Source organism: Ciconia boyciana, chromosome 8 (genome assembly GCF_034638445.1).
Source record: "Ciconia boyciana chromosome 8, ASM3463844v1, whole genome shotgun sequence".
NCBI lineage: Eukaryota > Metazoa > Chordata > Aves > Ciconiiformes > Ciconiidae > Ciconia > Ciconia boyciana.
The window spans coordinates 13830315-13974493 of NC_132941.1; the positions used below are offsets into that span (position 1 = coordinate 13830315).

Below are 144179 nucleotides of genomic sequence, written 5' to 3' on the forward strand. Positions count from 1 at the left end.
TTTTCACTACAGCTTATGAAAACTTTTGTTTTTTTTACAAGAGATACAAAAAAAACCCAACCCAATCCTCAAAAAATCCCAAGTAGTTTCTGCTTGGCTTTTTAAGTCTTACACAGCAAGGCTTGAAAGTATACCATCAATTGTCATTAGGTAAATATGCCACAGAATACGCCTATTCATGTAACATTTTCATCCTTTATGATATCTGCACTAGTTCAAGCTTCAGCTGCACTAATACTATGTTGCCTTGAAAAATCTGACCATCCTCCTTTCTCCTGATCCTCATGCCATTAATTTCATATACCAGCTGACAACAGGCCCTTCTACAGAGTTGAAGAGCCCCAGATGTCTTGTACCACTTTATAACTTGACTTTCTAATATAAACCACCACCAACAACAAAAAAAATCAATAATCGCAAAGATTAGACATTTTACTTAGTCACACTCACCATGATTTTTAGATTGTCTGCATTTTGTACTCTTTTGATATGCCTGACACTCCAGTTTAACAATTGAAGCATATTACTATTTTATTGCATTACAATTTTCATCATTATGGATTTCATCTGGAATATTTTTTTTCAACCAACTGCCTCCTGGTCAGAATAAAAAATGGGATGGATCATAGTGAGTCACAACAGTGATTTTCTGCACTAGTACAACTGTAATTCTACTTTCAAATATGCTGTTCCACATGCACAGAAATTAACATACCTTCATTCCTGTAGATGTGGATCCTTCAGCACTTAAGTCACTCCTATTTTCTTCCCCACACCACCGTAAGTTACAATTTACCTTCCAAAAGAACTATCAACAAAGTGACAGCATGTGATACGCTAACTAAATCTGAGTTAACGCATGATAACTGTCCAGCCTGTTGCTGCCAAACAAACAACAGATGAGTTTTCCCTGCTTTTCCTTTAGCAGGGTCACCAGTTTGGTTGCTGAGTGAAGGAGGGAGACCCAATTTTCACAGTTTGTAGAAACCGAATCATTTTTGAGGCACGCTTTCCTCTTCTGACTTTTTGAAACTGGCTAGTTGTATTAAAATTTATTCAGGCAAAGACAGAGACAGCCAGCCTGAGCTTGTTTTCTTAATAAAGCTAAAAACAAAGACACATAAATGCAATACTCCTGTTCTACCTTCCAACATTTTTCCTCATAATTCTGAAATCTGTACCTTCAAGGACAGAAGCACATCTGCTCTCTGACTTGCCAGCCACAGCTATATCAGCATACCAGCACTAAGGCATTAAGCACTTTTCACAAAAAGCACTGCACCCAAGTGTTTTTATTCCAAATCACACAATACCAGGTGCGTTAATAAGCATTTTTCCTTCTTGATCCTTTAGTATGCTTTACCTGCTACTTTTTTTTTGCTTTTCAACATTACTCTTCCCCTGTATATGCTGGAAATAGGCAGAATTTACATAAAATGATTGAGCAGACATCATTAGGCAGAGACACATCCCACAGTGCTGACCTCAGCAATGGTAAAGGAAGACAGTCCCAGTGCTATTTATCAAGAGAACAACTGATTTACATCTGTAGCCCAGCTTGAACCACTCTTTCTAGAACTATTCATTTTGAATAACTATATATACATGCAATGAATCAGAACAACTCATAGACACTTCATATGATGCAAGATAGATAGGTTCAAGTCTTCATTTTCAATCAGACAAATGAGGACTGTGAACCTGTGTTTCTCTAGATCCAATAGGAAAGTACTAAAAAGTAGGTTATGACTGCAACTTGCTTGTGTTCTCTTTTTCCCCAGTCCCAAACCTTAAAATTCTTCTCAGACAGATATATCTTCCTCCCCACCCCTGCAGAACATTGAGAATGACTGCACCAATTCTAATGTTCAATGAAATGGTTGTTTATCTACAGTGTTTTTCCCTGAAGAAGGTGGGGGGAAGGAAGATGGAACAAGTAAGATTCTTATCGAAGTTTTTCTGTAAATTCTTCTTTTCAGGAAAAACAGGAGTTGCCAGCTGAACAAAGGATTCTGCTTAAAGACACACAGCCATGAAGATTGCAGGAAGGGCTTTATTTCCAAAAAATCCTGGCTTGAAGGCCACATCTTGTACTGGGATAGGTTTTCCTCAATGGTTGCCAACGGCAAGTAGTCTGTAGAGCTCACTGAAGGAAAGTTATCAGCGTCCTCTACATTTTCTGTTTCCTTCAAAATTCCAGCATTAAATTCCAGTATTAAAAAGAGCCTTTATATATATTCTCTAGCCCTTCCAGCTACCTTAGCTGCAAAGAGGACCCAAGATCTCCAATCCAAAAATTTAGTCCTACAAAAGTAAACCCTCTAGATCTACTTATCTACAGACAAATTCGTGTTCTCCAAGTTGAATTCAAGTCATTCATGTATTGTATTTACGGGTGCTCTGAGTCCCTCAATGTGTGCAAGAGAAATAATTCACCTGAAAGTGGTCTGGACAGCAAGTTTCTAAGTAATTTCATTCTCTTTACTGGGAATGTTGTAGGACTACATGTAATCTAATTGCCTATGTTGCATGTTCCTAAGACTACCCATAAAATGCAATTTTATGTCTGGGTTGATGATATTTAGTTATTTATAGATAGGTGGGTAGCAGAGTGCATTTTGCCATGCTCTTAGAAATGGTCATGAAGCAATGCCCACGCACTGTCAGATGAAGATGATGTTTCCATACTGTTCTAAAAATCACATCAAGCTCTACAGAAACCACAAACAAGTCTATTAACATTCTGCCATTTGAGCGAAGTCTGTGGATGTTAGTGAATTGCTCCACAAAAAAATGTTTTCTGTCTCTATGATTGCCTCTCAGAGATTATGATTCCCTTTAGTCCAAAGGGTGCTACACTTTTTAGCAGAAGCTCTACACCAAGACTGATCTCAGCTGTTGCATCGCTATTTCAGTCACAGGTGCATCACTCCTGGACAGAAATCCACAGCATTGATTCAGCCACCTTTCCAATGTGCAGATACATCATATAGCTGTAAAATGGGAGTCACAGCATGCGGTGTAAAGGAGCAGCCAGATCTAGTCAGCTGCAAAAGACTGTACGTTTTAAGACTTTTCCTGATAATATCCAATTTGACAAATGTTATTAAGTTTCCACGTAAGACGTGGATCTCAGCATTTGTCTTTTGTGGGAAAGCATGATCTACCATATTCTAATAATTTAGGATGTCTAGGCAACACTGTCACATGAATAAATATTAGCCTTCAAAACACAATATAATCTGAAATGTTTGGTGGGTTGTTTTTTGTGTGTTGAAGAATAGAAGAAAGCAATACAGAAATAACCACAGAAAGAATGTATTTTGTAGTATACACAAGTGTGTAACAAACATCGTGACTACAGGAAAAAATGTGGATGCTTGCCTAAAGAACAGGATTAGAAAAGTTAATTGAATAACTGATGCTAACTATAAAACATTCTGGAAAGGCAGTACAGTATAGGTCCTCCATAGTTTCCTAGCAACAAAATTTTCTCTGCTTTCTCAGAGTATCATGAAGTTGTGGAATCCTCCTCCTACACATAACTTGAAATCAGGGATGAAAACAAGAATGACCCATCTTCCAGACTAGAAGCAGAAAACTGTTTCAAAGCTTGCTGAAACACAGCTCAGTAACAAGCAGCATCTGTTGTTGGTTTAACTGTATTTTAACTTGCATCTTAGACATGGTCAAAGGCTTAAATGTAGCCGTCAGATAATCATCCCTCGTAACGAAGAGCATAACTCAACAACACATGGAAAGTAAGGAATGTGACATATTTTAAAATAAATTCTGTGACCACCACAAGAATTAAAAATAATTTCCAAAGACAGTGGCAGACAGGAAAATGGTTTTGACAGGCAGCTGTCCCCTAGCTTTCTCCAGACAGCATCACAATGGGGACAAAACAAAAGACAGTTCCTTGCTTTATCCTGTATTTTACAGTGATTCCCTTGAGAAAAATTCTTTAAAGTTTATTTTCCCAACCCCAGAACAGAGAAAGCAGAAACAAAGTTCATGTTTTGGCTCCTCAGTCTTATCCTTTAATATTATTAGTATCCCACCTGTAATGAAATTTAAAATTGCAAGTAAAATAAGTATCTAATTTATCAGGACTTTAAAAAAATAGTGCCTAACTCCCCGCTTATAAAAACAAGTGAGGGTCATGGCCTAACCAATAAAATTTCCATGCAGAATTTCCTCAAAAGAAATTTTCCACCAACAGAATTAACAGGTGCATTTTCAATTTGGGAAGGTAACTCTCATTTCTTTAATCGCTTAGAATGCAAGGTTATGAATGCAAGAGTTTGCCAATCTACAGCAAATTGCATACATAACTTGCAACACAGCCATCCTTCTAAGCACAGGACAAGTCATCATCCCACAAAAAGAATGGTAAAGTATCTAAAAAAATAAAACCAAATATCACTAAATAGGACAAAACTATTAATGCCCAGGCAATTCAAATTACAGTTTAACGTAGAAAATCAAATTAAAGTTTAATATAGAAAACCTCATTCTATAAGCAAAATCCTACTCTAAGTGAACAGAAAAGTAACATCTTCATGGCCAAAAAAATGAACATGAACATTTATGCTGTTCAGTTCTCATAGGAGTCTTGTTTCTATAAGGCAAGAGGAAACAGGACAAGGTACTGCTTTAGGGAAAAAAACACCAAAAACCTACACACAAAAAGTGGGCACTACTCTGGCTATGCTGCCCTTGTTCAGTGTTGCATCGGCTCAAGGGAAAAGATACTTATTGTTCCTTCTTCCTTTCTTAGTATGAGCAGTCAGAATTTGGATCAGACCAATTACTTACTGTTATTAAACTTCTCCTGTGCTAGTCAACCCACAGTCCCAGCCTATTTAAGCAGGTGAAAATATCAATTTCTGACAAAATTATCCTTTCTGATAGCCTACCAAGAGTAATACAGTTCAGCACGATGTAAGTTGCACAGGAGTACAGTATTTGTCTATTCTACTTCATTTCATTTGGGATTAAAATCTCATAAGAGCCCCTTACAAGGCACTGAGGCAATTGAAGCTAAATTTCAGTCCTAGCTTTAAATCTGATATTCCAAAAGCATCACGGCATAGGTTAGCACCAGTACCAGGCTGCAGTCTCAGTCTGTGACTGCTTCCTCAGCTCTTCTTTAAGAGAATTCAACACCAGACAAAGGCAGAACATAATTCAGCAAGTCTAATGACTAAAAATATGTCCATACTATGGTAGATATTCAGAACTGATGCCCTACTTCTCTTACAGTAACTTAAAAATGGGGGGGGGAAGGGGGGTGCAGAAAATACTGCATTCTTCCATATCTATCCTCCCAGCATAGGATGTACATGCACTGCCTAAATCAGAGATTACAAAAATCTAGATCTTTGAATATCTGCTGGCACATGAGAAGAATTAAAGTAATGCAGACATCTTGTTCATTATTTGAATTCTAAATCAAACATGAAGAGTGTTTGCAGACCACCAGCAGTTGCATTATTGCAACTAAAATCTATTAAAAATGCATGCAAAACGTATATATGTATATGCGTGCTGACTAGCTTCCAGATGTCAGTAAGAACCTAAGTTCCTGGCACGACAAAGTTGCTGACAGAGAATCTAGTGATCCTTGATACTAGTTATTCACGCTTTACCAATAACGGTGCAGATAGTTTTCTTCATGAAATATATACACATACACTGACACCACAAAGACATTGGGGAAAAAAAAATATCTAAAATCTGCTACAGTACATTTCATGAGCATATCAGCCTGTGGGAGATGCTTCTCTCTTTAATACATTCAGTAGCAATGGCGCCTGGATATGAAAGATATAATATCATAGACTGTGAAGCAAAATATTAGGCAACAATATTAGAAATAGTACATTCTAGGGTAGACCTTATATTTAAATAATGTTAAGAAATTATTTGTGAGAAAAAAAAATATAATATTACATTTTTACATTTAGAACCAAAAAAAGATGTAATCCTACCTGTGTGTCTTTACAGTCTAAAGCAGACAAGTCAAACACAAAGATGGTAGTGCAGAGGGGGTTCTGTTAGTTTTAATAATTGAAAGAAAAGAGAGACTGCTTCCTGGGACAGGTTTTAAGGCTCAGATTAAAGGAGGAAGGCTTGAGAAGCAAAGCACAGAGGCAGCTTGCCAATCTTTTATTTAGCAGCCATGGATAGCCAAACAGTTCTGATACAGCTCAAGAGATACAGGTGAAAGTCTGTGCTCTACATTTGACTTCAAATCACAGTTTCTCAGTACCTCATTTCCGTCTCTCTGAAAGAGAGAAATACTATTGTCCTTATTTCACAATAGTCCCGCAAGGATGAATATACTAGACATAGATGCCATGGTAGCTGGGCTACTTAGGTATTTAGAAGACAATAAAATTGTATTTGTGTGAACATGAAGCGTGATTTTCAGATAGAACAGTGAAAAAACATGAATCCTAAAAGCTCTCACAGGCAGATCTCCAGCACTCCGATACAATGAGTAGGCAGAGGAGGATTTTGGATAAGTTCCATATGGAATGAAGATCAAGACCAGATGCAGCTGAAATGCAGCTGAATGGAGGAGCCATACAGCGATGCAGCCGCTACAGAGAGCATCATATAACTGGGAATACATGCAACAACATGGGGCAGTTCCAATCGGCTGTGTTACCAGCTCCCCTGCTAAGCCATATTTGTAGAGATTTGCAGGCAAATGTACTAAATGAGCCTGGAGAAAAGACGTTCCAGTTTCTAAACATCCCAACAATCTTTAGGTCTACCCTAGTAATAAAGGAAACAGTCACAGAGCTACAGTCACAGAGCTTTAGCTTATAAGAATGAATATGTAATTGCACTATTTGAACTCAATGCAAAAAATAAATAAGTCATGAAATGTCAACTTCCTCCACGTGGAGTTTCATTTAACATGCATCTAGCTAGTGCATACAATGCTGTTAATAAACCTTTTGTGCTTTTCTCTGCACCAGTATTATAACAAGTGGAAACTATGAAGTTCAGAGCTCTAAGCATATGGAATTTTCCAGGTCACATGTTAAACCAAGTGCTGGACTCTGCTGGGCAGAAAACATTAAGAAGGAAAAAAAAAAAGAATTCTAACCATATGTTTTGAAATGAAACAATATGCTCATTCTGTTACAGCTGAAAACTTTAATAACTACTTTACAGTTAGCAGCAATAAAGAGGGAAAGTAATCCTGAAACAGCATTTACTGTGGAATAGAAAGTAATTACAGCATAGTAGTAATACAGCATAGTAATGAGAATGCCCAGTGTATCTGTCACAAGTCTGACACAATACAATATTAAATTATAGCATTTCCTTCATAATATTTATTAGTGTGATTATACAAGGATAAAAAAAACTGACAAGAATTAAAATAAGTGGGATTCAGTTTTCATTTTAACTATTCCATGCCAAGACTTTTGCCTTTCAGAGTATCATGAAAAATAATCTGTCCTTTTACCAACTGAACTATGATTAGTGGCAGAGAAGTGTGACTATTCAGAGTTTAACATTTAATTACAATTATAGCATAGAGGTTATGCACTCAGGAGAAAAGCCCACACAGAAAATAGGGTAAGGCCAGTGCCTAGAATACCTTGGAAGCGCATACACAGCTGCATTGTATCAGGTCATTACATGACCCCGAATATACTGTACCAGGCAGCCCCCTTTGCCACTGGGGAAGCAGGAAGAGTTCCACTGTACACATGTCCCTGCAAAGACACACTTTAGGTTTTGTTTACCTAAGTACAGTGATTGTCATTACAAAGTCAGAATTTGTCCAGGTTAGAAATTACCATTCGAGTTCCAAGCAATTAAAGACAGTCCAGAAAATTAATTAATTGCACTCAAATACAAACTTACTCTATTAGACTTAAACTGTTATATTCTTATTGGGGAGGGTTTTTAGGTTGCATTTATGGTGGTAAAAACCAAACAACAACAAAAAAACAGACAGAGAGAGACTAAAGTCTTTCCAGCCCTCAGATTCTGTTTTTGGTGTGGTATCTGGGATTATCTTTCATGACTTGATCTTGGCATTTTTCTGTTGCTACATTGTTCATATCATGCTTGTAGGTTCTCCACGTCATCTGCATTCAGATTTTGCATTGGCTCCTCACAATAGCATCCTAGAATCACTTAAAGGTAGATGTTCTTCCTTATAAGATACTAATTTATAGGGTTATAATCAGCAGTATTTGGAATGCCATTTTAAATTTAATGAAAGCAATTACAAACAAGAGTCAGAACTTGTTTTCATGGAATAAAAACCAGAAGTGTCTTAACACTACAGGCCCAAGGTATGACAGCAACGTGCCAAATTACTTAACAACTAACTTTTCACTCCAGAGGTTGACGACTTTTTTGTCTAAATTCAACATATCAGTGTGTGTATTCCAGGGCCAGAAAGCTTGAGGTCTTCTACCTCTTCAGGCTCAACCTGATTTCAAGGCAGGGGAGCATGCTAGGATTCACCCTAGAGCATAAGGCAAACTCTGGCTTCATTTTTACCAGTGTAGTTCTAGTTCTTACACTCAGCATTGCACAGGATAAGCCATCACTAAAAAGAATTTGACAGGGCCCTTTGAGTTTAGAAAGAACCATTTTTCCTTTTTTTTTTTTTAATTTTTTTTAGATGTCACAGTATACGCTAACAGAGAAAGCCTTCACATTTGTCAAGAGTGTTCGGCATAGTCTGATGACAACGGGTAACTTCATATATGCAGCTTCAAAGCAGTGTCCAGGCATTGCTTTCTCCAGCAATGAGGATCTGCACGGTTTTGGGGGAAGAGAGTTACAGAGTAAAGAAGTAGATATCTGTGGTCTACAGCTGTGGTCTGTGGTCTACAGCATAAACCTCTGGCTGGAGACTGCGGTAATCTGCAGGTAAGTGTTCAAGGCACTGGCTGGCTTTTAGGATGTGACATATCTATGGGTCAGATAGATCTGAGGTCTGTTTTAGGATGACATTTGGTTCCCAGTTAGAAAAGTACTCTTGCTACTACTTTCCTGGGATTTTTGTGCTAGAATTCAAGTGATCTTTGGCCTATAACAGCAAGAAAAAGTAGAAAGGAGTAAAAGCAAAGGGAAAGAAAGATCTACCTAACCTCAGAGCTGAAGAAGTAGCCTCAATCATCTGAATTAAGGAATGGCTCAGGACTGTAATAGCCTGTAGGACACAGGCAAAGCCTGCAGAGTTCAAGCTATAAAGTTTTCAGACTAAGCATTCAAAATAATCTTCTGACACAGCCTTCATTTACGAAATGGTGCACCGTCTCCCTGCGCCTGCAAACAACGTGCAAACAGGCAGCAGCAAAATTCACTCCTCCAATATTCTTCCAGGCACTAATATCCAATGAGAACTGACAATTCCTCGTTGGCCTCCACCGTTCTAACGATTAATCTTGGAGGAAATCTATCATCAAGGGGAGAGCGCTAGTGAAAAGAGACAAGACAACGGCTGAAGGCCAGGGGAGATGCCCACAAGAAGAGAGAAGGAGCAAAAGACCAAGTAAACGGGAGACACAATGGCAGCCAGCGTGAAGGACCGTCATTTCGGTCCTTTTTGTGCGCTTAAGTTCTGCCTCAGGAGCGGCCTCGAGCGCTCCGCGGAGCGGGGGCCGCAGCCGCGGGTCCCGGCCCTCACCCCAGCCAGCGCCGGGCAGCCCCGCGGACCCATGCCTCCGCAGCCGCTTCCCGCCGGAGGCCGCGGCCAGACCGGGGAGACGCAGCCGGCTGCGAGACCAACTTGTGTAACAGGCTCGGGGAAGAAACCGTTCCTCCGCCGCGCCCCCGCTCCCTCCTCCCCTCGCCGGAGCCCGCCCGTCTCCGCTCCCCCTTTGCAGCCAATGGCACTAGGCGAGGTGGCTGCATGTGGTGGCGCGGACCCAGCGCCCGGGCTGGGAGGAGAGGAGGAGGCAGCAGGCTCCTCTGCTCGCCGCTCGCTCCCGTCTCCCGCTCCGCGGCTCCGGGCGCTCCTCCTGCCAGCGGCGGCCAGCCGCACGCTGCCCGCCCCGAGCTGCCCCTCGGCCCCTCTTCCCCCGCCGGTCCCCGCAGCATGGACTCGGACTCCGGGGAGCTCAGCGAAGGCGAGCTGGTCTCACCCGCAGGTAAGGGGGGGCTGCTGCCTGACGGACCGGTGCCGCCTAGCCCCGCGAGCGACTGCGAGAAGGAAGGTGTCTGCCCCTCGCTGCCGCCGAGGCAGCTCCAGGGCCGGGCTGCGAGGCGCGGCGCCGTCCCGCGGCTGGCGAGCGGGTCCCTGCCGCCCCGCGCCAGCCCGGCCAGCTGCGACGCCCGCCGGGCGGGCGGGCGGCCGGGCACCGGCAGAGGCGAGAAGCCTCCCCGTGCCCCTCCGCCCCGCAGGCGGTGCGAGCGGTAGCCGGCTGCTGCGGGGCTGCTCGGGCAGAGGCACTCCGCGGGAGCAGGAGGGGTGCGGCCCGGCCGCGGGCTCCGCTCTGCCCCGGCCGCCGGCTGCCCGGGGTAGGGGAGAGCGCTGCCCTCAAGAGTTGCGTTCAACCATGACGCGACAGCCGGTTAAATTAGCAGCGTTGGCGTGAATCTGATGCATTGTGCTGTATATCCAGAGGCTGCAAAGTTTTTTGGGTTTGGTTAGGGTTATTTTGCTATCGCTCCAGGACCGCAGCAGTTAGCCCATGTGCAGAAGGGGAGACTCCCCTCAGAGGCCGGCATGCGGGGCCCTCGGGCTGCTAGGCTTTTGTTTCCGAGTCCTAACTTGTCACCAAAAAACATAAAAATGCTGCTAGCTGCTGCGGCCCGCATACTTCTTAGATGAGACAGAAGAAAAAAAAAAAAAATCTCTCCTGCCATTTCCAAATCTCCACATTCCTGTGTCCTACACAAAACAAACCATCGCTGATGTGCCGTAATCAAAGGCTGTCCTGCACAAAGAGTAAATGGGGACAATAAACTTGTATGAAATCCTGCATACGTAGAGGTAGGTTTGCTCTACCAGCACAGCATGCATCCCAGTGCCGGTCCGCAGGGAACTGCTACCAGCTCAAGGCCATCACCCTTCCCCATGCCCATCTCTGGGTCTCTAACTCTTCTTCAGTCAGTGGTGGCATTACCACTGCAGCTCTGCCGCTGGCAGGGTCTCACACACGGCTGGCACCTGACAGACGCCGGGCAACCACTGACACTAAGTGTCGAAGGGACCTGTTCGACCTCCAGCTTCCCACAGTGGAAGTCACAGGCACCTTCTCTGAGACCATTTAAATGGCTTCAGACACAAGTAAGTGCAATTGGAATGATGTCTGAAATTGTCCTAGTGACCATAAGAAATCCAAATAGAAAGTTACCATGTTGAGATATTCTTTGAGAAAAAACTTTTCACCCTGGTCTGTCCAGTTTAGACGTGTCTTTTATCCCAGCTGGCACCTCCCCCCACCCCAAAAAGAAAGATTTCAACACCAAACAATATTTTAACTACAACAGGAAAGAAGTGCCAGATATTTTGTGAAATATTTTAACTGTCCTATTAATACAGCAGTGATGAACAAGAGTAGGAAGTCGTAAGATAAGTAGGTGTTACCTTGTCTAGGCTCCCAGAAGAACAGGATTTTCTAGCATAGTCTTAAATCCAATTAAGTTTTAAAAATTAGGGGTATTTACTCTTGATATCTTACTTTGTATTTTCTTCCTTGAGATCTAGAGAATGAAATAAGACTAGCAACAGGTCATAGAGCTCTTTGTATTCATAAAGCTGCATTACGCTGAACTTACTAACAAAGACCACCAACAGCTATACTTTTTCATCCAAATGCTCAAAGCAGCGCATGAAGCGCAAGTTACAAACATTGCATTTATAGACAAGTTAATGTAATATAGCTCCTGCCAACAACTTACTCCTGTTCTGAATAGGATTTTCTTTTAAATAAATTAAAAATAACTATGCTTAGAGATTGCCATAAGTGCTTTTTATGTCATCACTTGCCAGCTGCCAAGAGTTGATGTTCATCAGTCTCTCCTCTTTTCTGTTCCTTCTTTGTACTATCTAAGAGGAGAAAAATCTGGTATTTTGACCATACAGGGCAGATGCCTATGCAGTAGAATAAAATTGGAGTAGAGTGAAAACTTGGTGGTTTTGTCTTAACCACTTGCAATCATTTTTTCTGCACTAAAGAACTACTTGCTGTTTGTATCCCCCACCCTCTTCTGAAAAACACATTTTTGCTAGATTTCATTTGGTCTTTTGTCTGTACTCTGCCATATGTGCAGTGCAGTATCTCTGTATGTGGGTGTTCAGCAGTCACGCTGTCAGTCACTGTTGCAGGCACAGAAGCTGAGGGGTTATAGTGTGGGATTCAGTCACCACCTTGTTCATGGAGGTGCCACACCCCACAGATGCCAGTGACCAGGGGCATTCTGCCTGCAGTTTATAGGGCAAGCGGCGTGCCTCAGAGAAGTGTTTGGGATGAAGTCTTAGTAATGGTTCAATTTTGGCCATTGATTTTAGAGCAGCTAGGATTTTGTACTGAAAGTGACACCAACTTGAACGTTTAGCTTACTCTCTTCATCACCAGTCTTCACACTTCCAAGTTTGTAAAGCAATGACTTCAGCTTACACAGTTAAAACTCCTTGTAGCCAATTGCCCGCTTCTTCAGTTGTCCGATTGTTCAAGCCCAGCTCGATGCAGTTTACTTTATTGCTAGGGTTCCATGATGCTAATGCAATACTGATGTTTAAAAACATATCCTGTTTGAGGGTTTGTACTACTTGTGCAATACTTATTCAGCCTTTTGCTTAGTCCCAGTGGAACAGCACCCCTGCCGTTCCTGGGACTCATACGGGTGTGCACGGGACAGGAGGCTACCTTGTACACCCCCACCACCTGCCACACACGCTTGGCTTCCAAGAGCCAGCTGGAGTCTTACACCGAGATCCGTGCAGCCTCATTTCCTTTAATAGCCCACTTAAAGCTGAGTCTCCAAGGAGGCAGAAGTATTTTTCCTGTATTTATTCTCAACGTGTTGTCATGATAGCATCTTTATATTTCTTTGGTGCAAACAAAAAGCTCCTTATATGCGAGTAGTGCAAGATGTTAGCTGTACTTTAAAATAAACAAACAACAAAAAGCACCACACCTCTGCACACAAAAACATCCAGCTCCGCAGCCTTGGCTTCCACAAGTCTCATCACACTCATCCATTACTGCTTCACACTGGAGTTGTTTATATAGTCAAAAAGTTTTGTTTTTCAAAAAAGTTACTCATGAGACAGACCCCTCTTAAGAGCATTAAACAGGTCTTCACGATTCTGAAAAAATTATATGCTGTAATGCAAAAGAAAAGTTACACACTTACTAGCACTACCCTTGGTGAAATTTCACAAGTTTTACTGTACATGCAACTAGTCACATTTATTTTCTTGTCCTATAGATAAGCTTTTGAGAACTGAACAAGTAATCTTAAAATAGAACATCGTTCTCATTTTTTAATGTCCACCTATTGAGAGGTTGGTTTTTTTAAAAAACTCTTCAGTAGAGCAATGGACTACTTTTTCCCAGCTCTTTCATAGGCAGCCTACCACATGAAAGTATGATGCTCTGTGCCATCTTTCAGAGTAAGATTTCACAAAATCCAGGTCATCACCAACAGCAATGATTTTGCAGTGGATTTGAAGATTCTGCATGTAGCAGAAAGAAGGTGGCAGACCTTCATTTGGTGTGCCTTGTCCTAGGTTCCCTGGCTGAAACAGGCAGGAATTTGGCCATATAGCTTTTTATGTGATATTGATTTAAGCCTTTCTACAAGCTACTAAGTCAGAACATAAATTTTCATGTTTATTTTAATGGAACTATTATGTTACACTATTAACATAGGATAACTACAGGCTAAATTGCCTGTATGGTCTTTGAAACAATACAGATTATTTTTATGAAGTTTAACGTATCCTGGAGAGTAAACTGTTGCTGGTCTCTTCTCTGGCATTCCTCCCACTGAAGTCAAAAGACATTTGGCCTAGGAAAGACAGCAGTTTGCACTCCAAGTAGAACTCTAAACTGGTGACAGGATTTTTTTTTTTTGTTTTTTTTTTTGTTTTTTTTTAAACATTAACACTGTGGAGCCTACAACTTTGTATGATGCCAGGGATAACAAAATGAAGACAACCTTATCACCAGGCTTGCATCCATAAAGGCAGTGGGGGTCTTACTGTTGTCTTCAATAGGGCCAAGATCTTACCCTGCAACTCCTGCCACAAAAATATTAATGCATTTAAAATTATTTGATAAATTATCTGAACTTTACCCTGGACAATAAATATATACTTAGTAGAAACAACAACAGGTTTAAACATTATTTACTGTTGTAAAACAGCTCCAACATGCAAATAATTTTTCTGGAGCTGTAATATTGTTTGATTTGCAATGCTTAGCAAATAATTTTTTCTGCAAATTATTTATCATGCAAAGTGAACTGCCTGTACTTTTGTGATATTAATCTTTTAAGCCTGTTACATATTTTAATCACTGTTTTACAGAGTTAAATGCCATTCAAGAGCTAATATATTCTTGTAAATATAAAATGAATTAGAAAACGTACTGTAAGATATTTAGCACCTAATTATTTGAGGCATCAGTAACATGCTTATGTGATATAAAGTGCAAGTAGGCATTTTATAACTCTTTTTGCAATATGACACTGGTCATTTGAACAATGTTTATCACGACAAGAGGTATACTTTGCCCCAGGGAATACTTCTGTGTTTGAACAAAGAGGGTTTTGATTTAACAAAGCCTTCTTTTGATTCTACATAAAAAGGTCCAAGTCAGATATGCAATAATATTTATTGGACTTCAGACAAGCCAGCAGAAGTGGTAGATAACAGCATGTTGTAAGTATGGAAGGTAGGAAAAAAACCCAAAAAACTATCTTGAGTGGAAGGTGTGGACTCTACTGGATGCTTCTGTAATGAAGTGCTCTCTAGCACCTGTCTAATAAAGGGCTCTCCCTTCCCTTCTGCTGGAAAACAAAGGAAAAACAAAGCTAATTGAAAAAAGATAGCCAGACAACAGACATGACCTAGCATGTCATGGGAACCCATGCTCCAAACTCTCTTACAGGGCTTTTTGGATCACACTGCAAGCTGAGGCAAGCATGTGTCCAAGTTTCTCTGCCAAGACAGAGTGGGCAAGAGACACTTCAGGATGAGCAGGCAGCAGCTGCCTGTAAGAGCAGCAGCTAGGGCAGGCACTTGAGCCAAGAGCCTGGCTGGGTGAATTTTTTTTGGATCTCTCTACAGTTCCCTCCAGGAAACACCTGGGCTGCTGATTTACATACAGAGCCCTCTTTAGCACAGTGACCATCAGATTGGGAGCCTTGTCAACCAGGGAGGGGGCACAAAGAAAGAAAAAAGTAAAAACTTTGAAAGGCAAAAAAATCTAATCATGCTGTGATGCTAGTAAAGACCATAAATAATCCCACTTTTGTCAAGTTGTCTATTCAACTTGGACAAGCAGAATAGACAGTTTAGTTGAACAGGTCAACTTGTTCAGGCTTCTGCTTTTTAAAATCAAGGGAAATACGAACTTCATGAAGCACTGGATTGATGCTCAAGCTCACCTGCTTGTGCAATAGCAACATCTGTGGATGAGACTGCTAAGCAGCAACAGCTGGTAGTGCATGAGGTAACCACCCTTTTCCAGGAGCTTTGATAGTTTCTTCCTACTTTTGAGAGGATGGGGTATGAAAACACATGGCCTCAGAAGGACTTGTCATCATGGGTGAAGCAGAATCTGACTCCCAGGTAGGGACAGCAGGCACATGAAGGATGTTGTGTAAAGTTATCTTCGTGCATAAATATTTGATATTCTTGATCAGAACTACTCACTTTCAGGACAGAGTATGATAGTGCCACCCAGACACACGAATAGCAGGCAGAGGCCAGCCACAACTTTGCCAGGTCAGAGATAGCCTGTTTCTCAGGCAGAGAGGTTGATTTTACACTTATGTGAGTGATGGTTGTTCGGGGCTCTCCATAGTCCCAAATTGAGCTGTTCCCACCTGAAATTATGATGCTGCTAGCAGTCAGTGAACAGAAAGCCTCTGCTTTTTCTAATGTGTGGATATGGACAAGCCTTGGTGCAGGAATTTATGTTGCCAGATGAAGTTCATAGATAGGAACATGAAGCATATCTGCCACACAGCCGTCATCGACCACTCCTGTCTGCCTTGCCAAAGGCCTGGGCTGAGAGCAGGTGCCATTTGATGTGGTATTTTGGCAATAGTGGATGACCTGTACAGGGCAATGAGTGCATCTCCTCAAAAATCTCACACTTCCCATTTGAAGAAATAAATCTTTTATCCTTTCTTCTCATCTACACCAAAGACTAAGAAGTCATGGTAGAAATAGTAGGTCACTTGATTTTGTTGTTAACTGAAGAACAAAGCTATAAACCCCCGATGAAAAGGAAAACAGTAGGCCAGATAGATGAGAGAGAGTTCCAGAAGACCTGGCCTGCCTGAGAAGCCTTTTGTATTTGCATTTTACCCACAGCACCAGCCTTGGGGTGACAGGCCCTCCCAGGTCCCCGGAAAGCAGGAGAACCCTGTAACTTTCTAAGAGCGCTCACTATCTTTTCTAGTAAACTAAGCAGGACCTGGCTGTAGGCCCAAGCAGTGGTACACAATCCTCTAAACTGTTTATCTATTAATATGCTTCTGGCACTGTTTCAGCCCATACCAGATAGCCTCCCACAAAATGTCCTGGCATGAGACAGAGGATAACAGTGGCCAGTATGAATTAAACAACATTTGGAGTGTGGGAAAGAATTCAGCTTGCATCCAGATGGCAGCACGATGCATGTACAACAGGTTCCGTCCCAGTTTATTTACAGACATAGACCCTGTGGTCAGAGCAGGGTGCAGAGATTCTTCACTATTACCCTGACTTCTGGTGCACCGCTCAAAGCTGTCCAGGCTCTTGGACTGCTTGTGGACCTCTCTCAGGGCAGGTGACCTGGGTTTGGAGCCTTGCTCAATTAGAAGTGTGTTATTTGCCATTTGTCTGCAGAAATCTCTCTGCCAGTTAGATTATGGGAGGGCATCTTATAGGCTGACAAGTCTATCTGAAGGAGACCCATAGGAAGCTGAGACTGACTTGTTGCAGTAATTATGACTTTATACCCAAGACTCAAACTTCTTGAGAAGCCAAGCTGAGCTCAGACACTGGCTAGTAGCCAGCAATTTTTCTGCTCTTCAAGGCAGCCATCTTTAATGAAAAAGGCTGAGAAAGAGCAAAAGTCACTTTGCTGTCCTTTCCAGTGGTCAGTAATCCTTCCTTGGTAGAGATTCTGGTTTAGGTCAAGTTTTATCAGTTGGTTCTGTCTAGCCTTCCTACAGAGGAACAGAGTGACCAGTCTCTCTGTACAGATATAGGTTTTGGCTAACATCTGTTGATGTAACAGCAGAAAATACAAGGAAGATTACTTCCATCTATGATATGAAACAAACACTTCACCACAAAGACATTCCCTTTGGTCTTCTTACTGGTGCTAGTTTAATATGAAAGGTAATTTCTGAAACACAAATAGTAAAAATTAGCAGAATACCTCACTATCACCAATGAGCATCTCATTTCTGGCATTAACTTTGTTTATCCAAGCAGCTTGCATTACAGGAAAAGCTAAATTTTCTTTCTCTTTGAAGAAATGTATTAATGCTATTATTGTGTTACTGTTTCCTTTCCAAATAGTTTTCCATTTACTTTTAGAACACCGTTTACATAGTCAAATCACTGACAGATGCAGATCAAACAAATACAAGTTTCTTGGACTCTTCAAAGTGATGTTTTTGAGTTTTGGGGGGCTTTTTTGGGGGGGTGGGGTTTTGTGTCAGGTTTTTTTTTGTTTGTTTGGGGGGGTTTTGTGGGGTTTTTTTTTAGATAACCATCTTTCAGATGATTTTTCCAATAAAACCTCTGTGCCATATAGTGTTATGCCAGGTGAATGTCTGTGGTTTTTGTTTACTTGCATTTAATTTTAACTTTGTGTATTTGTGCATCATTTCCCCTTCACTCCCAGAAGTCAGAGGGAAGTAGGTTAAAAGGTATCAAGAGTGACCTTCATGTTCACTTCAAAGCAAGATATAGTTGGTGCCTCACTATTTTGATACTTGTCACTATTTTGATACATGATTTCATTAATGATCTCCACTGTTCAGATAAATGTATAGTAGTACATGCAAAAATAATCAGTACAGTCATTGTGATGCACAGCTACCAGATTTCTTAGAAAATGATAAAGAATCAGTGAGGAAAAATGTTGACTTGGATTACAGATTTAGGAATGGGATAAAAAGTTCAAGCCTAAGTATATGTAAAGACCACTTCCACAAACTTTGCAGAGTGCCAGTATGCCCTATTCTTACCAACTTGGATTAACTGGTGCCCTTTAAATATACCAGGCTCTATATAACTAAAAGAGGAAGTTTCTGTTCAGTGATTAAACCTCATCTCTATCAGAAACCAGCTTCTATCATATAAACCTCAGCTATGAGGTCTCTCTGGCTTCTCTCTTACCTGTATTTGTTTTTAAGTCTCTTTCCATATCAGTTCTTAAAGGTTGGTATCAGATATCATCCTGCATAAGAAGGAATGCCATAACACTTTATCCTTGGGGCAGATATGGCCGAGATTTCACCCTTGCCTGCACCCCTGCTCCCCTCCCCCCAAAAAAAACCCCACAACACAAAAACAACAACAAAAAACCACAGACCAGTATATTCATCCAAAACACTCACCACTGGCATTTCTCCACAAAGCACTTCCCCTGACAGAAATCGTACAGAATTGATGGAAAGCCAAGAACAAATCATCTTAAGGACAGATGAGTACCAGTGTTCTCTGTAATTCCATGATTTAACTTCAAAATTTGGATTAAATCAGATGCCTGAGGGCTTAGAGCAGTCCCAATACTTAGTTGTTAATCAGCTGGTATCTGTTTATCCTCCAGACCACAATATCTCCTGTAGTTTTGAGGCTGATTTCTGAACTGTGAGCTAGGGTTCTTTTTAACTAGTTGGTATCATTCACTTCCACAAGTTCAAGAGAAAGTTGTGCTGATTTTACTCAGTGCTAGGTGTTTAAAAGCATAGTTATGAAGAGCCAAAAAATAGCCACTTTCAATGTTATGTTGCTACATGCAACAGCTTGTGGTGGTAGAAATGGATGTTTTGACTATGTCAAGAACAGCGAGTAGAACTGCACCCTGGCAGGACGTGCAGAAATGCCTCATGCTTTGAAAAAAAGGCCCAGCAGATGCAGCGCACTGGGGCATACAGAAGGCAAGGAAGGTCCAAAGCCCTCTTGCACCCTCCCTTTGACTGCCACATGCTACCAAAGAGGAATTCCCTTGCAGGAACGCAGATACCAAGATTTTGGCTGTATTCTCCATCTTCTGACCTCTAGAATTTTTTTCAATTCTTTCTCTTTCCACCCATCCTCACATTTTACACTAATAATTTGTTTGTGTTCCTCCTCCAGATACCCACATCTTTTAGCACGTAACTGATCTCATTTCCCCTGTGCCTCAGCCAATGTGCTACTCTTTTGCAAGCCTCAATTCTTTCAGTATTGACCCGATTCTTCTTCCTTAACTCATTTCTTCTCAAATATTCTTGTGTTTATGATTTCTACCACTATGAAAGGGAGTAAGTGCTGTCAGGTTATGCTTCATGAAAGGGGAAACTGATGGGAGTAAGATATTGTCTTGTCTTCGTAATTAGAGGTATTAGAAACAGATTTGCCTTGCCAGAGGAACTAACCTGCTTCCTCTGGCAAACAAACAATACAGATAGTGGGCTTGCAAATAAGATCAGTGTCATCTTGACTAGTAAAGCACGTTGAGAACCAGAAAGTTAATTTGATATTCAAATACTGAAACAGGTAGATAAAATATTTGCCAGAAAGTGAGAACACAAAAAAATACTGTCTCCACAGATAACAAGAGCCTCCCTGTTGTTTCCAGAGTGCATTCCTGAACAAACACCTACTTGGAGAAGCAGTGTGTCCTCACTCCCATAAGATCAAATCATTGGGCTTGAATAGCAGGTCCAGAGGAGAATTGTGGTTCTCTCCAGACACGGCAGCCCCTGACTGTCTCTGATCAAATGAGGTCAGAGGAGGACACTGCTTTCTAGTGACATAGCTTAATTGCAAGGAATAAAGGAAAACAGAGCCTAGCCCTCTTGCAGAGTATTGTGAAGAACCATGGCATGCAGATCTCCCCCACCCACGTTTACCAATATATTTTCTTAAAAATTCCAATAATTTTTAATGAAGAGATACTGTAAGAGGATTCGCAGAGGTTGCCTCTAGAAAGCAAGCAAGCTTTAAACAGCTGCGAGGAGGCAGTGAAGGCAAGAGATGCTTCTAGAAACTAAACTCTTCTACACTTACGACAAGAATGCCTCTTTCAGTGTTGTTCTGCCAATGAGACAAGGATGAGAGCACTGAAATACACCAAGGGAGGCTTTAGGGAAAGGACTTGAAGCAGGGGAATTGCCAAAATGGTGCAGGTTCACCAGAACACTAACACAGAGCCTGCGTCCACCTTTCCACTCCACCACTGACCTGGCTGAGCTGAATCAAACTCAAATCAGAGCCGAGTCTGCCCTTTACAGGGCCAGCAGCCACCCCGACACCTAGGTTTCACCTTCCATTACCAGGGTGGCTAGAAACAGAGTCCCCATTTTCCACCATAGCATCTCTCTGGATTGCTAACCCTAAATGCCAGACCCACCTCATTTGTCCTCAGTCAGCAACATCTTGTGTGCAGTCTGCCAGAACACAAGAGGACACACGGTCCTGCCCAGCAGATAGGGAGACAGACAGGGAGGGCACAGCTCGGCTCTGCTGCAGCCCTTCCCCGTTTGCATGGTGCAGCACAGCAGGAGCGACATGCTCACGTTACGTGATTTTGCAGCCAAGATGTCTGCGCAGCTTTCGAATTCCCAAGAGCTATGTCTACACTTGCCCATCCATGTACAGAAGATAAGTAACAGTTGCTCTTGCGCTGCTTGCAGCTCTGTGTATTTACCTTTTAGAACTTCTCTAGGAAAATATTGCCTTAGCAACAGCTGAGCAGTATTAAGACAGAGACAAGTGATGTGTAGGAAGAGAATTTAGGGTGATGGTGGGGGAACCATTATTCAATGTTTTCCATATTTTCATAGAACAGAATTTAATTTCCTTGAAGTTACTGCAGTCAATGACAAGGAGGTAGAAAGGTGCATGTGAAATACCTCTGGCTGTGCAGTGAAATAAAGTATGACTAGACATACTAAATAACCAATGCAGGCAACCACAGACTGTGAGAGGTTTTTTGATTATATATTTGTTACTGAAACAGCCGTTCTATATTTGTAGATATATTTGTAGAGTTTCTTTTTCCTCATAGCCACATTTGATGGAAATTCAGATAGTATGTGTGCCATTATGTTAAACAACTAATTCTGGAATACTTCATTTCTTTCCTCACTTTTACAGACATTAAAGCAGTAGTTACGCTTCTTAATAGGGATTATAATTTAGGGACAGTTGATGCCTATGCTTAGTCACTTCATCAATGACTAAAATACAAGCTCTGTCTGCTCTACAGATCATATGTTGTTAAAGATATTGAAAACAAATCTTTAAATAAGTACTTAGCTTGCTTTTAAAGCAATGTGGCTTCTTTACCATGATAAAGTGATAAAAATACACATGATGTCATAAAGCCCATAAAACTCGCAGCAATTTTGTTGCTGAAAGTTTTACAACAATCTACTTGAATTCATTTGGTTTGAGACTTGCCTTAGTCTAACATTTTTGGGGGCTGAAAACTTTTTTTTAATACAAACAGCACAACTGAATATAACTAAGCTTTTTTATACATATGTGAAGTGGACAAAAGTAATTTTCCTTAAGTAAGAATATGCTATATATAGAAGAAAAGCTAAATACTTTCAACTCATATGTTTCAGTAAGTTGTTTTGACATCATCCTTAATGCAGCAATACAACAAACAATATAAAAGGAGTTTCCTTCATAAGAATACACAAAACATTAGAAACAGTAAGTAAAAACAACAGTGTTCTGGAGAAGTAGAATGGAAGTCATTATCCTGTTGGTTCACGTTTTTCACTCCAGTAATGATCGTGCCCCGTTATAATGAATGGGAAGTGCACACACATCAGTAGGTAAGACTTTAAAGCTAAGTTTTAAATATTTTAGCAAATGTCAAGACCTGAATAAGTCATAGAAGGTACAGGCTCTGCAACTCTTGAGAGATACAGTGTGGAATAACAGCTCTGGGGAAGAAAAGAATGTTACAGGGCATTTTTGCATTGTCAAAATTGCAGACCATTATTGGGGATAAATCTCTCTCTGCCTCCCTGCAGTTGCCCCTGAGGAGCACCATGGCTGGGAAGCTGCCTCCCTAGGGAGAACTGCACACAATGCTGCTGCTGCCACACTGGAATAAATCTCCACTTTGATCTTTTGCAACTCTTTCTCGGGCCTTGAGGGTAGCACACCTGGATTGTGCCAGGAGTTGGAGTAGTTTCACTTGTTGGGGTTTTTTGCATTTTGTTTTTAGCAGATCCACCAAAAAAAGTTTATATATGCAGACACACATAAAACTGGTATTTAAAGTTACTTCCACTTGGGCTCATATATACACACACACCCCTTTCACGATGATAAGGGGGAAACAGAGGCTAGCTTGCCTAAAACAAACGATTTACAGTGAAATAGCAAATAAAAATTAATCTCAGGACAGTACTACCTGAGCCAGTGAAAGCAGGGTGACCAACTCTGCAATAGCAGTTACCCATGTAGAGCCAGCATCACAGAGGAAATGTTAGATGGCTACAGTTAAAGGGTATAGGGAGGATACTCCTAGGACATGCCCAGATATGTCCAGTTTCAACAGATGGAATGCTGATTTGCGGTTTATGCAATTCATAGCTGTTCTAACAGAGTACACAGGGATAGACACATGCAGAGTAACAGAAAATGGCAGTATTTAAGAAGCTTCATCATGTTTCCACATGCTCATTTGGAAAAAGATGGAAAGAAAATATCTGAGTAAGGTTTTCCAGGTTTTTTTCTTCTCTTTTTAGTTTTTCCATCATTAAAAAAAGTGGCAGGATTCCTTTCTTCATGTAACATCCCAGTAGGTATGCGTACTAGTAATACTGTATTCATATTAAGCCTGGACTTCCATATTAACTGTTTGTCCACCTATTTAATACATTGTAAAAGGTATCTGTCATTTGTATATCTTTGAAAACAAACTGCCACTTTAGATTTCTGTTAAGTAACACCTTCCTGAATTTCAAAGCAAGCAGGATTTGAAATTTAAGGACACTGTAAAAATATCAGTCTAATTTCTTTGTGCAACCTCCCATATGATACCCTTTCAGAATCCGATGGATGAAGTACTGGACTGACAGCAGGGTCTTAATCACAGCCTTAAGCAAGTATTTCAGTTGTGTCTATTTCTCCTCCCACTCCTGGTCTGCTTTGTCTGTTTACCTTTCCTATTTTTAGGTCAGGAGTGTCTTTCATTATGAGTTTGTGCAGTAAGAACCCCAAGATGTTTTATTAAAAGCCAGTAAATAATAATATCAATGCAGTGCATGATCACCATGGATACTTTTATAAGTATGAGAGAAGTTCCATCCCTGAGAAAGAAGCTGCACCTCTGCAGTTAACACATCATCTTAGATATGAAAGATACATATGCATTCAATATGGTCTTTCAAAAGTCTTTCATAAAAGGCTGCAGTTTGAGAACTAATTTATCTTAACCACACAATTTTGTCATATTAAACAGGTGACTGCAAATTTTTTTTTCCAATAAGCAGTGCTACTGCATATAAGACAATAAAGGAATGTTACAAACAGAAGTAGAAAATTCATATTTTTTAGCATTTCAACTAAAGAGAATACACTCATAGTTTTTCCCCATCTTTCCATTTGCTTCCGATTCCAACTGTCTAGCTCTCTGGCAGTGAAAGCACATCTGGAATAAAAATAGAACCCACAATTTGAAACTATCAGGTGTTGCTTTGTTTTGCTTTTTGCTTTAATACCTGAGCCTCTTACTGAAATGAGAAAAGCTCTTCACCCAAAGAGAATTTACCAGAACAAAACAAGTTTGGCAGAATTAACGTGCTCATAACTGTTGGCATATTTTCCAATACAAGTCTTTAAAAATACGGGGTGGGATCAAGCACAAAAAGAGATCCTGATCAAGTGACAGGACACAGGCTTTCTTCCATGACTGTGATACACACACCACGATCTAAGACCACAGTCTCCCCAAGAAACCCACTGTAAGTCAGAGTGAAAAGTATTCCCTACAGCATGTAGAGTCACTCTATTTTCCTCATAACCCAAGTTTCAGTTCTTCTACATAAAACCGTCTGTGTGGACTTTACATATATAACCCACCCACACCATAATCTTCTCAAGAGGTTGCCTGCTGCCAAGCTCACTTGCGTGCAGGCCAAGGAATATGGACATTTTCCGATCCTGTCTGTTAAGACTTTTCTGCAGGAAGCTGGCTTTCTAGGGTGTGAATTTGTGCTTTAAAACCATCTGCCCTCTGTTGCTTCATCTCAGGCAATGTCTTAGTGGAAGGAATAATAAATCCTGTTCTAAGGTGACAAGATCTGGTAACCTGGCACTAAACCTCCAACAATTCTAGAAAGCCAAATGAAACCTGGCCTGAAATATAACAAACTCCAAAATCAGGTCCATCTGAGGCATAGCCTTTCATTAATAGAGCTCTGACAGTAATCTTGCCTGTAAAAACACAGGTTGAAGATTTACTAGTAAACAGCTGTAGCGGATAATGTTATTTTCCTTCTCTCACTTCTCAATATCAGTTTATTTACTCTAGAAATGAAATCACTACAGGACAATGTTTTCACCACACACACATACTGGAAGTTTGCTAAAATTAGTTAATGCATGCAGGGATCGATGTCTGCTGGAGACAGAACAAGAAGCACTCAGCATATTTGCAGCCAGGGAGATTTAGTCTGACATTAGGAAAATCTTTCTAACTGTAAGAGTTGCAAGCGCTGCATTAAGCTACGAAGGGACATTGGTCTTTAGGAACGGATTAGACAATTATCTCTTCTAGCCTGCTAGTCTTACCTCAGGGAAAGGAATGGATTAGATGATTGATAAAAAGTTTGTTCCTTCAACCTCACATTTCTACGATACTGGAACAATACACAGCAATTTGAAGCTTAGTCCAGCAATATAAACAATGATTTTCTACACCAAACCAAACTGTTATCCTGACTTTGCTTTCCATGTGAGCAGACAGAATAACCTTTGCCAAAAACCTGTCCTTAACTCCATCTCATTTTCAACACTGATAGCCTTTTAGATAAAAGCTCCAATCTTTCTGGAGAGTGTCATTACTTCAGTTAATATCTGCGTAGATTGTGCAGGTAGCCCACCAATCCTAATGTTTGCCAAACAACCCTTGCTGGCTGCAACTTTAGAGCTTCTGAGCCTTGTTCATTGATCACTTACCCAATTACCAAGTTGCAGGTGATATAACACAAACATTGATTTCCAAAATGTAAATGCAGACAGCTCAGTTGCAAAGGCTCATGAAGACACAGCTGAAAAAGTTAAAGAAAACCACTTCATTATTCTTATCCCTCCTTCTCTGCAGCAAGCTGAAAAACCATAGATTGTGTTAAACCATGAGATCAGGGTGCACCACTTGTGTGTATCTTGTGCTATCAGATCACATTCACAATCCATTCTCATCCCCCTAGATTCATTTCAGATTAATCCCTCCCAGCACCACCTCAGGTGTTACGGATCCTCAGTTGCTACAGCAGGCACTGCCCTGTAGACTGCGGACGGCCCTCACCTCTCCGGAAGCTAATGTTCTCCAGAAGGCAGCTGCAGCCACCTTCTGTGCCAGCTGGCTTTGAAAGCAGAAAAAAAGCCAGTCTAAGTCATCAGCAAACTATACTTGGAGGTCTGTCAATAGTGTCTTGTATTTACATATCATATAGCCACTAGCCATTATTGACACCTATTGGCAAATTCCCCCCCCCCTTAAATAATACTAAAATATAACTATCTCCTGTAGACAGCTGTAGATGCAACTTGCCTAATACCCACTAGAAGCACTTTGTGGGTGTAAGTTACACCTGGAAAAAAGGAAGATAGATTCTGCTCAAATGAAAATCCACCATCTACTCCCAGCCTACAGACTGATGACGTGTTGTTTTACAGCTTAACAGTGCAGTGAGGCCAGGAGGCAAATTAATACCAAGTGCAGTTGCTGAGGAGCAGATACATTTTCTGGCAAACCTGACAACGTAATTTTAGACATTGAACATCTGGGGGTTTTATTTTAATCTTGTTATAACAAAGCCATATATAGCAGGAAAAAAAAAATTATTACAAAAGTAGAGCTGTTCCTAAAGTGACCCAAGATAGACTAAACAGACCACCTATCTTCAGAATCTGATTTTTAACCAAAAAAAAAAAAGGAATGTTAGAACCTATGAATTATAGTTAGCCTTACTCCTTTCTTCATAATACTATAACTTTCCCCTGGAAATATCTAAGCAGAGTGAAGGAGGGGGAAAAAAAGGGGGAAGAAAAAAAAAAATACTTTTTCACTTACAAGAATGGGTGAAAGAAACAAAGTTTGGTAGGTTTTAGGTTACATCTTAACAGATGGAGTATTCCAGAGTCCTGTTGTGAATTCCAGCCTCATCCTGACCAGTAAGGGAAAGACTTAAGACACTTTAGCCTTCCTCCCACAGACTTTGGTTTCCATGCAAAGTAAGGGAGGTGAGGTGCCTTCCAGGTGGTCACTCAGCTGAACACTGTAAGGACCAGGTCTTGAGTTGCTCTGCTGAATCTATAGCCAGGAACACCAAATCTTTCATTCAGTTTTTATGAATTCAAAACATGGCAAGGCTAAGAAAACAGGCTCTCTTCAGCTCCAGACTACAGAAGGAGAAAGAGATACAGGCTACCTTATGGAGATAGGACTCCAAACCAAGTACGGTCTTGCCTTCCATTTACCTGCAAGCCAGCCTTTAGGAGCGGCAAGTTCGGAACTTGTGAACACAAAGGTTTTCTTAAGTTTTATCCTACGGGGGAGACAAAGGAACAGTCATGTTTTCTCTCAAAGAGTGTGCTACAAAGTCACTCTGGGCTATGCAAGGAAAGCACATCAGAGCAAAATTACTGAAATACAGTGCATGAACAAGACTACTACAGAAAGAAATTGGCATAATGTTCAGCTCTTCTGCTGCCAGGAATAAACTAATCAAGCCTTGATGATATTCATTTGAATATTAAAGGAGTTAAACATTTATCTACCTCATAGATTAAAATAAAATATCTCAACAGAAAGCAGTTAAAATACAGTAAAATGGTATTCCCAGGGACCATTTGAGCTTACACTGCAAGAAAACACTCTGAGAGCACCACTTGAGCACAGAGCATGTACTTGCTTATACTGATTAATCCAACAGTTTCTTTCAGACTACTAAAGAATATCTCTGCTTTAAAAAACAAACAAAAAAACCCCAGAAAACCACACAACCTAAACAAGCAAAAATTCAAACACTGCCAAACTAACCTTAATATTAAAGTCACAGAGTAAACAAGAGTCCTTTAAATACATAATCAGACAGACTGGTGGATGCATTACCACACAGTGCCTTTAGAGGCGGCTCCTTGGTTCACGCAGGACTTTGCAGAATGCCCTGCCAGACACCACTATAAGTTTATGACTAAAGAATTACAGCTTCATATTTTTATATGTTTAGATTGGCTTCTTTCAGAAAAAAAAATCAACAACTTACACAAGCAGTTGGATCCATTCTCAGTTCCATGAGATAATGAAGCAAAACCGTGGTGACCACCGAGAGAAGCCCCGGTTCCACCTGTGCCAGCTGCCAGAGAAACACAGGACCACAAAAACCCTATACACACTCTGTAGCACCATGAAAAAGCTACTGTCTTTTGCAGAGATTTTCCATGCAGGCCCCAGCATACTATTGTAGGCTGCACAGAACGGTCACCAAGTCAGACCAAGGCTCCCTTCCAGCCAAGTACGCAACCTCTCACAGCAACGAATGCCCAGACAAGAAGAACAAAGTACATTATAATATTAGCACAAGAATTTCTCACAGCCTCCAACAAGTAACAGCCCCAAGACCTCCCATGTTAGAAGACATGCCAGTGGTACCAAGGAGCTGCACAACCACCATGCAAGTTGCACATCCTGCATTTCAGCCTCCCACAACTGCCTTCTCCACAATCCCCCACAGCAGATAACACACGCTCCTCCTGCTTCTCTTCCATTTCAAGCACCAGGTGCAGCTGGTCAGTGAAGCCATAGATTTGCTGATGAGGAGCACCTTGTGCTATGGGTGAGACAGCAGCAAGGCACTTTGACCTGGACTCTCTCTTAGGAAGGTCCTGCTGCAGGAAGGCTGGCAGATTACCACATTGCATCCTGGCACCACCGTTCTTCCCTCATTCTGTGCCAGATGCGCTTCCCATGACAGGCTGCAGCACTATCTTACACACTGGAGGTGAAGATATGGGACTTTTACATCCTGGTAGGGGTTGTGACCCTTGGCTTAGCCATGAGACTATCAATACTTACACAGACCTCCACCCCTTCCAGCTGGGGCTTTCCCAGCTCCAGAGGCTGCGAGAATAAGCAGTGTTATCATGCGTATCTCCCGTGACTGCACGTTCTGTGCATCTCAGGTGCATAGACCAAAATCTGACTATGTGGTTCATGTTATTTTGAGCCATTAATTTGTTTTTATCCTCACTTTGGTACTTTGAAGTCCGCTGTGTGGTTTTCCGTTTCAGACATTCCCATGCTCAAAAAGCAAAATATAAATAGGATCACAGAGACCAATCTTCCATCCCTTCCACAGTAAAAATTAAATCTGCAGTATTGACAATGTTATATGCAAGTAGCAATTGCAGAGTAGGACTACATAGCAAGGCATAAAAAGATTCTGCAAGTATTAAAGGAATTTGATTTTTAATTGGACTTTGAGCTGTCAGACTATTTTTTTAATTCTATTAGTATTTTTGAAAATCAGTGACAGCATTGTTTGTCTTGCAGTGTAAAATTGGTTAATATATGAAATAAGTATCTTCAGAGTACAGTAAAGCAATTTAAATGCTCAAAATACTTTATTAGCATTGTGGGGAAAAACATAATTACCAATTTTGCTATTAATAAAATAAATTTTGTTTATAGTTTAACACTGAAGCAAGGCCTAACCTTGCAGTTTTACTTTGGTAAAACTCCCATCAAGTGAGGAGTTAGTGCTAGACATAAGTCATTATGTGGGAAGGAAGCAGGAAAATATTTTTCTAATGAAATTTTACAAGTTTTTTTTTAGTAGCTAGCAGGTGTTATCAGCTCTGTGGAAATTAAATGCTTAAGTGCCATCCTGGACTGTGAAAATCACACTGTTAGAGCCTGCAAAGGACATAGCACTGAAGTAGGCAAATGGAAATTTAAAATTAATTTACTATCCCACTAGCAGGTTAGTCTAGGTGGAAGTTCTCAGTCTAGGTGGAAATGATGTTATTTGGGTCTCTCTTTCACATCCTTCATCATATTTTTCACGGTTGCTAAGAAACAGCAGCATTACAGTAGAGTAATCATTCCTACTCCATTCTAAATTGTAGTTAATTAGCCTATGTCTGAAGTGGGATTCCTAGCGTGAGAAGAAAGAGATAAAGTTGATGTTTAAATGCACAAACCAATACCACTGAAGAACTGAGGATTCATTCTAAATCAAAATGTTCAAATGGCAAAAAGCTTTGGAAAGTTTACATTTCCTGGAATGTTTCATAATACTTGGGTAGACTAAAGGAATCATGATTAGCTGTGTCCCAAAATCTGTCCTTTTCCAGACCTTAATGAAAATTCTCAGCTTGAGTGTGAAATCTGATGGGTACAAAGACAAAGATGATGTGATTGGATAAATTAAAAAAAATTGAATTTGTTCTCTGACATGGATAACATATACAGCAGGAAGAGGTTTACAGCTTAGGAGAAGGTGGGAAGTAAAAGACGCTGCTGGGGTTTTTTTAGAAAATTTAGAAGGTACACTTTTTATATGGAAAAAAAAGAATCAGGTACAACATATTTGAGAATAAAAATATGACACAAATATATCTGATTATCCTTGTCTTCTGCATTTCTTATTTACCTTAATAAGTTTAAACATCATGGTCTTCAACAGAAATAAGTCTCGGCTTTGTCATTTGCCAGGGAATTTTCTAATTAGTGCCTTTGTTGTACATAGCTGTAGTCAAAGGATTTTGTCACTTGATTTCCAAACATGAGTGAAAATTTGGTATTCCATTATAAAAGAACAATGAACAAGTGCCTGCTCTTTGAAGCTCAGGACAGATCTGTCATTATCTTTCTAGCAAATTTGTGGTAGCAGTAATACTACTTTTTAACTAAGTCAAGTAAGGGAATTTTAAATACTTCAGAAACTGATTGCTGTGGAAGCCTTTTTTTTTTTTTTTCTCTGTACAATTTTATATGGAGAGGATTTTCGTAACTTCTGCTTGGAGAGGAAAAGAAAAAGTTGTTTCACTGTCTTTTCCTTTTTCTTTTCCAAATAGGGATGTTAGAGAAAGACCTTTCTAAGACAAATGCAATGGACTTCTCAGTTCTTGCTGAGCAGAGACTCTCATCTAGGTGCTAAGTGTTAACATTAATAACCGGCTAGATCTACACTCTCTTAGAAGCCTTCATTTTAGTGGTTATTTATAAGAGCCAACATGCTATGCGGTGGTGGTTTATTAAGCAGGATATACTCTGCAACCAAAAACGGAAAGATATGTGTGTTCAGTATGCTTTGAGAGCTTTCAAATTATAAAAATGTAGCAAATATGTTCAAAATCCTTATTTGTTAAATATATGCGTATATTTGTGTGTGTGTGTGTTGCTGTTTCCAGACTGAGATTCAAAAGTTATTCCTCTGATTATTTCTCAAGACTCTGTTTTCCTTCCTCTCCATAATGGTATAAAGATTGATACATCTTGTAAGAAATCAATGATTATTTCATTTTACTACTGATTGGGATGTCAGAGGGCTTTTAAGATGTATTGTAAATAAACAGTTTGACAGAGGCCACATTGGCTGTGACCCAAAAGAGAAGCTATGATAATTTTTGGAGCAGCTAAGTGCTATTTTGGAAGTGAGCTGAACAACTAGCTGTTGTCAAAGGGGCAGAAGAAGGTTAAAGCATACAATCAGCAGGGATGGATGCAGCTCTGACCTAGAGGAGGAAAATACATTGTACATCCACGAGCACATAACAAAATGAATGAATTGAGCGGAACTGGGGGTGAAAGGGGGATAAGACTTTCCCTTCTCCCACTCCTTCTTGTATCCATCCCAGCTCTGACTGAAATTCATATGAGGAAAAAAGATCTCCATAAGATACACTTCAATAAGGACCTAAGGTCCATATACTACTAAGGCCTTATGTTGGCCTTAAGCAACTTGAAGAGTTTTGCAGGGATTCTTTATATGTTTCATTACCCCCAGATAATATAGTATTAAGAAAAATCCTCAATTCTAGCCATAAAAGATTATCCATGGTTGATCGTGGTTGGCAAGAGTTTTACAGAAGCTTGCCGGCTTGTGAGAATGCAGTTTTAAAAAGCACGGTGGACGTTCCACAAAAATCTGTTTAAGGCCATGAGTTTAAAGTACATAAACATGTATTTTAGTGTGCCCTTCCCTTTGAATGTCATAGTGAAAATGTAGTGAGGTGTGGTATAATTCAATGAGATGGTGAGTTGTATTGCTGATTCCCAAATCTCATGTGTCGTTTGATTGTAAGGAACATTACCCAAGGGACTAACAGCCCTACCTGAGCCTAGCACAGTGGCTTTAAATTATCTTTTATGAGGTTAATCTGTGAATACAACTAACCACGAGTTAGAGTAGCTCAACTATAATAATCACAGACTCATCCACTGTCTTGTGAGTGCTCTTTGGCTAGTGCCTCACAGACTACTTCTCTTCTGGCTTGCTCCTAAGGACTTTAAGAGTAAGAAGTGCATTCAACAGGAGTAGCCAGGGTTCTGGCTGCCCATATACAATGTAAAGGAAAAGCAGAGGTATTCTGCACACGATCAGAAACTGTCCTCCCCCTACCCAAGGCACATAATTCACTACCTTAATTCTATCAGTCTTAGCAAGAACTACCACTGTATTGTCTCCCATGCAGAGATGGTTGCAATGTCCTAAAAGCATCAATTCAGATGGTAGTCCTGTGCCCAGAAAACTTGAGGTCCTGAAACCGCCTTTATTGAAAACAGTAGATAGTTCTGTAAGTGCCAACCCCTTAATATATAGTCACATGGAACAGCATGACAGGGTAATTCCAGTCTGTAGGAAGGAAAGCAGTTTGTCTCAAGCTCTGCTCTGCCTGCAAGTCCGAGTACTGTCGAACATTGTTTTAGGGAAGTTCTCCTAAAGGTTGGTGGAGATGCGGATGCGTGACAAATGGATTTGGCTTCATTAATCCTCTGGCTAAAGCTCCTACGTTGCATATGCAGCAATAGCCACTATTACAGCGTATGAATTGTCGTAGCAGAAAGGGAGGAGCTGGCAGGACGTACAGACACCAGGCAAGGACTGCATTCCTGCATTCCCAGTGGCGCGCTCTGGCAGATCTCTGTGCTCCAGTGTTTCAGCTTTCAAAAGGAGCTTTTGGAAAAAGGCTATGGAATAGCCACTCAGTTTCCACTTGACAGAAAGCAGCAGTTCAGACCCACTAACTGTAGATTCTTTTTAGAGAACAACCCTAGAAATGAATCAGTGAAAGGCGTAGCACAAAATAGGCTGCTGTTTCAACTGGCAACTGCAGAATACGCTTGTGTTGGGCTATTTCTGTCTGTCTTGTTCAAGAATGATTTCTATCATTTTGAATAATTTTTCCAAGTAACACAATCTGGTTTCATTTTCTAGCACTGATGGAGGAGAAACCTTTATTTAAATCTTGTAAATGGTCATCAGTAACTAGGTGAACCAGTAACAGAGCTAAATAAATATGCCAGATACCCAAATGAGCTTGCTATCTACCCCAAAGTGCTGGAAAAAATAAATAATTCTGATTAGTTCTTTGAATGGCAAAATTCCAACGCCAGCAATAAAGGCAGGCCCTATGTACTCTGGAGCAGACATACTCCTTTAGCGTAGAACAAAGTGAACTCTGCAGCAACGATGACTATAGCCAGCTATGGGAGGGCTGATCTGCCAAGGAATAAACACTCACCCAATAGTCTACTGCAGTGATTTTTCAATATTTTGTTTCATTTTGCAGATTACTTAACTTTTCTTCAGTTGAGCACGCTTATATAGTAAATTTAAGCTTATAGATAATTGACTGGATTTTCTTAGATGCCTTTTTCACTGTCATCTTGGGAAAAGTTCATGGGCTGCTCCAGTCTGGGTATGTCCACCCAGGTCTTACTGATCTAGGCTGAGTGCTAAACTGTACTACCTAGGAAATAAACCTCTGTGGAGAGTTGGGATTTTTTTTACTCTATAGAGAGCTCTTACAAGTGCTATATAGCACGAGCGGTGGTGCATAACCTCTCTGTAAACATCTGAGTTTCATCCAATACAAGTGGGAAAGGGAATGCTTTATGGTTTAGTGGATTTTCTTGTTTGGCATTTTTGTTTTTAATTAATCTGTCTTTATTCCCCTGCTAATAAATTAGGTCATGGAGTTACATCTATCTCCTTGCATAACTTGAACAGTGTAGGCGCTACCATGGAAGTCAATGTTTTCTGTGCTGCACTGTTTTCTGCAGGTTTTTTAACACAGTCATTATCAAAGAATGAACAATACAAATATAAATGAGCCATCAGAAGTTATAAGCTTTGAAGCTCTGTATAACAACTGGTCCTAAATAAAAGCAAGAACTTAAGCATCACCAGCAGCAGTTATAGGGACAAGAAAGAAACCTTTCATGTAGTGAGTACCTACAGAGAGACTCCTACTGATCCACCACCACATGAAAGGATACCAAAGAGAAGACGTGTGAGACTTCAGCTGTACAAGGTTAATAGATTATCTACTTGAATCATGGAAAAACAGAAGAAAGAACACGGGACACTGAGAAGTTAAAAAAAAAGTCAGCCTGATTTAATTGGAAAGCATCACTCGGCTGGCTTCTTTAGTAATTGTTGGAAGCCATCCCAACTCTTTATATATTTAGAAGTGATATAATTCAACTCATAAATAATTTCTTAATAAGCAACAGTTCTCCCAAAGTATGTGATTTAATCCTGCAGACCATGTGAGAAATAGGGCTGTTCCCTTCGTTCTTCATACATTTAGAACATTTTATGACAACCATAATTTTTCCATTGTATATTTTAGAAGTAGGGTATCCCAATAAATGCATTTGGTATCCTATGAAATAACAAAGGCTTTGGACAGTAGGTAATAACAAATGCTGAAACAATTATTACTGTCAGTCCTATGGTGTCACAGAGATGAAATTACAATGTCATTAGGGAAATCTACATAAGTGTATGCAAGATTAGACCTGATTAAAAGGCAGTCTTTACACTGCTGAAAGATTAGCACAATCTAGTGGTGCTGTGTTGTCATTAGGAATGAAAAATTTCCTGAGAAAATTTTAAAATATATGTGTGTATGTATGTATTTATGCATATATGTACACACAGTTTTTTGGCGGGTTTTTTTGTTTGGTTGGTTTGGTTTTGCTTGTTTTTTTTTTTTCCAAAAGGACACTGACTCTACAAGACCAAGGTCAATATCAGCTCTGTTAGTTTGAAGAGGAGCAGAGAGCTGGATTCCCTATTGCACAACAGGAACAACTCACTTTTTCAGCCAAAATGATGCAGCAAAGCTAATGCAAATGGCAGACACAGGAAGAAAAGGTTGTCTGACAACCTGGGAGATTGACAGGAAATCATATGGAATTTTATAAAAAATACATGCATTTCCAACAATATTTCAACCAGTCAACGTTTTCCATCAAAATAGCTTAATAAGAACATTTCCGGCTTACATTAATGCTAGGGATAGCCCATAATTCATGAATTTCCCTGTTCTCAATTGCATAAGTAGATACAGCCATAATATCTGTCCAGTCTTAAGTCTCTATAGGTCCAGAGTGATTATTGTTCTTCAGTCAGCCTATTAAAAATAAATGTGATGAGGGGAGCGCTCCCTCCCTTGGTATAGAACTGTACCGGTTTATCAGTGCAGGTGGAACTATGCCAGTGTACACCAGAGGATTTAGCTTCTTATTTTAAAGAAGAGCAAATAGTTGCAGAGGCAGGATCTCTACCTTGGGACAGGAAATATAGGAAAGACCACAAATTCTTCTTGATTCAGGGGTTATGTTTTTCTATGACTTCAGTGCAAATTTCAGCAACGCTCTGACTCATCTTTGGGGTATTCTTCAATATGGCTATTAAACATTAGATTGCATGAGCAAGGTTACCTTCGCGCAGGCAAAAATTTAGGACACATTCAGAAAGATAGGAGAGAGGAAGGGGAAAAAAAAAATCAAGATTTTTAAAATTCAATTTCACACTAAGGTCTGTTCATTTTACTCAGAACATACCCTATAAAATGACAAAGCTATTTACATTAATGAGTTTAAGCAGGGCTTGGCTGTGAAATCCCTGGCTGTTAAAGAAGCGTGTTTTGATTAGTTTCAACTTGCTTTGGGTTTAAAAAAAGTAACAAATAGTGCTGAAAATCAGCGAGGTGCCAAGGCTGGCAAGCGGGATTCCCCCGAGCCACCAGCCATTCTAATCAGGGTACCGCTGAAAAGCGCTGTTTTGAGAGCTGTTCTCTGGCAATGGAGAAAGAAACGGCTTTTCATTCATTTTCTTCCCACTTCAGTGGCTTAGTCAGGACTAACCGAGTAGAATAGGCTCATTATTGTACCTGTTCAAAGGATAAGGATTTTATATTTTTATGTGTAGGTGGCTTTGCTGGTGTTACTAACCTCTTACAGTTAGTTAGGACTTCAAAAGCCTTACTTTGCTCCACTTACCACTTAGATCATTCAGTTCATTTCTGTACATCTCAATTAGGGAAAGCAAACCAAACAGCTTTGCTCTCTGGAACTCATTCATTAACAGTGTGCTGCAATGCAATGTTGCAAATTCTGCGAGGAATCAGAGGAAACTTCTTCCACTGAATCATTTAAAGGCTCCATGTAAACATGTCTGTTACCATAATATTTAGCTAAGCTTTTTCCCCTCCCCAAGTAAACATTAAGTCTGAAACATTAAGCCAACAGTGGCCTTCTTAAGTTGCAAGTCCAAAAATACAGCAAAAGGCAGCAATTAGGACTAACTGACACTTTGGGAATTGTTGTAATTACAGAACACTTGTGCTGGAAAATACCACGCTCTATATGGCATGAGAAGGGAAAACGTAGTTGTGAAAGGGAAGCAATGACCCTTCTGAATTCAGTGTTTTACTTCTGTGTTATCCCGAGGGTTGCATCTATGAGTCTATTTCCCATGCTAACATTTCTGTGCGGATTACTTACCAGAGAAACAAATGGCTCCTTTGCTGTGTCAGTGCTCCAGAGGTACAAAAGTGCAGAGAATGCCCCATTTGTTGGATTTTGTGCAGGCGTTGTATCTTATCTGAGGAAGCCAAGAAAGTGGTGCTTAAAGGACATAATCCTGCCCTGCACTTATCTGCTAAACAATTACCCAAAGCAGGCCCTAGCCACATTAATTTTCCTTGGCCCCTAGAGTGACAGCACAACTCATTCCTATGGCAAGAAGAGTCAAAGCCGGAGGGTCATAACTGTAGTCCTGTGTTTAATGAACAGTTTCCACCTCGGCATCATTGCTGCTAGCATACTGAGCAGCACACAGATAAACCTATTCTGAAGCAGGGAGGAGATCAGGGGCGTGTTTATGTGTCTACTGAATGATTGCTATAAAACAAGATATCTGAAAGAACATTATTTTGTAGAAATGAGGGAGGAAGGAAAAGTCCTTTTAGCTTGCACCTTTGCCACTAAAGAAAACAAACCAGGTATGTTTTGCAAAGGGGATGAACAAAACAGGAGATGCTGCTATTAATGCGACACAAACTGTCTATTAAACAACAAAGAGCAAGCTAATGCATTATGTGTTGTTCAGCACGCTCTATCTAATCTTTCCTCACCCAAGTAGAGATGTGTTGTAGATTTTCCAGGTCAAATGACTACCTAGGTATTCCTACAATCAACTGGGAAAATAAATAAAATCAAAATTCACGCCCAGAAGAATACTGAATTTCATAGAAATATACCCTTACCATTTAGACCATACTAAGACATTATCAGAGGTCTAAACTGGTTTTGGCATGGGTTTTTATTTGAAGAGGAAAGTCCATTTTTCTTGTATAACAACGAAAAGGGAAAAGATTACACAAGCAGGACTTGAAGAACAGAGTGTGATTATAGTTGCCTGTATTTAACCAAAACACATTAACTAGCATATGTGATAAGAATGACAGCCAAAAAATAACATAGAACTAAGAGTTCCAGAGATCTTATAAACCATGAGAGCTTGGTAGAATTAGCCTATAGTATTTCAAAACTTTGGGGTTTTTAAATCATCCACTGCACACATTTCTCCATTCCTATCTCTGAAGCTGTTTTTTCATTTACTGCTTTGGTGACCTGTGCCTTTGGTCTCTTTACTTCTGAAGCTAAAGCAAAGATAATGCTATTAAAAGTCACTCCTAAATCTAGCCATGGACACAAGTAATTTATATTCCCATATTCCAGATGAACTGCATAATTATTTTATGAAAACAAAGAAGGAGGAATGAGGCAAGAACAGACACAGTAAGATTTCAGCTTGTTCTCTGCTTGAGAAGTTGTCATAGTGAAAAGTAAACATAACTAAAAGAAGTCAGAAAATAGTCCTTCTCTACATTTACTGATCCAGTCCTCAGTCTGGAGGATGAGAGCCTGAGTGTGACAAAGACATACTTTTTGTATTTGGGACATTAATTCAGGCAGTAGTCACCGTGCGATGCATGGTTATCCTCTGGTAGCTGTGGGAAATTAGAATGGTAACACCAGATATCCTGTACAGAGACAATATAGTCTGAGAAACATGATGCAGGGAATCTCAAAAAATAAGGTTGATTGGAATACATCCCCTTTAAATAGCAAGTTCCCTCTAAAAGAGTTAGGGAAGAGCACCTGCTGGATATTAAATCAGCCTTGATGAGAAACGGTTGGAGACAAACCTGAATACACCATGGAAAGTAGGGAAGTGTCTTTGGAAAAAATAATCTCCTTGTCATCATATACACCATAACTTTACATGTCCAGTTTAGGCCATTATCACTGGTATCAGTAAACACTTTATTTCATGAAACACTGAATATAGCAAAAGAATTCTGATCTATGCAAAAGGAGGTAGAATCGTGTCCTAAATGTCCTTGTTCATATGCAACCTTAGGATCTACAGGTATTTCAGAGGCAGATCCTCATACAACAAATGCTCCTCCACACGGCAGCATTATCTTTACCTTTGTAAAGAAAATAAGAGCAAATATTTTCTTTGAACATTTTGTTTTCTGTAGTGTACCTGAGCAGTTATCTAACTTTATCTTACCACATCATCTTGGCCATTTATTTCAATTTTTGTAAAGTTCTCTTTAAAAAGAAAATAAAGGAGAGAGCTGCTTCCAAATGCATATAGTTTCATTGATTCTTCTACCCATACATAGGTATTGGATAATATTTGCTTTTTAAAAATAAAGATCTTCTATATGTAAATGTAAAATAAGTAAGTAATTAAATGACAGTAGAAATCATCATTACAGGCATATCCAAATTCAGACATTGAGGTGTATGTTTTTTAAATATTGAAATATGCCACATTGCTTTTATGGTGTTGGTCTGGTTTTTATTCTGGAATAAAGCAGATAGCTGTAAAATTGTCAAGCATCTCTAGAATTTTACAGACCATATCCATCACAACGTTAATGAGAGTTGTCAGCTTCCATTTGACCAGTTTACAAAGCAGTATAATTATTACAACTATCTAGATGAAGAAAATCAGTGCTGCCCTGAATAAATTCTTGTGGCATATCATCACATTTATAGACTTGTGTTTATAGCATTTTAATATTCTCAGTTAACCAAAAGTCACTAGATACAAATCTCTCTTCCAGTTACTGTCTTAGGATGTATCATCTTCTATGTGAGTTCCAGGAAGAAAAAGCATCAGCCAACTCTGAGCTTGAACATGGGACCAAAACATAGGCAATGACAGATGACTATTTTTCTTTTTCTTTTAACCCACTGTCTCTATTTGTCAGAAATCTTGCAAGCTGTTACGCACTGCTTGGATTTCTATGCAGTCTCTCACTATATAAAAGACAGGGTTCTGGCATTTGGAGTTGTATTTCTTTGATAAAAGCTTTCCACAAGCGATTTCTGTGCATATTAAAGTCAGATAAGTGTCAACTGATGCAACGTTACGCTAGCACCACTGGGCTGCACTTCATGAGAGTTCACATAGTGGGAAGCCAGTCTGAGAGGCTCACTGGGGTGCCCATTTGCTGTAAGAAAATGCGATTTTATCATGAGCGTATTTTGCCGTGGAGAGACGGTTGTTAAGCATGCTGGAAGGGTAAAGCAGCGTGGAAAGCTTCTACGTGTGTTTTCTCTGTAAGCATGAGAGTATTTAATATTTGAGGAGAGAAGATTGAAAAGCAGCAAGTGGTAAATCATCTTCAGGCTTGAAGAAAGGAGAGTCAGAGAGCTGACTGATGGGGAGATGCTGGTAGCATCACTCCTACAACAAATCCTGAGAGAGGATACAGAACCTGTAACTAGGGAGGGCCCAGTGCTGCCAGAAGCAGAAGAAATGCAGGTGAGGAAGTTCACCCAAAGGCAAAGGCAGGCCTGAATATTTAGCACTATGCCAAGGGGTCCTCAGCAACACCATCAGGCCCAGAGGAAGAGAACAGATTGCTGCAAAAGAAACTATTTGAATAGACCGGGGGGGGGGGGGGGGGTGTGAAAAAAAAAGCATGCCAGCTCTTGAGTTTGGCAGCAAAAATGGCTCCACTAAGGTGAGGTCAGCTGAGTTACATTTCTGCTCAGTTATTTGCCAAGGGAAGCTTCAAATATATTGTAGTGTAGGGCTTAATAGCATAACACTAGCAGCTCAAATTTGCTTTAATTAAAATGAAATAGGAATAAACAAAAAGGGTCCTCTTTCCAGACTTTTCATGTTGAATATGTAATGTGCTATGTCTCTATGGGGAGGACTGCAAACTTTCTCTCTTTTGGCTCAAATCAGCCTGGGAATTTTCATTAAATTAATAATGACTGCTAGTAAAAGTTAAATTATTTATTTTAGGGTACCATTCAACTTGATGAAATTTTTGAATTAATATTTATTTAATGAATATTTATTTTAGGGTACCATTCAACTTGATGATAGAATTTATTTAAATGTTCCTGCTAAGTTTATTCCCTATGAGTAATATAGCAATACCTATATTCAGAGCACAAACACTGGATTATTTTTTTCTAGGCTTTGTGGTGCAAACCCATAGGAAACTCTTGAGATTATTTTGGTATATGAAATAATAGTAATGAATGACAGGTATACAGTCATTCCTTTTTCAGGCTACAGTCTCCATTTAAAAGCATACAAATGTATCATTTGATTGAAGGCTCTCTGTGGCAGTGATTGCTTTCTGCTCATTGTTTATGTAATTAGAACGCATGAGCCTAGTAGTCTTATTTCTCTAGACAAGCATATGATAGGATTATTAGACTCTCCTGCTAAAGGGCATCGGACCAGTTATCACAGTTGGGGTCTAAGTGGTCTGGCCCATCCTTACCTGACAAAGTCCTCTCTGGTGGGTTGCCCATACACAGCAGTACAGACCAGAACCGTTCAAGTCCCTCTTCAAGAAAGGAATTAACGTTTTTCTTCATTGTAGAAAAAGTTGAATTGGGAACATGGGCAGAATCCAGTTTGTTCCTACGGGACTGGTGAGAGCTGAGCATGAAGTAGGTTTTGTCACACTTCTTCAGGCAGAAAGAGTGCTGAACCCAGCAGAGCCTTAGAGCAGGACTGAGAAATGCAAGATTAGGTCTCTAGGAAAGAAGGACTTCCCAAGTCCTAAAAAGCAGTAAGAGGAAACTAAGCAGTATTTCCCCTCAGGTGACTGCTAGACTATCTGAGGAAGCTCCACAGGGTGTTCACTCTTTGGATATCATGTCAAATTCAGGAGAGGTCGGATGGGTCTAAACTCACCTTTGGAAATTTTCTTGATCACCCTTGAGAAGCTGCCTATGCATAAAATGGCTCCTTCAGCATGCCAGTGCCTTGTTTCTTCAGCATGTACCACAGACACTCTAAAAATTCATGCTCGAGATTAAGAAATAGCAAAATTGACCAAATTACCTTCAGAAGTAGCAGTTGTTTTGGTAGAACAAATTTTTGTTCCTAGGTACAGTTTTTATTTTTTAGCAGATCTATGGAATTGTCTATTATTCTATTACCATTAACCAGATATAAAGGCAGCAGTTTGCTGGCATCTGAAACAGCGAGGTGATAACAGCACGTGGGCTGTGCTACATTTCTTTCTCTAAATATCAGGCTGGGCCTGGTTCAGTTCATGTGGAGGCTGTCTCTCTCTAGAGACTGTTGTGGCTGCTGTATTCAGAGGTAACATTCCTGCATTATCCTGGATATTCAGCTGGATGCTTTCAGTACATGTGTAGGTATCAGCACAAATAAACTCAGTACATATGTACTCATAGGTTGCAGAGAATTGAAACCTCACGAGGGATGGCACATTCTGCTTATCTGCGTTTATCATTGAGGCTTGTCATCACAGAGTTTTCTTCAGGTAACATAAAGGCAGTGATTTTTTTCTTTTTCCTCTGTAAATTGAATCCTGACTCCATATAGCTGCAATATCATATAATGAGGATACGTACATACATATGTACTAAAAAAACCACAACACATTGCTGTTACTCACATGCCTCAGAATAATGAAACAGGCCTCTTAAGAACTGTCTTGACCATTTCAGTGCTTTTCCAGCATCTTTTCCATTTCTGCTCTCCTGAAATAAACAGTTGCACTTACAGTGAACTTCTACACCATGGGTGGTTACAGCTACTGCTGTTAAACCGTTATTAGAGGCTCCCTGATGACAGAGAAAGCATCCCTGTTATCAGAATATTCCTCCTGGCATGCTATGTTTTGCAATATGTATACACACAATGAACAAGATAAAAGTACGAAAGCAGATTATCTTCATTAGCATTTATCCTCTACAGAAGCTTTAACTGTAAGATATCATTTATGCTACTCGGGTCAGTTACATCGCTGCGAAAGTATTGACACCATGCTTGGCACTTTAGTTTAAACCCAAAACAATCATTTGTCGTCTAGTTTCTCCTCCCTTTTTTCCGGTATAACCTCAGGATTTTTTCTTTCAATAGTGTAAGACAGCAAGACACTGTACCTTTTGGCAGATAGTATTCATGCAGATCTTGAATCAAGGAGGAACAGAATTGACCTGCAAATCCACCTTACTGAGTTTTGTACCCTTCCACAGGAAATAATCTTTGGCTCTTACTGTAAGGCTCAGCTTATATTTTCATTAGGCTATACTAAGGTTTTCATGGTTTAAAAATTATTCCTTTTTATTAAAGAAAATGCTGGGTAAACAGTGGTCATTCTTTACGACAGGATTACAGAGAACAAGTATGGAGAATACAGCAGGTGGTCTAGTTCATGTGGAATGGATAGATACGTATTACTCTGTGTCTTTTTTTTCACATGGATGGAAGCCATCACATATTCCATTCTTAGTGTTTTGTGCATCTTGATCAGATGCTTGACCTAACACTGCAGATGAGCAACGCAGAGCAGATCACCCAAAGGATATATTAAAGTCCAAATCAGACTTCATCTTAAAGGAAAACAGGGTTATAGATCACATCTGAGGCATGAGGCAACATGTGCTTTCTTGCTACCAATAAATCCCCAATCAGGTGCACAAAAACTTGTAAGAGATGGAGAGCATGATGAATCCCAGCTGCATTGACGAGCATTAATTTTTCCTTTGGTCAGGAGTTTTCCATTTAGAATCTGGGTTGGCCATCTCCCCAGCAGCTAATCCTTCTCTAGAGGCAGGGGGGAAGGAAAAAAAAAAAGAAAAGAGAAGAAAAAAGTCAAGGATTCCACACAGCCTAATATTCTGCAACTGTAAAAATCTTTCTTTTTTTTTTAAATAACCAGGCACACAGTAGAGCATTGTTTAAAATAATAAGTAAATAGAGACTCTTCTAGTTTTGTTACCGTCTTTTGGGAACAACAGTAAACAGGCATAAGCAGGCTCTCTTTTTCTTTTTAAGTATTCATGTCTTTTGCCTTTTCAGTTTCAGCTTTGCTGTTGTTAAGAAATACTTTTCTAGTACTTTCAGACTGAAAAAAAGACACCGATTTCACCCTGGATCAACAGTATTGACGCGTTCAGTTTAGATTTTTCTTGTAAAGGTATGCAGAGCGCCAGTGTTTGTGCGTGGGCAGCTATTTCAGTATAGCACGTGCTTTATCTGTTCTCTGTTGAAGAAGGGAAAACATCCCTAAACTACAAGGAAAAGGAATTTACTCAGTTGCTTGTCAGCCAGGATAAGATGACATTTAAAAAAATTTATTTTTTTTTAAACTTGTAACACCACTGGTTCGTTTATAACTATACCATTGAACTAACTCATTGAAGATGGTTTCTACAATATCAGTTCTGATGGTTATAATCAAACAGCAAACAGGTTTTGTTTCAGCAAGGCCATAGCTGGATTGTCTCTTAGAAGTCTCTAAAGAAATCTTTAAACTTTTAGTGGAGGAAAAGAAAAATTCTTCAAATGAGTTAAAAGAAACCAGAGCAGGCACCATTCAGACACTGATATTATCAGCAGCTCTCGCTCAGAAGGGGAGGATGCCCTCAGGTCTTTTATGGACTTGCACAAGCAACATTCCCATCTGGTTTTGTGTCCCTGTTGTAAAGCCGCAGCACAAAGCATCAGCTATTTAGAGCTGGGCGAAACAAAACTGTCTGCTTCAAATGGCAATGACATTCTCACTGCCATGTTTGTGTGGGCAGAGCCTGGACCTGTATCCTGTAACCTATCATGGTAAGCGAAGTCTAATAGTTTAAAACCTGGGTGAGAAAAGCTGGTACTCTCTCCACCCTGCAGCGGGGCACAGAGCAGAACGCAGCGCGTGGCTGCGTGCCGAGGCGCCGCGCGCTGGGGCAGAAGGGCACCAGGCGAAGAGAGCAAGGGATGCTCTGCAGCCGGGAGGCAGACGGAGGGCCGCTAGTATGGCGAGTGGTGAATTAATTGGGAGTATTTTCTTTACCCCAGGCTTTACAAAAAGGCTTTACAAGTTGCAATAACTCTTCCAGATTTTTTGTAGTCCTTTTTTCCCTCCCGAATATTCTCAGACTAGGAATTAAAATTTTGGACTGCACTTAGTGATACATTAGATGCCTTTACAAATCTAGGCCTTCGCATTCATGTAGGAAATTAAAACTGTTATAAATACACAGACATAGGTAGCACCCACATACCTTGTAAGTAATGATGCTGTGACATACAAAATATTATAACTAGGCATGACTCAAGGTGAGGGTTCAGAAGACTATTTCTGTAGTAACTGACTTACACACCTGCAGAGTCTCTTCTATCAAGAGTTTTGGTCTGGGCTTTTTGTTTGTTTGTGTTTTGTTTTGTTGTTTGGGGGGGTGTTTGGTTGGTTGGTTTGGGGTTTTTTGTTTGTTTGTTTAAGAACATTAATCAGTCACAGGATAAGCCACACTTTAAACTTCCTTACACCCCTATCAAGCCGTCATGTTGCAGCAGGTTTGGCATCCTTTGTTTTCCTTGGTGATAGTCACATCATGGATCTATGGTTCCAGCTGTATTATAGCCATAGCTGTCCCTATTTGTTGGCTGCCAAACAGCAGGTTCAAACGTGTTATAACCTGTAAGCCCTCATCTTCCACAGCCCTGTGGCTAGTAGCTGAATTGTAAGCACTAACCAGCATCTTTGAGGTATTTTTTCTTTTAATTAATTGACTCTCCAAAAGAACATAACAAGCAAAGAATAAAAATGAGACAATGAATAGCCTATGCATAAGGTTAATTGAACTTTCTTTTCTTAGTAGTTTTAAATATGTTGTGATCAGTCTAGAGTATCTGCTCCTGACTTGGGAGAGTTAACTGCTATCAGACTCTTCTTGCCACTGTTGTCCTCTTCATCTTCCCCTCGTTTGACTTTCTTCTCTAGTTTAGACAGAGTTCGGATGCATGGCTGGAGTTAATTGGGAAAATTAACAGCTCCTCTGGTATTGTATTTAGGGACCCACAGTATGTTTTTCCAGATGTACCTGGTCTCTGCCATTGTTTTATTTCCGTCCTATCCGTCACCTTCTTAATTCAAAACCTAGTGGCCAAGCAAGAAAATATCAAGGTAGTAAAACAATAGCACATGATGTTCATTAAAAATATCTCCCTCATTTGCCAGATACGCAGATGCCATTAACTTAAATCAATTCCAAGCTTAAACAGGCTGCCTTTCCCCTCCACCCCCCCTACTTCCCTTGGCCTCTTCTCATTTACACACACACTGTTCAGTTACCCCTACCTGTCTGGCACTTGCACTGTGTCAGTGTCCTCAAAGCATTTCAAGCAAAGAAGGCTAAGTAGTATTGTCAGTGGTTTTTTGTTTTTAAAAAGCAAAACAAAAACACACAACAAGAGTGAATTGCAGTTTTGCTTCCAGTCACTCCCCCTCTGTGGGACAAGGTGGGCTATTTCGGGTGTATCTGAACAGCGTGCTGGAGGATGGTGAAGAGAACCGTACGCTCTGCAGAGATACTGGTGCAGTTCTGCAGGGATGCGGTGCCGGAGCTGCCACCCCCATCCTCTCCCTCTGGATGTGGCAGAGCTCAGCCTAGCGCAGCTGGGGAGCCCACGGGGTCAGCAGCAGCTTGACACCTTCTGCAGTTGCAGCCTATTGTGTGTTTTTTGAAAGTTTATTCACCTTGACCTGGTTTAGCAGAAATACGTTTTCACCTGTTTTTCTTTCAGCCTCAGATTAAGCTACAGAGAAATGCCACCTTGGAGTTTCACAGCATCTTCAGACCAGCTACCCTTGGGGTCCCAATTGCTTGCTTTCTCATGGACTTTTGTACATCCCTAGAGCATAGACGTGGTTATTTTTCATGCCATTCTTAATATATTAGAGTCAAAAATAGAATTACTCTATGTAAAAGGCAAGGACATTATATCTCTGGAGAAAGAGCAGTGTACTGCAACAACAAGCAATTTCAAGGCACAAAAATAAACCCTCAGAATTTTCTTCCTGAGGGGATGAGAAATGGGGGGGGGAGGGAGAAGAAATCAGTGAACCAGTACCCAATAGCCTGTTCCTGAGCTGTACTTTATCTGTTTAAAGCACACATATTGCACGGAGGCCTTGTTTAATATTTAGGGCTGATATTGCCAGGCCTTGCTTTACTAGCAGCATATTATTGTCTTCCTACTGGGAACGATTGGCTCCTGCATGCTAAAGAGACTTCTGTGGGAGGAATAGAAAGCATTCGAGCTACAGAAGCACAGGGAAATCTGCACCTCCTGTTAACCAAGAGCGATGACTGTGGCAAGCCCAGAAGCCCAAGTGCCAAGCCCAGAAAAGCACAGGTACCTCCATAGCCCTTCTCTTTCCCTCACCCTACCAGAGGAGGGTATGAAAGAATACACAGAAAAGCTCATGCATCCCGATCAAGAATCCAAGTCATTCATGAAATTGCACTCAGCTCCCGCAGGATCTGTTGCAAGTGTCACAGTGCTCAAACATCACAAAAAGGGCATAGCTGCTCCCAGGCACCAAATCCCCCATCTATACCAGGGAAACGTAGCCAGAGGTTGAACCAGGAGATTTGCTTCTGGGCCAGTGCAAGTGAATACTGAAGCACAGATATAACAGGTGGAAAGCACCTGCCACAGAGCTGTACGCTGTGTCTGGGCTCTGTTTTCTCTCTGTGTAGTTTGGGGGGGTTTTGTTTGTTTTAAAGAGGCAAGGGCAGAGATTAAGTTGTTACTGCATTCCTGGAGCAAGAAAGATTGTATGTACTGAAAACAGAAAGCCTCAGCAGCTTTTAAGTGAGGCGATTCTAGCTGCCAGCTTCCAGGATGCATAGCTGTATCCCCCATACTTAGATAACACAGGCTGGATTTTCTATTATTCAGTGCTTGCAATTTTTTTTTTCTCTGCAAGTTTTTGCTCAAACCAGAATCTACCAGTTTGGAAACGGATCATAAAGTAACACTGCAAGCAAGTTCTACAGATCGTCTACAAACAGAAGTTGCTACAATAATTGCATCTGGATAAAAACAGGGTAGCTGCAAGACCTTGAAAGGTTTCTCATGGCTTACCAGAGTCTCAGTGGCAAATACTACTTTGGCAAGAAAATCCTTTCTTTTCTAGATAATTGTTACTTTTGTGTGGAAGAATGTGATAGTTGAGTCTTTTTAAAGAAGCCTCCTATGAGGCTTTTTTTCTTAACAAGATAATTGGTTTATCATTCATTTTATGTCTCATGCTCCCCCAGAGCCTCTTGTCCCATCTAAGCAATAAACAGTTCCTTAGCACATACCGAAGAACTCGTTACTGTCCTGTTGTGAAAATTACATGGCCAGACATTAAAACAAGCATAATTTTCCTATAGAGATAATAATTATTCATCTAATTAGACATTTTTGCTACAGAGTCACCATGATACATTATTTTTAAATGCAGTATCTTTAAAAGGAAGGTGTGAGAAATGTGATAATTGTGGAGAAGACAAAGGAGATTAAACACAAAATGTTTCACAGATTGAAGTTAAACTCTTCAACGGTTACTGCCCAGGATTTGCTACATAGCATATATTGGGGCAGGGGGGGAAATCACTGACAGTTTGAAGGCCAAAAAAATCCTAACCAATTCAGGGTGTCCCCTATTGCCACCAAAGCACTCTGCTAGGTTTTGTGAGCTATTCATGCTTACCTAAGATCCTGCTGTAGTATTTTGGATATGTCAGCATGCTTCTCCACTCTAAAAGACTTTTTTTGACCAAAGCTACTAATATAATCACAAATACCTGACTCAAAATACAGGAACAGGATCAATAGGTCATTGCAACAGGTAGTAACCAATCCTCCTGCACTCCCATTCCCTAAAGATCAGCCCAGGGACCGTCTTGGTCTATTATGGCTCGATCTATTGCAAATACCTCCCTTGTCAAACCTTTGCTCTCAGTGTGCAAGTGTTTTGCATTGCAGTGCCAGCCATAGTTAAAACAGCATTTTCTGGGGTAGGGATGTTCAGTCTTTTCAATGTATTTTGCACTTGCTATCAACATAATGAGCTGACATTGAAAGACTTTAAGCCTGTTTATAAGATACAGTGGTCAGTTTATCAAAACCTCTTTTAGTTGTATAGTAAAGCTTAAAAAACCCAAACACCACAGTATTTTACTATCACTCCTGGCAGACAGACTTGCTCGTTTCTGTAACACCTGAGCACTTCCAGATAAGAGCAAAGCCTTGTTTGTACTCTGTGTGTGTACCTCGGGGTGCTGTGTAAGCAAGCTCTGCGTTGTTTACACCCGCCACCAATTGCCAAAAGTTAACCAGATGCGTTTGCTGCCTTGGCAGAGCTGCCCTGCATGCTACAAAATGGGTGGTGCAAAGTTAAAACCGAACACTTGAAAGTCACTCTTCAAAGATACCATTTTCTGTGCTTCAGCCTGGTTTAGGTTTTGGCTCTGATATAAGTTATCGGATTAAAAAAATTAAGAGCTTTCAGAGAGGTGACTTAGCGGCTTGCGTGTGCCAGGCTCGTACTTGGCAGGCTAGACCCGAGGGCTGGGTGGTTAGCAAAGCAGTTGCTGTCCAGTACGTCCGTTTGATTTGTGGCGCAAGGACACAGCGCATGGAGATGGTCCTCAGTGAGCCCTTTTGTCAGGGAGTGGTTTCCTCTCTCACAAGCTGGATGCGAGTTTTCAGGATATGACTATGTTGTCTCATTTGTAATGTCAAATAGCAGCCATACAAAATCATAGCACCGTGTCAGCTGTGCCATATAATCAAGGGAGCTCTTGTGAAGGTTTCCACACCACGGGCCAGTTTCAGCCACAGGACAGTGCTGTTACCCAGACACTGCTTGCCAGCTACTGCTTTTAGACACAGGAGAATACAGCGGTGTAGTTCAATTCCCAGCCAGCTACTGGGGGCAGCAGGAGAAAAGCTTAGCCAGCCCCTTTCTTGGCAACTCCAGCAGAGCTGATGGAAACCACAGCTGAGCTCCTCTCCCCCTGGGTATCGTCTCTGGAGGCATTACCGAGACGAGGACAACAGTTTAACTGCTCGTTCTGCATTGCTCCTCTTCTCTTTACAGAAGGGGCTCCCCAGCCTACCACCACCTCTGCCAGGTATTGAAAGGCATCCTCCAGTATGTAGCAGCAATATATTATTAATAAAGTAAACGCCAAATAGAAGCCAGCTGTTGAAATGAGACTACCCTTAGGAATCTCCAGTCGCTAGATTCCCAGACAGTGCTTTTTTTGCAGTACGATTGCTGCTCGTATAAAGCACTGAAAGGAAAAACAGTCTTTTTTCTTTTTTCCATTCAAACATGTTCCCTCTGTACAGGGCTGTTGCTGCCATTTCCAGCACGTCCAAGTTTTGCCTTCAGACGTTTTGATACTGGTACGTTCTCCCAGGATCATATAATTATCAGTCTGTAATCTCCTGTTCCACTACGGAAATGAGCAAGCCTTTTATGTTCATAGTAACAATTTAGAAGTGTTAAAAGTTTGAGCACTGGGCCCCTGGTGCTTACACATGTTTAAATTGGCCCTCCCTGAAAGCTGATATATTCCATCTGGTCTATTGGATTTCTTGGCTTAAAGTTACTGGAAACACTGAATGTTTCTTCTGCAGTGATCCTGTAGCTGTCCAAGAGTAATACACACGCTTACAGCTAGCTCCCTGGCTGCTCAGTACTAAAATACTGTAGGAGAAGTGCTTTTAGGGCACTTTTTTTTCCTGTCTGCTTTTAGAGCTATTTTGAAATCCTGAATTCTGCAGTTCACTTTTCTAACCAATCTTATAGCATGTAAGTGATACTTAAAGGATAAATAAAACACACAAGTTTGCAGCTCATTACCGCTAAACATTTTGCCTGAATGCTGCAAATTAAGCAACTAGATGTTTTTGTTGTTTGTTTTTCTACATTCTCCTTTCCAAATCTGCACTAGCTTTTTCTTGTCCTTATAGCTTTACATAACAGCTTAATAAAACTCCCTGCTTTTATTTTCCTCAAAGGTTATTTATGCTTTCTTAGCTATTTATGTCAGGAAAAAGAGACATTACAGGTAACTGCAGGTTATAATGAAACAAGCTGCCAGCCCAGTAAACGATACATCAACACCAGTAGCAACGCTGGATTAACCATTCAGATAGCCACTGCTCATTTAACTCTCTGCAAGACCTTTATGATAGGGCTGCCTCATTCCCTCTCATTGGCATTCCCAGGCTCTCCAGGCTCAGGGGCATGTATGTCACTAGGTTAAAATACACAGATGCATTCAAACTGGGTCACACAAATCATTAAAACAGCACATTCCTACAACAATTTTCACAACCCAGCTATCTCATTCTGTAGCAGACTCTGAGAGTGTGCCTGTCCCTTGGCTTAGTCCACCTCCCACAAGCCTGAGCAACTGCTAGCAGCTGGAGGGATGCCCGCATTTGCAGCAGCATTGCTGACTCCTTAAAGGCTGTCTTTTGCTGCAGAGGCTGCACTGCATTTGAAAATTGAGGATTCAGGAGTATTAAAAATATTTCAGCCTCTTCATCATCTTTGCTTTCCTCTGTATTTCCCTCTTGTTTAGTTAAGATTCAGCCCTTTACTTACAGTACAGCTGGAGTGCAGATGCAGGGACCTTTTCTGATTCCCATCACCTCCCATTCCTGCCAGGCTGCAAGAGCCCACTGCAGTCCTGCAGCCTTTTCATGTTTTTAGCTCAGTCCTTTAACTTTCAACAGCTCAATTCACCTCTCCAGGATGCTCTCAAGCTAACTCAGTGCCCCCCACACATGCACTGCTTGGCAGTGGCTTGAAAACACAGCCCACCACCAGCTGCTGGGAGCTGGGGTTACACTCCCAGTGTCAGTGGGAGACAAGGCCCACGGCTCCAAGTGTGATTCACTTCAGACCAGGTGAAGTCAATGGCTGCGGTCATTCACTAGCTAGTACAAGCTGCAGCGGCACTACAGTAACAACTCCCAGTGTCAGATGTAACTCCACAGGTGTGACAAAACCAAAGAAATTGCTTTGTCTCCCTTCTCTCCAAGCAAGCCTGCTAATCCAATTAAAAATGCACTGGGCAAACTCTGCAGAAACTCTGCAGATTAACTCCTACTCTGTCCATTTTCACCTGTGAAGCAGCACTCCCTCCAGAGCTCACTTCAACATGCCTTTCAGCCATTTGCTGGGGGAGAAAATATCCTGGCTGCAAAACTTTATTAAGGCTTTGACTAAGAAGTGGCCAACTGGGAGGGAAATGGATTCATGTGCTCGTGGGGTTTGTTTCCACGTCTGCGTAACTGCTTTCAGAAAACGTTGACCATGCTCTCTCCTGGGCATAGTGGGAGCATGTTCTGGTTCACTGGTTCTGCTGTGTGTTTTGTACAGAGTGGCTGAATGGATATTTACATGAAAATAGTATTGCTGAGCATTTAGTTCTAATCATTTTGTACTTGGTACAGCCATCTGGAATCAAAATATTTCAAGAATATTACAGATGCTCTTGCATTTTAGTCTCAAAAACTCCTAAAATATAAACCTCTTACATCAACTCTCTAGAGTCGCCAAACTTTCTCCACACTTCTGTTATTAAGCAACTCTGTTATTAAGCAATCCTATTATTAAGGATTTAGTGGATGTGAGACATCTTTGTCATGTTCAGCACCGCGTGCCAGAAGCTGGGCCACTGGTGGGGAGCGGTGTAGCACCCTGACCGCAGGACTGCCCGGGCCCGGGGAGCCTCTGCCCTTCCTCCCGCCTGCAGCTGGGCGGGCACCACTCCCTCTCTGGGTATCACAGCTGCGGAAATACAGGCCTGAAGAGCTGCACTGTTTGCAGGGTGGAAGATTGCTACGGGATTAATCCTATCACGTGGGGCTTTTTGAACAGCTTTTATCATACGCAACTCTCTAGATGACAGGGAGAGAGAGGAAGAGAGCAGATCTGAAGGCAGAACTGCTCCTTACTTTAGTAAAAACTAAGACGTCAGACTTTCTATTATGGAAGCTAATCACTACCCAGCAAAGCAGTATGCTCAGAGGTTGGTTTTTCTTTTTTAGCTTCGGTGTAGTGTTCCTGAAAGCTAATAGCATCTATAATGTTGTTGCTGATTTGTTTGGCTGTATGAAAGAAAGCAGAAAATAGAATTGCTGTATGTTAAGAGGCAAAGATGATGTATTTTGTGTAATGAGCAATGTGCTGCAGTAAGAAGACTGCCACAGTAAACCTGCAGTCCCCATGAAAGCCTGAATTTAGTCACATGGCTAACCACTTGTGATCTTTGAAAGGCAAGGCGTCACCTTGGTGTCTGAGCACTATGTGATTTTGGAGGCAGGAATCCAATCAATCCAGCCTCTCTCACACCTTCCAGGATACATATGCTGTAAAACTGTGCACGCTCTGAATTTAAGCAAGTCGAGCATACCCCTTGGCAAACAGCCCCCACACCATTGTCTAGGCTGCACAAATGGGCTGATGACTGTTGTCTACCTCATCCTCATCGCACACACGTTGTCCCGCTCCACCAGCGGGCACTCAGGCAGGTGGAGACCAAGGGCTGAGGCTCTGCAGAGCGCCGATCCCGGCGACCAGGTTGGCAGCTTGCTAGTGCAGCGGGGATACACCAGTTGTCCTCCTCCCTGGGCTTCTCAGCCGTTTCCTGACATGGAGGGACTGTGGCAGCAGGCTACGGCTTCTGTATTTAACAAAGAGCACCATGGTATGCTACAGATGCACAAGCACTGCGCTTCCCCACCGGGACCTTGTCTGCTTGGTACAGTTGACTGGGAGAGACCACATGGCAGCCATGATAGTGAAGCTAATTACTAGCTATTACAGATTTTACAATACACAGAGCAGCACAAATCATGGAAGAAGGCAGGGGAGAAGAGTGTGCACAAAGTATTTGGATCTGCCTGGTTTCTGAGGGCTCCGAGCACTCGTGGCTCGCACGGCTTAGGTGCTAGAGATGCCACAGTGAGACAGGCTGGAGAGACAGGAGCACGAAGTGGTGAAGAGGGCCACGGCAGGGACAGGAGGCATGAAACTGAGGTCCTGGTTTGAGCAGGAGCAAGAGAGCAAGAGGTACGAGAGGAAGAGGAGGATATAGCATTGGGGCCTGGTAAAGGAAATCATGGAGGAAAGGGGAATACAGCTTCTAGAGGAAAGTTTAGCAACTCCAATGTAATAACAGATTATTTTATTTTGAGAAAGATGAGAAGGAGCTCAGTCTCATGCTGTTAAATAGCAGATCCCACACTTGGGACTTGCCATGGAAAAATGATCCAGCCTTATCATTCAGTTAAACTCAGCCTGACGCTCTCTGGCTGCACTGCCCATTTCATAGCTTGCACCTTTCACTAGGAGCTGTGTTATCATCATTTGAGGTACCAAACCCAGGGGTGCCATGGGGGAAGAAACCCATCTTTGAAGATCGCACTCTGTTCGGTTTTGTGGATGAGGGCCAGGACTTTGAATACAGGAACATATCCCGGAACCACTTTTTTTTGTGCCAGACAAACCTCACTTCTGATAAGTTTATTAGAAGCTTTTATGTGCTAATTTAGCATTTAATTTTATCTCTCAGAAATCACATAGATGGGAGGGCAGCATGTATGTTTGAGAACGTGCTGGTGGTTGTGCTGGTCCTGGCTCTCCCACAGATGCGCCGGCGTAACAAAGACCCAGGGCATGCCGTGGGGGACACCGTACTTTGCTAGCCACCTTTCTGCACGCCACGACTGCAGGCTTTGCTTTGGCTACAGAATGGCAACGACTCTGCAAAGCTCTCCCTGCAGCAGAGCTGAGCATGGCGGGAGCCAACTGGGCTCTCCCCTGGTGAAAATGACACGGAGGCTAAAGTGTCATGAACATTAGTAAAATCAATATTCTAAAAATCTACTGCAATTATTTTCAGTTATTGATCAAAACAGATACTGAACAACTGTGTCCACTTGATTAATAGCAAACACTTACTACAGAAACAGACACTAATATTAATCTTCCATTTTACTGTGTCAAATGCACATAATTATTCATCATGGATACTATTTATATACCCACATACTGCTAAGTGAAAGAATGCTTTCATCCTGGTTTTATCATTTCTAGATTAAATCACAGTTTTTCTATTTCCTCCAGTCAGCAACTCAGCCCCACAATTTTCTCTCCAAATGACAGGCAATTCTTTTAAGCACATTGAATTATTTTTTCCAGGTGGTGGTTCAGTTGAAATTAAATGTTACTCTTTCATATTGCTCAGTAGTACAGCTGTAGCACACAAAGAAAGATGACAACTTTAATATTCTAGCTCACTTGAAAAATAGGATTTAAACAGAAGACTGTTTAAATTCAGAGTGCTATTTATTCAAAGTGAGCACTGGCACCCAGCACCCCTTTTGCCTCACACGAGGATGTAGGGAGCACAGGGAGGAAGGAGAGGCTGCGGTGAACCCACGGCAGCGTGAGCGAGGCTGTGGATCAGACCGCACCACAAACACGACAGATGACGGCTGTGCAACGGAGTGACAGCATGGTTGTCTTGGCTGAGCATTCATGTGCTGAAGGCTGGAAAGGCCCTCCGGAGCTCACCCAGCCAGCCTAAGACCCACTCAGGCTCCAAAATCAAATCAGCACTGGAAACTTTGATTTTTATTATTTTTAATCTCTTAATGGTTTGATTCCCCAGCAGCTGGTGAAGGACACGGTGACCTCCATCCCCCTTGCATCAGCCAAGGCTGTGGTCTCCCCGTGAGCAAAGCGCGGTCCCCAGCTGGCAGGGAAAGACGGGCATCTCCTTTTCGTGAGCAAATACCGAGAGGAGACGTGAGGGGAAGGCGAGGAAGGCGTCTCGTACCAGAGAGGCCACTCTGCCAGCACTCGGCACTCACCTCCCTGGCTGTAAGCCTGAGTGTACACACACTCATCACCCTTTTGCTACAACGATAAAATACCCTTTGATCCAACAGAAACTTCACTACCCCAGTATTAAACTGGATGATTATTTCATATGAAGTCTTTCCATTTCCTTTACTTTGTCCACATAGGGTTAGTTAAAAAACATTAACTTGAAAAACAGAGGAAGGTCAAATTAATCTCTACCAATAATTATAGAAGCTCATTGGATAAAGTCTAGCAGGAGCAGCCAAATGCTCAGGTGCTATGCTGAGTGAAACATGCACAGATGGGTAAAAGATAAAAAATCAAAGATACTTGCTTGATAAATGTAGAACAAGCAGCTCAGGTATTTTCATGTGGCAGGAACCGCATGCACTGAAGCACCAACGTTTGACAAAAATCACATTCTATAATTTTGCAAATTGGTAACAAACGGGAAAGGCATCTTTACTAGAGATTAAAGCAAAATAAATCCACACTTAAGAATGTGCTTTATTAGCCCTTGTCTGAGATGCTGCTTAGTCTAACCGTGGAACAACAGTGCCTCCCAATGACCAAAAGTATAATTCTTTCAGGTTCATGTATTTAGTTGTCAGTATCTCATTTTGCTCATCTCTGATAGCTTATGTATTGGTTCGACCACATCTCAGTGGATCTGTCTGCCAAGAAAGCTTTAATATTGAACTGCAAAATTAAAAGACTAGCAAAGAACCAGCATAGATATCCCCTGCCAGAACATTCTGTTCTTAATTTGTAAGCAAAAAACCTCAGTAACAGCAAGACCTGAAACGGATGTCTGAGACAGCAAGGATACCTGGAAATACAGTGTTGGAAGCGTTCCCATTATTGCAATCATGACAATATGTTATGATCAGTGATGCATGTAATATCTCAGTTAAGCACATAGGTACTACTTCTCTTAACTGATTGTGAAAATTATTCACCAAATAAAATTAACATATTCCCTCTTCTCTGCTACCCTGAAACAGGTCCCGATTGTTTCAGTTCTAAGAATCTTGCACTGCAAGCCCAGAAAAAGATCCTGAGTAAAATGGCGACCAAAACCATGGCTAACATGCTAATCGATGACACAAGCAGCGAAATCTTCGATGAGCTGTACAAAGTAACAAAAGAGCACACAAGAAACAAAAAGGAAGCCCATAAAATTATGAAAGACCTGATTAAAGTGGCAATAAAAATTGGGATCCTCTATCGAAATAATCAGTTCAACCAAGAAGAGCTGGAAATCGTAGACAAGTTCAGGAAGAAGCTGAACCAAACTGCCATGACAATTGTCAGTTTCTACGAGGTAGAGTACACTTTTGACAGAAATGTTCTTGCAGAACTTCTGAATGAATGTAAAGACCTTGTGCATGAACTAGTAGATCGACACCTGACACCGAGATCCCACGGGCGCATCAACCATGTCTTCAATCACTTTGCAGATGTGGAATTTCTAACTGCCCTGTACAGTCTTGATGGGGATTGTCGGCCATACCTCAAAAAGATCTGCGATGGCATCAACAAACTACTTGATGAGAAGGTCCTTTGAAACAACGCTCAAAAACAAGAAACCAACCAAAAACTTCTCTAGAACTGGCCACCCTTCATGTGCCATGGTGAGCAAGCGAGCTTCCTTCCTACTGGTCTCTTACTACGGTCTCCAGCAGGGGCCAGAAAGTGCTCACCAGGCTCATGATGAAGTGGAAAACTTAAATCAGAAAGCTATCAATTTTAATGTTTTGTTCAGATAATTCAGTCTTTTCCAAGGAGCGGAGTGAACAAGGCTGCTGATACATATTGTTCAGAAACAGATTGCTAAACACCATGATCTTACTGGCTTTGTGTTCAAGGCTGAACATGTGGAAAGAAAGTAAATTCAAACGCATGGCTATGTAAAAATAGACAGGTGAAGGCAAATGAGCAACGCATGGAATTTACCCCCAGGCTGCCCTTGGTGCGTATGTTTTTATTATTCCCACGCTAACTGAAAAAGCTTAGACAGAAAGTAGGGCTGTAATGGATTAAGCTCACTCCTTTCAAAAGGATCAGGAATCAATGAGAAGGCACCTCTGATTTTACATAGTATTTAAGTCTAATAGGGGAATAACAAATAATAGAAACTGAGTAGAAGTGGGAGAAAATTTAAAGAGCTGCTCTCTGAAGCAATATCTTCATGAGTTTTGTTTTATACCTGCTAATAACAGAGAGAAAGTTTCATTTTAATTTTGAAAAGCAGCTCAGTGGTTCAAGCTCAAAGGTAACCAGAAAACTAGATAAAGTAGTACATCAGTTTCCCCACTCTCAGGGTTTGCATATTTGGTAACATCAGATGAGTTTAGGCTGAAGGTTGTACTGCTCTTTGTGCTCTTACTGTTTTGCCTGCCAGAGCAAAATATTCTTTGTGGAGATTTTGAAATTGCACTTGTGAAGAGGAGCACAACTAAGACATCAATGGAGCTATAAAGCGACGTTTACATCCCCTATCCTCAAAATATTCAGCCTAGATAAAACTCTCAGTTTAACGTGTCCATTATGTTAATTTGTGCCTACAGTAAAACAGAAGTGTGATAAAAAAGGAACCCCACCCGCTATGCTTGCAGTGCCATCTAAGTGTAGTATATCCACAGTAGTCTTAAGAGAACAATCTCAGTGACTCTGGTGAGCTTCATTACTGACTTGTTCAGAATGTTTTCAGTGACTTTTTTCTTTTTTAAACAAAATATATAGTGTCTTCAAACTGAAAACATTTTGCAAAGAAATACCGGTTTCTGTACAGTTTTGTTAGGATTAAGGGAGAATGGGAGCAGAGCAGATACACCAGCTTGCCACTTGCAGAATCTTGCAGCTAGGTAGAAGGTGCTGGCTGACCCAAGTAAAGGAAGTATGCTCGGAAATCTCTTCTCTCCTTGCCCTCTACATCTTATCCTCCAGACTCACCTCTATGTACTGACACTTCAGTGCCATGTACCATCTCCTTTTAGCAGACAATCCCCTTATCTGCAGGTAACACCTTCCATATCACATATACTATAATACGGAGATGCATGTACTTGAAAATTGACCAAGACAAGAAAATATATTTGAAAGCCATTCCATTCATTCCAGTGTGATCACTTGTTACTTTAGGATAAGAAAAATTTATGTTTCTCATTTAAATTCTTAAATAGTATGGTGGTAGAGAAAAGTGTTCAAAGTTTTATTCTTCTTCTTCTGTCTTTCCTCACCCCAAAATAACTATATTGTATCTCTTGCAACAACAATTTTGACTATCACACCTTTATACAGTTGAGAATACACATACCCAGTTCACATATTCACTATAGTTGTGCTAGATGGATTATCTGTTCCCAGAACAACTCATTTCAGAGCACAGTAAAAATGGCAGCACATTACCAGAGCAGTTTGTAATGATGTAATTTTCCTCACATATTTCCTTTAACCATAAAAAGTATATTTAGTAGCAATGAAAGTGGACAATTCCTTTGCAACACAGCACAGTAGTGAAATACCAACATTTGGGGTTGCAAGTTCAGCCATTTGCAGAGCCATATTTACATGCACAACTAGCTGCATTTTTTCCAAGCACGTACTTGTCAATTGATGCTTTTGAACAGTATTTATTGTATCCAACACTCCTGTCCCAGTGCACATGTCAGATTTTGTGTGTTTGTTTCACTTGTGGCAAACAAATTTTTTTTTAAAGCCAGAAAAAGAGATTATTCAACATTCAAGATGTCCAAAGGAAAGGGATATCCTGTATCTGTGACCTTCTTTTTGTGTGTTGCAAGTATCAATATTCAGAACAATATTAGACAAACCAGCTGAACATCTGTTGTTTTATTTATAAATCTGAGTAGCCTTAAGGAAAGAGAATGTTTTCAAGTATTTCTCATACTTGCATATCCTGTATATTCATTGTTTACTTTTGTACTTGTAGCTTGGTATGTAATAACATTGCTAAAATATGGGCAATGTTCAGGTCACCTTAAGTATATGATGTATTATCATATTTGTGGATTAAAAATGTGTGATTACTGACCTTTTTGTTTCCTTTTGTTTTATTTATTCGTGTAATCTAAGTTTTGTCACCTTCAACTTTTGCTCTTTGATGACCAGAATTTTGGACAGTTTAAGAGTTTACAAGAAAACTAGAAATCCACATTTCTGTTGCATCACACACATACACACGACAAACATGCATCAGCAGCAAAGGAAATTTCCATTTTTCCACAAAGTTCTCAAGCACTTGAGCTAAGAAATGATGCTGGCTCAATGTGTTTAGTAGTGCGGTTCAATCACCAGGCTCCAAAACTCCCTCACAAGCCATGTGGAGGAAACAGCACAAGCTTCTTGCCTTCAGGTACCAGCCTCTCCCCAGGCTCAGCCTAAGCAGTGCCTAGAAGATACACAGGCAGCCTGTGTCAGGGCCAGAGCAGATGTAACATGCCAAGATCTAGCTCTCTACCAAGCACCTTCTTGCAAGTTTTCTGTGATGTATTTAGCTCAGTTTAGCTAAATGTGATTTAAGTTAGACAGAAGACACATCCCTGAGATTTCAAATCCCTGCCCTAAACATGGAGACACTAAAACCTACCAGAATGTTTTAACAACAGCAAGCATATATTCTCCTATCCTTATTCCTGGAACAGGCAAACTGTTTTGGCTGAAAGAGCTCAGGATTTGCAAACCACTCACATGGCAATTATGCTGGAAGCAGTTAAAGATTGGCACAAAGAGAAAACTGCCAACTACCTTAAAATAAAAGTTTAAAGCAATCTTTGTAAGTGGTGTTTCAAGCCGCACAGCTGGTAAAACATTGCTGTCAGGTTCATTTTATGAATCATATCATGGCAGGACACAATATTGTTTCATCACTGCCAACTTTATTACATGAAGTTAAAGAGAAAAATGTTAATGTTGAAGAAACTCTCGAGGGAGCAACCACTTCTGGCATCCTAATGAAATTGGACATGTACCACAGAACAGTACCTCACACCCAACATGTAATCTTATTTGTGTTGGAGAAAGATTCTCACAGAAAGGCATATAAATAACTGACCCTGAAGAGAACCGAGGTAAAGCATAATTAACTCTTATCACAGCAACAGAAATGCAAAAGCAAGTCTTAACCAGATGACTTAATCAGGTCTACTTCCATTTTTACATGCTGATACATACCTCCATGCCAGAAAAAGACAACGCAGTCTTATCCACACAGAAAAGATAATACAGCTTTTTATGCTGAAAAACTACTAGTGGGACTCTACAGGACATAACTACCTTTCCAATATTTAGAAACCATCAGGCAATGTCATTTCTGAGCTACTTGAAAGTACAGGAAACCCTCAAGATAGTGCCATCCATTACACAAATTTATTCTCTGGGGTCCTTAGAGGATGAGAAGAGGTTGGGAATACCTAGCAGAAAGTAATATAACACAACAGGAGATTTGATCTGTGTTTAGGAAAACATACTGCATCATACTGCCAAGTTGCACTGCCACCAGTTTTCCTACCAAAGTATTTGTTTCATTAAAAATGTCTGAGAATACTTGGGGTAACGGGGGAGAACCTGACAAAAGAGCTGAAATATGGATCCAATACAATCACTTATCTGTTGACTCCAAAATGTCCAGATCTCCAAGTTGCCCATGGCACAGAGTAGTAAAACAGCGGCATCTCCTGGTACCTAGTTTTGGTCCAAAATGCTGTTAACCTGCCAGTTCAGAAAGGTCAGTGTATACTCTGACCGGCCTCTGGTTGTCTTGAAAGTAAAGTTCTTTGTGCTAACTGGATTATGTGCTCTCTTCCTTCTAGCCTACTTCTCCACACCTTATTTCCCTTTCCCTGAAAACAGGTTAATCCTTCGAGATCTAATAAGTCACAAAGAAAAGTAAATAGGAACAGCATAGAAGACAAAAGATATTCACTAAAGGATTTTCAGTACAGAACTAGATGAAAGAATATTCCTTTGTATAATTAGTTATGCAGCTGTATTTCATTTTAGAGACAACTCGATGATGGATCAAGATCACAGGGATTCCCAGCACTGAATTGCTGAGGTTCTCAAGGGCCTCAGCTCCCTACGTCAGCCAGAACTGCAGTGTAGCATGCACTCCTGTTACACACCAACAGCCATGCCATACAAAACAGCCTCATGATTTAGATCAGGGCTGCAACCACCTTCAATTCAGCAATTATGTCAAACTTCCCAAACTCCCAACTCCTTCTCAATACTATAGCAAATGGTGTGTTATGTTAGCATTGGACTTAAAGAAAAATGCCATTGCTGTCAACTATAAATAACAAGAGACCCCAAAGCCTCCTGTGATGTCTAAAACCAAATCCCACAGTCTGACAGTATTCCAAAAAGAGTACCAGATAACATGAGCTGGCACACAGAATGCTGTTCAAAAGATCTAAAGTGTAGTCTTTCACTCTTTTTATACCCCCAGCACAGGACATTTAAATCACCAATAGATTCAAGACTTCTGCAATGTTACATTCTTCACTGTTCAGATGCAAAGAGAAACAATTAAAATAGAACCTAGTTCTTAATATGCAGAAACACTGCGACATGTGGTAGCAAAGAATATTTAATGAATATCAAGCTAATTTTTAAAATGAAACCAAATTTTATTAAATTACAAGAAATGCAAAGATGGTGATAGATTAAGAAAAACATTTTCTGGGCAATCTAAAAATAAAAGACTGACACAGGTACAATTACTTGCAACCCCCTTTATGTGATGTTACCATAAAGCTCTTCGAATCTGCATATTGACAGCTTAACATACGCTATTCATACAGTAAAAAAGGTTATAAAGAACATTACATGAACAACAGAAGGCATTATTGTCTTTTGCTGTCTTTTTAAACACTAGGAAATTAAACATCTCATTGCTGAATTTAAACCTTAAATGGTTTAAACACATAGGCCGGAATCAGATACTTCTATTATAGTTCATATGATTACAAAAGTCCAATTGCATAACCCAAGTCTGATTTACCAGCAGGGAAGGAGTTTGCTGGAAATTATTCCACTATAAATCAGTTTTTATTTATATAAACTGTCTTGAAGTGCCAAGTAAACATTAAAGTATGCAGAAGGTTAAGTATATTTACAGGTTCAGTGCACTTTAAATTCCTCAGTAAGAGGGTACTGAGACAGCAATAAAAAAGGAGCTTTGCTTAAATGATTGTACTTGTGATAACGAGTGGCTTGACTTAAAAAAAGAAAGAAACTATCAGCACATTAACATTCTTACAATGATTTCATGAACATTTACCAAAACATTACTGAAGTAACAGAATATTTTATCTTCCTTTACAGCCAGTGCTTATCAGGTGAGAATCAATAACACTGAAATATAACAAAGAATTTCCTTGTTAATATTAAACACACAAAGGAGAGAATTCCACTGTAGAATCCATTTATACCATGTCTGAACCATGTGTACAATCTTTGATGTTTTTAAATAAAAAACATGACCAGTCATAAATAATGTTAAACAGTATTAAAGTTTTCATTTAGCATCTAAATAAGTTAAGATTGCTGGATTTTCAAGACTGTGAGGTTATTTCAGGAAGAAAAGGAGACAATCTAGACAGACACATTTATCACATATGCTGCTCTGATTTAGATCTCTTATGCCTTAATGCAGTTCCTAGCCATGCACACACAATACAGCCACATCTGTGCAAGTCGAAGGTTTGAAGAGTCATACTGAGGCTATAAATAATTCGAAGTAAAAATAAATGAAAAATTTCCTCCATCTAAATCTTCATGGACAGAGATATTGGCCTGATTAAATTTATAGGATTGACTGGAAAGCAACAAACATGTCCACTAGCCAACTACCAACTAGTCAACATGCCTACACAGCCAACTACCCCCATCTTAGTCATCTCAGACCTGATCCGCATGAAACTTGTCTTTAGACATGCACAAATATTCAGTGACTGTCACAGACCCCTCTAAGAAAAGGGAACGTGACTGGAACTGAGGCAGGAAGAACTGCAGACAGGAACTAACATAAAGGGCCTTAGATCATCTCCTGTGAGGTGCTTCAACACAAGATTTCACATGCCTGCCTCCTATCAAAAACCTATTCAGACATTACCACTTAAATGGTAAATATCAAAGATCATGGAAGTATGTTGCTCACGAAAATCTTTTGAACTATTTTCAAAACATGCATTTGTTGCTACATAAGTTACTTCGTACAAACACCAACACAGGTCTCATTGCCAGCAGTGCTTAAAAATAGCTTTAGAAAAATTATCAAAATAAAAGTAGATGATCCTGATAACTGATCAGGTCTGACCTCACAATGGAGATATGTTTTCTTTAAAATCATATTTATGTAGTTGCTATGAGGAATAATTGTTGGCATCTATAAAAGCTGCATAATAAAAATAAATACTTTCAGTCATTTACAACAAAATTAAGAAATATACGTTTCACTTAGACAGCAATACTTTAATGGATTACTTGTTAGTCACTGTACAGTCCTGAGCATGTTTTTGCAGGCGTAATTTAGGTCATCATTCTTCCCCCCCAAGTCCACATGACATATGCCAGCTGGAAGAAAACTTTTAATACTTCTGAGAAGCAGTATCTTAATTTAGCTTTGGTAATTATTTGTGCAACTGTATAAATCTTTGATTTGCTTTTCACACACCAAATAGATTATGGCAGGCACTATTGTTATTAGGATTCCTCCATCACCTTTTGACACTGATAAAGCAATCCATCTGGAAGAGCAGAACAAGGCGATCTGAACCACAAAGCCAGCATCCCTGAGTGAGTACGACAGTGCAGCAAACAGGGCACAGACGGAAGTAGCTGGCATGCCAGTATTCCCTCATTACCTTAAAACAACAGAGGCCACAGAAAAAAAAATGAAGTAACAATTAACAAGTAACAATAGCTATAGTATAGTTCACAAAAAAAAAATCTAACTTTCTCTCAAACTCCATTTCTGCTGTTCTCTTCTCTTCTTACCCTTACTCCTCTAACATGTCACCAAAAATCATACCTCCTGCATGTAATCCCAGCTTCATATTTGTCATATAGCTTCATTACAATTTTTTTGTCCTGTCCAAAACTCTTCACAGTGCAACAGTTTGCTCCCTTGTAAAATTTAGTTTGCTGTACACTTGTACCTCTACATCAATCTTCACATAGACCCCTGAGTAAGGCAAATAAAGTTCATAGGACAACACTCCTGTGCTTACTATGCTCCTAAACGTTCCCTGCCTTAAACTGTAAGATACCTGCTTCCATGCACTTATTTTCCTGGGACAAATTATAGGTTGTAAGCAACCTTACAGTATACTTTCACTCACCTATAATATCAACTATACGGAGTTTCAGCTTCTGTTGCAGTGTATTCAGAGCTGCTGAAAGGGAACTTTGAGAAGATGACATTTTTATATTCTGTTTTACATCATTGGAAAGGGACAACCACAGCTTCCCAAAGTCTTCTGTAGTCATTTCCATTGGCCTAAAAATAAGTTCACCACATATCTTAGCAAAGTAAGATACATTATTCAGAATATATTTGGTCTCCCAAAAAATCATATCTGGAAGCAACTGGACAATACAGCAAGCAATAAGCAAATACAGATTAGTTTAAACAAACCCCTCCTCTTCCTAGCTTAACATTTTTAAAAGTTTCAATTCCTTGCTTTAGATTTCTAAATTTTAAAAAAATACATTATTCTATGCAAATGGAAGACCAAAGTAAATGGCTTTGAGATATCTGCCCATTGAAAGAGACAAAACAAGTTCAATGACAGGTAGACTTTATTATGGAAAACAAGGTGGATTTTACTATAAAACAGGAAAGTCTATTGGAAAAAGAACACTTGCTTTTTCTACTCCTAAAATAAATGCAGTGTTCAATAACAAATAGAATGAGCTTTCTTCTTCCCCAACAAAAGTTGTCAGCCTTTTCATATAATGTATGGGTCTCTGTAAGCAAATCACTTAGTTTGACGTGTTTATATTATGCCATATTTTAAAACAGCATGCCCTTCTGTTCACTCAGTTCTGTTAGCCTCCTCAAAAACACATTCTGTAGTTCAAGGCTATTCTAACCTGCAGCTACTGTCAATATTCTCACTCGATTTGTACTTCTTCCTGGAACTTTGCCCCTTTGTGTAAGTGTATAAATAACCATTTACATACCTTTTAACAGTCATCTCAATTAGATTACAATTAGCTGCTCAAGATGAAGCCTTATATTTTCATAATCAATACCCAAATCATCCTGCCCTTGTCTAATACTTATTAGAGTACACGTGTTTTTAAAAGCTGCAGCTTGTTTTATTTACCTGATGAAGTCCAACAATGATAAAGTTATTGAAAATTCAAGGCGAGTTTCCATCTCTGATTGGTAATTAGCAGAGCCAGAAAGAATTCCCTGTGTACAGATTTTGTTCATCCACACACATTTCTGGCAACGTTCCACATTTTGAGCTTCAATTACAGGAAACTGGTAGGTGGGACTCTCCAAAATCTATATATTTTTTTAAAAAGAATATAGAATATAAGTCTTGCTGTCAAGTTGTGTAAGTGGCTAAGATACAGCTATAAAATTGTGTAAGTGCCTTTTATTTCAATTGATTTTTCTTGGACTATTTGGCAAGTGGACAGAGCTACCATTTCTCAGCTCTCATCAAGGATAAATCAATCACTAACATCTACAAAAGTTCTCTAAGAATTAAAACACTGTGGAGAAATTGATCTCTCTCTGGCAGTTCGCTTCCCCCCTCGAATGATTGCTCAGAGAGACCAAGAACTGATGACTAAGAACCCAAATTCTGTAGTTCAGTCCCAAAATAAACTAGTATACAAGTGCAAGCAACATTGCAACATACCCCAAGCTATATGCTAAAAGCAAGTTGAGAAATCATCCCTAATAACAAGGATAATTTCAAGATTACTCAGCAGTCCCTGGCCTCTCCAAACAAACTAGTAACATAGATTCTATCTGTGGTAGCGGTCTGTGTGGAAACTTAAGTGAATTACAAGGAAAAACTAGACACGAGGTGCCCACTTTCTATCAGTGCCATGACAGGTTTGATTAAAGCCAGAAATGGGAAGGAAGACTTCATAACCAATTAGCAGTTCCTTGATTAAGTCAATTCTAAAAGAAACAATCTGCTTAATTCTCTTTATCCAGTTACCACTTGCTGAGTATCTCTAAGGTTTCCTAACTCTGTCCTTCTTTCAGCAAAATCCGTGGACAGTCATGCCGATAGGCAATTCCTAAATGGCTTTCCAATTATTTAAGTGAAGTTTCAGTCAAGACTATCACATGCTTTTACCAACCATAGTTAAATCCCAGATGTAGCCGATGTCAAAAAATAAACTGACCAACTCCTCTCCAACATCAACTGAATGCATGAGAACAAGAATGAAGTGAGACTGATGTCTTTGGGGGAAAAAAAACCAAACCACAAACCAAAACTTGAAGCAAGGTTACACAAATTTTGTGTGAAGGAAGAAACTGCATCATGTCTGCCTATCATATAAATACAAATGAAGGTACAAGCCCAATAGTCATACCCAGGCAAAAAAAAATTTACACAATGATTTCTTTAGCTACTCAATCATACCATTCTGAGTATGACTGGTTAGGTTTGCATTCAGTCTTAAACACCAGGAAGAAGCTGAATTCAGAACTGAAAAATCATACATATTTGTTATATGGAGGCAAACAGTAGGAAACGAAATCAAGGCGAATTAAAAAAGTGAGATGCTAACTTTTATACCAAATAACACTAAGTTTAGTATTGAGATTTCTTTAATTACTTTTTAGGATGTGTGCAATAGCTATACCACAGGTTTTAAGGAAATGTTTTGGGAAAAAGGCATTAAATCAAATATTGCTCACTTAAATGCAAGGAAAAAGCAAGAAGTTCCAAGTGAATTTGAAATATAATGGAAACAAAGTTTCTTACCTGAAAGTGTTCTGCTTCTTCAAACACTAAGTTCACAGCATTAAGTGCAGAAGTAGTTTTATTTGAAACAAAAACAGTGAGCAACAGAGAGTCATCTGTCCACACTTTACATAAATACAGAGCTAAGGCATCACTCTGACAAAGTTCCACTACTTCAGAGTGAGTGAGCTCTTCTAGCTCTTCTGGTAAGGAAGGGACCAACGGTATTTTACTGGCACTTTCACACTGAGCACTTGGAGGAGGCTGAAAAATTTCAATATTACTATCAGCAAACAAAGACGACTGTGACAGCCTACTATCTGAAAGTCTGTCATCCAGCCCAGATTTTTTTAGGGACTGAGGTGTTTCAAACGCTAAATTATCTTCTACAATATCTGAAGAACACAGGGAGGCTTTCCTTAACCTTGTGTGTATATTTCCTTCACAGTCTTCCATGTTAATAGGTACTGTATCAAGTAAGGGACCAAAATCTGAAACAGCACTATTTTGGAAGTCTGACGCCTCCTCACTATTTTGAGTTTCATTTATCTTTGATTTTCTTTTGAACTTCTGAGTAGCTGTGTCTGCTTTCCCCATCTGAAAAGGAAAAAGAAAAAAAAAATGGGTGGGGAAGTTTCTAGCAACCAGCTGTGTTACTGTTAACAGCATGAAACAGAGTGAGCAAGAACAGATAGTGACCAAGGAATCAATTCAGATGACAAATACAAATAGATTCCAAATATTTTAATGGATCCAGTAACGGGCTTTTGTTGTATTTCTTACAGGGTATTGGATTAGCCTATAATGCAAGAATGACTCTACGTTCACTAAAGCATAAACTAAAAACTCCTATTAAAAAGCAAGCACAGGTAAACATTTTCTGGTTAAACCAGTGATAAATGCCAAGATTTGAGCTGGCTAATATGATAATGCCAGTCTTAAAAAGATTACCTAATGGTGAATTCTTTAATGTTCTGCACATTACCATACATAAAGTGATCTTGACATAGGGCATCAAACTCTAGCCAAATGAATGCCAACAGCTCTGCAAAGTTGGGTCAAGGAATAGTTGTTCAGGAAAACTGAGACTAAAACTTGAAGCGCGACATGTAAACAGAGGGAAGTTCTAGTTACTGAACCAGATCTGCTCCAGAGGTCCCTTCATCAAGTAATATCCAACCCGTTTCAAGTTCTTAAATTACCAGATTACAAAATAATCTTCAATAGTTTTTCAATTACTTGGGGTTTTTTGCCTCATTTTACCACAATACTAATTTGATCTCCATTTGCATATAAATATCTGTAATTGTAAATAAGGCAATATATAAACTTTAAACTGGTAAGTCTCAAAAGAACCACTTACCAGACTGACACCAGCATTTGATCCTAGTCCAATAAACAGAGTTGATGCTAACTGCTGCTTCTCTTTGTCTTCCTCAGAGAGGCTGGCAACTTGATCAGACTGCGATGCAGGAGGATCACCCACCTGTCCTGCTAATAAGCTGCCACAAGAAACAGTTTGTGGCTCATTTTCGTTCCCTGCTTTGTTTTCTTTCTTTGGAAGATAGCCTTCTTTTCCCCATAGCTTGCGTACTCCCTCAAGTTTCAGAGTATTTGTCCTAAAAAGGCAAACAAAACAAAGCAGGATCAACCATATGAACACCACGTTCATAAAAACATGCCAACACTCCACTTCAAACACCATTCACAACTTTGGTACTTTGATACACACAGTGAGAAGCAGAATATAAAGGAACAGTTTTGCATCTGCATGAAGTTCTGTTAGTAATGTCATTCATTACTTTTAAAACACCCTGCAAATACAAACTTGGACTAAGCTATATAGTCCTAAGTATAGACCTATGCTAAGTCAGCATTAGACACCTGCAGCCAGTAGTAGACTGTGTTTGCCAACTCCATCCAGAGTTTCAGATTACATTTATAATGTATTTGAATAATTTTTCTAAAGTGAATACAAGCAACATAGTATCTATCTTTCTCCCCAGGAGAAAGATTCTGGGAATTTCTGAGTATATTTAAATAGTTCTATTGCCAATTCCTTAAAAAATGATTTAAGTTAATGCAAGAGACTGAAAATTAGAAGAGACCTACAAAGTATTTTTATTTCTTATGAAAAGTGCTCATGTTCTCAGACACCCTGCACTCTAGCAGACACAGACACAGGCTAAACGCTGCAAGTCCTACACCCAAAAGGCTCACTCAAATTTTCTTGCACAAACTGGTTAAAGAATCTGAAAAGGCTTCCAACGTTTCCTGCATACCAATTTACCAGAGTATAAATTAAGTTATTAATTTGTATGAAACTATGGATATGAAATTTATTTCTAGTGCTCTAAAACTTAAGGAGTATCTTACACTGCAAATCTTAGCCTCGCTTTTATCTAAAAAAGTTTCCTTAAAAGGCACATTATTGTAAGCCCATAAAAAGTAAGCACAGCCTGTAAGAAAAAGAAAGAAGCCAGAGAAAAAAAAATACTTAATCATGTAATCATCAGGTAATCCTGTCCCAATTTTACTGCATTAACTATCACTTAATTTGTACTTTGCAAAGAAAGCGGAAAAACAGTCTAACTGCATTAGCTTTTTTTCTAGTTATTTCAAAGAAGATGCCATCCTGAATTTCTTCTTACACGATAGAGGTTTCCAAGTTCAACTGTATTCTTTTTAGTTCCATGTAATGAAGAAGCAAAGACACATGATATTGACAAGAACAGAAGCTTAAATGTACCTTCATTTCAAACACAAATTAACTCACTCTTTATGCCCTGTCTCAGCACTATTACCAGATGTATCAGAACCAAAAGATAAACCAGTGGGGGACTGTCTGCCGGTGACGCCAGATGAGGACACGCTTGAAGCAAATGACAATCCATAAGGTTCAAAATTCAGAGCTGCAAGACAGAATCTTCCAAGTTACAATGAGGCATAAAAAGGTAAGAAAGAAATCTATTTTCTGAAAATAGATATGCTGTACTGCTGCACTTCTCAGGTTTCCCAGTCAGGATCCTATCCTCATTAAAAATGGATGTTTTGTTCTCAAGTAAGTTTTTTAGACACACAGAGGATTTAACTAAAACATGTATTCATTTGGTATGCGGTTTTAAATACTGAAATTTAACAGAAATAGTGACTTTACAGCATATCACTAAAACATCTACCAATGCTTAGTACTTGTAGACAGAAGTACTGTACTGGATATAAATAAGTGAGCTTTTCCATTTGTTCATGAGCCTAAATAACATTTTGAGTCCACAGTATCATGTCCATATATCACTGTCTGCTTTGCAAACATAGTTGACACCTTGGGTGATAAATCATTTTCACTAAGACTTGCAAATCAGGATTCAGAACCAGCTACCTTAGCTATGCTTTACGAATTAAAAGGTAGTCTGAATAGCTTCTAAAAATTGTTTTGGACTATAACATGAACAGTCATTGTTATGTACAAAGCAGAGCACAGAATCTCCTTTGCAGCCCTGGAACTATCAAGGGGTACAGTCCCTTTCCCGCATCTCTACCCCAGCCTTACAATTTCTTCTTCCCAGCAAAGTAAAGCAGCAGGGCAAAGCTGTTCAGCATCCGGGATGAGAGAAGTCTCCTGATAAAGAAGGCAGCAGTGCTAAGGAAGTGTCCTGTCCCATAAAGAAGCAAGATGGAACAGAGATCCAAGGGCCTTTGTGATAAACAGCATCCACATAAAGATATTCAAACTCTACCAACCCACAAATTTAGTTATCTATAAACAAAGTATTTCAATAAACTCAGTGGACTCCCCTTCTAGAATATTTCTGAATATTCTAGCTCACCTATATCTTACCTCCTAGAATATTTATGAACCAGTGGAAGATGATAATCACTACCTGTGATTACTGAGAAAAAACAGCCATTCATAATTTGGTTCCTACAATGGCTTCCCTGCAAAATTCTAAGAACACTGCAAACACCAGAGTGCTAAATGGGTGTTCTTCAGTGGTAAAGACCATTAATTTCGTTCTCAACGCCTATATTATGAGCACCATTATCAGCTCAATCTGACATACAGTAGATTGTATCCCTTGTTGGTCTTTACATGTATGAAAAAACAGTATAGAATATTTCGTTTCAACATTTGACCTTTTTCAACATTTCTCCACCAAAATTTTGAATTTTCTAGCAGGCTTAAAGTTGAGACTGTAGATGTACTCCTCTCAATTTATAATTATCTCAGAAAAGTCTTAAATTCTGCCAAGCTACACATGCAAGCAAATGGACAATTATTATTTATTGTATGCATTAACTTGCACAGTCAAAAATCTTCCTTTAAAAATAATAATTTAATTGTAGATAATGCAGTGTACGAGACTCATTTTTCTAATTCCTCAACACTAAAGTAAAGCCAAGGAATGTTTTAGAAAAGCTTTCCAACCTCAGTGAATCATTCAGAAGTCTCTAAAATAAATCCTTATGTGACTGGCTATAGTAACGTAAACAAGTATTTCCATGGCAAAAAAGTAAAAATAAAAAAATGCACTATAGATAAAGTTTTGGGGTATTTTTAAATAAATAAAAGCACATACTGCTGTCTTATCTGTACCTAACACTAGGTAAGAAATTTAAGATTTGTGTCATAAAATAAGTTCACAATGGTTATTATTGCAAACTGTAATTCCACAGTCAAGACTAAGTGCTCAGTATAGTAAAGTTAGGAAGCCTTTACTTTCACTTTAATAGTCCCCCGTAAATTTCAAATCCCATAGACCAGCAGAAAAACGTTCTCATCTGCAGAACAGCAACCTATGATAAATGAACTAGATGTATATGTATAGCACATACTTAGAACTAAAATCTAAGTTGAACTTAGCTAGGTCTACAGACAAGAGATGTATTAATATTACTTTAAGAAGTAATATTAACTGTACACTTAGACAGTTTGTTACCACTTATCAGGTAATTTACCAGCTATTTAATAAATGCAGTAAACTAACAGTCACCTTTTTCCTGAGAAAGTTTCTCCTCTTGTCTCTGGTGATGAGGCTTATATGGTGCTGCACCACGACTAAGTCCCTCAGCCACAAACCCATCCAGAAAAGATAAGGAAGCATCTACCTACACAGAATTAAGAAAAGTGAGAAAGCAATGAAAATATTTTCTATACATGAGCCCGATGTTACCAGAAGACTACTGTGTCTTATCAGCAAATCAGGATCTTCTGTCTCACATCTCCCATATCTACCAGTAAAGTTGCTGTATTAACAGAAATTGTTAAGCAAGTATGTTGAAACAGCCTTTGAGCTAGAAATTTGTAACTTAACTCCTCCACTATTGACTTTTTTTGCCTAAACAAGAAAAAAGAAAAAAAAAAAAGAGAGTGGAGTTTTCCCAAAATGGTTGATCCTACCTTTATATGAAAATACCAAATTCAAAAAACCCCCCTCAAAAACCTCAGCAATATCAGTATTATTTTTCACCATTTATTATGGCCATTTCAGTGTAGAGATCAGTAGTTTCTAAATAGGACGTAAACCGCTTGAATTGCAATGCAGTACCATATCGCTAAAGCAAGCCTAACTTGTCTTTAAAAAAAAAAGACAAAAAAATAAATCAGCGTATGAAACCATAATTTTGTGAAAAGCTACTCCAGCTTACTATCTAAACACCATGGTTCTTTATCTTTCAGTATAGAACATTATGATTCATCACATATGCCTGAAAAAGTATGTTTCTGAAAACTCACTTTAAGCAGACTAAAGACTGGCACCAGCCAGAACTGTCAAATATCATTCATTATGAAAACACTTTTTACCAAAATATTCAGCCCTCCGAACTACAAAGAGGTTCACGAAGAACAGACATTACAGTTGTCTTACCACCATATCATTGCAACTGGCATCAAATGGAAGCAAGTTTCTCATCAGTGCTTTGTCTTCACACAGATGCTTCAATTCAAAGGCATATTGTCTCATGTAGGCGTCTAGAGAGCTGCTGAATTCTTGGATTAGTTTATCAACTGTTTTTGAACAGGAGGTACGTGATGCTATCTTGGTGACCGCAGCCATTATCCACGCTTTAGTTTCAGAAGTAACAAATGTCTTCTTCAGCAGGCTGTGTAGCTTTGTCAAAATAACTTCTGGATCAACATCTGTAACAAGGCTGGAATATTCCCCCAACACCTAGTCACAAAGAACAGACAAAATATGCATTTAGTCACAGAGCAGTGCTTTCAGTTTTGAAATTAGAATGTAGTACTAAACACCACAATAAAATCCACCTCACATTCAAGAAACTATTATTTAAACATGTTCTAAATTATTTCTTTACCATTTTGTGTTTTAAATGTCAAAGGCTTGAAATGTTCTTTGTGTTTACCTCAGCAGACTCCACCTTTTAGCTTCTTAAAAATTAAATAGCTGTCTTGAAAAGAAAGCTAAACAGCAATTGGGCCCTTACTAAACATTTGCTCATATTGCAGCCTCTTCCTTGGGTGGAAGCTGAAGCTTACCCAGGTGCCAGACAATACTAGCATAGCACTTGGCCAGTCACCTGCAAGGCTAAAAATGCATTTCACAACCACATCTGGCCTAATCCTGATGAAGACAGAAAGGCCCTCAGCATGCAGTCAGATTCATGTGGCTGCTAAGCCATTCCAATAGTCACTTGCCTTAAAGGGAGCAAGTCAGCTTTTCCACAAACTGTGACAAGCTAAGTAGTCCTTGGGCACCAAAAGAGGTCACTAAAAATAGATTTCAGCATATTATTTTGACTTCAAGTAAAAACAGAATATTAATGACTAAAAATAAAAGTTAAAAATATTTATTAAAAACATCACCACCTTTGACAGTTTCCCCATATCCATGTATTCAATTTTGACCACGCGTCTACCTTACCCAACTCATAACTTGAAAGAATTTCTGTGGATACAATGCATCTTCCTCTTCAAGTAATGCTAAATAAGACTGTACTGCATACTTCCGCAGCTGATCATCTTTTCCATCAAACCCTAGATAGAAAATATATACTTTGCCTGAAACGCAAATAACATCTCCCATGAAATATTTCAAAGTGCATTTTAAGAAAAAAAGCCAGATGATTAAGGAACCCATCTAATTCTTCAGAGCATTCAGGGAGTTACTCACCTTCAGCCAACAGCCTCAGAAAGTTGTTTGGGATATCAGGATGCACAACATCACCTCCAACTGAAAACACAGAATTCATTGTTTGGATGAACCACTCATTGTCAGGGGCATACGTGTCCAGATGTTAAGGAATGAAGTGCTAAGGTGTAACTTTTTCTTTCTTTTTTAGTGTTTCCTAAGGAAACACATTTTCCACAAATAAGCTACCAATCTTGCTCTCCCCAGTAAGCTGGGGGCCTGATGGTCAAATATCAGCTCAATCTAACCAAAGAGGATATATTCCTGTATCTTTTATAAAGTGTTTCCTGTAAACTTCATGAAAACTGGCAGTCAGGTAGAGAAGTCTTAAATTACTGCCCCGTTGAAAAAGCCTGCGCATGAACTTAACAGCTATCTGTTATGTGCAATTTGCTGGCTTGCCAATCAATATATCTTTAAGTTGTGCATGAATAAATGTTAGATTGAAAAATAATAGTTTAAGTAGACTTCGCACAGTAGGAACAGTTACATGTTCACACAAGGATTTAGCTCTGGAAACCTGTCCTAGTGTATTTTAAGTTCACAGTTGTTCCATGCTAGCTTTCCAGCATAATCTTTTCAGTTTGTTTACCCAATATCACTTGATCAACGATAGACTAGCTGTTCTTTTTAGCAGTGTTTTACTGTTGATTTAGTGAAAAATAATAAATGTTTATTTTGAAGTACTCCACAGAAAGCAACATTGCTTTTTTTTTAATATATAAAATTTTATCAGCCTTTGCTAACTTCGGAACTTGGCTTCTGCCTTCCCTCAAATAAATCCTGAAAATGCACACTTACCAAATGGAAATTTTGAACAGTACAGAAACATTAATATTATTGTCTTATTTTTGCATACTGCCTGACAGCACAGCTTTTTTTGTACACTACTCTCTGTGCCAAGCAGTCTACAAACAGGATGGTAAGGGAGCCCTCTGTTAGAAAGAGCTTACAACTCAAATTATCAGACAAGAATACATACAGAAAATCAGGCAATGGCAATTCTAACAGCAACGTCCACCGCATGTCAAACACCTAATCATTGCTTTCATCTTTTTGGCATAGTTAAATAATCTTTTGTTTCTATGAAAATGTGTTATTCTTAAAATCCATACACCAATGAAGTGTTCCCTAATAGGAAGATCATTCCCACAATTACAGAACAGCACTCAATGTAGCACTGAGGCATCTCTCTCCATGCAGTGGTGTAAGACTTCAAAGTTTTAATTTAAAAATACAAGATTTCAATGCTAAACTCCAAAGCCAAAATAAAGTATTTTGAGTGCCATTAGTGAAATACAAGTGAACATACAAGTGTATTTCCCAGTGAAATACAAGAAACACTGTGGTCATTTTTGTATGCATTTTCTTTTGCATACTTCAAAAGATCATGAAAGATGCTTTGAAAGGTACAAATGCTACATTTGCCTGAGCTCTGACTCCAAAGCTTCAGAAAAACAAAAGGATATTTCTCAGCTAGTTCTGCTATTTTGCCAACTAAGCTGATGATAGTATATTCTTCCTTGCTTTCTTTTAAGTAGTCAAGCATCTTCTGAACTATGACAATTACATTCTGTCCATTTGTAATTCTATAGAGAAGCTCTAAAGTCTGAAAGAGAAAGCAAAAAATATATTTAATTGGCTCTGACGACTCAAAAAAAGGAAACAGGCAAACAGAAACACTTTAGTATGATGCCAAATTGATCAACTGTCTTTATTTAGCAAGTCTTAAACAAAATACACTTATCTACACAGCTTGTCACATTAATATTACTCATAACTGCTCTCACAATAACTGAGACATAATATGCCTTTTACACTACTCATTTTAGAAAACCCATCACCCATCTTAAAAATTAAGTTAATTTTTCATGTTTAAAAATTCACTGACCTCCCTTTTAATAATGGGATCTGGATGGTCCAGACATTCAATTATTGTCATCTGGTGCTGAAGTGCCAGATTAGGATCCTGCTGGATAACATAGGTCAGAGCCTTTAAACCTAGAATATAAGTGATTGGGAATGATGTAAGAGAATGTATACTACTATGATCAAATTTAAAACATCTTAATGAAATCAGGTATCCTTACCTAAGTATTTCAAATTAATTTTGGGTGACAAAACAAATTTTCCAATGCACTTGGCAGCCTTTTCAAGTAGTTCAGATTTGGGATGAATTGTATAAATTGTTTGGACACATTCAAACAAGATGGCTGCGGGGGGAAAGGACACGTAATTAATGTGTATTAAATACTTCTATAATGCATAAATTCTTAACAAGCAAACAGGTTCATTGACTGTATCAAGGAATTGCAATGTTGTCCCACCCCCACTGAATCTAACTGCAGAGTACCTACTGACATAAGTAAAAACAGGATGAAAGACTATCTCCTTTAGTATATACATATTTTTTATTAGCCTTTGCCATTGTGAAAACTTTCTGTCCTTAAAGTTCCTCCAACCTTGCAGTCTCCTAGAGTTGCTCAAGGGACTGGACTGGGGTGGTCTTTAGAAAGCCAATGGGCAACTATAAAGGATTTGAGACAAAATATTTTTCAATAATTCATTTGATTTCTTAGCTGCTACTACCAACAGCCAAAATCATCCCAAGAACATCCTTATTAAAAAAAAACCTTTGTGTAGTTTTTTGAGAAAAAGCTAGAAGTAAACTGAACAACGCACAAGAAGTAATTAATCCCTTGTGGCAGCAATTTGGGCAAAGATTCAGACCAAGTTACTCTCCTCAAGTTAATTGGCATTTAAAATCATGATGTCATTTTCAGTTGTTCTTGTAATTCAGCCTCCAACTGAACTGTCCAATAGACAACCACCTACTCTTCTTAAGCATTACAAAACTAAATCTGGGAAAGACTAGCATATTAACAACTCAATTGCCTACAAGAAGCAAGAAACATGCAATAACCAAGGACTTTGTGTTAGAAAGAATAATCATCAATTACATTTTTCTTTTGTCTGGGATCATCAACTGAAGTTTTATAAAAAGCTTATCACATGTGAACAAAAACTACATTCTATGTCCTTGTATAAATCATAATAAACTTCCCACTTTGGCCCCTAAGTGCTTAAAACAAATTTACTGTTTAACTCTCAGCAACTGCAAGTGCAAATTGTCTGTATTACAAGGCAACACACCTCCCAATATCTTGTATGTTCTTGCCTAAAAGAATAGAAGCAAGACACTGACAGTGAATACACTAAACATCTGACAGATGCTTCCTCATGTATTATTTACTAAAAGAGAATACTTCCCCAAAGCTTCCCTTTTTAGTGGAAGTGAAGCTTACACAATGCTTTACAAAAGATGTATCAAGTAGGCATTAGACATCTAGAGCTTTGGGCCATGTTCTCCCCCCCCCCCCCAGTGTTGTTTTAAAAAAGTCTCGATTTTCTTCCTATTCCATTAGCACAGGCACTTTGGCAACATCTATGGAGCTCTACTTTAACAATAAAATAATGGAGGGTTTAGGGTTTTTTTTAATAGTGAAACAGCTCTTAATTGGGGTTCTAGAACATCAGATCTGGGTGGTTGGGGAGGTATTAAGACCTGGGGAGAGGAAGGCAAAGAGAAATCCAAATAAATTGCTCAGCTTTTTATTAGAAAAAAACTTAACAGGTCAATTATTCCTTTTGCTTTATTCCAACAACAAATACATCTTACTCTGCTGAGAAGATGATGAAATTAACAGTCTTCTACCATGTTCTAGAAATTTTAAATTGAGATTTGTGCCAAAAAGATCTTTTCACAGGCACCACTATCACTGAACTCTCAAGGTGTAATTTTTATTAACTGTGGCTACAGGAAAAGCCCTACGCAGCTGTAAAGAACTGATGCTGTCACTCTTGCACACTTTTTATTGCCTTTCTCAGGGCAGTGAAAAGATCTAAGCATTTTTAATAAACAGGGCTGTATAACTAGGATTTTTCCTTTATTGTTTATTTCAACTTAAGCAATATTCAATAAGAGCTTTCATGAAGAAGCTGACTTTCTGTATTTAAGGCCAAGGTCAATGCAAACATAGGATAGAGGCTTTTCAGTCAAGATTAATTCCCAGTAAATAAAATTTTTTTACTTCAATGATAAAAAACTGCTGTACAGCAATGTATCATTTGTTTTACAATTTACTTGTCAGACACTTAAGAATACAGTTGTATATTAAGAATATAATCAGATTTTTCAAAAGCACTGCATGCATATTTTAGCACAATCGACTACTCACATTTTCAATCTTTCCAAATACTGATAATTATATAAAATAGCCTCACCCACCATATGTAATATTATGATTTATCTCTGCTCTTCTTAAAGATTCATCTAGAACATCATACATCAATTCGCTTGTCCTGTTTAACAAGAAAAAAAATATTTAAAATTATTTGCAGCACTAACATGCATGTAGTCTTATTTTGCCAAACAGCTCAAACACTAGTATTGAAATCTGTAACACAAATTATTCATATCCACAGATTCGCTTTAACATGTTTCTAAATGGCATCTAACAAGATGTTTGCAGCTTTCAAAAGAAACATTTACCATATCACAAGAATAAAAACACTTCCCTCACTGCTTGTATAAAAAATAAAACAAACAGGAAAAGGATCACAGACAACTAGGTCTGCACAAAATGACACCACTTTTAACAGTATCTTTACTCTGGATTTTCACAGAGTTGTTTGGTAACCTAGTAACAGAAGTCTCAGCAAAAATATAATTCAAGCATATTCCAAAATAATCAATTGTTTAGCCAATCCAGAAGCTAAGAAACTAATTCTGCAGTTTAAGAAGTATCTGCTCACTGTATTGGTTAATAACAAATGTATAAGTTCAACACTGAAATCCTCTTATAAAAAAAACAAACAGAAAGCTGTCTATGAGGTACAGGTCATGACTGTATTCTTTGTACCTTCAAAACATTAATTACAGAGAAAGATCTGGTTACCTTGGATCACCTTTTCCTAACAGCCCCAATATTCTTAAAAGCTGAATTTGTAACCACGGTGCTGGCACACTGTGATAGTTGAAGTCAATAGGCAGCTTTCCTCCCACTACCTGCTTTAGGATGGTCACAAAACTCCCAGTCAAGTCCTTGTATCCAGATGAGTTTTCCTACATAACAAAAAAGAAATACAGTTCAAATATTTTGATACAGCACCTCAAAAGTAAAAATAATACACAAATTGAGTAAGATCAAAGATACCTACACCTATGGTTTCATTTAAGTCAAACTTTTACTCTCATCCCCCAACACTTGAAAACTCTTCACTTTAAACCTATGCTATTTTCTCACACATTTGCAAAGGGAGTGAAAGTAACTTGAAGGCAACAGTAAAAAAAAAAATTTACAAGCAAACTTCAGCAAACCCTTTAACACACTGTAGAAGTTAGATCCTCCAGCTAAGGATGCCAATGATGCTGAGCATTCAGATCATGCAAGAAGTGGATCTGTCAAGCTAAATGGAGAGCTAGCACAAAAAACATAACACAGATATCCATGATCACATAAATTAACTTTTCTAATGTAAGTTTTTTCTGCAAAACTTCTGTACAGTACACTGTGTATTTAAAATTAAAAATACATATACAAATAGCTCCTAAATTCAGTCGTGCTTCTAATTCTTTGCCTACCTTAATCATTTGAAGATAAATATGCAAAGAAGCAGCCATGACTCCAGCATCCCTGTCACATAAGGCTTTCCGGAACTTATCATGAATATGCTGAACTTGATTAGGAGCAATGAGATAGAATTTATACAAAGCTTGAACAGCTTTTCTTCGGATAATTTCCCTGAAGAGAAATGAGATTTACACAAAACAAAAAGAAGCTGCTTGTGTATTTTAAGTACTTGACTTAACAAAACAACTTGCACTTGTTATTTCTACAGCAATGTAAAATTGTGTCATTAGCCATCAGAACATCACGATTTGGAGAGAGATGAGAACCCATGTTTTACATATTTGATAACAAATGACTTTGCAAATACCATCTAAGTGAGAAAGTGACAAAGCAAACTTAAAAGTATAGTAGGGCTTGATGTCAGATTGACAATTCAAAAGAATGGCTACCAAATAAACAATGAAATTGGCCACCGCTAATCTGCTGTGGTCACATGTGCAGCTCCAAAAAATACCTGTCTAGAAGTTACTGAGTCAGTTCATTCTGCAGTTCCCTTTCTAATCAACACAACACTTACAATGTTATCCTCCATGTATGGGATATTATAAATTAAGAATCAAACAATCCAAGGGTATTGATATCTGCAGATACGTTTTTACCAAAGTTTCTATAAAGAGCTTTATTAAAAAAAAGTATCAGTGAAGTACTTCAAGGATCCCAATCTGTTCCTCCACTTACTCTACAATCACTTCTTCATCCACATATTTGTTAAAAGGACTCCAGCAGAAAAATTCAATTACATTTATCTATCAAAACTGGTTATGAAAAAAATTAATACCTATCCAATACTCAGTCAAGACCACAAATAAATGAGACAAGAATCCAAGAGAAAAACTAGGAGAGGAACAATTTCTGAAGGTAATTATTAGAAAGACCAATTCAGAGAAAAAACACCAGTTTACTAAAACTACCTACACAATTAAGTTATTCAACCACACAAGGCCACTTGAAATTCTGTAAATGAATACATACTTAGAGTGCTGGAGCTTGTCTTCTATTAGGGGAAGAACAGCTGGAATCATCTCCCGTGGAAAGATCTGGCTGACAATGGTTAATGCCATGCACACCTCTACTAGATTAGTGCTCTGTAAGTCCTGTTACAATCATTGAAATAAGACAGCCATTGTTCATTTAGACTTTTAAATTCTGCACAGACATAACCCAAATCTTTCACAAGTAGGCTGGATCTAGCCCACCTATACAGCCCACCTACAGCAAGCATCCTGCTGCCAGCCATCCTGTTGTCTGCTCATGTTTGAGAAGTGTCAGATCTCACTAAGCTAATCAAGTTTTTCTTCTCTTGTACAGGAAGAAGGTTTCTTCCTGTACAAGAGCTCCTCACATTTGTGTTATAGAACTACATTCATATTTTAAACATATGCAAGATTAATACAGAGCTACAATCAATGTTTGTTTACTGAAATAGTTTGATGATTGCAAAACTATGCTTAGTCCCCACTTGGATCAATGGGATGAGTAATTTCTCACAATTCAACAGTATTCTCTCTAGTGCCTTTGATCTAGCCAAAAGAATTAAAAAAAAAAGGAAAAAGAAAAAAGAGCAAGCTCAATAATACTGCCAATTACATATTTGTACACTAAAATAAGACATTACCTACTCCCTAAGAAGAGAATGCAAATTACACTTAATGTTCTACAAAAAAAAAATAAAAATTCATAATCTGTCCCAAATACAATTAAAAATAGTAGATATAGCTCACTGTAACCTTAAACCAAAAAAGGATGGATGAATTAATGAAATACAAGACTAGAATTATTTTTGAAAACGAATGAAACATATAAGATTTCCAGTTCACATCATTATTTGCTCTGGCCATTTGTCCCAGATAGGTTTTAGTGCTCATTTTGGTTTAGTTCTTTGTGGACTCTCATTTTTTCACTTTTTTCTATATCTTTAGTAGTTTCAAGTCAATTTCTAAAGATTATAAAACACTTTTAAATCACAACAGCAAAATGACCATCACTTTTGGTCTACAATTTATGTGACTTCGGACTACTGTAATATAAAAGTAATCGTTATGCAGAAAGAGTTGTTATAAGTCACAATTGCTCCATGTAAGAGGCAGCAATACTGAAGACGACACCTATGAAATATTATTAGGTAATAGATTTTCCGTGTCACTCTAAATCATATTTCCATTTTCTATCAAAAGAACTCAAAGAAGCCAACAGATACTTGCTGTCAGCTAAAAGCAAAAGTTTACACTGAAATATGCATGCATGGCTCCTCCTGGAGTTGAGAATGCATAGAATTGGTACATTTTATAAAGGAAATTTTAGGGTATATCCCCTTTGAAAAAATTGAAAATTATAGCTTCAACAGCAGGAACGCCAAGATTAAATTAAAATGCCAGGGAAAGCCATTTCAAATTGTCATTGCTAACCAAAGAAACAGCACCTTTGAGAGAGCAAGATAGAATTAATGAGTACGTAGCTTAGATGTTGTGTGACACAAACCAGAAAGAATTGGTCCAAGTTTAGTTTACCTCCAGACCTCCAAAAACACTGTACCTTCACAACTGTGTTCACAAGTAGAAGTAGCAGTTCATGATTTTCATGGAGAAATAAAGAAACTGCCAAGTAACCTATAAAAGAAAGCAGCCTCCATTACTACTTTCAAGCAATGAGGAACTTCAAGATAGAAAACTTAAGACTGTCTAGTACAAGAAGTGTTAATTTAAACAATTAAAAAACCCAGCAAAACACCCCACTGTTGGATGATAGTTGCTTGTGTTTTAAATATCAAGACTTTTTCCTATTTCCAGGCAAACCAGTTATATTTAAGTTGCAGTAAAGATCAACAAATAACAGCTAAGAATTCATAAGGAGAAATTCATAAGGAGAGACACTACAATACTGTTATAGCTAAAGAGCACCCAAGAACACCATGAGAAATCACTTCCTGGAAAACTAATATCTTCTCTGCACAGACAAATGTATATTCCTTCTAGACTACACAACAAATGCACTTCCTTATATTTGTTTCTCTTTTTTCAAAAAATAAAGTTCAATTTCAAATAAATTTTATGTTCAACTTGGAATACAGAAGTAAATTCACCATCCTATGCAAAAACTCCCTTGTTATTTCTTAACAAGGAGGAAACAATTCCAGAACCCCAGAAAAGAAACCTGCCAGAAACCTTTTTCAAGACCCCTCTTCCTTTTAAACTAAGGGACTTAAAGTGGGGGGGTGGGGAGGGTGTGCCACAACTCATGACAATATTTGCATTACAGAGATGGATCTTAAAAAAGGTCTTGGTTCATTCAGGGCTGAGGCTTCAAAATGAGCAACTTCAATACAAATAACTGTATTGTCTGGGCTATTAGATTGATCTATCTGCTTGTGAAACCATAGACTTGGTCAGCTTAGCACACCTGCAAAAATGTAGTTCGCTCTCATTCACTGAGGCTCACACTAGGTAAAAGAGTTACCCATCTTGATTGGATCAACTGACACCACTTCCTTAATACAGACTTTGATATATTGCACCAAGAACAGACAACGTCGTCCTCATATATCACATATAACTGCAGAACAACAACAAAAAAAACCAAAACCCACACACTCTTGATAACATCCTTTTACCAGACCAAAGCTTAAGGGTGCTTTGTGTCCAGAGAACTTTAAGCCACCTACATTTAAAAAAAATAACGCTGCTTCACCAAAGCCTTCTCGAAAAGAGCCCTAGCATGGAAAGGTCTCAAACCGATTAATAACAAGACACATTGGTTCTTGACACTTACAGAAGTCACAAAGTTTTCTTCAAAACAGCTTACCACCTGCCCTCCCAGGTTTGCTGAAGACAGAATTTCTTAATCCCTGCCAGAACATCTGCACACTGGCTTTCATTACTCAGGGATAAAGCAACTTTAAATCATCACTTGTAACGCATTCTCTCAGAAACTCCAATACTTGAGTGGATGATCCAGATGAAATTCAAACAAAAGGATATCAAACAAGCATATCCCGCAAGACATTGCCTTCCTTCTGTGTATGCAGACATATTATTGCTTGGAGTTAAACCATTTTCTCTGCAAACAAGAAGAAATGTCTTCACTAGGCAGTTGAATCAGCAACTGCAAGGAAATTCTCCAGACAAGACAGGCTGACAGCTATTTCAAACTAAATCTACTGGAAACAAGTTAATAGCCACACTGGTAGGCAAGGAAATTTCAAAGAAATCTGAACGAGCCTTTCAGATTTCCTCAGGAACTTCTGCACCTATGCTATAAGGACGTCCCTATTTGCCTCATTTCCTACAACTGTTTCTAAACTAAAAAAATCCTACAAGCACCAAAACAGAAAATATTTTAGGGCCACTTTGCTAACAGCAATAAGTTGTTTATGAAAATTCTAAACAACTATCTCTAAGTTAAATACTGGGAAACCAACACTATGCTTGCAGAAATTATCTGACTTTAACATCTTTGTCTACTCTTGTACTACAGTACCTGAAAAAGTACTTGAAAAAGCTTGTCAGAAACTCATTCTCAGCTTGATGTGTTTTTTAACAAAATTTCTTGTAAATTACTTGTTTATTGGTGCCGCAATTCAAAACAATGAAAGAACAACCAATGATTTAAAATAAATTAATTTCCCCTGCCTTCCATTCTACAAGCAGATACAGAGCAGCTTGCAAACTAGGAATTTAGTTATTTGCAAAGAGGAGTGAGAGACTATGAAACAAGACAAAGAAAACAGAAGAACATTCTAAGTTGTATTTTTACATGAATTATAAATCCTAAGAAACTTTAAAAATACAGTTTGAGAATATTATTAAGGCTACAGCTCCATGCACATACCAACTCTTTTCTCCAAAAGATTTCCTTGCTGTGCAAGCTTGATTGCATGGATATATCCAAAGGAAGACTCGTACCCCAGCATTTCACAGTAGATGAGTCTCACCATACATTCTTTCATCAGTCTCTGAAATACCAAAAATAAATTATTGAGAATTTTAAGCCAGCCATGTTTTATGCCCTTCTTCACTACTCTAGTGAAGTAGAGAACTTTATCTGATAGAAACATACATGCATTCACATCTGTTTTCTAAAATTGTACTCTTAATTATTCCTTTGCTATGAACCTCTTCTGCGAACCAATATTAACTTCTGACCCTAAGACCAGAACTCCCCATATACTACCCTTAAAGATGCTATCTTGTTTTGATTAGCATGGATGTGATCAACACTAGGTTAATTATGACTAACAAAAAATATTCCTTATCTGAAGTGTGAAATGATCACACTGCTAATGCAAATTATTTTTTACCAATCACTACACTGACCTAGGATGGGTTTTCACTACGTGTGAGGTAAAACTTTATTTTTGCCTTCAAAAATTCTCACTCATGGGACTGAGATACAGATCAACTAACTCAAAACAGACTGTATCAACTCCTGCAACTCAGACATGAGCAACAGCGCATACGACAAAGCACAGCTTCTTATACAGCACAAATTAATTGTAAGAACAATGTCAGCCTGCAAAGAATGCTATTTGATGGAAGCAGTTCATCACCTAGCCTTTTTGTCTGCATGATTTCAGAAACTACAGAAGGACAGACTCTGGGGGCCATATTATTACAGTTTATTCACGTCAAACAGAATCACAGTGTCCTCACTATTTTAACCATGCTGCAAAACTACAGACATTGGTACCTTTTAATGCTGATGATTAAATATCAATAATGCAGATAACCTGTACACTCCACCCGGCAAGAAGAGTGAGAACACTGTTTTTCTTCACCTTTGCTGTGCTGTTCCCACAGCCTGTAACCACTAACAGAACTTACAAGTGTTGTGGTGGGGGCAGAAACTGTTGCTTTCAAACTGGTTAGTTCCTGCTGGATTAATTTTTCTTCTTCCTAGAAAAGATTAAACTTCTTATTTTAATCTCGCATAAATTTTGGAGGCAAAATACAAAACAAGAGTCAAAGAAGACATGTTAATTTAAGAGTACTCCACCGGCTGCTCAAAACCAGCACAGACCTCATTTATGGTACTAACACCGGGCTGCTTGTTTCAAGCACAGAAGGCAATACTTCGCGGCCGTGTTTGCCCATATCACGCCCCGCACGCAACAGCATAACGCAGCAACCACGAATATGCATCGCAATGAGGTTTATCGTCGGGTTCCGGAGCTCAACAGGACACAGCGCCGGGGCTGAGGGGAGTCGCCGGCGCCCCGCCACCGCGCACGGGGCCCACAGCCCAGCCCACCGCCCCGCAGCGCCCACAGGACCCCGCCGGCACCTCAGGGAGGTCGGGGGGCAAGAAGGGAGAGGAGTAAGGCCCGGCCTACGCCCGCTTCGACGCGGCGGGAGGAGCAGTAGGCGAGGCCAGGCCAGGCCAGGCCCGCCCCGGGGCGCCGCCCGCAGCCCGTACATGCTTGGAGGTGAGCGCCGTGATGCTCCGGATGAGGCTCCCGAGCCGGGAGGTGGCCGAAACCCTGCCAGGGCCGCCGGCGCCCCCCGGCCCGGCGCCCAAGTCGTGCTGCCCCAGCAGCCCGGGCAGCACGCTCAGCGTCTGCTCCACCACGTCGCTCATGACGGCTCCCGCCTCAGCCCGCTCCCCGCCACCGCCCGGAAGGGAAGGGCCCGCCCGGCCCCCAGCACCCAACGCGCGCTTCCGGGACCGCCCCCGCTCGGGGGCGCGCCCGCCCGGCAGCAGGGGGCGCTGCACCGCCCGCTGGGGGCGGGACGGAGCGGAGCGAGACGGGCGCACGGCGGAGCGGGAAGAGCTCGCGGGCCCGGGGCCGCCCCCCGTGAGGGGCGGGGCTGCCCCGCCCCGCCCCGCCCCGCCCCGCCCCGCCTGCCGCAGGCCCGAGCCCTGAGGGAGCGGGGCCCGGCGGGATACCGTGATGGCGCTGTGCCTGGGGCGCGGGCAGGAGCCTCGGGGGTGGCCGCGCCGGCGGGCGGCCGTGGCTGTGCGGGAGGCGCTCCCTCAGTCCCCGGCCTTGCCTGCCCGCTGCTGCCCTCCTCCCAAAGCGGGCAGCGGGCCCTGCCGTGGCTGAGATGGCGCCGGCTGCGCCCGCCGCTCACCGCTGGCGGCTGAGCCGGCGGGTGGAGCTGAAACACAGCGTTTAGAGCGGGTCAGCCCGGCGCGGGGTGACGGCAACCCGTGCCCGGCCTCCAGGGGTTGCTTCCCGGGGTCTGGCGGTCACAGATCGCATGGACATAAGAGCAGATGTCCCCCTGAGGGAGCACTGCCCGGACGAGGGGTGCGGGAGCAGGAGCGGCCTAACCGCCCTCCCGCCCGCGGGAGCTCTTTTTTTGTCAGCGTCGCAAAACAAAGACATTTAAAGGTGGGTTTCGAAAGAGAGCAGTGCGATAATTTGTAGATGCTTATGGGAAATATTATTCTTAAAGCGTGAGTGGGAACATCTAGAGAGTGGTCTTGGCCGAAGGGCTCCCAGAGGAGCTGTTTCTGAGGTGATTCCCACTCCCCTGGCAGCAGGGGTTTGGCATTTGGGAAGGTTTTCACCAGATAGCTCCTGGGAACTATCTCTGCGTTCATTGCTCTTGCAAATGAAACAAAGGATTTCTTACCCATGAAAAGTAAGGTGTGCATTTATAAGGTTAAAATTACAGGTTTTTCTGACTGTTTAGAAACCATTTTTGCCATTTTGTAATAATTGTGCCTTTCAAATTAAGGTTAGTTTTATGTCACCGTAGCTGAACAGGAGTAGTTGCAGATGCTAAATAACAGAAGCCTTGTTAGTTTCAATCATTTGGTACCCAGAGAAGTGATTTCAATTAATAGAAAAAGCTCCTTCTTTGTTTGTCAGACACAGGCCATACCCCAGCTCTGCTCTGAAACACCATGACAGGCCTTCTGGTCTGTACATGGCTGCCGCAGGACTGTGTGGCTGGGATGGAACTGAGCATTCACCGGCAAAGCAATTAAACGAACACGTGAAAGAAGGGTGCCAGATAACTTCCACAGATATTTCACACTACAAGGGAAAAAGTGCATCTAACCCAGTCATGTTTACCTGATCTGTTAGGATATGCTGTTCCAAACTTGTGTAATTAAATCTTCAGCCAATTGCAACAAGATATATTCAGGTAGTCTTTACTGTATTTTTTAACAGAATTGTTTTTCTCTCACTGTTTTTCCTGTGAACAAGGAAAAAGCATCGTGCCACTTAAATATGAGTCAATCGTCTCACTAAAGACAGCAGACTAAACTAATACTGTGTCTATCTAGTTTTGGATGCTTAGTTCCATTTTAGAAACCCACATATGCCTTTTTCAGTTACACATATTTTTGTGAAACAAAATTACTTGACATTTTCCAATTTGTATTTCAGGTCAAAGGTGATTTTTTTTTTCTTTCTAGAAAGGGTGGGGAAGAGACTGAAGTAATCCTTTCTGAGCTATGTGTTTCCAAGGAAGAAGTATCCCTCCATCTCCAGCATATGTCTGGTCAGAAAATCATGCTGAAGTTTGAAGCTATAAATTGACTTATTTTCAGAAAAAAAGCCAAATAGGAACAAACTGAGGTCAGTAGTTTTAAAAAGTATTTAAAAGTTGGCATTTCCTTGAAGCTAAGTTGAAAGATTTGTACTGGTATTTTTTAAAGTTCATTTTACAAAATTAATTGGTTAAGAATATCTCAGTTAAGAATTCCTTGTGTAAAGGCATCATATTGTGTTGTAGAAGCTAGGAAAGCTTGTAAGCTTTGCAGACCAAAAATGTAAGTTCAATAAGTGTAGGAAAAGCTGCTGGTAAAGCTGATGGAACTTGAATAAATGCTAAAATCTCAATAGCTTGACTTTTTTATTTATTTTTATTGTTTCTAGGGTCTTACGTCCTTCTCTTTGCCTTAGGTGGTGTACAAATAAATGCTGTATGTAAAATGAATTGTAGAGTACAAACCCTCAGGCTTGTACATGATAATTTCTCATACTTTTGATGATTGCACTGAAATGGAGAGGACTATTCATAGTGCGCACATATGTGCAAAATACATGACTTATTGTCAGATGATTATAGATATATTTAATGCCTTGCATAAAGATCACCAGTAATTCTTTTCCAACATTTTTTTTCTTTTAAGCGCTAGACTACCTAGTATATCATCTAGCATAATATGAGATAAAGTAGAAAAAGCAAATCCACAAAAGTAAGGAATGTCTACCATCTAGGCATACACTTGGCAAGGTGGGTTGTTGGGTTGTTTGGTTTTTTTCTGCTTTCATTTGCCTTCTGTTTTCATCAGCTAGATGAAAAACCTTGAAGTGTGGTTATAAAACAACTGTAAAAATAGCACTGAAAGGCTGCATTTCAGTTATTTCTCTAGGCTCCATATCAACTACACTCAGCACAATAAAAAACATTCTAATTGCCATTCCTGTAAGTTCTCCTTGGCATCTGATAGGCAAGTGGTATTCTTTCTGGCTCATGAATCATCACTGGAAATAAATAGTTCTAGAATAGAAAATGGGTTGAGTGTGGATGAGCCAAAATAGAATCCAAAATAGAAGAGCTTATACTCTTCACCGTATTGTCTCTGCGCTGGGAAGAGGAGTGTGTAGTAGTGTAGATGCTGTAAATGATGCCAAATGAAAACAGATGTAGTGAGAAACAAAGGCAGCACTTTTACCCAGTCATTTTCCTATGATGATTAAACATATTTTGTCGTAATTAGCAGAGATTATGTATTATCTGTCACGTGTCATACAAGCTTACTGGTGCACTAGCAAGGAGTACTGGGCCAAATGTGGAAAACCAGGGCATGGCATTGCAGGTGTGCTCTGTGCTTGCCAGTTACAGCAAATGTCTGTGAGTGCGTTGCCTCTATGTGAAGTCTTCATGAACGGGGAAATGCTTTGTGTCTGAAGTTTTAGGCTTGGCTTTCTTGGCATGTTTTTTTGCTTACAGTTTCAAGAACTTGAGTGGCTACTGCAGTCATACTCTCTTTTGATGACGGCAGGTTTTGAATTATTTTCTCTCCCCACCATCAGTCCCAGCCCCTACAGAGTCGTTCTGCATCATTGCTTGTTAGAGAGGCTTGGCAAAGCAGGAGGCGATGTAGCACTGAGGAAATAACAAACCATATGGGATCGGGAAATAGTATAGAAAAGATTTCACATAAATAGAAACATTTATCACATAAACAGAAGCATATTGTGTAAAATAAACACGTTTGAACATAATTAGACGTATCATTATACACAAAAAAACCCATATGTAGACATAGCATATAAATAGGTGTATGTTTAACCAGCAACTTCTTCACACTATCGTCACCAATTAGAGTTCCATTTCTGATCTCTGCTTTACAGCTATCTTGATTTCAGAATGTTTAAAATACATTTACTGCTTTTGTATTGTATGGTGACTTTTGTCTGAATGACTAAATGTGTAGGGTCCTATAAATGGATGCATGTTTACAATGCATTGCAGGAAATGGTCAAGTGGTGTAGAAGTAAATATCGGGAAAGGTAAATGGAGAGAAAGTACACATGTTTTGAACATTGAGAACATTAGATAGGCAATGAACTGTTGAATTAATACAAAACTGGGATAGAATATCAAGCCACATTGAAGTAAGAATTGATATTTTCATTTTTCTATATCAGTAATATTCTGTAGTTTTGAGATTCCTGTTGGTGTGTATATATATGCCAAAGATGGTAGGGGAAGAGGTTACTCTACCCTTTCTTGTGGAAGCTGCTTGTCTTCTGTGCTTCCAAAGGGAAGGTTCTGTTTAGTATAATAATTTTCCTTGTAGGTTACCAGGCAATGTGTAAATAAGGCTATTGTGTTCTTACATACAACTATGCTCGACAGGTTTTTATCCAAAATATCCTATAATTCCTAACTCTGGTACAGCTCCAAGAACAGGAGCCTGACTACAGGTAAAGATTCTGGGGTTACCAGTGTATTTCTGAAAGTTATTTTCATTGCCCTGGATCAGTGGATCACAGGCAGATTAATTTATAGACGTGAGACTGATATAAATTAGAGCATCAGATTTTATCACTATTTCATCTAAATTATATGGAAGGCTTGAGTATTAAATATAGTGCTTGCTAACAGGAAAAAAAAAGAAATTGCAGGTTTTTTAGTGCTTGTGGTCCAATTAATTATAATTCTCCTACCTTTTTGTGTTCTTCCCAGCTTATGGTATAATAATCTACATTGATAAGAGATCAAACAGTTCCACTGTGTTCCTGGTTTTCAATTGTAAAAGCATGGATCCTCTTCATCTCTTCAAATAGAGTTTTTAGCCATTTATTTAGCAGTTGGCAGGTACTGAGATTTCTAATGTTAAAGTGTTTTCAGCTGACCCTTGCATGTGTGCATTTATGACTACAAAATTATGAGGTCTTTTTTGAAGAAAAACCGCTGTGATTTGTCTCCCATTTTGGAAGCAGATCCCATAGTTCTGAAAAGAGCTACTGCTGTGATCCTTTGTTCTGCCATAAAACGGTGAAAATGTCTTCCCCGGATCCCTAGGGGTTTGTCGCTGTTCTGTGTCTGCAAGGGCTAAATTTTGATTTACGAAAATGTTCCGAATTAGCTTACATGCTTATTGTCATTTGCGCTACTGCTTTATTTCATTCTAAATTTTAAAGTGCAAGATGTGCTGTAATTGAACTTCTGATGTCCTCTCTTTGTAGTAAAAAGAGTCATTGATGACTATGCCTTTACTGTGTCATTCAGCCCCGCGGAAAGGGCTTAGAGAGATGTGAAGGACTCATAGGCCTCCTCTACAGGGCCGAATTTCACTTCCATAGCTCATAAAGCGTGTGCAGCCCAGCCCTTCTGAGCCGACTTCAAGCCAAAGCCTTCCCCGTGGACGTGCCGTTGGGGTGGCCGAGCCGGCCGAGTTTCCCGTGGCCGGCTCCCAGAGCTTGCCTTGCAGCTAAGCTGCGGTGCTCAGCCCCGCGCGAGGGGGGAAGGCGGCCCCACGCCGCCCCTCACTCGTGCGTCCCCGGCGGCGGCACAAACCGGGCTCGCCCCCCCCGGCCCCTCTCTCCCGGGCGGCGGGGCAGCAGCGCCGCGGAGGCAGCGCTCCCCCTGCCCCGGCGGCGGGAGGGAAGGGGCCGCGGGCGCGGAGCGGGCCGCGCATGCTCCGCCAGCCGCGGCCCTCCCCCGTCTCCTCCCCCCGCCCGGGGCCGGCCGCGGGGACGGTCTCGACCATTTCTGCGGGCGCGGGGACGAGGAGCCGAGCCCGCGCGGCAACGGCTTTCCCGAGCGCCGCGGCCGGCTCTGCTCTGCGGCTTCAGCACCGCGGCGCTGGACAGCGCCCGCCGGGGCCGGGGGCGCGCAAAGGCGGCGCAGGGAGCGCGGGCAGGAGCCCCCGCGGGCGGCGGCCCCGTCCCTGGGCCAGGCTCGCCCTCCGAGGGGCTGGGCAGCAGCAGGATGTTCCTCAGGCTGGCGGTCGTGGTGCAGGTGCTGTCGCTGCTGGCAAGCCGGGTGCATGGCTTCCCGAAACCCGCGGGCAAAGGTAGGCGCCTTCGTTAACACATTGTCTCCATTTTCTCCGAGGTGGGGAAAGTTTTGCAGGGTACAGATAGAGGAAAGTAAAAACTTTCCTTCCGCTTGGCTGAAAGCAATTAGATCCTAAAGAAACAATATTCCTGATGCAGGACACTGGATCGCTGAAGTTGCAATCTAATATTAAAGTGAAGAGATAGGTGCTGGAAGAGGGAAAGGCTCGGAATTTTTTCTGTCTTTTCCAAGCAATGTTCTCTCCATTCTGCAGCAGTTTCTGCACAAGTCTCTCTCTCTCGCTCCCTGTCTCCCCTGGTATTCTGGATGTAAGAGATTTTTAATCTCTTGGTTGTGCCAATCCGATTATTGCTATTTTAGTCAATCTCTTACAGCATTTTTCCCCCAATTTGTTTATGAGTTTTCTCATCAGAAAGGGGTTACTGAGTCTACATCTGTATTGCCATTACATCTTTTGCAGAACCTCTTCCTCTGCCCCAAACAATCATGCTCTGTTTAAATGTTTGACTTCTTTATTCTGTTCTCATTCTTCTAGAAACACTGAATTTTTTTACAAGAACTAGCAGTTGGCATCATATTTAAGACACCATGTTTTATAGGAGAAAACTATAAATTAAAAAATATGTGCTGTCTCTTTGTAGTCGCATGCATCGTATAACTGAGTGTGTATGTATGTGTTTGTTTATTCTAGATAAAGCTATACACAACAGACAATTAAGTGTAGAAAGACCTTTGGAGGAACAGGTAAGTGAAATAAAAAATATTTACAATGTTTTTTGGTTTTGGTATTCTCATAATATTTTGAGCCTTCAGGTACCAGATCCATGAATATCCTAATGGCTTAACAAATGAGTTAAAAATAGGTTTGTCAGTAAAGTAAATATTGATGGGGCTGGGTACAAAATAGAGTGTCAATAATTTTTAGGAACTGGCATGTAGAGTTTTACTGTCCAGCATTCCAAAAGCAGGTCGTTAGCTCCAACAGCTCACAGGTGTGTAACCCCTTTGTATTGATACTCTATGGGAACATAGCAGGACCTTGGATTGAAGGAGAATATAACTGGCATTTATCTTAAAATGGAAAGTCTGTTGCAGCTTCTCATAATGTCTGATTCTGATCAGAGGATGCGGTGGTACTGACAAGAAGTGCCAAGCGCTTAATCACGTTCTACTTATTAAGGCAAACTTCTTACTAAGAATGAAGATCAGGCGTTAAGGCTTCTGCTGATATTGATAAATTAAGAGATCCCACGTTTTAGTGTATTTATTCTTTCTGCCTGTTTGTTTTTGTTTGTTTGTTTGTTTTATTTTTGTATATCAGATTGCTGAAGCTGAGGCAGACAAGAATAGGAAAATAGCTCCCACAGGTAAAACATCTGTCCTGGTTTTATAGCAATATTCATAATGGTATTCAAAGAGGTATAAGATTTTATATGTCATGTGTGCATTGATATATTTTACAGAAAATAAGCCAGAGTTCAGAAATTATTCCTTTGTTGATGACCTGAACCTGCTAAAATCAGTAGCAGAAAGAGAGAGGAATGAGAAGGAGAGGGAATCAATTAGAAGCTCTTTGTATGAACAGCAACTGGCCATTGATGATGCAGACTCCACCAAGAACCGCAGGCTTGTGGATGACTATGACTCCACTAAAAGTGGACTGGATTATAAATTCCAAGGTATTCTATAATCGTCTTTCAGTGAATTTAGACTTCTCTTGAGAACTGATTGCAATCATGAATGTTGTACTCACCACTAAACATGAGCTCTATTTGTTACTGGAGAGCAATTTCAATTATTTCCAGTTGTAGAAGCTTGTCATATTACAATTAGGTTTTGAAACACAATACAAAAGAATTGCTATTGATTTTCACTGTCTTCTTCTGTGGAGGAAAATCCAACTGTGTAATTTGCATTATGTTTTTTAGCAATTCAGATTTGATGGAAGGAAAATGGGACATATTTTTAAATGAAAATATATTTATTCTGGTTTGAAAGGAAGAAGCACTTTTATATAGAGCTAAATCACATGTATTTGTTCCAAATGTTGTGTGCAGTGTTAGATAATTTTCCTCATCACAAAGCTAAAATAAGTTACTGAAGGCCAAAGAATACTTACCTTTACTACAGGAGTAGTTAATTGACTTGTAGTTTAAGAGAGTCCTCTGAGAGTTGTGAGCAACATTTAGCTCAGGGTATTTTTAATTATATCAAAGTATGCTGATCACAGACCAAAGCTTACTCATCATATTCACTTTCCCATTGGTCATGATGATATTATTTGCCATAAGTAATGACTGCATAATTAAAACTTCGTTTGCTGAAATCCAAACAAGAAGATAGTATGCCGTTTGTCGTGATCTGTTTTGATCTAAGTGGCCATGCAGTGAAAGTAGATACCAGGAAGATGTATATAAGTGGATATGTGAGCAGTGTTCTCTCATTCTTACAAATTTTTCTATAAACAGGAGAGTATACTCCTGACATTCATCTCTGCTCTTTCAAAAGAGCCAGTCAGAAGGACATATTTCAGATGTGGAAAATGGGCACGAAGAACTTTTCATTGGGACTGATGTAATGGATTCTAAAGTGTGTATCAAAGTATATTCCTAATGTGTCTAAAAGGTGCAGCTTTGTTCTGAAGAGAAAAAGATGTGGGCAGATATTTTTTACAATATGTCTAATCCAAATGAGTTAGGACAGGCAGCGCACAGTTAAACTGTAATCTTTTTAGATGATCCAGATGGCCTCCATCAATTAGATGGCACTCCTTTGACTGCTGAAGACATTGTTCAAAAAATCGCTGCAAGAATTTATGAGGAAAATGATAGAGGAGTGTTTGACAAGATCGTTTCAAAACTTCTAAATCTGGGGCTAGTAAGTATCTTGTTAATACTTCATTTAGCTGTTTTGTGGGTTGGTTTAATGCTCTTTTAAAAAACAGTTTGGATGAACACTGTGTCCAGCTAATAATGCTGACTTGAGTGAAAATGAATGGGATTCAGGCTCTAGGCAAGCTTCTTGCCTAATTTGGGCACATTGGTTTAGTTCTGCAATACCGTTGTTCCTGTGATGGCTTTGCAACAAAATAGGCCAAACTGCAGAATGTTTCTGATGTGGAAAAAACATTCACTGGTTGTACTCCTCCCATGTCTGCCCTCATTTTTCCTTTAATTTCTCTTCTGATTCTCATTGGGTTCTTTTGTATTACCAATTTCTTTTGGATGTTTAGGGAGAAAGGTCTGAGCTCATTCCTATCCACCTACTAATTATTGTCATCATATAATGATGCTGGTTAGTTGAGGATACATTTCTCATTGTTACTGATTTTTAGCAAGACTGGGTTTGTCTCCGACCTCTGGATGTCTCAATGGTTTTAGCCATTGCAATATGGGATCCTTATACTTAAAATACTAACCTTATCTTTTCGGCACCAGATTTTGCAATGAGCTATTGCATGCTGAATCCCACTGATTACAAAGGGAGCTGTGGGACAGCTGCATGGTAGAGTTCTCATTCAAGGGACAGCTGTTACTAAGCAAAGAGAAAACATTTTGATGATGCCATAGAAAGCTATTTGCTTTTTCCCTTTCTGTATTACTGTATTGTGTTGCAGTTACTCGATTGTACATAGGTATGTTGCAGAACATACACACACACACACACACACACATATATACACATATGGTTATACCACACTTGCAGCTCCATCTTTCAAGCTGGACTCCATTGTGTTAAGCCCTATATGGGTTTGTTTTCCTATTGGAGACTATATGTGTGGGTGGGTGTTTTTTTAATTGTATGTATACACACACACACATCAGTGAAGGTTTTACACCTAATTTGGCTGTGCTCAGCTTTGAAGCAAACATATTTGAAGCAGCCTATTTACAAAGCTCAGGTTTCATATTGATGTTTAATGTAGGAAAACCACAATATTCCATAAGTACTCTGCACAAATATTTTAACAGATCACAGAGAGTCAGGCCTATACCCTGGAAGATGAAGTGGCAGAGGTTTTACAACAGCTAATTGCAAATGAAGCAAAGGATCATGAGAAGGAGTCTGAAGATTTTGATTACCCTCCAAGCAGAGCAGACAGTGATACCAAAGAAAAGCAACAGGAAAGAATGGTAATTTCTTAGCTAATCATTTTAATTCACTTGCCAAATGGTACAAGTAGACCAATACACTGCTTTGCTTTAGGGAATAATTAGTTCAATCTGGAAACTAAAGGTGTTCTTAAAGAAATTCCATCAGATAGAAAAACTAATCGTGAGTTACTTTGAGGTTTAAGCCAGATGCCAAATTGAAATAACTTTGAGAAAATAGTATAGTCTTCACCTCGTAATTAGGAAAATGTTGGCATAAGATTATGATGCTATTTATTGCTCTATTAACTCTATCACCAAAAGCAATGTGTTTATAGATATTATTTCTTTATGTCTTTTGTGGAGACACCAAGCAAAGCTGATCAGGATAGTTTTGTTAATGGAGAAACTGATGATACACTGGATAACACATGGTCATCATCTAATATCTTGGAAAGAAGAAATGAGCTGCCTTCTGAAGATAATTTTGAAGACCTCCAATATTTTCCAAACTTTTACGCACTATTAAAAAGTCTTAACTCAGGTAAGCTCATCATGTGTTTACAAGAATATTTCGGAAAAAAATTAGAAAATTAAGATTCTCTCTGTTTTCTCCTACTCCTTTCCCTTCCCTTCACCACAGCTTCCCTACTTGCAAGAGATCATGTGCTTTAAAAATGTTCTCTAAGGTGCATAGCAGAAACTAATCTGGTGAGTGAGTATGGTAAAACATTGGGAGGAACAACACTCAGAACTGCAAACTGTGTGACCTAGGTAGCCCTTTCCATTTTGTGCTGTATGATTCAGGAGTCCTGAATTCTTTTGATTCCCGTAAGGAAATGGTGAAAAACTGGCCAAGTGTTTTCTCCAGAGATCTTTCCAGTAACATCCGTGTCTTCTAAGCCAACAGAGATACGACTAAGGCACAGTAGAATCCTCACAGTGATGGTACCAGTAAATGAGTCTGAGCCTCCCAGCCTTTTCACAAACCACAGGTTTGCTGTTTATTGCAATGAAAGCTCTGCACGTCTCTTCCTATTCCGGTGCTAGACATCATTGCCTTCCAGTTATTGCAGGCAGGATTGTGGCACCTTGCCACAGCCCCTTTGTCAGCACGCTCTACCACACACACCCACTCTCGCTCTCTGCAGCCAGCGTATCTTCTGCTCTCTCCAGCACAGTCAGCCACAATTTATTCTGTAGATTCCTTGTCCTGCAGGAGCCTTAATCTTGCTTCGGACTGTCCCCATAAATACCTGAGTGGAGAGCTAGAATGAAAAACCTGAGGGCATATTTTGCTCAAGTCCAATCTACAAACTTCATATTCTTCTTCCTGTTCTTTTCATTTTCCCATGGTAGTTTTGCATACTAGTTCTTTTTCTACTCACAAAACAGAAAGGCATGTTGGGTTTAACAGGTTATCAAGCAAATAGAACCAGGTCCCACTGGCTGCACATCTCTGCCTTGTCTCCTGCTTTATGCTGTTCACCTGCTGGCTTGTATCAAGCTGGAGGAGAGGGGATTCAATTGCATGCTACAGATCTGTGTTAAATTGCAGGCAGCAATAAAAAAACCTGTTCAGCAGCTCTCCAATGGGGCTGGCCCTCTGCCAAGGCTGGGAGTATGTTTCTGACTGTCCCTGTCTGACAGTGCCCCTGGCTCTGTTGGGTTCTTCAGTGACAACCTGGGGTGTGGGAAGAGCTTGTGTAACTGTGATGGGGGAGTTTCATGCTGCTAATGCAGAAATAGCAGTAATATTGTTCAGCAGATAAACACTGTGGAAAAAGCTAAGAAGCATTGATAGTGAAGATAATGAGAGATATGTATGGGCAAGAAAGATGGATTTTTATAATGAAAGATCATTGTTCATATCCTATTCTGGAGTCATGATCCTCCCAACCATGTAATATTATGTTTCCCCAGTACCTGAGTCATGGTCTTGTGCACAGCAACAATGTAATTTGAGACACTTTATATTTTTGTCATTGAACCCATGGATCTTGTAGGAGAAAGGATCTCTGAGCTACCTTCCTCATACAGATCCAGACTGGTCTACTAAGTAGTTCACAGACAAATAAAAGAAAAAGACAGAGACTGTAGAAAACTGCCTATATCTGCCGTTTGACCAGCAATTTGAGCTCTATCAAGTCACTTCATCTCAGTGTGTTTAGTGTTCTTATCTGTAGAATGGAATTAATACCATTTGCCTTCCATAACATAGACCTTCAAGACAAAAAGCTATAAAGAAGAACCAAACACAGAAGTTTTAAAGTATATTCAGCTGTATTTTGCAGGAGCAGTTTAAAGGGAAACATATATAGGAGTTCTCTTTGCTAATCCAGCACAGCAGTTTCTTTTTAGTGAGTAGTTAATTTTTTATGCATGAAGTTTGTGCAGAGTTTGCAAAACTGATTTTTTCTGAGTTTCCTGAAGTCTTTGACTAGTTTTGCTTTATCCCCTCACACAGAGACAGAGGCAAAAGAGAAAGAGACCTTGATAACTATCATGAAAACCCTGATTGATTTTGTGAAGATGATGGTTAAATATGGAACAATCACACCAGAAGAAGGAGTTTCCTATCTGGGTGAGAGTACATACTTTATGCAACAGTGTTATTAACGCTATGTTCTTACTCTACCAACAGTGATAATTACATTCTCATCTTCCTTGCTTTTACGAGTCCTGTTTCAGACTTGTTCATTCAAAATGTTAAAGCTGCACTTCTAAATGATTGATCATTCATTATAGCAATGTTGAATTCCATACTGCTTTAATATTTCCATCTAATGAAGGAAAGGTTGTTTATCAGATATATATTTAGAGGATTATTCCACTTTCACAGCTGTGAAGTGCACTTGATTTCAATGGCTTTATGTCGGGGAAGATTAGTGTTTTGCTCAGTTATATTGAGGTGGATCAGGTACCTGCATTTTCCAAAAAGAATCCAGCACTTCAGCACCTTTAATCTGTCATCTTTAAGTAGCTAGAGTAGACGGGACCTAATGCTATGGTCTTCTACCAAGTAAAACTCCTTCCATCTATGGAAAGTGTTACATCTTGGCACAGGAGTAGTTTTTGAAGCACTCTTTCCTCGATCCATTTTAGAGTCTGTGGCTATGCAGATTTTGTAAAATTGTTATAATTTCCTGAAGAGGGATTTTGGAACAGCCTGGTTTTGTGTTTTTGTTTTGTTTTGTTTTCTCACACACCTCTCCTGGCTTTTACACACTCATTTATATTAACTGTTGATAGCCTTTCTAGTTAAACAAACAGCACTACAGAAGGGCTTATCTGCATAAGCTCTGCAAAACTCTCTCATTTTTCTGAAGTATTCCTGGTCTGGGTTAGCCTGAAAAGTTTTTGTTTACATCAGGGCAATTTCTCAGCTTAATAAATCAGCCTGTCACAGAGATAGGACTGGCAATGATCTTTCATGACTTCTGCTGGCTTATTTGATATGGGCTGTTGCAGATACATGACTGATTGATGCAACTGTAACTGTACAGATTGATTATCAATTACTTGGCTACAAAAAATCCAGTGGATCATGATTCACATTCAGTGCATGATTGCACCTCCCCTCTAAAGAATCCATTCTATCTCTGACCAAGATTATCCCTTTATTTTCTGTGAGAAGTCCTTGAATTTTGGAATATTTGGACAACTTATGCTACAGTTCAGCTCTTTATTTCTCTGTCTGCCTGTACATTTAAAGAAAGATGCACACAAAGAAATGGTTGATTACAAGCACAGTGGTTTCAGTGTCATTAAATGAAGATAATATGGCTTGAGCAGCTATTGCCCTCCCTGGTAGTGTTGCGCCAAAACTTAATAGGCTAAATTCATCCCTGACGCAAGACCACTCAGATAATGGAATTACACTAGGGATGCATTTTTCCTGCTAAAATTCAGGGCACTTGTTCACATTGGCTTTACTTTGAGTAAATAAATACTGTAACCCTGGAAACAAATTGCCATGATGACATAGTACAGAGGGCAGGGATTAGGTTAAGAGTTTCAGAGGTCTGATTTAGTCTGGATTTAAAGTAAGACTATCAACTGATGTATCCAGACTCTGCCTTGCAAATGAGTGATTTATGCAGAGATGGATTTGGTACTCCATCAAAGCAACTTACTGTAGTGGAAAAAGCTTTCTCATAGGTCTCAAGTAGCTTCTGTGGTATTCTTTTTTTAGACTTGCTGTTGAGAAATGGCTTCAAAGCTGACCTTCATTTATTGAGCTAATATTCTCAAATATTCAAGAACAGCAAGCACAGGAGAATCTTAGCTTCTTGGAGTATCCATCAGAATGGCAGCAGTTTTATTGCCACCCTTAGTGAACTAAAAGTTACAACATAATATACCCAGTAATACTTGAATAGGTACTGTGTTTCTTGGTGCAGTGTGGGTTAGGGGATTGATGCCCAGCTGTGTTTATTTATAGCAGATAAAGGAATTAGTATGAATGTCTGTCAGGGAGAAGAAACAATTAAAAAATTGGCAGCTTTTAGTTGTTCCCTCAGTCCAAAATCAGTGAGCAGATCCCATGCTAGTTGGTGGAAAATACCTACTGGGTCTGCAGATGGATTATATCCTTTCTCTGTTTTATTACAGTAGGAAACTGCCTAAATTACTTTTCCCCACTCTGTGGCTGAAGCCATGCGTAAACTATGTCCCTGAATTATACATTGAAAATAATAAATCATTTACTGAATCAAGTCACAAGCTTTTGTGCCTCTCACATGGACGCAGAGACAGTGAATTTGAATGCGTATACCAGTAACAGCTGGCTTGGGATTTGGAAACCACAGATTAGGTCATCATCATTGTATCCTACTCTAGGGGAAAGTATCTTGCTGCTGCAGTGAATGATGTTACTAGGTTTAGCTTTAAGTTACAAAGGATCTAGCTGCAGTGTGTTGCAAGAAAAACACACATGCACACACATACAAATGCAAGGAAGAGGAAGTTCATGTTTTAATACACATATTCAATATTATGTCATACATATTTAAAAGCTTTCCTTATCCTAAATATAATCTGTAACACAGAACCCAGAAAGCCAAAAATAACGTATTCATATATATGAAAGAGGAGAAAAAGTAGTGCATTTTACAGTATGTACTCAGAAAGTATAGCTCTGGAAGCATTAAAAAGAGGCTGTAACAAATGGATATAAAATGTGCGTTCAGCTGTAATGCATCATATTTGATAATTGTCTGCTGGTGGCAAAATGCCACTATCTTCTATCACTCTATACTTTCTTAACTATGAATGCTCTATTTTGATGTACTGGGAGCAAATTCTTCTGTGGAGTGAAAGCCTCATGATATGTTTCTAGCCTGTTCAAAGGCTTTCAGAAATCTTTCTAGAAAGTCTCTCTGCCCTCTGAAGATTGAAAGCTGCTTTAAAATCGTTTTTGCAATTAAAAGAATGGACAAACATTGTTGGTACAGAAAGCATAAGGTAATTAATCATATGACACAGGATCACAGTTACACAAGTGGCTTGTGAATTAGATCCAACTGTGGTATCAACTTACCCACTTATGGGTTGGTAGTCAGCATCCAGCAAATGCTGCCCAAACAGCTGAACTCTCCTTGCTTGCCCCAACCTGCTAGAGGCACAGGCTGTTATCACTGAACAGGTTGAGTATTGAGAGGGACTTAGGACAGTTATTGAAACAATGATTGCTGTTGCCAAGAGTGTAGTGACGGAGTGGAATGAAAGAGTTGGAATCCCTCCACATAATGACCAGCAGAAAGCAGCAAGAAGCTTTCAGAGAAGTTATGACTGATTCAGCGTAAAATATTTCATTATTCATGGCATTCATACTGTTTCTGTTGCATAAATAGCTGATACTGAATTTTCCACGCAGAACTGAAAGGACTATATCCTTCATGGTGCTTCAAGGGAAAAAGCGCTGTTCGAGCCAATAGCAAAACTCACTTTGATTTCAGCAGAGCAGAATAAGGAATGTATTGCATAGATACTTGTACTGTTTGAATATTAGTTTGTGAATAATATCATACTTTCCTTCATTTTCCTTCTGTCTGTTGAGTACTGTCATGGTGGAGATTCACTCTGATAGCTTTTCTATCAGACCCATCTATCACAGACCAGATAAATATCAAGAAAAAGCTTCATCTACACCTCACAAAGAAGAGGAATTTTTTGTGTGCTGAGTGACTTTTCCTGCATATGCCAGGCTATCTAGCTAGTTTTAAAATGAAAGCATATCAGTCCACTACCATCCTGGTAAAAGCTCTATTTATAGTAATTATGTAAAGTAAACTATAGTTTTGTAATCCATTTATTTTAATAATATTGTTGTCAGCTTAGAATCAGAACAAATGGTTTCTGCCAGTTTGTTCGGATATATTTGTAAATCATCTCCCACTAATAAGACCAAAATAATGAGTGATTTGTAGAACCATTCTAGGAAATATTTGTAATTAGAGCCTAGTGGACCATAACAAAAATAGAGCTTTCAGACATAATAGACAAATTTTTAAGAGGCATCAGTGTGTATGTACGAATTCTTTTTACACAGTACATGGATTATATTCTCCTGCTGTACACTGCTTACAAGAGTGGATTTGTAGCAAATCTATCCATTGCACCCCAACCAAATTAAAGTTGTGTTATCCAATGAACTATTACCCTAGAAATGTAAATTAGTTATGTGCACATTGTGTTCTTGTCTGGAGTTCTCATTTATTGACTAGTACATGTAGGACAAACTTTTGCCATCAGTACTTCTCTATCTCACAGATACATGGAAGCTTCACCATGGTACTGCATATAATGCGTATTTTATCGCATCTTATGATTGAGGTTGGTCATTTTGTTTTCAGTTTCTAAATCAGGGCTTCTGTATCCTTCCATAGCTGAACAACATTGGAGAAGAGAAAGAGGCAAAGGAGTGGGAAGCAAGTTAAGTTTAAGCACTCTGTAGCTTTGCTCTTTCTGAGGGGGATCCCACTTTTCACCTCCTTCTAGTAGAGCATTTAGCTTACTGGAGCCACAGTGTACAACACACAGCCCACAGCAGGCTGGTTGGGGAGCAAACCCCCCTTTAATTAGGAGGGAAATAGAGAAATTGCTCCAGCTCATCAGTATGCAGTGTTTGAGTCACAGCTGCCTCCTTCCATAGACCAAACCAAAGCCACCTCTCACACCGCCTCCCTTTGGCTCTGACTCACTGTCAGAATCCACACTCTCCCCCGTGACTGAGTAGGAGATTGTGTTGGTTAGAAATGGGCATGAACAGATGTCTCTGTTTACCTCTTCTACCCCCTCATCATTTGTTCTCCATGGACAATTAGAAAGAAGACCAAACTGCAAGACACAGTAGCAATAGAGAAATGGATGGTTCATTGGTGAGCTATTGTCAAGGTATACGTACACTCATTAGTTTGGTCCTTTTCTAAAGTTACTGTTGGGATGTTGTTTTACTATAATATTCTCTTTTAGCCAGACTGAGGCTGCCTGACAAAAATCCAGGGGAAATAGAAAAGGCAGAAAGTCCCCTATGTTGATTTTTAACATGCCCCTGCCTCTCCATGCTAAGGAGTAGAGAATAGCTGTTCTGCCTCTCACGTTCACACTTGGTACCCTCAACAGCTCCACTTCTGATGAAGGCAGAGCTCTGCAATTTCTCTGGCGTAGGCCAGTGCATAGTAGACACAATCTGGCCTTTTCCTGGGAGAGAAGGACTTGTTTGAATACTGTGACTAATCCCTGAAGTTCTCATCTGCACAGATGCTGCAGGCCAAAGGTCTGACCCTGATATTTGTTTAGTTAGGCAAGAACAGGCACAGAGCCAAGAGTGTGAGGCAAAGAGGGGATCAAAGCACAGACTGGCATCATCTTTCCCCTACTCACTGTCTTCAGAAGCAGATGCTCCCTGATGCAGACTGTGTGATTTGAAAGGGGTGAGGGAAGGTGTGGCTAAATCAGTGCCAGAGGCTGCAAGTGATAAATGGACAATGTCATGTGGACCTTTTGTTCTTTCCTTCATTTTCACCTGGGAGATGAAGGGCACTGACAGTATTTCTTTCAGGGAACTGTTCATGCATAGTACCTTCTTTTTCCTTTTTAATGTCCTTTCTTTCAAAGGGCTCTTTGTTGCTACTGTAGGTTTTCTTCATAAGCATTAAAATCTTTAATTGATTTTCCCTATCTGAATTTCCCTTTGGTGATTTTCCTTGCCCAGTATTACTTTGTCATATGACTGATGCATACAGCTGCCAGTGGGAGTTATTTAATTTCAGGCAGCTCTCTTTTCTCTGCTATTTATTTTATATCTGATGAACTAAGGTGATACAGATGCCAGTATACTGTACTGTTCTTAGGAAGATCAAGGACTATCACATACCTGAAAAGCAGAAATCAGGGGCACCTCAGATGGGGGCAGTGGGCCAAACACTGAGGAGCAGCAGTGATGGTGTAAAGTATATGTGAATAGTTAAACCCAAGATGAATTTGCATGGAGGTAAGATAAAAGCATGTGGGGACAGAGGGTGTGCAAAGGTCCCAGACAAGACTGGAATCTAGGAAGTATGTTGATTGCAGACCCCACTGCAGCTTTATAGCTTTTCTTTCTGTAGCCTCATCCCATGCCTCATCCATGTCTGTCCCATGCTACTTCTGCATTTGCACAAACACATAAATGTTTTTTTGCCCCCACTGCTTAGATCTTACCTCCTATTTTCCCCCATTCAGACTCTCACTGCTTAGAAAAAAAATGGGTAGCAGTGGTGTGAAAAGTCTATGCCAGCTAACCTCACAGTTCTTAGAAAACAGAACCACTACACACTACAGTAAAATGGGCATCACCTGAGGGTGACAATATGTGTGAGAGCATAGTATTTCCAATATCCATAGGATCTAAATTTTCTCAGATATCTTTTTGGGAGAGATCCAGTAGTTGTAGTGTTACTAATTCTTTTTCCCACCACATTACATGACTATCAAATCATGTGTACAAGAACCAAAACGAATGTATTACAGTTCATTCCTTTGCTTATCGCTATCTTCCCTTTAAATTTGCAGCTATTTCTTGCAAATATATTGCCTCTTCTTCTGTTTCCCTTCACTGCCTCCTCTATGCTTTCCCAACTGGATACTTTGTAAGAAATCTCCATCTCCTTGTAGTGTCTTTTTTGACAAGTGTATTGCTTAGTTCCTGAAAATCTAGGTTTTGCATCCTACCAAGTGGTTTGTGTTTCTGAAGAAAGGAGGGCAATGCTTTTATTTTTTCTCACTGTATTTAATAGCTGCATAAAAAACCTTACGTTCTGAATTCAGTATCTCTCTGTTGACAGCTGAGCACTGAGACCATAAGTTATGATTTGAGATGATGATGTGGGTGCAGGGTAAAGAGGGTGTCACTGAACTTTCAAAACTAAGCTCCATCCCACTCCTGCAGTAGAGGTGGCTGTGTGCTGCTTCATTCCCAAACCGTTGTGCTTATAAAGTGCATGCTATCAAAATACTTAAAATGTGTGCACAGGCCACGTAGCAGCCTCAGGATGGGAAAGGATTAGGAAAGGACTGCACCACACAGCTCTAGGAGACCTGGAGAGATGCAAAGAAAATGCCTGTGGAATACTGAAAGGATAAATCTGATAAATAGTCTGTGAGGTAGGGAATTTAATGAGGACAATAAAGGAGACTTGGTCAGAGCTTTGTTCACCTCAAAACACATCTATTTAATTGTGTTTTACTTTTTGAGTTGCTTTTAATCTGATTGCCAAGCGATACTGCTGCTGTTTTATTTCAAATCACTCTGACCATCTTGCCTGTAATCCATTTACTACCTGGGGTTTGTCACCTGACATGTCATTCCTCATGGCAGCATTAGGCTTTAGACACACCATCATGACAAATCAGTCAAACAGGAAGTTTCAAAAAGAAAATGCCATATCTTGACATGTAAGGCAGGGAGTTGGAAAGGAAACGGAGATTTGCAAGGCTGAGACCCATCTGTAATTCCACAATTGAGGGATTTCTCTTGTTCATCACAGTTTAAGCAGTTTATGTGACATGTGCGTGATACATATACGAGCTGACTAAAGGTCAAACTCTGCTTTTGGCTACATTGGTGAAAATCCAGTGGATATTGACAGTTCTTGGACCTGCACTCATGTAAGCTAAAAGGAGGATTTGGCCAAAGAATTAATCAGGCACGCTATTCCCCACAGAATAGTCACAAGCAAATGCTGAGATGTCCTGAGTTTTGTCACAGATGGAAAAAGGCCTTGCAAGCTCTTAAGGATCATCTGCTGCAGGAGACAGAAGAGCCCTGGGAGAACTGTGCTTTTTTAATACCTGAAATATGTGCATGTCATACAAGCAGTCGTCAGCACAAAGCTTTCCCCCTGAAGCTGCTGTAGTGTATGAACTCATTAAGTAAACTCATTTTTTAGCTATCGTTAAGATTGATTTCAGGTACCATGATCATCCCTTTTTCTCCTTTAATAAACACAGCCTTTCTATGCTGTATGAAAACAGAACAGCAAAGCAGGTCTTTCTGTGGAAGTTTAATGACATGAAATCTCAGCTTCAGTCAATTTGATGGGGATAGAATGTGAAACTGCCTGCCGGGTGCAAGACAATTATGCAGATGAAAAAACCCTTTGCAGGAAAATTTGCAAGAGTCCGGAAAACACCATGAATCTGTCTATCTATAGAGAAGGGTCCATTTCACGCTTCCATTACCAATTCCGTTAAATACTTGGATGGGTACATTAGTTTCTGCCTCTCTAATAAGAACAAAGTAATTTAATTTGTAATATTTTTTCACATTGTATCTTTTTCCATGGATTTAAAGGGTGTTACTGCAGTGTATTCTCCCAGAGTAAAGATAAGCATCCTGCTTTTATGTGATTCAGATTTTTGAATGCCCAACTCAAAGGACTTCAGACTTTCAGAAGTGCTGGGAATTTGCATTTTCAGATGCAATTAATAGGATCTATCGGTGTGTAGCGACTGTAGAAACTGGGCCTAGGACATTGCAGAATGCCTACTCAAAATAGGAGCCCTCTTGCAGCATGAATGTTTCAGTGAATCATCCCAGATCAAAGAGCAAATTAGAAAGTGAGGCAAGGCAGAAACCAGATCTTCTGACTCCTGTTGTCTGGTGCGAGTGATGAGATTATACTGCTCCGCGGAAAGCTGGCCGCCAGAGGAGTGACCTATTTTACCAACGTAGGTCGCTTCCATTAGCTCAGTAGTTACTGTTCTGTTGTTTTAATTAGTGCCATTTCAAATAAGTGGCCGGCTCTGTGGAAAGGTCAGTACCTTTCTGAACTCTTCCTCTGTAAAAATTACGTTGCTAGGGAAACGATACCGGAAAAGTAATTCTTGTTAGACCTCCAAATACGACATGCAGTTGCTTAGCTGCTGGCCAGGCACATCTCAGTTGAGAAGATGACTCACTCCATCAGTGTAACTCAGAGCAAATATTGTTCAGCCCTGGCCTAGCCACATATGACAAGTACAAACATGTTTTGAAACAATACCAGCTGTTAAAGATGTTAATTCTGAAGAGGAAAAAAGGGCAATAAATCCTGTTCAAGAAGAACTGGGATTCTCTAGTAACATTCTCTTTATTTTATATATATAGGTACACCAGATAATCCCCATAAACATGAACAGGCTTACATAGTTAACTCCTCTCTGTCCCGCAGAAAATACAGCTGTTTATGAAATTGAGATTCATGTTGATGTGCCATCCAGCTATCAAGATGGATTCAATATTTCTCCTGTAAAATGTAGTCCTTATTAAAAGGCCTGTCATATAAACTTGTCTATACCTTTACTGACAAAATAAAGCTTTGAAATGGAATATAATTGTCATCATATTCAGTCTGGCTTTAATGGCAAAGCTTGGATCATTAGTGGCCAACATTGCCATATTATACTTCTTATACAGATGTTAGCTGTTCAATGCATGTGGCTGGAAAACAATGCATATTACCATGTTACTGTACTCGACAAAGTAGTAATAAATATTGTTTATTACTCATATATTGAGCTCAAATGAAATTGTTAGCCAAATCAAAAGACTCAGAGAAACTGTAGAATTCCTGAGGGGATTTATAGAAGTAACTGAATAATGGAGGAATATAAATCGTATTGCCTTCAGTAGCACATGCTATATGTGGATATGTGTACAACTTTTAAACACTACAGTCTATCAACATAACAAAAACATTTGGAAATATTATCAGCATGCAGATATTTAAATCTAAAGATGCCTAAGCAGATTGTAAATCCATCTTGTGGTGGAGTCTTTTTGTTTTCTGCTAATACAAGCTTACTGCAGCAGTGCCTAGATGCAGATACTTTTAAGAGAGAACATGAAAGGCACTTATGAATCAATGCACTTACATAAGTGTGGCATTTTAAACATTTAAATACTCCTATTTATTTTTAAATACTATGTTTACTCTTAAAATTAAGCCTGATTTAATAGATTATGCTGGATTCTAAAATCAGTGACATTATTGCATTTGCATGAATTAGTGAAGGAGAATAATCTATTCACTTGAATTTACAAAGGGTTTTTAAGTTCTTAGCTGTATAATCTTATCCTAAAAACTGTGCCTCTTGCAACAGAGAAATCCTTATATTCCTGCTGGAATACTAGTATGGTACTGATTCAAGATAAAAAATAGTATCTTAAGCTCAGCTGAAAGGAATGTTTACGGTCCTTTCAATAAGCTTTGGATCAAGTGATTAGTGAGGCATCAATACCACCACTATAATTCTAGCTTGTTTTTTTCTTCATCAGTATGTCTGATCCAGCTTGTAACCCAGCCCAGACCTGTTTAGTTTAAGGCAAGGTCAGAAATCACATTAAAAGGATATGTACCAAATGAAAATAGTTTTCACAGAAAAATCCTAATGTGATGTAGAATTGACAGGGTGCAATCAGGCAAGGTGCCAACAAAAACTGCTTACATTTTAATTTTATGTAAATAACAAAATATAGAGGACTCAGGCAGACAGGATTACGTGGTTTCTCATCAGATGGCAGGCAGAATTGCTTATGATGATCTGCCATGAAGAGAAATGTGCTTGCTAAAAAAGTAATCTTTAGATTTCAGTGCTGAGTATATTTCTGATGGAAAAAGATGCTCTTGGCTGATGGATAAAATGTTGGCCTTACACAGAAGATATGGTCTAAAATATTTACTAGCCCTATAATATCTATTCTGCCACAGTTACCATATCTCATACTGAATATTTTAGCTGTTTATATAAAGGGAATATTGACAATTCAAAATGAAGTCTCTCAAAATACCCTACGAACTAGCTGACATCTATAAAATTTTAGGTCCATGTTTAACTGAACCTTTAAAAAAAGCTGATAAAAGGAAATAAAATTCTACACCATGTCCATAATATGACTGAGGAAATATGGCAGATTGTATGATGATCTGTATTTGTGAATATCTGTTAAGTGTTGGTTTTTTTCCCACATAAGCATACAATGTTTATATCTGAAACATCCATCCAGCTTTTACTTTCAAACTAGATGAGTTCAACCTTGAAATTTGCATAGAAAAACATTTTCTAGACTTCTAGAGCTGTATACGTGGCCACGGCTGTCTGCTGGGTTTTCAGGTAAATGCTTGACCTCAGCAACTTTAAAAAATATTTGTTTTAATCAGTTCAATTTACTTATTTATTTCATCTAAATATAATTTAAAACCTTTTATTGACTTCTTTTCCAATGAAACCATATAAAATCCAGACAGATAAGCAGTTTGGGATAATATTTTCCCACCAGGATGAATCACATATTTCACAGTCTTGTACACTTTGTGAAGTTAATTGAACCCTTTCATTGCTTTCATCAGAACAAATTGCTACAGATAGTTATCTATATTTTGTGACTTACATGACTTAAATAATTAGAATATAGATGCACACTTTTACTGTCTTTATGAATATTGGCTATATTTGGTACACCTATTGTCATGATTTAGTTGTTCTTTTTTTTTAAATAAGATTGATCAAAGTTCCATATAGCTATTTGTTTGTTCTTTTAGTGTTGGCTCTGCATTAATTCTTCAGAGGCAAGGATGAAGACTGTTCTTTTAGATTTTTACTTACCATTCAAACTGGTATTGTGGAGAATATAGTGTAGATTCTGCATCATATCTGTTGAAGAATAACTGGGGTTTGATTTTGTTTTGCCTTGATTTCTAGAAAACTTAGATACAATGATAGCTGAACAGACAAAGAAGAAGCTTGAGAACCCTTCCACTAAAACCAGGACAAAGCTACCAGCAGGTACTTATTCTGCAATTTTCTCTCCTGGAATAACACATTTTTTAACCTATTCACTTAAAAGCATGCTAATTGCTTTAGAAACCACACTGGAGTTAAAGATACAGTCCTTCAAGGACCTGTAGCCACAGCTTGGATGTCTAAACACACAAGAAGAGAGGAATTTTTACTTAATTGTCCAATCTTTGAGAAGTATATTCACTGTCCTTTTCTTCGGTGGAGTCCAGGCATTACACATATACAAAAACAAGCTGTGTCAATGCTTTTTAAGACCTAAATAATAAAAAAAATAATTCTTTGTCAACGTTGGATCTAGTGAATGCAAATTTCCTATCATTTTTCTCTGCACAAAGGAATGTGCCTTTATGAACTACATATTATTGCATTTTAGTCACCTGTATTCAGTCACTGTTTGTAAGAGCAGAAACAGGCATTCCTGTTTCCAGAGGTCTGAGGTAGAGATGACCTTTAGAAACCACTTTGAGCCACACTCCAATAAGGTTCTTCCTCAATCATCAGTCAAAATGTTTTACTTCCTGAAGTAAAACACATTTCACATCATTGATGTGATTTAGAAGTGCTTTTTGTACATTTGATACAAAATTGCTCTTATTGTTATTTCTTTAGACAAGAGTAGTGAAGAAGCAGACAGTACGAAGGAAGAAGCGGCTAAAATGGAAAAGGAATACGAAATCTCAAAGGATTCTACGAAAAATGAAGAACAAAATGCAGCAGGGAACAGTGAAGAGCCCAGAGGTACAAAATAGCCATTGCTTTTGCTACATATGTACGCTCCAAGTGATTGGAATCTTTTCCTATCTTTGGTATTGTTTTTCCATTGTGTTAGCATAAATATCTTCAGTTTACAGTTACAAGGAGTCAGCACACAACAGCTTGATTCGGAAGTGTACTTATTTGCTTACTTTTAAATATATGAAACTATATCCCTTGCTGAGTAAGGCCATAAACTTTCACAGAATTCATAGCCCCTTTTGAGAGCAATATGAAATGCATTTTGACACAGTAGTGCAGAGAGATTTTGCTTCTTTGCATCTGTAGCTTTTCAGTGAAATCAGATCATCAGGATATTCAATATACTGAGTGAGCCCGTTGATTTCTCTAGTTTGTGTTAGAACAAGCTGGTACTGAAAGGTGCTGAAAAGTTCTACAAAGTGAAACAATTTGTGTTACTCACTGCCAGAGGTTAAGGGTCATCAGCAATTAACCTGTTTTACATAACTTTGAAAACCTATTACAGTAAGTTAGTGTCTCAATAAGCAAACTTAGCACAGTAGTACTTTTATTACCCTGGTTGCCTTACCATGACACATAATGCCACATGCCATGCTACATTAGACTGTACTAGCTGAAGTCACTCTGTCCATGGGATGCAAATCAGCTGCTATATCTCAAAACAAATCTGCAGAGGACAGTGTGCCTCCTTACACTAAACTTCAGAGCCTGTGTCCCAAAACCAAAGACAAGCACTGCTATACTTTTAGTTAAATCTTGTATAACCAAGCATTTCTGTGGTGTCCAACATAGCTCTCAAATATTTAAATACAACTTTTTGTCTCTCTCAGCTTGTACTAGAAGTAAATCTTAGAATTAGAAGTGGTTTGTTTGTAAACTTGTAAGACAAGAGTGGATTCATTCTAGGTCTGTGTGTGGATGAAGAACTTACTGAGGGGAAGGAAAGTTGGAGAAGTTAGTTTGGCAAGTGATGGTTACAGTATAGTGCTTCAGGCTCAGCCATGTCTTTTGATAGAGCGAGTTCCATAGTCTAGCTGCATCTCCAGAGTAAGTTCTCCCTCCTGCACACAAAAACCTTCTTCTTCATCAGCAATTTATTGGCTAGACTTAATGGACTTTCTTAGGAAGTGATGTATAGACAGGAGATTTGTCAGGTAATGAATGCTGAACTTTTGAAGGAGGATGTTCGTTGGCGCAGAAACCTTTCAGTGGGTTCTTATTGCTAAGGATTCAGCATAAGCACCTGTGTTTTGTAGTCAGTTGGTTTAAAAAAATTGCTTATAACCTATTTTGCACTGTTGCTGTTTTATGCTCGTACTTTTTTGGATGCATGTGTTTTCATTGCAAAATGCTTGGTAACGAATTGCAGTAATCAAGGCTACAGTAGACTGTAGTTCATTGGTCACCTGGTTCAGTCCTGTGGGCAGTGCAGGCATATAAACTAGTAGCCACTCACAGACAGAAGGTGGCATTTTTTCCAGCAATGGTCATTTGAGCATAGAAGAGGAAAATAGCTCCAGACGGCTGTCTAATTTCACAGTAAAGAAAAATTGTCTCAATACCCATGGGAAGTGATAAATAACATATTTTGCTTGTCTGGTGAAGATTTGTCTGTTCAGTTTGGTTCAGGTTATTTTCCTTTACCTTCAGAAAAATGTTCAGCCCAATAGCTTTTTAGAAATTTAAATTGGATCAGTATTTAGTTCTTTGTCTCATCATGCAATGCCCTTTGCTCTTTCACAGAGTAACTTACTATAAAGCTAACTCTGCACTCCCAGCTCAAAAATTACAGTATGCCTAATACTGTATCCACTTACTAATGGGACCAGACATGCATAGTTGGCAGTAGTAGCCTTCTACATGCTAATTACACTAGGGGTTTTTTTTTCCTGACAAATGTAAGAACATTACATCAATAAAGCTCCAGCCAAGTTAAGAATTCAAAATCCATTAGCTGGAATATTTCCTTAGGGGCCTTATTAGGTAATCCTTGAACTAATTCTGTCCTGTGTGCTTTCTGGTCCAAAAATAGCCATCACTTTAACATTTCAGCTATAACAAGGAGTTATCATGGTAATTTTAATACATACTTTTTCTCAGTAAATGTAAGTAGCTGTATTTCAGCTTGTCTTTCCAAAATATCACAATCTTAGATTTGCTGTATGCTGTTAGTGCTACTGAATGGAGGAATTTTCTGACACTTTGTATATGAGATACTCAAAGCTCTCAGTCTTATTTAAGTCATTCCTTGCTGTCTTAACAGCTTCATCTTTGCTGAACAATTATTATGATCAAAAAGCTACAGGTTGCCTTTAATCCACATATGCAGTATCTGTGGACACCACCAAAAGTTATGTATACAGATCAAAAAAGCCATGATCCTAAGTTTGTGGATGACTAATCTTGCACAGTCAAAACCTGCTAGCCATCTGTGGGAATTTTGCCTGACTAAAGTTGACAGGACTCAGCTTTTAAACAGAAACTAAGAATAGTTTTAATCTGCCTTCGCTGTGACCAACTTCACTCAGTTAAGCAAGCTGCATCAATCATTGATGTAAGTGCCTGATTTCTCTCTCATCCTTTCCTCTAGGGAAAGCTGAGGCATATTTGGAAGCAATCAGGAAGAACATAGAATGGCTAAAAAACCGCAACAAACAAGGTAACAAAGAAGGTATGAAGTAAAAAGCCTTGACGTTGGGGTGGGCACCATATATCTTACAAAGCATGTAATTTAAATTGTGTTGTATAACTTAGCATTATGTTCTAAGTTAAATAATAGTATTGTGAAACTGTGCTTGTCTAGATTATAGTGATAATTAGTGATGTTAGAGTTAAATAATACAGGTCATGTAAAAGTTAAATCAATGAATGAAAATAGTAAACTAAGGCAAATTCATGTAAACTGGCTCAAACAGCTGTTGGCCACAAAACACAGTGACTAACCAGCTAGAGGTTAGTCACGTGCTGTCCAGATAGTCATGGTGATCTGTGTGTCACCAGGTAACAGTACGTCAGTTTTGTCTAGTGCTTCATTTCTTAGTTCAACGTATCTTTTAATTATGATTTTATACATGAGGTAAATGTATTTTAAATGTCTGGATGTGTCTAGAAAAGCTCAGTGCATCTGGCTAGCACTGTGCATACCATCACAAATAGCAATATTTTGTTTCATAACCATAAATAGTTAAGATACAAACTTATGTCACTAGCACTGTAATATATTGGATTATAGCCCAAATCAACTCTAATGACTTGTAGCTCTCACGCAAAGCTGTGTAGAAGGGGAGCAGTGACTGAAGCAGCTGCACAGGCTATGCTCACCAGCTGCCCCACCATTTGACTCTTCCTCGGAGGCAGGGCTGTATGAGAGCTGGAGGGAGAGAGCTAACAGCAGCAGGATTTCTAGCTTATTTTTCCCAGATCTTTATTTGTCCATATCATGTTTGCCGTCAAGATCTTACATAAACCCAGCCTCCTATCCCTCCTCTCTGCCATTGCTCGGTCTTCTGCCATCACCCGCTCTGTAAGTGAAGGTTCCTAGCCAAGGGATCCGTCCCTGGGCTATGACTGGCACCTGGCGAGAAGGATGCTTCTTGCACCAGCCAAGCAGAGGAGGATCTGAGATGAGATTAGCCCTGGGTAATCTAGCCACCCTCTCTGTGAGTTCAAGTGTATATGAATTACATTTTAGAGATGAGTGCATGCCTACAGCCCAACACATTCATTTTCCTATATAGAAACTCCATAATAGGAAGAAGGGGTTTTTTAATTTTTTCCGTCTTAAAAGAATTTCCACACAATGGCAGCAATGGCAGTTAGCAACAGACATACATATTTGCTCAAGAGTTTTCCTGCCATTTCTAATAAATGTTTCTGTTTATCGGTGTACTCATTATAGTAATTAGATCTCAGTCATGTGTGATTATTTCTCTGTATCACACATACTGACTGGGCAGCCCCTCACTCCTCTTCATAGTAACCTTTCCTCTGCACTACTGCAGTCTGAAAATGGCTGTGACTGCAGATCAATAGCATTTTATCTGCCTGTGAATGCATTAAGATGTACGCTTTCTGCGTAGATGGATTTTCATTTGCACTAAAATATCTTTATTGTCCTCTGGCAATAGAAATGGGTCTTAAAGTGAGTGTAAGTTAGGACAAAATTAGAATAGTGTTTTTACTCTTGTGATACATTATCTTTATTGTGCCTTTCCATACTTTTTGTTTTTGCAAAATGCTAATTCAGTTCTCTTGGGATGATGTTAAAGGAAGTGCAGTCAGGTTAAGCTTATCTAACCGTGAATGCATTGCACTATGTTTCTTCAGTACAAGATTAGGTGTTATTGATGTGCTCATCAATCATTTCTCCACTTCCAGCTAACATCTAGGAGCTAGCGGAAAAGTGATTCACAAAGTAATTTGTGTATTAAAATGGCCAGTCTTTTCCACCCCTATTCATGGATTGTTTTACTCACTGAATATACTTGAAGAGGTTTAGGTTTTCTTCAGGCAAATGTTTGTAAATCCTTAACTTTCTATGAATTTCAGTAGAAATTATTATTCATTCAATGATGAATGACCCTGGAAATGTTAATTTGCATTTTCCCAGTTTAAAAATATCAATTGCCTATGAAGGAGGCAAGTAAACTTGAGTGGTCTGGATGATTTAAAGAGAAACATGTCAAAAGCCTAGATTTTGGCCTGATTGGCTTTTGTGTCCAAAGTTTGTTTTGCATATATACAATATATAGGCTCTCTGGCCCTATCCTTAGTAATCTCCCAGACCTGGCTTGATCTTTGAAACCAATGCTCTTTAAGACCAGCTCCTCTCCTGTGTAAATTAACATCACTCCCACCAGTAGACATCAGCTGCTGGGTATTCTATTGCATTTAGTCTCCAGAGAACATAACCATGAGTCATTTAACTAATACATGCAAATAGCATGTTTGGATTTTTCACAAAATACTTAGGTAGTTTATAGTTTCGTAACACTAACAGTAGCCATTCAGGAATGAAAGTAAATTCTATAATTAATTGCAATGGCAAATGGCTTGATTTGAATATGCAAATAAGACCTCACTTCATTTACTGTAGCAGTTTCACAGCTCAGTGTAATGCTGCAGCTGTTGTGGTGAATATAAACCAAAGCTGATTTTTCTAATTACTTGCACAAATTAATAGGTTGTAAATAAGTATTAGAAATTAACAGTTATCAATTTCTAGAAAAAAATCAAATTAAATTGCCATGAGATATACAAATTAGTGAGAATTGGATAATATCTTAATGGTTGTAATCTCATACAGAATGTTTAGTAATTAAACCTTAAATCTCCACGTAATGATCTTTACAATACTATTTACAATATTTACAATATTGTAAATACTATTCTAGAAGAAAAATAAGCTCAGGAATTTTAATGTGAATAATGTGGATATTATATCAGCTTAGCATGTGTTGTTCCAATCATTTCCATTCCATGGTATTTTTCACTGGAGACTCTCATTCTGTCAACATGAATGAAATCTCACAACCTTATTATTAAATTGCTAGGTACTATTTGTCCCTGTTACTCAGATAGGACGGAGAGACAAACAGGTTACATTCTCTTACGTAATGCTGGTAACAGACCAGATGTGAATCCTGGCCTCAGTACAGCAAATAGAAAAATTCCTATTAACTCAGATATGGAGAGGACACCTCTGCAGGAGAGGGGAGTTTTGAATATCAATTCTCTGTATTACTCACTTGAAATTGCCTTACACTGTTATTAAAATGATCGCAAGTGTTAATTTGCTTCCTAATGTCTTTCTATTTCTATCCAGTTTTGGTCACTCAACCATAAAAAGACAGAAAGTCATTATTGTCTGTTTTGTTGAGAATGTACAGTTTGAAAGACGGTCCTTCCACTTATTGCTGTATGATGATATACATTGGAGTACATTACAAAATCAGTAGTAATAGATTCTGAAGGTTCTGTCTGTGGAATAAGTAATTTATACCGAAAAATTCAGGATGTGTCTGTTTTTGTGAAAGATATTAATTCATTGAACTTAGTATGAACCCTTAAGACATTGATGTTTTCCAGACTAATAGCTTGTGATTCTAACAAATTAAGCTTTACATTTTATGCAGTAAATTATGTAACTGAAACTTGTATTGTGTTTATGTGTGAATATACTGGATCTGTTGCCAGAGTTACGACTACACAATAGGTTACCTTTTTATGTTATTTGAAAGTAGAATTCTTTTCATGGAAAATAGTGATGTTTTCCAGCATAGGAAGAGTCTATTTAATGTATATGGTGTGAATCATGCTGCATAGATGCAAGTGTCTATCAGAAAAGGAGGAAGGGTCTTTTCAGCACTGTATTGCTCATCGACATACAAAGATTGTCAAAGACTACTTTGACACTAACACTGTCATAAAGACTACTCACTGCAATATTTTTCATGTCAGAATATTATGTTTGTATCAAGGTCAATAATTGTATTATTTCGATTTATTTTCAGGAAGTTGCTTTCTTGAATTTTCACCACAGGTGTTTGTAGTAAGTGGGAATTTTCCTGGGATTTCAATAGGAAACAGTCAATTTAATACTTTATTTTGAATCCATGACAGTTGTGAAAATAATAGGGTTTTAACAACAGCTTTTGCATGCAGACTAGATCATCAAATCTCTGGACCAGAAAATATTCTTACTTTAGCATTTGCCAGCAAGCAATCAAGAGCAAGAGATGATTATTCCTCTTGAATATTAAAAGCACCATGACATGTAGAAAGACTGTGTGCGGGTGTTTTTTTTTTTTTTTAATTGTTTTCGCAGGTTACACTTGTAGTGAATTCCCTTCATGTTGGATAAATTGCATTTGTTGGATAAATTTTACAATGACATTGTTTCTTAGGTGAAGCAGTGTAATGGCAATGACTCATTGTGGAAATGAATTCTTATTTTTCAGACTATGATCTTTCAAAGCTGAGAGATTTCATTGATCAGCAAGCTGATGCTTATGTGGACAAGGGCATCCTGGACAAGGAAGAGGCTGATGTAATTAAACGCATATATGGCAGCCTGTAAAAAGCTAGTGGCTGCCAAACATGTAGAAAAATAGTATAGCTTCCCCCATTCCCGGCTCAATGACTTACGATCTGTTATTTTGAGGGTATCATTAGAAATGCTATGTTTACATTGTACTGACAACTTTCTAGACAGAAATGAAGAGCTCTAGTGCTCCGTATCCTGACTGCATACTGTATTTTCCTACACTGACAAATCAACCCTAATCGCCAAATTCTGACATTGAATCTCTATTTGATGGGGTGAATATTTATGTCATGTTCTCTTCAATTTATTATTTGTATTTGATTTACTTTTGTAGATAAACCAATCATTTCTGATGGAAAGTTCTTTTAATGCTACATCTTTTTGCTCTCACTCCACTAGCTTTCTATAGATGCAACTATGTAAAGGGCATTATTAGAAAATAGTTCATAGTTCTCTAAATAAAATATTTGAAAATAATTTACCTATTAAAGTTTTCATTAATCTTAATATGATTTTATATCCAGAAATCTTGTTTTTAAATCCTAATACCTTTTTTTTCTTGACCCTTTTTTATTTCTTTATGTAGTATTCTATAACTTGGACTATAGTGTCCTGAGCTAACTGATGCATCTTTGACACTACATATTACAGAGCTGTATTCTCCCCATTGTTGCTTCATTCAGCATGTATAAACATTCTCTTTGGTGCACCATTTGATGATTGTGCATGCATAATTAGTTGAATTCCTGATGTGAGTAGCCTGATAACAAGTGTAAATAGCCATTACTTTATTTAAAGAACAAAAAAAAGGAAAGCAATTCAAGTCATTTTGCATGGGAAGGAGAGTTTGCAACCAGAGATGTTTTTAGGAAGATGGGCCCTGCTTTTCGGAAAGACTTAACTTAAAGAACCTATCATATCTCAGCATCTCTGAATATCAAGGCTGTGGTGTGTTTACTGACTTCTGATCTGTGTTGAGCAGTGTTATTTTGGAAAACTATTTTTTGGGCATATATATGCTATCATTAGCCAAGAATTTGGTACCTCCTAAGGAATGAAAAAGGAAAACAAAAATGTTGCTCTCATCCTTCTTCCTCCTTCATCCTTACAGAGGTTTTGAAGAATGGTTTATGGGATCTTTTATATTTAAGTGAAGGGATGATTTTATGTATGAAGAACTCATGAAGCAAGATCAAAGGTAAAGAATCTTTTAGAAAAGTGAATTTTAAACTGAGTTCCAGAAGATGTAAGTCCTGAGACTTATCCAGTCATTTGCAGTCATTTGTCTAAATGAACTCCAGGAAAGCCCTGTTCTCTTTACTTACAGGTTCTTCATTGATAATTGAGGTTATCCTTGCTCTGATTTTTTTAAAAAACTCATGATACTTCTGAGACTGATACAGTCACATAATGTTAGCTGATGTAGAGGTCGGTATCTGCCTGCCAATGAAGGGAGATGCTGACTTACAGCACTGCCTGCACAGCACAGAGTTCTGTAAATGTTAAATGGGCAGATCACTTCCTTCCTTATTTTCTCCACACAGTTGGAGATTAAGGAGGAGGAGGAGATTTGAGCAATGTTTCTTAGCCAACTGAAGTAAACTTTGGAATCCCTGCAAAACATAAATTATCAACTGAATGTTATCAACAGAACATTATTGGTAACAAATATTAAATGAATGTGATAGCAATGAGGTGTAACAGCATATCTATTTGAAAACTGAAGATACATAAGCCAATGAATACTTTCTAGCGTACAAAAAGTACATCACTGCCTGCTCATAGACATCCTGATACGGATCATCGAATTGCAGTATCAGTCACTAATGGTGGTATTTATTTTAAGATAAAAACTGTATCCAGAAATGTAGTCAATGTAACTTTCCTGTTTGAAAAATTGTCCCTTAGAAACACTGCAGAAAATAATTAGGAAAAAAGAATTCCCGTTATTTTGAATCAGTGTATTTGTTCTCATCTAAACCCTCTAATATTATTATTATTATTATTATTATTATTATTATTATTATTATTATTATCTGCTAATGCTCCCAAAGAACAGAGTTTCTTCTTGTCCCTATAGACCTCAGTTGTTTTCTGCAACAGCTTGTGACTTACTTTCTTCTGTGAATATCACACTGGAAAAGTGTACTTTTGGACTTACGAAAGAAATCAGGAGAAAGCTAACCATAGACCTTTACAGTTGGGGAAGTGGTAGTGATCTAGGATCTGCACTTAAAAAACAAAGAGGAGAAACTTTCCTTCCCCAAGGGCTACTTTAAAAAAAAAAGCAAACTTTCTTCTCCTGTCAATATAATGACTAGTACAATAGTATTTTTAATTTTCATTGGAAGTTAGGTTCTTACTTTGGCCTCTCAGGAGTCTATGCAGGAGTCTGGTACTAATGGAAAGATGTCATCAAGTAGCAACCTGTGATTATGAACAGTTTGTGTCCACAAAAAGGCTAGTACAATATTTTTTAACCTCTCAGTTTTGCAAATTTTATAACTTCAACGAAGCATAGATGACATCATTTACAAAAAAGAAGTCCAAACAATGGGTATCACCTGATTCCAGTTCAGAGTATGCATGTTCTTGGACCTATTCTGTGCTTACCCTGCTGCTGTGCATCACTTGGGGTACATATGTAGACCAATTAGACCAACCTGATGACTAGCTGAGAACAAGCCCTCTGACAGATAGATGAGCAATCTCAGCTACATTCTTCAAACTAGATTCACTTCCCATCCTGCCCAAGCCCATTAAACTTGTTATTTGAATGCTTAAAATACTGGTTTCATTGCTGCTACATCAAATGAACACCTATCGGTAAATCATACCTTTCAGAACTAGACAGTCAAAACACAGCCAGCCTGATGAATCACCCTGCATTTCTAAAAGGCTATGACTTAAACTAAATAAAATCAAACCCAGTGACGTGAGGTTCAACCTGCACCACATATCAGTCCTTATTTTGAAGGGAACACTTGGAGCACATTAGCACTGGCCATCTGCTGCTAGTGTGTTTAGTACATACTTAGTAAATCATATTCTGTCAGTGCTTTCCTTTTTCCTGGTGAGAAAGGTATTTTCAACACCTGCACATCTCTGGTTCTTACCTTGACAAAAATCAGTTTCTATGTTGTTTGTATCTCTGCTGGGTCCTTCAGAAATCCTTCACTCCCTAAATTATTACTGAAAATGTAACAAGTACAATATATATGCTATTCACCTTTTCAGCTTTTCTATTAGACTATTCTTTCTGATACTGTACTTTATTAAACACTTTACTACAAGCTACAGTAGTACAAGGCTGCTTTTGTGTGTTAAAGGGAATGCATCTTTTCTATCCACTGGCCAGCTTTTTGAGGACATGCTGCACCACGGAGCAATAGGAGTTCATCATGATGTCTGCAGGAAGGGGGATGCAACTACAGCACCTGATGGCTGAGTTAGCTGGATTTCCAGGGGTTTAGTAGCCTCCAGACACATTGAAATAAATCCCAAATGAAAATTTCTTATGGGATATGTCCTATATTTCATTTAAAAAGATCCTACTCCAAGCGTGCCCAGGTTTTGACTTTTCAAGCTTTGACTGAAGAAATATGTAAAAACAAAACTGCAAACGTGCAGGTTTCCCACCACAGACTAGCTGCAAAACATGGAATTTTACCTGCACTGTGTGCTTCACTTCTGCCTGAAATTGTCCTGTTCCAACCTTAAACCACACCTTGCAGGACTGGTCTAAATATGTAGACAAAGAATGAAGTTACAAGTGCAGGAAGAATAAAGGCAGAGTGAGAAGCAAAATACACAGGATAATGTATAAACAATATATAAAATATACAGGAAAAACTGTCATTTTATTGAGTAATAATATGACAATGTGGATTAAGATATTAAAACATTGGCTGTTTCAGAGTCTTAAGAAACCCTTTTTTACAGAGTAGGAAAACTCCATCTTGAATGACTCTGAATATATGACAGATAGACTCTTTCCAGGCAGCGTTTTCTCTCATCTGCTCAGTTCTCCCTGGGGCTGAGCTGACCTGCTGCGTGCGGTGTGCCTGCCGGGGGGCGTGTGAGCAGCCGCCCCGCGCAGGGCTGCAGCCCAGCCGCGCAGCAGCCGCGCCGGGTCACGGGACCTCACACCAACGAAGGGCTGCGAGACACTTGCAGAGGCACAGGAAAGCAATTTCTAAAAATATTTTACCTGTACATAAAAAATGGGCATTCGGTCCCTGTCGTTGCCCTAGGGGTTATGCAACACGCATCTATCTACCTGAAAACCAGGAACAGGCATTAATGAAACACAACAAAATGTAACTTTTCGCCCACGTTGCAATAGGCTGCCGGGACAAAGAGAATCCTGTTTAATTAGCGCTTGGGCAAAAGCCAGGTTGCCTGCAGCTGCCGCCCTGCTGAGGAGACCCAGCCGGCCAGGGGCTCCGTCGGGGCCCAGCTGTGCCCAGGGGCTGGTCAGGCCCTTGCGGCCATAAAGAGCAACCTCCCCCCAGGGCAGGGGAGAGGGGTTGCTGCAGGTTTGGGTAAATAGGACTGGAAGAGTCAAGGAAGATGGAGTGGAAGCAAAAGCTAAGGTCCTCTCTGTCCCACTGCTGAGAAGCGTGCCCTTGGGGCACTGTGAAGAGTGTCTGTGTAGCAGGCAAGGAGTGGAGATGCTCTGGGGCTGTGGCCAGCAAGGTAGGGCCTCTTGCAGGCAGCTGCCGGCAGCCTTTGTTGTCATTAATGGCAGTGTTGAAGTCCCCCTGTGGGAAGATGCTCGTGTGGAACAGATGGGTTAGGTGTCTCTGCTGTGTTATGCTAATGGCTTTGCAATGGATGTCACGTTGAGTGCTGGTGTGGTGGGATTTCCAGAGATGCTGTGGGTCGATTGGGGTGCTGCTGGCCTGAGTTGTGGGGCTGGGCTGAACTCTGCCTGCGTCTGAGGGGAAGGGTGTGTGGTGGTGGGTCTCTGCCCAACCAGGTCTCCAGGCTGGCACAGCTGCTTCTTCCCTTGCACTTCTGTATGGCTTTCCAGTCAGGAGAAGCAGATGTAAATGGTGTCACTGATCTTCTGTTGTTTGTCCTGAAGGTTCTCCAGCTCACAAGCACAGCAGCACTCTTGGGAAGGATGGAGTGAAATGTGGCTCTGCCAGGAGCTTGGTCAGCCTCGTGCGGCTGCCAGAGGTGTGCTTGCTGTGCAAGGAAAGCTGTGCTTCTGACCCGCTCAGTGAAGCACCCTGGTCCTGTGTGTGCTGAATAGGTGAGGGTATTACAATAGCAGGTCTTTGGTAGAAAAGGATTAAATTTTTCTGTAGGACTATAAAATATAACTGGCCTTGAAGGTAGGGTCCCCTTTGGAAAAGTAGTTTATTCTGGTTCTGGTAATGTCCTACTGAAATTAACTGACAACAATAGAAATTATTATCCTGTAAGGAATAGATACAAATCCCAATTTAAGAAAGATACAAGACCTAAAACTTATTCACCAGTCTCTTCAAGAAAAATCAATGCTTACTTTTATTCACTCTAAGCTTTCCCTGTTCTTGTTGTATGCCACTGAATTTTTATTTCTAGTTTTAGTAAATTAATGTAACTTTCTATATTGCTTCCATCTTAACATACTGCAGAAAGCTTTTGCTTTGAGAGAGCAATAAACTATATAAATGAGCTGATATATAGGAAACAGCATCTTACTGAATACTTGAGGAAAAATTGTAGGATGCTTAACAAGAATTTGCTAATACATTAACTTCAGGGCAAAGAAGGAATGCAGTCTGCACTCCGCCTTCCTGAGCTTCAGGTGGGGTCCACTTGCAGACTTGAACACTGGCATCTCTTCTCAGAACACTGAAGGCTTACCAGTGTGGCTCTTACTAATCTTAACACCGTTTTCTTGACTGCACAACTAGATCAAATAGTTCTCACAGGTCTCATTTAGGAGGTAAGCTGTATCGTAAAGGACATTATCTGCCCTGAAATTAGCTCATGTAACTAGAAAAACCATTCTTCACAAAAACCACACTAGAACCAAGCTGACTTAATTATGAACAGACACATCGGTATTTTTGTATTTATTAAACTAAAACCACACAAAATATAACTGCACACAAGAACACACATCTGAGATTCCAATGTCATATCTCACAAAGAAAAATCTCTTGCTGTAACTCTTCCCTTTTATTAACAGAAATCCAATTTGCAAACAGTTGTTTAACCATAAAGGCTTTAACTAATCAAAACAAGTTGAATTTCCCCTTCTAGGAATACATCATAACCATATACAGACACACACACAGAGTTCAGAGCCAAGTTCTGCAGCCCTGAAATAGACAAAACTTCCACAGCAAACTTGCCTGTGTTTGCAGAATAAGTAAACTTCTATTATTTTCATAGTTTGTCATTGACAAGCAAACTTATTTAATATTTTTAAATACTTAAAACAAATTTCACTTTAACAAGTATTTACAAAATCTTTACTAAAGATCAACATCCTGCATAAAGGTGACCTCAAGGATATATTGTTGCTACCATGCTACAGTTTGCACAGAAGGGGTATAAAGGCCATTGCTAGTTTTGGAAGGCTTAAACCCTTTGTTGATATAGCATAAGGACATTAACCTATGGAAGGCAGAAGAGGTCATAATTTCAGTGCAATTACCCATTCATGACTTGTTTTAAGTACATCAAGACGATGAGTCCAAAAGACTTGGTTTTTGAATTATCGACCATTTAGTTCTTTAAGAACTGATTTCATGGAAAGTTTTCAGGCCATCACATGTGTCTTCTACTGGTGATACGAAGAAGTTGCATAGGGGCCTTCCTCATTCTCCTCTTCTCTAAAAAGAAAATTATCATAATCATCAGATCAGGAACATATCATGTCTCAATAGTAAAACTGTAATGCAAATGCAGATAACCAGTTTTCCTAATGGATCAAAATAAGTAAGAACTCTCATTGCCTAACAGGAATACTACCTGCAGTATACTACTGTTCCTTATACATTGGAGTTCTTGTTATATTCTATTCTTGACACGACAGTGCCAAATCAATAAGAAATACTGTAAAGGATAAACAAGTGCAGGACATGCTGGAGTTCCAGTACTGTTGCTTTCAATTTCTTTTTTTAAAAAAGCAAGCTTAGTTGTAGGTTTGTTTCAGCCTTTCAAATGGTGGGGGATGCAGATGGACCAAATGAGGCAAGAACAGGAGCGGTCCATCATAGTTGTAGCTGGATCTGTGTCCTGATGCTGCAAGGCTATTCCTTGAGTGGGCTCCTTGATGTATACTTCCTGTGCATCAATCAGTATTGAGACTGATCACTCGGATTTTCTTGAGAGAAAATAGTTGCCCAGAAGTGCTATTGTTAATGCAATGACTGGATGAGCCAAAGTAGTGTTGCTATTAAAAAATCCTCAGGAAAATTCAGTCTGCCTACTGTTTACTTGACAATACTGCCTTTAAAAAAAAAAAAGTGGTTATGTAAACCTATTGCAGTGCAGCATCCGGTACTAATTCAAGCATGCTAAGGTCTCCAAAGATCATTGTTTTCTACTACTGTAGCTTCAAAATTATGTTCCTGAGAGCCTGTTCTTAAAGCTGCTGCCAATTTTGGTGAGAACTGAAAGACTTAACAGTTGCTACACTGAGCTTCAAAGGATTTCCAGTTACTTTTAATACTGTATATGCCTCCATACAAAGGTACAGTTATTCAAATAGTCTAATAATGATATAAACTATATATTCCAATAGTATTCCAAACCCCAATCATGCATACTTTTCCCTACTAACTTCTAAACATGATTATTTATCTACAACTTAAATTTCATATAACCCCCCCAAAGAATAGAATCAGAGAAGGAACCCTACAAACTAACCAAGCAGCTGAGTAACTTGCACTCATTTTCCCAGCCCTTCCCTGTTCTTGGGTAGTCCAGCAAAATTATCTTCTTAAGCCAAAGATGTGATATTGCTGTTACCTTGAAACAATCTTGTCAAAAGAATGAAACCTCAAAAAACAGGTTTTGGATTAAACTGGTAGTTATTGCAGGGATGTGTGGTTACAGTAGTACTGAAGATAGATTTTAGCCTTTCTTACAAATACTACATCTATGTATATTAGTGATGCTACAGACCCAGTACCAAGCATGATTCTTAAGATACAGATGAGCTGTGTCTATTTAAGTGGTATCTTTCCTTATATCATCAATTCTGCATTGCAAAACTGCCATGGAATACTATAATTTGCAGATGCTGTTCATAATACCTGGCATGACAGTAGAGTAAGGAAGCAAACAATTCATGTTTAGTTGAATAAGCACTAAAGCACTTTTGATTGATAAATTGTCTCAAGATGACATTTAAAAACTTTTTTCAGACTTGAAACATATCAACATACCAAGCTTGTAAGACTGGACTGCAGCACTGTAAAATTCAACCGTAACTACTTGGCTGAAGCTAAATATTTCAAAAATTATATTCTGAAGCTCTGATGTATGCCCTTCTGGGGCAATGGGTTTCTAGCCATGTATGCCCAGAACATAGCTGCAAATAGCAATCTCCTGCTAGTTTGTGAGGATGAAGGAGAACTTCTATATTTTCAGAGCTTAGACTGTCCAGTAGGGGAGAAGCTTACTTTCTATGCTGTACACTGAAAGTTACTTTGTACTTAGTTTTGTTTCCCCTTGTAGGAGAATAAAATGTGGCAGAGTTATAGCAAAAAGACCTTCCTTCCAATCAGAGGCTGTCAGAATCGGCCTTTCAGTCTTTTTTTTCTTGAAAGCCTTAATATAGGAATAACCTCCATCATGACATAGCAACAGTCACACTGGACTGAAATTAGCTGCAGTTGATTGTGGTGGATAGTAGGGGTGAATATGGAGAACTGAAGAGTTGAAATAGTGATGTTGTATTAGCAGGTCTTCAGACATCAAAGTAACAAAACAGCTAGTCTAAGCTGTTCGTCTCCGCTTCCCTTGTGAAATATGCACTTGGACTATGGGCTCTTACTTGGCAATTGTCGGTAAAGGGCAGAAGACTGGCCCTTGAGTCACAGCCAGCTTTGAGGGGTTTCTGTATGTGGCAGGGACATAAGAACCATGTAGTAGGTCATTATGCTTGAACCTAAGGAAAGCAGTGACTGGCTGTAATGTGCAAAATAAATTTCTGACCAAGGCTCAGGCATGCTGTAGCTGGCAGTAAGGGCTGGCAAGAACAGCTTCTAACCTTCTGTCCCAGGCTGCAGTACTAGGCTGTGTTATGAGGTGTACAACACATTACTCCAAACCAAGGTAATGGCCAGGAAATATTACTAATGTAGATCTTCAGAACTGTACATAGCAAGTACAAGTCTGTTCTGATGGCTTAAAAACAAGCCAAGCTTTATATGAAATAAAATTACACAGTAGTAGCTCCGGTCCATGGTCTGCAAGCAACAACGTGGCAATGTGTGTATGTTTAATGACCAATTTTCTTCACTTTTAAGATGCTTAAAATAGCAAAGTGGTAAGTCACTGCAACATTCTCCTTCAGGCAAAGGGAAAGGAACAGCACAGCATTACTATGCTTCATAGTGCTGTCTCTTCCTGTTTCCTGTTGCCACTTTGCCCAGCAGTTTACAGGAGCTGAAAGACATCTACTGCAAACTATTGTATGCATCAGGCCACAATAGAAAATGCTAATAATGACTTCTGTAAGACCAAGTGCACCTGAGTGTGAACAAGTAAACTTGAATCCAATGCTTGGATGCTTCTAGAATCCACAGTTAAACAAGGCAGCAATCTGAGTTAGTGAATTAATAGCTTCTGGAAGCCTGAAAACAGGATTCTCCACAGGCAGCCTCCTTTACTGAGGTATCTGTTTCCTTAGCCAATAGCCAATGATGGTTTAGAACAATTATTGGGCAAATTAACTCAATTAGTTATCAGTTTCAAATGCTTCAACACTCTTTCCTAGGTTCAGGTCAAGGCAACTGAGCAGATGACAATCTACAGCTTAGTGGTGGACTTGGCAGTGTTAGGTTTATGGTTGGATTCAATGATCTTAAAGGTCTTTTCCAACCTAAATGATTCTATGGTTCTGTTCCAGTGCTGCACACCAGTTAATTGTATTGGCTCACATAAACAATAATGATTAGAGTGGCTCTATTCAATTACAAAGTTTTCAAAATGAGTCACTAAAAGGCAAATGTAGAAAGATGTGACCTATCCCAGAAGCACAGTGTATGGCCCTAGTGTTGTAGCCTACCACAGTACCACCCTAAAATATTAAGAACTCTATAAAGACCTTGCATTAGACCTCTAGTGTTCAACTAGCTGATACAAAAAGCATCACTAAACTCAATTTCAGTTTCAGCATCCTGAAACCTGCATAACAGCATTTTGGGCAAGACGAAGCACTACCATATTTTCTCAAACTATTACAAGTTGGTTTTCTTCCATGTGTGGATAAAACTAACAATGGGTATTCTTCCCTAATATGCAAATATGTGAGTTAGCGACATATGCTATAAACAACTATATTAATACTTTTGCATTTCTTTTGGCCTATTATAAAAATATTGCTCAAAACAAAAACAGGTCTTACAGCCTTAAGCTGTTCACCTAGAGCTGCACCTTGGGTAAATATGGCTGACTGGGGGATTCATCAACCAATGATTTCTTGCTCAATGAAACTCTAGTAAAAGTAGTATTACACGCAGATCTAGCCATATGCTTATATGAACTCTAATAGTGAAAGGCAGCTGGCACAAACTGTGTGGATTACATTCTATAATCTTTAATGCTTGTCTACTTGCATGGCTATTAAAGTTTAGTATCTAGTCTAAATCTGCACCTATGTGCTCCTCAATTTTTCTACCTAACAGCAAGAGGCTTTAGCTGGGAAGAAGCTGACTTTAGAGAGTAATATACTTTATTCCTTTGGAAGCACTTAAAGGGTGACTTCAAGAGTTATGATTAAACAATGTAATTTACCTTAAGCTGTCTTTGTAGCACAAGGCAGTTTCTGACTATGAAACTGCCTGTAAAGTTTGATCAGAATCAGCGCATGTATGTGCATGCGTTCTTGGCAACTTTAAGGGAGACCAAAATAAAGAGCAATTTAAGAGATGTCGTGATTCTCTCCATCTGTCAAATCAGGCTCATAGGTATGGTGAGAAGTTACGACTCTTCAAGTTCTAGAACTGATAGTCTGCTTCTGCTTGCAGTTTTCTTAGTTCCAATGTCCCTTTTGGTGGTAGTACATGTAACTCTAGGTGCTCCTTTCTTACTCTCAAACAGGCACTCAAGTAAACCGCAGTGTTGGTGCATGTCACATTCTAAACAGGCATTGACAAGGCAATCTGAATACAGAAGGACAGAGTAGCTGGAAACAGCACTCTTAATTTCATAAATGGCTTTCACTGTAAAATTGAAAATTTGTGTATTCATGACACTGGCTTACTACCATGATGGCTGTCCAATTTTCAAGGCCTCCTGCTCCAAGCAAGGGACAAGAAAGGTATAGGCTGGAGGGAGAACAGATGCCTCCTGGGGAGCTGCTGGAGCAGAGTAAGGAATGTTGCCACTTTCCAGTGTGGGCCCAGAAATACCATTGATGGAACATAGCTGAGAAGTATCTCCAGGGCTTTTGGCAATGGTCTCCCTCTACTCCTGCTCTCTGCAAGGAGTAAACATTCACTTTGGTCCTCTGGCACTTCCTGTCAGACTGTAAAGCAGTGAACACAGTTGGAGAAGATAAAGCAAAGATGGCTTTTGTGAGCCATGACTGAAAGCCAGAGGTGGTCGGGTAGAAGGTGATACTATGAAGACTTTATCAGACATACAGGAAGCTTTTCTCTTCAGAAGCTTTGGATAACATCTGGCTCAGCAGATAGCCTGCAGTCCTGTACTTCATGCTTCCTGTAGCATCATGACCAATAAAAATCTGTGCTCTATGCATAATTAACAAAATTACCTGCTAAATCTGAACAGGAGGTGGGAAAATAACTCCTCCTCCTGTATCTATTATTCCTTGGGAGGAAATTTGGTACCAGGCTCTCATTTCCCAAGTTGTAACTTAAGCAATATAGGAAATGGATATTAGTAGTAGCAGTGTACTACTTGTGCAGTGTCAGTCTCACTGTATTGGCTCTGCTCATGGTGCAGCAAGGTCTAAGTGAATTTCCTTCTGTAAATTAGCATGTTATTTTGTTGAAGGGATGTTAAAATAATTGCCTTCCTCTGGCAGGGACTGTGGTTTCCTGTCACCCAGCTTAACTGCTGGGTCAACACCCACTCTAATCTGCGTTAGATACATATGTCTAATGATCTGAGCAGCGTCACATTTTGACAGATGCTCTACATGGTTTCAGATATAACAGTGCAAGTGAATGAGTTTGAATAGAGAAGGATCTGAGTTCCAACAGCTATTTTTCCTCTCACATGTAATCAATTCAAAAGGAAATAATTGACAAGTGTGTTAACAAGATGTGAAAGCGTTCCAGCCTTCCCTGAGACTGCAACTCTAAACCAGTGTGCTTGGCAATGGAAAAGTTGTACGTGGAAAGTTGTACGTGGACTGCAATAGGTAATGAATTACCTTAAGCTGCCTTATGGGATATTTCTCCAAATGAGGCTTGTCCAATTACTAAATGCAATATACTGCTCCCCCTCAAATTTTTGTCTATTGAACAAAATTAAGTTGCTGAAATAATCCCTCAACTTCTTAAATAAATGATGGGATTCTGTGCTCAACAGATTTGGTCCTGAAAGGTTACCTTCTTAACATGAAAAGTATGTTGCTTGCGCTCAAAATCAGAGCATGTGAAGTGAACCAGGATGATGGAAGAAGTTTTGCATTAAACAAATTTGCAAAAGCAAAGTACATATCTGCAGGCATAACCTCTCTCCAGCTCTCTGGTAAGAGAAGTGGTACCAGTCCCCTGCAGCCATACCTTTTACTGTCACGAGAAAGGGCACCTTGGCATCACCCACTGAGGCAATTTCTGCAGAGAATTAACAGGCCAGACAACCAGCCCAAGAGACTGCTTGTGAACAAGCTGAGGAAGCTTGTCTCAGCGACGTGGGAAAACAAACACTACTGAAGTCCATTCTTGCTCTAAGTCTTCCTGTACTCTCCATGGGATGCCTACATATGTGAGGGGATAATCACTGTGGCAGAGAGGTCAAAAGTTACTGCTTTTTCTATGAGTAAAGTGTGTGGGAGCTCCTGGCTGTAGAAGAAATACTGAAGAAATGACAGAAGTCTGTATAGGCAGATCCACAAAGGCAGGGACTGCATAGGGAAAGGAGACAGGATAGCTTAACTGAAACTGAAACATGGAGAATATTTACACAATTATGAGGCAATCTGGGACAGAAGAAAAAGGCAATGATGCCTTGCTGTATGCAAACAGCTTCCACATAGGCCTTGGCTTAGTACTCTACTGAAAACTATGGGTTTGCTTAAATAGTTGCCAACTTACATAGCAAGACATCTTGGAGAATACTGGCCTTCTAGCTGTCATGGAATATTATTGCTTTTCTATAAACAATGTATTGTGAGGCAGCCTTTATAACTGCCATATCAAGGTATCTGGTAATGGTGTGCTCTGAATGTATCTGGTGCATGATAATAGTATAGACTTGCTGTTGACAAATTAAAACCTACAGATGCTGTCTGAGATACCCCCCACAAAGAGGGTTCAGCTGAGACTAAAAAGCCTTCAGGATGAAATTAAGATGCTTAATACTAAAAGCGGCATTTACCTGACACTGTTATCTTTTAGTTTTCTGGCTGCTTGTTTGGATAACTTAATCTGCAAGTCCAATCTCTGTAGGAAATCTTTGGCAGATAGTTCTTCTGGTGCAGTGGGCTGATTGTCAGGCTCTTGAGGACTGGGAGAAGAACTACTTTCTTCCTGAACTGTCACTAGTCCTTCATCACAAGAAGGGGAGCTGTCAACAGTTTCATTCTCAGGAGACTCCAGTGAATTAAGTCCATTGAACAGTAATGGTTTCTCTGATATAACAGGAATATTCAGGGTTTTCCTCAGAAATATACAGTCATTAGTGAACAGTTTATTTGCCCTCTTTATTTGTTCCATCTGAAAAAGATAGGAAAAATGTAAGTTATTAGGTTTTGGCAAAGTATAAAGTACTAACTTTCTTTAGTACAGTAACCTTTAGTTAAAATAAATCTATACTTTCTTTGCAGCAGCAATGACTTCAGGAAAGGATTTTTTTGCATTCAGAGTGATTTCAGAGTGTATGTTCTGTCTTAGCCTTGTTAACTCAACACCCTAGCTTCTTCCATTTATGTAGACTTGACTCCAAAATACTGGTCTTTCTAAAGTCTTGCAGTACCTAAAAATGCTTTTCTTGAACAGTCTTCTAATCTCTATACAGGCTCACATGAACAACTTGCCAAAGAATAAAAATTCTATTGCAAAAGTGCTGCTGATTTGGCTTTATATTAGACTAAGGCTCAGAACTGCTAGCAGCTGCCGTAGGTGAACTCTCTGGTAAAAACCATGCATAATACAAACAAGGGGCAATAAAGTTACCTTAAGCATTCTAGGACATGCTAGTTATGAATAGTGAGCACCACAAGTCTCGGAAGAGCAGTATATCCATAGTATTTTCTCCCTAGCTGATGTAACAAATTCAGACTTCAGATGAAGTCCTGACTTTCAGTGATAAGTCAGGCAGTGAAAAGAATGGGGGACTCTTAAACGCTTTGTAATGCAGTTGCATAGACTAGTGGCTGCATTTGTCCAGTAAACTGAATCTACAGCATGATCAACAGCAAACTCATGTATGTAATAATGCATGGTAACAGCCACCACATAAATGTTAAATACTTTTAATGCAACTTTTACCCAAAGTACTTCTTGCAACCTACTCATCAGCACAGATCTCATGGCAGAAGCAAGAAGACGATCCCATCTTTCTCGGCATACTAATGCATAAAGCCCCACTTTTTCTATACTTAACCTGAGAAGCTATTATAAATGCCATTGCTTTACAGGCGAAGAAAAGCTCCCAGTAAATGTTTATACTATCTGCTTACTAAGAATGTTAAGTTCTTACTCATCAAAATTTCCCTTCCAAGCCAGTAACAGTCAAACTGGCTTCCTATTTCTCAACTGCAAGCTTTAAAAAAGCACAGAAATCAGTATCCATGATTATGTGACTTTAAGCTTTAGTTATAACCTGAACTCATGATTTCATTAGGAAAAGTCCTCAGTGAAAGAAAAAAATGACCATTCTGGTCCTCTGGTGACTGCAATAAGCAGAAATCCCTAATCAGTACTGCAATGATAAATGCACTCTAAATAAAACTTGCTTGAAAACCAGTATAAAGAGAACTGAAAATACCTATTGCCTGCATTAGAAGTGTTACTCATTTTATTAAACTAAATGGAGCTAAAGTGAATAAGAACAAAGACTGTAAGCCTTGTAATAATAGGACTCTTACTGCTAGTATAATTGCCCAGAAAAAGCTGAGCGCTCTAAGCACTAGCCACTCACTGCTTCAAAGTCTGAAGTATCTTCAGTTCAGCACTGAGATGATGAAAAAATTGTTCTACCATCTTACACCTGTCAGTCTTAAACTCTTTAAACTTTGCTCTGACACTACTTGGAATCCTTCCCAATTGCAAAAGAAAAGACCACTGTTAACAGATAATAACTGGGTTAACATACCTGTGCATTTCTTACACTGAACATACTAGCAGGGGAAGCTGCCTAAACCCAAGGGAAAACAGTAGAGATGTTAGTCTTTCTTCTCTGTGCAGATGTGAGACTGTCTGGCCACCTGCAGAACTGGAATAAACTCCTGCACGCAATGTCGACCTGCACTGTGTGGTAAGAGTATCTGTTGCAGTGCCATTATAGATCCGGTGTCATGTATAGATGCATTTGCTTGGGTCCTGGAAGCCCGATGAAATTTTTCTCCATAAAAATAAATAGGAGGTTCTCTCTAGAAAGGCTAGGTGTCTGGGAGAGTGAGAGTAGTGAAAATGGTGAGCAAAGGTCAGCAGTAAGTTATTTCTATCCATTAAAAATACAAAATTGGTATTCTCTACTTAAAGAGAACCCTAACCTGTTGCTGAAGATGGCTAAGATGATGGAATGATTAGATTTAATAATCACTTTCAAAAGCTGAATAACTAATATCCAGTGTCAGATAGTAAGCTACTACTTCAAGTAAGAGAAGCTCATTGCTCTTCCAGTTCCTGAAGCCTGGAAACTATTTTTAGTTACCCTTACACAGTATATGGCGTATCTCTAAGTTCTCTCCCAAGCTGAGTACCATCTGAAGGGCATAAAGGAAGCTTTGCCTGACTTAGTAATGAGACCTATAAAGGCCATCAGATGCTAGTTTAAATGTCAATTGTCAAAATGTCTAAAAGTTTTCTGTCTTGATGGGTATCAAAAAATGTTTAAAATGCTAGCTGTAGCTTTTCTCTAAAAATACAGTACAAAAGCTGAAAACTGAGATCTCTACTACAGAGGAGTTGGAAGGTGATGCTTCAATAGCTGATAAATAATGCACTGTACTGCTGTTCTCTATCCTACTTCACTGTAACTCTACCTCTGGTTATTTCTTCCTAAAATACCTTCTGAATATCATCTTGTGGCATTTGGAAGACTGTGCACCTCTGCATTGAGTAACAATGAAATGGGAAATACTTGGTTCTAAAAAGAATATCTCTCAGCCTTGAACAGGTTATTTGATATGTGTAATATATACTGCTCCTTCTACAACTCAATATGACTCCATACATTCAAAGGAGAGCAGGATTTAACATTAGTTTTCTCAGTGCTAAAGAAACTGAACTAATTTCTGTTAGCTACAGACCTGTAATAGTGAAAGCATGTGCTAAAGCCTTTGCTCTTAATACTTTAACTGAAGCTGCACTAATGCATAAACTGGTGTTGAACTAATCGATCAAAACTACTTCTATTGACAATGAAACAAATAGTCCTCTTCCTTCTCCCCTCAAAAGGGATACCTTTGTATGATGGAGAACAACACTCCAACTGAACCATAAATACGATACTAAACATTCCCAGTGTTAATTTACCCAACAGTGTTCAAAGGAAGATCTAATGAACACAAGCCAGACAAGATTAATACAGTATCTGGGGGAGAGGGGTGAAGGGCAGAGGATGAGGCCAAACAAAGCACACTGATCTCTCTCTCTCCCCCAACATTTTCATCCATCTTAAACTGCCTATGCTATGTCATGCCAAGGTGGGCACTGGACAGGATGTCTCTTGCTGTAAAGTAATTCCCAGTGAGGAAAACCACAGGGGAAAACTTCTAAAAACAGTAATACCGGAGGCAATGGCAGCCAAAGATAATTCTGATGTTCCCATTACAGCAAGCCACTTCCAGCCAAGTATACAGGATGCAGGAAGCAAACGTAATGACTCTTTAGAGGAATTCAGTCCTTGTCATTGTATGAACACATAAGATTCTTCATTTTGCCAAAAACAAACATGTTTGCATATGTTCCTACCCTCGGCTGAAACCCATTAAAGCAGAAACACAATGGCTGATTGCAGCTAACTTGGCATTGCTCCTAGGGACATTTCAAGTCAGTTTAACCTTTCTCAATTGAAGTCTATAATGATGCAGCTCTGGTTTCTTAAGCAGAATACTAGCAACATTAAAGCAAATAACAAATGAGATATTTAAAAAAAACCACCAGCATTTATACTTTAAATGCATCATTAGCACAGCAAAAGCTTATTAAACTCATACTATGAACAAAGTTTATGGGTCATAAGTTAAACCTATTTTTTTCAGACTGTACAGGTTTGATCCACAACTTCACTTTAGCTGAAAGGGAGTTGGAAAGTGTTGAGAAATGCCTTTTTTTCTAGAAAACTACTATTTTAGTAATCTGTTTATATTTTTCACTTATTGCAATGAGCAAATACACTTCTGAATGAAGAACAACATAGCTAAATCATTTAGGTGAGAGACTTTATTCATTATGGAAAGCACTGTCAAAAGTAAAAACTCAAACAAATCCACTGAGCAGCTATGTCACTTTGCTTTGCCCTCGTAGTGAGCAAAATTTTGTTTTAATGTGGACCAAAGTAAATCCAAAATGCCACTAGTCCTGTTGTTAACAAGATTTGGTAAAAAGTGGCTTAATATTTAAGGGAAGAGAAATAGACTTTTAAGCCTTTTCACAACAAAGGCTGTTGAAGTTGCTGGAAGGCTTTACTAGATCTTTCAGAACCAGAGAAGGAAAGGAAACCCATTCCCGTCAGAACCTATGCATTTGGGACTGCACTGCACCTCTTCTAGAAAAGAGCCCAACTGGAAGGTGCTCTTTGCAGCTGATGTGAAAGTGACATTGACTGTGTACTAATACTATGCTGTTAGCTATGCTCATCAGCTGCTTGGCCCCAAGCAATTTTGCATGTTGCATGCATACTGAAGCTGCATATAGATACGTCAGTTGGTAGCTCACTGGGCCCCAAATAAGCTGGAATTAAGGTAGGGTAGGTGAGCTCTGCTCTGTGGGGAACAGTAGTGTTAGGGCCTGCTGGTAGGCCCTATTGGACTCTGCATGTCTTCGGCTGGCATAAGCCTTTCAACGTTTTCCACAGAAGTAAACTTTCTTCTCTGTAGGAAGAGAGCAGAAAAGCAGCAACACTTTCAAATTAGTTGTATATCACCTCTAGGTTAGCAGGTAGACAGTGGAAGAATTTTTAGCCTTGAAACTACTGGAAGAAATTATTTCTTCTTGTCACAGTCTATGTGTCAACCTCAAAAATAATGACTCTTTTCGAGATAAGTTTGATTACATTATTTTTTTAATCTGAAGTGAGTGTAGTGGTAAATTGTCATGTGAGCACAGGTTGATTCTGGGATTATGTGCATCTCCCTTCCTAGAGGCTGCCGGCCAGTCCTGCAAACCCAGCACTTGTCAGGTTCAAGCCTGTGCTGGAAAAAGCCCTGTGCCCTGTCTCAGGCAGTGTGAACTTCAGCCATCTACCAGCAGAACTGGGTGCTGACCCCTCCAAGCAGGTCGTAAGATTCAGATGTCAGCATTTTAAATACTGAAACTAGCACCGTATCCACGGCACGAACTGAATCTCCTGCCCGCGATGGGTAGGGAATGCTCTAGGGGACAACTTCACCCTGTAATCTCCCGGCTGTTTTCACTTCCCGTGCACCTTCTCCTTTTGGCTCCGTTACTTTCTGGGCCTAACAACTCCGCGCCGCTGTTACGGGAGCCAATCGCCGCTATGGGCGCTGCGGCCCCCGGGCTGAGCCCCTCCCCGGCCGGCCCCGCCGCCCTTCGGGCTCCCCGGGCCGGCCGGCCGCTCCGGCGGCGCTCGCCTTACCGTGACGCCGTACTTGAGGGCGATGCCCTGCAGCGTGTCCCCGGCGCTGAGCCGGTGCTCCACGTAGCGCTCGGCCAGCGGCGCCGCCACGCTCGCCGTGCTGCCGTACGAGCGGGCCTTGGTGCGGGCCAGCCGCTGCGATAGCTCGGCCTCCGACTCCGGCCCGCCCGGCGGCTCCTCCCGCAGCGACTCGGCCATGCTCCCGCCGCGCCTCAGCGACCGCGGCTCCGTGCCGCCTCCGCAGCCGCAGCCGCCGCCGCGCCCCCGGGCATGGCGCGCCGCCCCCGCCCTCTCAGGCGCCGCCCGCCCGGCGGCGGCGGCGGCAACGGCGGAGGCTCCGGCTCGGCTCGCGGCAGGCCCGTCGCGCATGCGCCGCTGGCGGCAGCGGGAGAGGCCGCATGCGCGGGGGCAGCGCGCATGCTCACTGGCGGCCTGACGCCGCGGTTGCGCAGTCGCGGGTCTGCGAGCCTCGGGGCTTGCTGGTGGCGAAGCGGTTGGGGCAGGCCCCAGCGGGCTTTGCACGCCTTTGGCTAGTGCTCAAGCCGATAAAGAATTCACGTTTTCGTCGAAAAAGTTACCAAGCGAAGCTCTTCTCTCTTTCCACGCACCCCGCTCTGTGAGGTGGCCTCCCTGCAGGCTTTGCACCTCTGCCCTCTGCTTCCCCAAAACCGCCCCCTCCGCGGTGGGGCGTCTGCGGCCCCGAGGCCCTCATGGTTGGGTTGAGAGTACAGAGCAGGGTGGGAGTGTAAACACTAGAGACTCATCTGGCTATAGGGATTTATTAGTCACTTGCCAAGAAAAAGGGATACGTTTCTTTGTGCTGGCTCCCAAAATTTGTGTCACTCTAGAGACTTTGATTTCTCTTACCAGTTACAAAGGAGCAAGCACAGAGTACTGGTGGCTGTTGAGACTTCAACCCATTTGTCAGCTGGGAGTCTTGGCAATGCAGACTTTGTCATCAAGACTGAGAAGCACAGAGTTTAAAAAAAAATTGTAAGCGCACAAATATAAAAGTGTAGCAATTATGCCAGATTTATTGGAATAACAGAAGTGGGAAAACTCCTTTGAGGAAAAATTGGTAGATTTCATGACTAATAACTTGGGGTTTAGAATATCCATGTTATTTTAAAACGAATGTAACAACAGAGTGTTTTAAGCAAGTACTTACCAAGAAACCCATGTGTAGGCCTTATTTGAAAGGTGAACCATTGTTACTTAACCGGGGCTTTATAACAAAAACTGTGTTACATATATATGTTACATATATATGTTACATATATAACAATAACTGTGTTACATACACACGTGTGCATCCTGTACAGGCACAGTATGTACCAAAATACCAAGAAGTGTCCGGGGCAGCCTGCTCTAGGTGACTGTGCTTGAGCAGGGCTATTGGACAAGATGCCTTTCAGAGGTCACTTCCAACCTCAACCACGCTGTGATTCTGCGAAGTGGTGTATGTGTAACAAACACCTAGTTTGGTATAACTTTTTTTTTCTGAGAAGTCCTAGAAAGACAGACCTCTGGCTTAAACTTAAGCAAGAAAGACATGGAAGAGATCTTAATTGGTGTATGTGGTAACCTCAGCATTCCTCAGCGCATATTCACGTAATCATTTGTAAAAACAAAATGCATCAACTGACATAATCTAAAAACCACAACTAGATATTAATTATGTTCAGTGGGTAAATCATGGAGTCTCTCCAAGGAATACAGTACAAAAATCAAGGCAGATGTGACAAAGGTTGCTACTAGTTTCCAGGCATAAGTTAGGAAAATGTAAAAGCTGCCCTGCAGGATGCAGGAGTTACTGATAAGGAATGACACATCAGCACCCCATCATCACATGAGAGAAGCCAATGTGACAATCCTAGAGTGTCCAAACAGAGGAACTGTAGGCAATGAGTAGAAAGATCAGAACAGTACAAGCGATTATATAAACTGATGGCAAGAAAAGGTTCACTTTAATTTTTCTGTAGTTCTACAGTATGTTTGGGAGGTTGGAGGCTCCCCTGGGGATGTCCAATTGAGGTTATACCAGCTGTAGAAAGAGAGCAGCAAATTGTGCCGTCTCTGTGCTTTCAATTCCTTGTGAAACTCCTCGATCTGCTGGTCTGCATCAGCAATTCAGCCGTGACCCACGTAGCAAAAGAGCTGAACTACAGGTCAGCATTTATTGAAGATGTCTACAGTGTGTGCAGTGTGGAGTCATGGCTCAGCTTCAGCCTCTTAAGGCTGATCAATGGAAATTACAAACATCTGGATCCCTGCCTAGAGCTGGAATTACTCACACCAGTTCAGCTAAAGTGGCTTTTAGTAAAGGGGAGCTGCAGTTCAATAAAATGGAAATGTTTTTTAATGTTACTGATACGATGAGCTGAATATGCAATATCAATGAGTTTGAAAATGTGTTTGACAGGTGCACTAATATTAGACAGTATTATTCCTTCTAATGTTATCTTAAACTCTATTTATATGCGAAGTGTGTGCAATACACTTTAAATCAGCTGTCACAACTCAGAGAACAGCAGCAGCATCCCTTGCATAAAGATAGCACAGATATTTTAATGTTGAAAGCTTTATTTTAATAATAAACCTTTCCAAGGATAGGTATGAGGGTTTTTTTGTGTGGAGTTGCTGGATTGTTTTTTCTTTGCACCAGCAATTTGTGGAGATGTTTGTGCAGGCCGAGCTGGAGCAAGTCCACGGGCAGATGCTGGAGGAGATGCAGGTGTAGTATCCACCCCTTATTCTATACCATCTACGTCATGCCCAGGTTCTACCCTTTCCAATACATTCCAATTAATCACCACCACTTTTCCTGTCTTTTGATATGTACACACACATATCATTCCCTTGGTCTGTGGGCCATCCCTTTAAAGTGTCCGTTGAGTTCATGTAGTCCATGACTTTGGGCTCCACTGTCATAACTCCTCTCCTGTCAGGGCAGGAGAGATGGTGTGTGGTGTTGGATTGTTGCATGCTGAAGTCAGTTCTGGTTCCATCACTGCTGCACTTTGCTTGGTTTCACCAAATTTCATTCTTCATTAATCTAGGTGATCCTTACTGAAATACCGTTGATATGGTGTATAGTAACCATAAAAGCGACGACATACAGTATTATCCAGCAATTAACATCATACCATTTAGTTAATTGGCTATTCTCACCCAAAATCAAATCCCCTTGAGGTACACAGCGGACTTCCCCATCCTTTCGCATTACCCACCAAGTGCACCCAGGTCCTTGAGCAAAAGCAGTCCCACGAACGGGCTTGCCTTTGCCCGAGGCAGGAGTAACCCAGACTGTCTTCCCCAGCATGTTTTTTATGTGCACTAGAGGGACTTTATCTCCTTCTACAGTACGTAAAAGTTTTGATTGGGCAGGGCCAGCTTGACTGACAGATCCCCTAGTGTTGACTAACCAGGTGGCCTTTGCTAAATGTGCATCCCAGTGTTTGAATGTCCCACCACTCATTGCTCGCAGTGTAGTCTTTAACAGTCCATTGTATCTTTCGATTTTCCCGGAGGCTGGTGCATGATAGGGGATGTGATATACCCCCTCAACGCCATGCTCTTTGGCCCAGGTATCTATGAGGTTGTTTCGAAAATGAGTCCCATTGTCTGACTCAGTTCTTTCTGGGGTGCCATGTCGCCATAAGACTTGCTTTTCAAGGCCCAGGATAGCGTTCCGGGCGGTGGCATGGGGCACAGGATATGTTTCCAGACATCCGGTGGTTGCTTCCACCATTGTAAGCACCTAGCACTTGCCTTGGCGGGTTTGTGGGAGTGTGATAGAATCGATCTGCCAGGCCTCCCCATATTGATATTTCAGCCATCGCCCTCCATACCACAGAGGCTTTAACCGCTTGGCTTGTTTAATTGCAGCGCATGTTTCACATTCATGGATAACCTGTGCAATAGTGTCCATGGTCAAGTCCACCCCTCGATCACGAGCCCATCTATATGTTGCATCTCTTCCTTGATGGCCTGAGGTGTCATGGGCCCACTGAGCTATAAAGAATTCACCCTTATGTTGCCAGTCCAGATCCACCTGAGCCACTTCAATCTTAGCAGCCTGATCCACCTGCTAGTTGTTTTGATGTTCCTCAGTGGCCTGACTCTTGGGTACGTGAGCATCTACGTGACGTACTTTTACAACCAGGTTCTCTACCCGGGCAGCAATGTCTTGCCACAATGCTGCAGCCCAGATGGGTTTGCCTCTGCGCTGCCAATTGTTCTGCTTCCATTGCTGTAACCACCCCCACAGGGCATTTGCCACCATCCATGAGCCAATGTAGAAGTAGAGCACTGGCCGCTTTTCTTGTTCAGCAATATCTAAAGCCAGCTGGATGCAAATTGGCTCGATTTTGGCTTTGCTTCTGCAAATTGGCTCGATTCACCATCTCCTTCAGCAGTTTCTACCACTTGTCGTATAGGACTCCATACAGCAGCTTTCCATCTCTGATGTTTTCCTGCAATACGACAGGACCCATCAGTGACCAGTGCATACTGCTTCTCATTTTCTGGTAGTTTATTGTACAGTGGGGCCTCCTCAGCACGCGTCACCTCCTCCTCTGGTGATATTCCAAAATCTTTGCCTTCTTGCCAGTCCATAATTACTTCCAAGATCCCTGGGTGACTGGGGTTTCCTATTCAAGCCCGTTGTGTGATCAGTGCAACCCGCTTACTCCACGTAGCATCAGTTGCATGATGTGTAGAGGGGACCCTCCCTTTGAACATCCAGCCCAGCACCGGCAGCCGGGGTGCCAGGAGGAGCTGTGCTTCAGCACCAACCACTTCTGAAGGAGGTCAAATCCCTTCATATGCTGCCAATATCTCTTTTTCAGTTGGAGTATAGCGGGCCTCAGGTCCTCTGTATCCCCGACTCCAAAACCCTAGGGGTTGATCTCAAGTCTCCCTGGTGCTTTCTGCCAGAGGCTCCAAGTAGGGCCATTCTCCCCGGCTGTGCTGTAGAGCACATTTTTTACGTTTTGCCCTGCCCGGACTGGCCCAAGGGCTACTGCATGAACTATCTCCCATTTAATTTGTTCAAAGGCTTGTCATTGCTCAGGGCCCCATTTGAAATTGTTTCTCTTTTGGGTCACTTGGTAGAGAGGGCTTACGATCAGGCTGTAATTTGGAATATGCATTCTCTGAAAACCCACAACGCCTAAGAAAGCTTGTGTTTCCTTTTTGCTAGTTGGCAGAGACATGGCTGTTATTTTGTTAATCACATCCATTGGGATCTGACGACGTCCATCTTGCCATTTTATTCCTAAAAACTGGATCTCCTGTGCAGGTCCCTTGACCTTACTTTGTTTTATGGCAAAACTGGCTTTCAGAGGGATTTGGACTATTTTCTTCCCTTTCTTAAAAACTTCTTCTGCTGTATTGCCCCACATTGGGTGCCAAAAAGGACTGTGTGGTTTAGCCCCAGTTGGCAATTAAGTACCACACAGCTGCTCGCTCACCCTCCCCCCCGGTGGGATGGAGGAGAGAATCGGAAGAGCAAAAGTAAGAAAACTCATGGGTTGAGATAAGAACAGTTTAATAATTGGAACAAAATAATAATAATAATAATAATAATAATAATAATAATAATAATAATAATAATAATAATAATAATAATGTAATGAGAAGGAAAACAACAAGAGAGCAAGAGAGGAACAAAACCCAGGAAAAAAAAAACAGTGATACAACTGCTCACCACCCGCCGACCGATGCCCAGCCAGTCCCTGAGCAGCGATCTCTGCCCCCCGGCCAACTCTGTCCAGTTTATATACTGAGCATGACACCATATGGTATGGAATAGCCCTGTGGTCAGTTTGGATCAATTATCTTGGCTGTGCCCTCTCCCAGTTTCTTGTGCACCTGGCAGAGCATGGGAAGCTGAAAAGTCCTTGACTAGTGTAAACATAGCT

At 39.9% G+C, this 144179-nt stretch overlaps 4 protein-coding genes across 19 annotated transcripts; 2 read left to right on the forward strand and 2 right to left on the reverse strand.

Annotated features, from left to right (window-relative positions):
• The first annotated feature begins 9883 nt into the window (after nt 1-9883).
• TNFAIP8L3 (TNF alpha induced protein 8 like 3) lies at nt 9884-59453 on the forward strand. 3 transcript variants are annotated; one of them, XM_072869544.1, is made up of 3 exons: nt 10006-10142; nt 55215-55423; nt 56410-59453. In XM_072869544.1, the coding sequence occupies exon 3, from the start codon at nt 56472-56474 to the stop codon at nt 56970-56972; it is 501 nt and encodes a 166-aa protein (XP_072725645.1). In that variant the 5' UTR covers nt 10006-10142; nt 55215-55423; nt 56410-56471; the 3' UTR covers nt 56973-59453. The 3 variants fall into 3 exon arrangements, with proteins under 3 accessions (XP_072725643.1, XP_072725645.1, XP_072725644.1); XM_072869543.1 differs by having other exon boundaries at nt 10010-10142; nt 55212-55423; XM_072869542.1 differs by lacking the exon at nt 55215-55423 and having other exon boundaries at nt 9884-10142.
• Nucleotides 42092-86836, reverse strand: AP4E1 (adaptor related protein complex 4 subunit epsilon 1). Of its 9 annotated transcripts, XM_072869539.1 has the most exons (23): nt 86231-86562; nt 86035-86106; nt 85043-85166; nt 84017-84271; nt 82697-82824; nt 81191-81312; nt 80170-80329; nt 79484-79650; nt 78814-78887; nt 76616-76738; nt 76417-76526; nt 75995-76134; nt 74508-74620; nt 74259-74371; nt 73242-73544; nt 72366-72480; nt 70151-70286; nt 68738-68993; nt 67396-67971; nt 65764-65948; nt 64774-64931; nt 64154-64296; nt 42092-42221 (listed from the first exon to the last, which is right to left on the reverse strand). In XM_072869539.1, exons 4-23 carry the CDS (start codon nt 84087-84089, stop codon nt 42129-42131), a joined length of 3288 nt encoding a protein of 1095 aa, XP_072725640.1. In that variant the 5' UTR covers nt 84090-84271; nt 85043-85166; nt 86035-86106; nt 86231-86562; the 3' UTR covers nt 42092-42128. The 9 variants fall into 9 exon arrangements, with proteins under 9 accessions (XP_072725640.1, XP_072725634.1, XP_072725633.1 ...); XM_072869533.1 differs by lacking the exons at nt 84017-84271; nt 86231-86562 and adding an exon at nt 86627-86836 and having other exon boundaries at nt 82751-82824; XM_072869532.1 differs by lacking the exons at nt 84017-84271; nt 86231-86562 and adding an exon at nt 86627-86836.
• A 5220-nt stretch (nt 86837-92056) lies between these two features.
• Nucleotides 92057-119322, forward strand: SCG3 (secretogranin III). 4 transcript variants are annotated; one of them, XM_072870062.1, is made up of 12 exons: nt 92066-92701; nt 93398-93450; nt 94028-94073; nt 94170-94385; nt 95441-95583; nt 96678-96839; nt 97164-97341; nt 99265-99381; nt 111024-111107; nt 111732-111860; nt 114448-114528; nt 118817-119322. In XM_072870062.1, the coding sequence occupies exons 1-12, from the start codon at nt 92617-92619 to the stop codon at nt 118933-118935; spliced, it is 1413 nt and encodes a 470-aa protein (XP_072726163.1). In that variant the 5' UTR covers nt 92066-92616; the 3' UTR covers nt 118936-119322. The 4 variants fall into 4 exon arrangements, with proteins under 4 accessions (XP_072726165.1, XP_072726163.1, XP_072726164.1 ...); XM_072870063.1 differs by having other exon boundaries at nt 92069-92701; nt 114448-114516; XM_072870064.1 differs by lacking the exon at nt 96678-96839 and having other exon boundaries at nt 92057-92701.
• A 5636-nt stretch (nt 119323-124958) lies between these two features.
• Nucleotides 124959-138638, reverse strand: LYSMD2 (LysM domain containing 2). 3 transcript variants are annotated; one of them, XM_072870216.1, is made up of 3 exons: nt 138256-138638; nt 132649-132986; nt 124959-125738 (listed from the first exon to the last, which is right to left on the reverse strand). In XM_072870216.1, the coding sequence occupies exons 1-3, from the start codon at nt 138622-138624 to the stop codon at nt 125687-125689; spliced, it is 759 nt and encodes a 252-aa protein (XP_072726317.1). In that variant the 5' UTR covers nt 138625-138638; the 3' UTR covers nt 124959-125686. The 3 variants fall into 3 exon arrangements, with proteins under 3 accessions (XP_072726317.1, XP_072726319.1, XP_072726318.1); XM_072870218.1 differs by lacking the exon at nt 132649-132986; XM_072870217.1 differs by lacking the exons at nt 124959-125738; nt 132649-132986 and adding an exon at nt 134609-134880.
• Between the last annotated feature and the right edge of the window lie 5541 nt (nt 138639-144179).

Excerpts from the sequence above, each read along its gene's own strand:
- TNFAIP8L3 (XM_072869542.1), top strand. The coding sequence starts at position 9,905 with ATGTGGTGGCGCGGACCCAGCGCCCGGGCTGGGAGGAGAGGAGGAGGC. Across the intron at positions 10,143-56,409 it reads CGAGCTGGTCTCACCCGCAG|GTCCCGATTGTTTCAGTTCT; the intron begins GTAAGGGGGGGC and ends ACCCTGAAACAG.
- AP4E1 (XM_072869532.1), bottom strand. The coding sequence starts at position 86,788 with ATGAGCGACGTGGTGGAGCAGACGCTGAGCGTGCTGCCCGGGCTGCTG. Across the intron at positions 78,888-79,483 it reads TTAGGAAAAGGTGATCCAAG|GACAAGCGAATTGATGTATG; the intron begins GTAACCAGATCT and ends CTTGTTAAACAG. Across the intron at positions 76,135-76,416 it reads ATCCCATTATTAAAAGGGAG|ACTTTAGAGCTTCTCTATAG; the intron begins GTCAGTGAATTT and ends TTTCTCTTTCAG.
- SCG3 (XM_072870062.1), top strand. The coding sequence starts at position 92,617 with ATGTTCCTCAGGCTGGCGGTCGTGGTGCAGGTGCTGTCGCTGCTGGCA. Across the intron at positions 94,386-95,440 it reads ACTGGATTATAAATTCCAAG|ATGATCCAGATGGCCTCCAT; the intron begins GTATTCTATAAT and ends TAATCTTTTTAG. Across the intron at positions 114,529-118,816 it reads CAAACAAGGTAACAAAGAAG|ACTATGATCTTTCAAAGCTG; the intron begins GTATGAAGTAAA and ends CTTATTTTTCAG.
- LYSMD2 (XM_072870216.1), bottom strand. The coding sequence starts at position 138,624 with ATGCGCGACGGGCCTGCCGCGAGCCGAGCCGGAGCCTCCGCCGTTGCC. Across the intron at positions 132,987-138,255 it reads CCCTCAAGTACGGCGTCACG|ATGGAACAAATAAAGAGGGC; the intron begins GTAAGGCGAGCG and ends TATCTTTTTCAG. Across the intron at positions 125,739-132,648 it reads CTAAAAGATAACAGTGTCAG|AGAAGAGGAGAATGAGGAAG; the intron begins GTAAATGCCGCT and ends TTTTCTTTTTAG.